The 125,929-nt window shown below is 40.2% G+C and overlaps 1 protein-coding gene across 4 annotated transcripts; it reads right to left on the bottom strand.

Moving 5' to 3' along the window:
- Positions 1–4,234: 4,234 nt before the first annotated feature.
- ATL2 (atlastin GTPase 2) lies at positions 4,235–71,929 on the bottom strand. 4 transcript variants are annotated; one of them, XM_065929421.1, is made up of 14 exons: positions 71,791–71,929; positions 42,891–43,135; positions 21,168–21,302; positions 20,813–20,917; positions 16,592–16,642; positions 16,255–16,311; positions 14,750–14,842; positions 12,331–12,469; positions 11,381–11,508; positions 10,177–10,233; positions 9,277–9,348; positions 8,213–8,644; positions 6,657–6,671; positions 6,071–6,552 (listed from the first exon to the last, which is right to left on the bottom strand). In XM_065929421.1, the coding sequence occupies exons 1-14, from the start codon at positions 71,906–71,908 to the stop codon at positions 6,445–6,447; spliced, it is 1,755 nt and encodes a 584-aa protein (XP_065785493.1). In that variant the 5' UTR covers positions 71,909–71,929; the 3' UTR covers positions 6,071–6,444. The 4 variants fall into 4 exon arrangements, with proteins under 4 accessions (XP_065785490.1, XP_065785491.1, XP_065785492.1 ...); XM_065929418.1 differs by lacking the exons at positions 6,071–6,552; positions 6,657–6,671 and adding an exon at positions 4,235–6,062; XM_065929419.1 differs by lacking the exons at positions 6,071–6,552; positions 6,657–6,671; positions 71,791–71,929 and adding exons at positions 4,235–6,062; positions 71,246–71,432.
- Positions 71,930–125,929: the final 54,000 nt, after the last annotated feature.

Here is a 125,929-nt window from a genome sequence, read left to right as displayed (position 1 = left end):
ACAAAACAGCAGAAGTTGATTACACTACTACCCATTAGGAAACACTTCTCAAAATACTGGATATTAAGCTCCAGTATACATCAGAATGATCTGAGAGACCTATCAGAAATACAGGTTCGAGTTCATTACAGTATGGGGCGGGGCAACAATGTGCATATAAAACAAGCACTTTCAGGTGACTGATTTAAAAATAAAACCACACTTTGAGAAACTAAGACAATTAAAACCACTGCTTAACTGACTACCTCTGATTTTCTAAGAATCACCCACGTATCCTCAACATCTACATGCCAAGTCTCTCTATGTGGTTTGTAAAAGGACTTAACAATCTGACCAGGGTCTTCACAACTTTCTCTCCCCCCCACTCCATCCTTCTCTACCCTACAACCACCTCCGACACTGGAACCCAAGCGGCCCACTGCTGCACTCCTCCTCTCTGCTGACCTCTTCCTTCTCCCTTGCCCGGCCTGTGCAGGACTGTTTATTCTTCACAACAGTGCAATAGGGAGGGTAGTTTCTGGTGATCTAGGTTCTAAAGCTGGTACACCTGGCTTCCAATCCCAGAACCTTTTGGTAAAAGTGGCCAACCTCTGTGAGTCTCAGATAACTCCTCTATCAAAGACTGAGGTTAAAATAGCCACCCCAAGGTTATTAGTACATCAGCACCAGCAGTATTTCATTTCGAGGCTAAACGTATTAATTTGGTTTTCTTACCTCCTGTAAAAGCTTCAACACTAACAGAGCTAACAGCTCTCCCCTCTGTTCTAAGCAGTGGTAGCATTCCTAGAGACACAATGAATATAAGAACTCTTATCTCCTTACTGTGCAGGTCTATAAATCCAGTTCTGTAAGAACTTAAGAGTAGACACTTAATTTGAAATGATTTTTTATAGCTAGAGTTTTGGAAATAAAATTCATGTGTCAGTTTAAGTAATCACTCATTTTTCCAGAAATACTTTATAAATTTACACATTCACACACACACACACACACACACACACACACACACACACACACACACACACACACACACACACACAGAGCAGATACTTAAGCAGCTGCATTACATCAGTGTAAATTCTAAAGATAATCCAAATCCCTAAGGGTAGCCTACCCTCACTTCCTCAGTTACAAGATTTTTAGTTAATAATCATGTTCCTTATTTTGAGGCCAAGGTGGAATAATACAACCACTGATACTTAGGGGTCCATAGTTGCCACATAACCACCTTGCCCATCTAGAGCAGATGGTATAGCTCATCTATAGTGGATGTTTAAGTACAGAAGCTGGGTGAAGGGATGCAGTTGACCAGTCCAGCCCATGTTCAAATATTCTGAGCATTTACCATGCTATTAAAAAAATACTAGACAATATGAAAGGCTAAAAGATGCAATGAAGTATAGTTTCTTCTTTCCAAGGAACTTAGTCCTGTTGAGGAAAGGAACTCCTGATACTGTTTTTCTCCACATGACCATTACCCTCCAAGAGTCATCATGGTTATTCTCTTCAAAAAGCAGAGTGTAAAATTAAGAGTAGGTATGATTTGTAAGACAGATGCACGTTTCACAAATATCATCCCCCATAAAAGGGATTCAAAAGAATGTCTATGAGGATTTTATGTTCTCATCCTATTCTCCTAACAACCCTGAGAGGTAGGTATTATCTCCATTTAATAGATGAAGGTGAGGCTCAACTGTTACCTAAGTGTTGGCCCAAGTTCATGAAGCTTGAAGTGGTGGTGCTAGGAACAAAGCTGTTATAACCCCAAGGTTCATCTCCTTTTCCCCCCAAGTTTAAATTCAGGTATTCTTCCAGCTCCAGGTCACCCAAGCGTTTAGTCTTCACATTTTGTGATTGCAAAGTCTAAACTATGACATTTTAGATGGTCTTTCTTGCTCTGTCAGTAGCTACAGAATTTTACGCCACAATGACCACATTGTTTGCCATATAAACTTTCAGAAAGTTTAAAATTGTTAAATAACAGCCCAGGTAGTACAGTGTAAAAAATCTGCCTGCCAATGCAGGAAAATTTGGGTTCAATCCCTGGGTCGGGAAGATCCCCTAGAGAAGGAAATGGCAACCCACTCCAGTATTCTTGCCTGGAAATCCCATGGACAAAGAGACTGGTGGCCTACAATCCATGGGGTTGCATAGAGTCAGACACGACTGAGCACACACACAAATCACAGTCCAGATGACCCCCCACACCCATCAAAGTATGGACAAGCTTCAGGAAGTAGTTATTAGTCAATTGGCCAAATAGAGCCAGCAGATGGAGTCGCAGGGCAAACAAAACTGAGTGCCAATTTTCTACAGTACCTGCTTTCCAAGCACCCTCCACGTATCTTGATTCTCTCACCAATCCTGTGGTAGTGGGGAGATCCAAAGTCTGGGCTGTCTCCTCAAAACACCATCTACCCTCAGAAGGGTCAAGGTAACTGCATGAGCATTGAAGAATTACCTAACAGCCCAAGAAAATGTCAGTGTTGTATGGGGAAAATGTATAATGTACAGGGTAATTCTATTTTTGTGTAAAATAAAAACCATGTTTTTTGCATACATAAAGATGTGTCTGTAAGCACAGGGGAAGTTTTCCATAGCACACACACCAAATATATGGTTACCTCTGGCACATACAATCAAAAGGACAGGGAGATTTCCACTACTTGCTTAATACCACTTTTTAAATGTAGTATTATGGGTCAATTTCACCTTGCTTCAGTATTAACAAAATCTCTCTTCTCCACCTTTAGTAATTTTAAAATGCAGCTAAGGCAGTTTTGAGTTATGAATATCACTCGTCTGTCTGAAACTTTCCACTGACTCAAACCCCTGGTGTGGAGTGGCAGAATCCTGGTTTGCAAGCCTGAGACACCTGAGACAGCTTTTTTTAAGTGGTTTCCTACCACATGACGGTTGAACAGAAAGTACTAATGTATGTGCAAATGCTTGATTGACTATATGAAGGCTGTGATTCCCCCTTCTCCTAAGCTTCTTTTACACTCCTCTTCAGGTACTTTTGACCTGGTCAGCTCCTAGCTTTCACTGAAGAATGTTAACAGGAGCTGTATTGCCCTCAAGTATGTCAAGGGTAGATCAATTCCTCATCCTCAATTTCAGCAAACTGCAAATCTGGAGAGGAGGAATTCCTAAAATCTGATAAAAGATTTAGGTAGAGAAGGTGGCATTTCTCTGTCCTGCATGAGAAAGCCCTCATGTAGCTTTGTTTGCCCAAAAGTCAAGTATTCCCCAAAGTTAAGTTCCCTTTCTGACAGAGGCTCCAGACTGAATCCAAGACAGTCATTTGATGAGTAAATTCTGGCCAAGTAGATGGCTGCCAGAAACAGCTGCCAGCTCTTCCAAGCCGACGTTCACCATCACCTCACAACTAGTACACAAATGGAAAAACATTTAGGTGCACAGAGCAATTCTGGCCAAAGTAGGGGAAAAAAACCTCACTCCCAAGAATGAAACTGCTGAAACCTAAAAATGTGTGCAACCAACCCAGGCAACCCATACTGGCAGAGAAACAGCTAATCAGAAAGCCAAAAGACTAAGCAACTGCTTGAAAACTTTCTATAAGCCCATTTTGACCTTAATGAACCATTAACGGTACCGTTATAGTGCTTTCTGAAATTTTATGATATATTCTCAACAAGTTTTTAACCAAGTTAAGTCCACCCCAAAAATGTTTAACCCTGCAATGATCAAACAGTGTACCTAACTCCAGCAGTAGTCACACCTACAGCGAGAGTAACTGCTCAAGCGCCCAGTTCTGGAGTAAAATGGCTAATGGGAGCCCTGCTCAAAACAGAATATACTTAGTGAAGCAAGGATGACTATTTTCATGAGAAATATATAAGGCATAGTCAATAGTTGGGTCACAAATTACTATCTCTTCCACAAAAGTAAGTTATTTATATCTTAATGAGGAAGACAGTTTGCTATTAAAAAAAAAAAAAACAACCTTGTAATATAAATTACTAAAAAATTATACCACAGAAAATATACTAACACCAAAATTATTTCAGTACAGTTTGAGTTTGTCTTTAATCCCTTTTACTGCTTCTTGCTTAACAATATTCAGTCTTCCAGCTGAAACCAAAGTACTTTCTTGGAATCCTTAATAGAATTTTATATTTGGGGAAAACACTCTTTCCAACAAGAAATATTAAGAAATCCATGGTCTAGATTTCACAACTCTTTTTTTAAAAAAAACAAAAAAACAAAACAGTTACCTGTGTCTCTTTAATTTCAGAAGAATTGCTATTATACAACAAACTTTTTATTTTTTCCATTCATAAAAACAGTCCACAACATTCATAAAACATAGTAAAAGAAATGAGACACTCTTCAGGTGGATTCTCTTTAAGAACAGATGAGTTGGTAGCAGTTTAATAATAGATGGAAACAAACACAATCCATATAAAAACAGGATCTGAAGCGGGAGGGGGGAGAGATATACCAAAGTAAATTTTGAGCTTTCGGCCATGCAACTCAACATCTGAGTTCTCTTCACTTAAAAACCAAACTAGGTGCTTTAAACAGGTGTTCATAGAGAAGGCTACAAAAGTACTGCAAAATGTTAGCCTTACATATACCAGAAAAAAAGAGAGAAACGAAAATTAATAAATCCCCTAGCTAATCACAAGTTTTCCCTGACGGAGACAGACACAGAAAAATAACTGTTTACAAGCTTAGCTTCGAGGTACAATAGCTTACAGCTCTCACATGGGTGTTCCTCACTCATGCTCTTTTCAGTATAAACAAATAGGTTTATGTAATGGAATACATATTTGAATAATTCCTTAAAAAAGAAGCACAAGTTCCATTTTATATATGCAACAAATTTTTAATTATGTACTGAAAATAAATTACAGAAAATAACTTTAAAATGCAACAGAGGACAAAGTCACGATAAACATTCCCATTGAATTCCCTCGAGGGTGGGGGGTGGGGTGGGGAGTGAGACTGCAGTGCTCAGGAAGATAAATATCACAAATATATCAAAAACTTCAAATTGTCTATGCATTCATACACTGACATGAGCCACAAACATTCCTTCACAGGGACTGTACTCATTAGCCTACCACAGAACCAGATTTTGCCATAAACTACAAAACTTTTAATACAAAATTGTATTTATATATTTATAATTCATATACATGCCCTATCTGTGATTTTAGAAAATAAAAGCTACACACTGTACAGACACTCTTAACTCATAGCTGTAGGCAACATTTTTGGATGGAATTTCTCCCCCAATAAAATTAATGGCATATTTTATGTACATGAAGGCTAAACTGCATAAAGACAGTTTAGTTTCCCAGATATGCATCTCGTTTTAGGGCAGGTTTATAAATTTAAAAAGGCAAGACAAATGTACACTTCAGAATCACTTTCTTAGCTACAAGAGTTGTCGTGTAATTTCTGTGAAATTTCTGATACATGCATTTATGTAATACTGGTATTGAAGGCAGTAAAGCAATATATACTTTTAATGTCGTGGCTCAATAAAGGCTTCATTGTCATTCCAATCTGAATCTTGCTACAGTGATTCATAACTTCTCTAAAAATTAAAATTTCAATGGGACACTGTGTTAAAAAGACTAAATAGATTTCTTAAAATATTTCCCTGAAATATCCTTTTACATAAGACAACTTTCACTAACATCAAAGAAAAAAAAAAAAAAAGAATTAAACATGGCACCAGTGTGCATGATAAACTAATGCTCCTCAGCCAATCATCATGTCTCAGGAGCCATGAACAGAATGCTTAAAACCAACAAACAATTTCACACTCTGTGGCAGCCATCTGTGAAGCCAGTTATACTAAACTACTTCTACAGTTGATTGTAAACTTTGGTTTATTTTTATTTGAGTTCTCATTGTACAGCAAGCATGAAAAAAAGGGAGAGTGGAGTCCATGAGGAGATGAAGTGTCAGTCTGTCTTTAATCTGGCATGATGAGACACCTGGTCAGTCAGGCCTGCTTTGATAGAGTTTGTTACAGACTGCCTTATGTTTTCCTCCATCAAATTATCACCCAGGGGCTTCAATACCTGTGGTATGAGAAATGTGCAAAACAAATAAAAACATGAGGTAAAAAAAGAGTTACATATAAAAATAGATATAAAAATTCAATTCAAAGCAATGAAGAAAATAACCAGGAATGTGGGAAATAAAAAGATGCTTCTCCCAAAACAAAGTTACGATGCTACAAATAATGCAGTTAGACATTTTATAATGTTAACAAAAATTACTTTCCTCCTATTCAAACCATTACAATTCCTATGAGATGGATGTGCAATTCCATACCCTATATGCAGCATCAAATCTGGTATGTATACAGCATTTATGCAGACCGGCCCAGACGGTCCTGCTTATTGTCCTACATGTATAAGTGTGAACACTTCAGATAGGGAAAAAAGTTAAAAATACTGTCTAATTTTTCTTCTTGTTATTGTTGGATGACAGTCTCTGTCGCTGTGCTGACGAAAGAACACGATGAACCATTCGACGTCTAGTAACTTCGAACAGTTTGGAAAACACCTAAAACATGGAGTAATTCGTTAGGAGCATGACTCAGAGGGCCTTGAATTTAAATAAAGAGTTTAATTCAGACTACAAAAATTTGAGACTTCATAGTTTCTCACCTTCCTGGGACTCCTCTGAAGCAAAAGAAAAAAGAAATGCAAAAAAATTTAGACAAGGTTTGTTGACACTGCACAGACCTTCCGCCTAGTGATCATCTTACCTCAACTATACTAAAAATACTTGTACACACTTCAGATTCTTCCATTGACTTGTTTTGTGATAGTGGCACCTCTAAAATCCTAGAATCAGTGCTGTACTGGAGATGACTGATTTTCAGAAGACACTGTACAATTATCGAAATTCCACGTGGCAGAAAATTAATAATGATTCAACACTTTTAAAGTAGATAATATTTTAAGTGATGCTGTGATAGCTTTTTTTTTAGGTTGTGATAGCTTTTAATCCATCTTCTGACAGAACATATCAGAGGAATATAAAGAACGAACTTTTTTTAAGATATAAAAATTTAATAAATATCCAGACAGAAGCTTCCATATCAGATCTGAATAGAGCATGTCTCTAAAGAAATATAAAATGCAAATTAATATAGTGGGTCACTGTATAAAATAATAACATTATTAGTAGAAAAATAAAAAAAAAAAAAAAAAAGAAAGAAAAATCAGCATCAACCAACTTCTTCAGTCTTTGACTTTAAAACCAAAACCAGCATGGACCCACATTATCTTAAATCTTCAAATAAGCCCAATACTTCATTGGCCCAGAAATGGAATCTGAAAATGCCTTTTATATTGTCCATCAGTAATAACTGTAGCTTTCATTCTTGATATGATGCTCAGGTATTTCACGATGACCATTTTAATGACAAAAGTGAAATTTTCTGAACAGAGGCAATTCCAGACAACAGTTGGCTGATACACAACAAGGCTTTCCTTAGTAGATACTTCTTAGGCCCAACTTTGAATTCTGGTTTGAGGTAAAAAATCCTGATTTGAATTCCGGTTGAGGCAACAGATTTATTATTAAGAAAAGTTGGCTCACTGTAGTACTTTGCTTTGCTCATTAGCATTTCCATAGTACAGAAGTCAAAGATTATTTGCTGTAAGAATTCCCTATAAGATTGTTCTCTGTAGTAAGTACATCAGTAAACCACTACTATCTTCATGGAAGGCAATGAAGCCTGAATATCACTCATTTTTCCTGAAATATAAGCATGCATTGCTTATCAATCCTAGTAAGAAACTTCAAAAGAACTGTACTTCCAAACTTACTTCCTAATACCTTCATAACTCTTGCACTGATAATTTCTTATCTCAAAAAGAAAAAAACAAAAAAGGGAAAAATCCTTAGACTCTGGTCCTGCCCACTTGTCTGGTATAATCAGGCTTATAACTAAGAAACTATCCAGAGTATTACAGAAATAAGTCAACCAAAGCACATTATAACTTTAAAGGAAAAAAAAAACTCTTCAGTTTATACCTTATATTCAGACTATGCATCTAAACAAAACAGAAAATATCCTTTTGCCATTCTCCATATAAAGGAAAAGTAGGTGTGGAAATATTGGGGGTGAGGGTGGGGAATGGGGGACTGAAGGAGAGGTGGGGAGCCACAGGGATAAGATTAGTCACTGAAAAACCAAAAGATAGATACCAACCTGTTCCCATAGTGTTTCAGCAATCTGATCAATCATTGTTCCAATTTCTCTGAATTCCCCAGAGTATTTAACATATGCCCAAGTACAAAGAGACGTCAGTGCTAACCCCATGACGAGGTTACACAAGACGGCTATAGAGTTTAGGCCAACGAAGCCAGTCAGTCCTGAGATTATATACATAGCAAACATGACCGCAAACAGCGTGGCAGGGGTACGAGCAGCATAGAAGATATTTTTGCCATCATTGTGCTTTATAAAATTTGCATAGGTTTCTTCAATTTCAGCCTCAAGCTGGTCCTGATAACGACGGCAGAATTCATCTCCACCCATTTTTTTCACTGAACGAAACTGTTTAATTGCCACTTCCTTAAGATCCAGGTGTTTTCGCTCCAGATCTGAAGGTGCAATGTAAGGCTTGTCCCCACCACATACCTGTACAGACAGTAGGACAGATTACATGCTGGAAATAAGTCAGACTTGAAAGAAATTCCCCGAATCAGTTAAGTTAAACCACCTACATGATTTAGTTTTAAATTTGTTTGTAATACTCCACACGTCATCATAATCTACGCATTTCTTGTATATTTAACTGACTCGGGCAGAATAAATTTTCCCAATTAACTATATACCAATAAAGACAAAAAGAATTACACTACAATCTGTATTGATGTCAGCTGACCCAGCAATACACCAAAAAAGACTGCTGGCAAGAAAGTGGGTTAAGAGGTGTAACACATAAAAAAGGTACTTGAATATTTGAATTAGCAAGCTTAGCACAGAAATTGCTATTGGTCTTAGGATAATGTAACTAACATCAGAAGCTACTGATAACAGCACTCTGAATCATGTGTCAAAAAATATTTTAGTGCGGTCTATGTAATAACTTACTACTCTCATTCTGCACTCTAAAGATGGAAATTATAATCTTATTTTCAGTAGAGACGATAAAAGAAAATTTGGGAATGATGTAACATGACAAGGTATAAGGATTACGAATTGGTTTGATGATTTTAAATATAAAAATCTTCTCACTCTAGTGTCTAATATAAATGTTAGTCACAAACCTGCTCCATACTTTTGCAATAGATCTCTCGTGCTCCTGCTACTGCAGCAAGATTATTAGCTTCAGCTGTTGCCTAAAAAATAAAATGTGCCAACTTTATGTGAACTATCTTTTGACTATAAATGCTGATTAAGACAATAAATTATGTACATAATCAGCATGACACAGGATACATTTTTAAATCCACAAAACTGTTTACTACATGGATCTTTTTTTTTTTTCCTCAATTTATACTCTATTTCACTATTTTTTTTTTTATTTTATTTTTTTTTTATTTTTCAGTGGGTTTTGTCATACATTGATATGAATCAGCCATAGAGTTACACGAATTCCCCATCCCGGTCTACATGGATCTTATGAAAAAACAGTTTAATCCACTATAAAACTGGGAAATTGCCCAAAGTAGCAAATTTAAAAAAAATCAAACAGGGTAAAATAACATTGTCCCTGAAGAAAACCTTTTTAAAAAAAAAGAAAGAAAGAAAAAACTATAGTCACTAGAAGTAGCTGTCACTCATTAAAATAAAGAGAAAATAAGCCTATTTCAAACAACATTCATCGTCAAAGACCCAGAGAACAGAAGCAGCTTGGTTCGGCAAGGCCCACATCAAGCTATCTTCTGAAATAGAAATTTTCCTACATAAAGCACTTCAAACCCGTATTACCCTACACTTCTTGAGCAACTGAAGAAAAAGCACCAAGGACCTTCATTTCTATGAAGGTACTGTGTGTACAAGGTCTGCAACTGTAGTTACAAAAACCCAAAAACTTCAGGACCCATGCCTTAAGTATCTAAAATGTATTTGCATGCAAAGAAGCACCACCCCATTTCCAGCATTTCTCTCTAAAGCAGATTTTTTTTCTCCCTCATAAATAAATGTACATACAACACACACACTACCTGAAGCATGGACTTTGGATGTGGAAGTTCCTCTCCTTGATAAATTTTGATGTAAGCCTAAAAGTACAGAAGACTCATTATATTGATAGGTTATACAATTTGGCTCCATATCCCCAAAGAAAAATCATTAGATAGAAAAATGATTCACACTATTAAAAGGAAAGCCTAACCTTTAAAAATCATACAATCTCACTCCAACAAAGTTAACCCTATTCTCAACATTATTAAAAATGTGTGTTGCTAAATAATATCCTAGAGAAATGTCTCTAAATATAACTCCAACTTGGCAGAAAAGCTGTTTCATATTTAAAGTTATATATAAAATGCCATCTACTCTATGAAAAGAAATCCACAATTCTCTCCTACTGCCAAACTACCAATGTTTGAAATAAATATGTAACAAAACATTTTAACTCAGTATTTTACTTTGATCAGATTAAAGTATATTTCAGTTCAAGGGCAAAAAAAATTACCAAATTTGTGGTTTAAGAGTAAGAAAGATGAAAATTTTTAAGTAAGTTCCACATAGGAATCTTTCACTTGAACTTTCATCTGACTCTTAAATTATTTCATAACTAAACAAAGATAGTATGAAGGTGACCAAGTATCCATTAAATAACACAAAAATACACTCTTTCATTAACTGTGTCTCCCCATACATCTACAACTACTACAAATCATTACAACCCTCAACAGTGGCCTTGCTCTGGCAAGCAAGCTATAAAGACTAGACAGCGGGGGGGGGGGGGGCGGCGGGGGGGAGGGAATCTATAAATAATTTACTTAAGCTCAGAACCCAGTTTTGATAACTTTCAAAGGCTCTCAATCAAGTACTCAGACTCTGAGAACAGGTTTTTTATGAGAACTCAAGGTGCAGAATTGTGCTCCCAATATCTGTTATCATTTTCAAATGATAGAGTGGTATCATAGTACTATGAATGGTTCTTCTCTGCATATCAGAGCTGGAGAAAAAGTAGGATAACTGCATAAACAAATAAAATCACTGTAGAAGATACATTGTTGTCTGCTATAATCTTAAATATTCTAAAATATTGATACATCCAATTCAAGGCAAAAAAATAAATTATAAATTTTACTTCATTGCTTTAAAATACAGATAAGAAATTTTATAACATACAGATGAGTTTTAAGTCAACTATATTTCTAACTTATACAAAGTCATCTAACGTAAGCATTTTCCTACCTTAAAGTATTCTACAAGATCTCTACAAGTGACTTTAGATCCACTTATCTCTTTTTCTACCAAATTTTCTGGGGCAAGGAGCAATGGAACCAGATTTCGAAGCTCTCTTTTAAAGTCTTCATCAATATCTGGTGGGCATGAAATTAGTCAACATGTTAGTTAAAAAAAAAAAGAAATAAAGTCACCATTGGTAAGAGTTAATGAAATTGTGTTTTATAAAACAGGAGTATGATACTTAAATATAGATTCATTTAAAAAAACTCATCCAAACCTGTCACACTGACACATCTCCTAGGAAAAAATATAATGCTCCCCCCCAAACTCTAGTACCCCATTTTCTTCATCTTTCAATAATTCTGTCAGCTCAAATAATAAAAAACTGTGAACTACCAAGACAAATTCCACATGAAGTATTTTAAGTAAACTATGCTTTCCAAATGGCAGACAATTCATGAAACTGTATTAAATATTAAAACTAAATTTTGTTTTTCTAGCCATACTGTTAAAGTTTTGTTAATCCCCAAGTTCCCTGCTATCATGCTCATAATAATCCTAAAAAGACTATTATCCTACACAGAAAATTATACCATCACCCTGAAACAGACTTAAATCTAATTATATCAATACAATATATTGGTAATGCTTTTTAGCAGACTGCAATCAGATGAAATACTGAAATGTTCTTAGTCTCCAGTATTTTTAGGACATCAGTGTTGAGCAACAGACATTAAAAAATATGTTAATCAATATGCTAGGCATTTGCAACAAACCAATGGAAGCTAGAAAGACCACACAGAGCACTACAATCACTTCACTAACAATGCACTGAAATATCCTCCACTATAAGAGAGAAATTTTAAGGAACCACACACATATATATATGTATTATTTTTTTAACTTTCAGTCTCTAAAACTTGAGTTCTGATTTTAGCAAGAATGGGAATTCCCACCTTTCAATCTCCCATCAAAACTAGGATTAGTTGCAACTTTAAGACCAGGATGTGGCAAAAGGAAGCAACCAAGATTTGAGAAACAATTGTGAATGTGCTTCCTTACATTCTGCAGCTCTTCATGTTGATTCTGTTTTACCTGGAGGTAGGAGGACAGGGTAAGGGAGCAAACAAGAGAAAAACAAACTTTCTTTTAAAAAGTACATACACACACTCACAGGCATGCACAGTAATTCAAATGCTACTCCAGATGGCTGCTTTTTGACAATGTAAAATTTTATTAAAGACCCATTTCTAACCATTTGGTAAGACCCACCTCCTCTCTTAAACCAAGAGGCTTTTTTTCCTGTTAGCTATCAAAGTGAAAGTGAAAGTCCTCAGTCGAGTTTGACTCTGCGATCCCATGGATTATACAGTCCATGGAATTCTCTAGACGGAATATTGGAGTGGGTAGCCTTTCCTTTCTCCAGGGGATCTTCCCAACCCAGGAATCACCCATGTCTCCCCCATTGCAGGTGGATTCTTCACCAGCTGAGTCACAAGGGAAGCCCATTAGCTACCAAGGATATGAATAAATACAAATGATAATTAATCATAACATCTAACACCAGAACAAGAGGTGTGACTGTGATTTATAAACCCGTCTTTAAAGTACTTATAATGGCAAAGAAAAAAACAAAGTACTAATCTGCCTACAAATAATAAGGTCAGCCCTTGGGCAAAACAACAGATAAGGTGAAAATCACCAGTGCAGTCTAAAGAACTTTAAAAATTCCAAAGAACCGTAAGATTCCAGCACTCATTCCAAATGACTGTTTATGACATATGCTAGTCATCAGTTTTTTGCAAAAGAGAAACTGCTATGTATTTTCTGGAAGAATATACTAAAGTTAGATTTTTAATAACTACTTATCCCAATATAATTCACATACTCCCTCCTAAACTCGTCTCAAAAACCATTCTAAAATACATGTACTATCAGTAATCAACAAAACCTGGAAACTACCCAAATCTCCACTGAGAGTAGAATGGAAAAACTATTATTATTCTTACAATGGAATACTGCATATCAATGAGAATAAGTGAACTAAACTACATGCAACAATATGAATTAAACTCAGAAATGTAATACTGGGCAAAAGAAACTGGACACAAAAGAATATATACTGTGTGTGTGTGATTCCTTTCATAAAAAGTCTAAAAACAAAGCCTCTTGAAGGTCTGAACAGCAGTGAAGGGTTTGGGGACCAGGAGGAGTTAGTAGACAGAGGTGGGTGCTTCTGGGTCATTATATGGCTATGTTCAATTTGCACAAATTCATCAAGGTGTATGCATACTTATGGTCTGTGTACTTTTCTGTATCACTTTAACAATGTATTTAAAAAACCCTTTGTCTTTGAAGTCCATAATTCTGAATTTAGTTAGTATGCCTAAAGTACTTCGTGTTAATTTCTTCCAAACAAACCAAAGATGAATGAAAATCTTTGACAGTCTCGAAATGCCTTTCATATAATCTAAGAATAAGGATTTGGTTTTAATCTCAGTCTAGGGTTAAGAAAAATTATATTATACCCTCAGTCTTTGAATATGGTTGCAAAACTAAATGCATCCTTCCACAGGGAACAAACAAAAGTTTATTACCCAAAGAAAGAAACCTCCTATTTATGAATAAAGGGATTTTTATATATCTTTTGTGGATGTCATTGGTGGGTAGTATTTGACCTGAGGGTTTCCACAGGAGGATACCTCTAGGAATAAAGGATCATGGAGGTGAGTTTATTTTCCAGCACTGCCTTGGGTGTGACATTTTGCATGGGTCAGAACAGGAGTCTGGATATTTGGGTCCTATTACAGTTACCAATAATGTGCTAAATGACCAAAGGCAAGTCACTTTTCTGGGTCCCAGTTTTGAGGTGTGTGTGTGTATAAATGCTATACTAGATAAAATATTTAAGATCCCTTTTCTAGCTCTTTATATGCTGCCACTCTATGAGACAACATTCCTTGAAAAGAAAGTCTCACATCATGTGTTCAATGCATGCACACTAGATTATCGAGCCTGTCTCAAATGTTCAGCTGGGCCAGAAAGAGACATGCATGCAATCTGAAGAGATCAAAAGGTCAGTCTACTTCAAACTCTTATCCTGTGAATATTGATTTATTGAAATGTTCCTTCAATATGTCTCTGGAGAGAAATATCTGTTCCTTTCTATTCAAGGGCATTTCTACTGTCCTCTTTTGCAGAAGTGCTACCAATTTACATCTCATCAATTATGTATGGGGTTACCTAGGTTAACCAGGGATACTCGATTTGTCCCAATGATACTTAGACACTGGTGGTCTAAGCAGCAGTCCAGGCAGTCCACTCCTTCACCTGACTTGGTGCTTATGCTCTCCTCTCTCAGAAATAGGGACTTACCTGCAATCTCTTTTCAAGGAATTGTTTGCCACCTTCCAAACCATATGAATGTTCATAAGGATAACTCCAGTCTCGAATCAAAAACATTAATGTCTAGAGAAAAAAGGAGAAACACAGAACCATTTCTTATAAAATTTTACCAAAAATTACTACCTTAACAACTGAAGTGTCCCTTACTCCCCAGAAACAATTCTTATCAAAAGTTAGAGCAACCAAATGGTTTACTACTACTCACAATTATATCAAGAGCCTACTACATAAACCAGTAACACTCCCAACTCTTATACCAAGAATCTACATCCACTTGAGAAACTTACTGTATATATGGTCACCACAAGCAATAACACAGCAATTTTTAAGAAGAGACAAAAGACCTATCAGGGTATACAGATCATAATTGTAAGCCAAGATTGTGTAATTAAAAGACCAAATAATTCACAGAATTTTTTATTCTTACATGCTTAGGTTCCTCAACTCAGCATTACTGACGCTTTGGGTCAGATAATTCTTAGCTGTGCACACTTGTCCTATGTATTACAGGATGTTGAACAGCACGTCTGGTCTCTAAAACTAGATACCAATGGTATTAACTTCCTCCCCAAAACTGTGACAATCTAAAATGTCTCCAAATATCAGCAAATGCCCTCTGGGTGACAAAATTACCCCAGTTCAGAAAAACAGATATAGGCCAAATAGAGTACATTTTATAATATACAAAAAATGACACCATAACCTGCCCAAATATTTCATAAAAGTGATCACTTGAGCCAGACAAGACTGACACTGAATCAGTGTAAATCACTAAGAACCACCAGGGATGCTCTCGTATAAGGGAAGACTTCACACCGGATGAGCAAACAGGGTGGAGTCACTCTCACCTACTGTGACACAACTAACCAAGTAATAGTATGTCAACTCAAACTATCTGAAATTAGCTTTGTTTATTTTTTTATTTTAAATTAGCTTTTTTTTTTAAGATTCCAAAGAAGCAAGCAGAGCATATGCTTCTCAAATAACTCCACCCAAATTAATTTGACTTAATATTCTGCACCTAGCATTTAAAGGTAATGAAAAAACATAGGAGACATAATAAATTCTGAAACTTTTCTATGAATCAAAAATGAACAATAACAGGTCTAATTTCAACTTGTAATATACTACCCCCCGCCCACCACACACACACAACCAATAATATGTTGCAGTAATTTATGATGTATACAAGAAGTTTACATGACTATCTCAAGTCTGGGAATTAACCCTAATTAAGAGAAATGTTATTAACTTCTTTAAGTAAAAATTCTAAGAAACAATCTATAATCATTTTCTATTTCCTATCTTGTAAATTGCTACTGTTAAGTTGGTGATGACTCTACCACAAATTAGTTTCAATTCTGCTGGATCTGTTGCTAAAAATTAGTTTGGCATAATGTCCTTATGTCTTCAGATATACAAGATGACAGTTTTTCACAGATTAATTTCTTTTAATGATAAAATACTTAATTTACCTGAAATGGTTTCTGGTAGATTTCTTCCATTGCAAGTCTGCCGTATTCTGTAAATAACTATCAAATCAAATTATTTAAAATAATGCCCCCAAAGACGCTGAAAGAAGACATTTGTAAAGCTGTTCTATATCGGACCACTAGATGTCAGGGCCTTTAAAATCACTTGAAAGCCAAGTATTTAATTTTTTAAGACCAAGTATGCATTAAAATTTATTTTAGTTAAGTCATATATCTGTTTAAAATCATGTAATAATCAATCTTCTTACAATATTATAGATTCTTGGTGTAAAGTAACAATAAAGTAGGAATTGGCACACATTCTTTGAGACATACATACTTGCAAGTGTTGAAGATCATCTTCCTGAATATTTTGAGACAAATTATATACCTGTTAAAACAGAATTTGATTTTCATTAGGCTTTAGTTTGAATACCCAGCTGTGTATAACTTTACTTATGGAAATGAAGGCTATTTTATACCTGAACACATATGAATGACTCAGTCATTATCTTAACTGGTGGTCCTCGAGAAGGATTTCTTTTTCCCTAACTACAAAACATTCAGGGGGGAGCAGTAGTGGTAAACTGTAAAAATCATGACTACATGCACACGGGGCCAAGAGAGCAGCAGACATTTTTTACAGTATATGTAGTATACTTATGTTGTATGTTTACATACTTACACTTATGTAGTAAGTTTCTTTAATGTTACACCATGATCTTTTTTTTAAGTATAGGGTTTCCCCAACTATTTTTCTAAGTCAATGAATGTGAGGGGCATAGTTCTACAAAGATCAAACTCCTCCTTGGAGCATTCAAAATATATAGTTTATAGTTACTCATGGGTGCCTCAGCTACCATTGACTCTAATATGATTATCTTTTTACTTAAGCAAACTCAGTCTAAATAACGAAAATTTTACCAGACTGTAGTAGCTGTTTAAAAACACACACACACACACACAAAAAACAGTAGGTGGCACTCTTGCCCTTTTCACAAATTTTTAGGAGGCTTTCCAAGCCACACAGATCAGAGCTGATAATGGTAAGTTAGGTAAGTAAGTATAAATATCAAATAGGCTAAGTTTTCAAACTGAATACAATGACATATAATTTCTTGTATGCTTCAGTCGTGTCCGATTCTGTGTGATCTTATGGACTGAAGCTGCCAGGCTCTTCTGTTCATGGGATTCTTCAGGCAAGAATATACTGGAGTGGATGGCCATGTCCTCTCCAGGGGATCTTCCTAACCCGGGGATTGAATCCGGATCTCCTGCACTGCAGGCAGATTCTTTACCATATGAGCCACCAGGGAAGGTCTTATAATTTCTGAAGTATGTGTCTTTGGTTGGATTTTTTTTTGCCTGTTTGAAAGAACCCCCATTATATCGAAAAAAATCTAAAAAACTTAAATACTAATTGATTATATTTGAAAAGTAGTTTTTCAAAAGAATTATGATATATTATACATTTTTACAGCTTCTTTATTTGAAAATTACTAATGTTTTTGCACATATTTTTGAAGGAATGTGAAAAATGCAGTTATCAAAAACAAAATTTTAGAACTAGAAGGAGCACTGAAGGAGCATCTGACCCTAACTTTGTATTGTCCATGGGTAAAACTGAGATCCTTTGGGTCCAGTTTGGGTCCAGAATTCTGTTTACTGAAAAACATGGAGAACTCATGGCTCCTGACCCTTTTTCTCTCCTCAGTCCCCAAGTCTGGGGAAGGCGCGTTCAGCAGTCCATTGGGAGATGGACCAATGTGACCTGGCATTCTGGAAGTGGAATGGTTTGGGTGGAGGCAGGGGAAAGGTGAGAAGAACTGGGTTTGAGACCTAATATCTGTGGAGCATCACTCAGGGTACCTTCTGAAACCATTAAACCCTAGAATGGAGCAGCAAGTACTTCATCCATGCAGAATTTTAGAGGCTTTGCGAAAATTCTGGAAAGTGCCACTGGCCAGTGGAAATTAAAGGGATGTGTCTTGGGACTGGAGCTGTGCTTAGGGAAGAGAATGAACAGTCAGACTTGACTACCTACCCACCATGCAGGCTTCTGAGTGGATGCGGACAGCACCCCAGTGCCCCAAAAGTCCATCATTAGGGATTGCTCCTTTTTCTGAGAGGGGCATGAAGGGCATGTGGAGAAGGAAATGGCAACCCTCTCCAGTATTCTTGCCTGGAGAATTCCATGAACAGAGGAACCTGCCAGGCTACAGACCATGGGGTCACAAAGGGTCAGACACAACTGAGTGACTATCACTCACTCAAGTACTCGAAAGAAAGAGAAACTGGAGAGAAGATTCACTAGGTCCAGTCCTTCTCAATCAGATCTTTTAAGAGACCACCTAGGCCACCAAAGGAGAAAAGTAGTAGGTGTCCATAGTTACAGCCTCTGCTGAGAAATAACATATCTAAGAAAATAGGGTTACTCCAAATACAGAACAATCTATTCTAACCGCAAGAAAGTGACGATCCAACTTAATCACTTGGAGGTCACGAAAATAAACAGTCGCTATAAGCCAGCAAACTTAAAATGATTTTCTCAGCTAATTCCAAACAGGTACTTAAAAAGGAATTAATGATTGAGGTGATTAAACTCTATTTAAACTTAAAAACTGAGAGCATAACCAACCTATTCTCACTGATATGGGCCTTAGCATTTAGAAAATAGGCCCAGATCCTTTCATTGTCAGGGCCAGGTTATAAACAGCAAAGAGAAAAGATTTGTTTACTGTAGATCATTAGTACTTAGTATACCATGCTGTACTTAGCATACCACACTGTACTTAACAAGATGCTCAACAATTATTTTTTTAAAAAATAAATGACAAAGGGATCAATCTGTCATTAGCCTATCAATCATATAACTTATGTAATAAGGAACGACAGAAATCTGGCCTCAAGAATCAGGAAAGCAGCAGTAATAAAAAATAACTTCAGGGACTTCCCTGCAAGTTCAGTGATTAAGACTCTGTGCTCCCAAGGTAGGGGGAATGGGTTTGATCCCTGGTTAGGGAACTAAGATCCCACATGCCGGTGAGCGCAGCCTTAAAAACAACAAAAAATTAACCTTTTTGATTATTTAGTTGACAAAGCGCTTTGTTATGCATTATCGCATTTGGATTTCATTTCTGACTGCACACAAAAGCACATTATGAGACAATTAAGCACAGTAAGAATTCTCATTTTACAATAAGAAAGTGGCTTTAAGTTGTCCAAATTTAGGCTTCTCACTATCATAAAGTTAAATAAACAACAGAACACCACGGTATAAGTTTTAGGACAGAGAGCTTATAATTTAAAGCAAGCCAGAGAGTCAGCTAATCTGAAGGGCTATAATGTGATAATACAAACACAAAGATGTGGCTTCTGGTTGCCTCAGGAAAATGGCAGTTGTGCCACCCTGTAAGATCGGAGGGGAAAAAAGTAGAACAAATTGGAAAAGAGAGATTCTGAGGGCCCCAAATAACATCAGTTTGTAGAGACAGATATCTCCACCCCTATAATAAAAAGAAGCCCCTTTTCTTTTATCTCAAAGTAATATCCAAAAGTTGTTTCCACTAACAGCTAGAAACTTTGAACTAAGGAAGGAGAAGGGAACTTTAAAGGAGACTAGTCATACATTCCAGATGCTAATGGAAAGTACAAAAACCAAGACACTGTGACAGTATCGTCTATGATCTGTCATCAGTAAGAAATATTTCTTATCTCAGGAGAAGCACATACTTTTTAAAATATTTGCAAAGATGTATCTTGAAACATCATCACCAGCTGGACCTAACCACCATACTTCAATAATTCTTTTTTCAGCCTTAGAAGTATCAACCACAGATAAGCTCATAAAAGGGAAAGTAAAAAAATACAAAATAACCTGTGGTGGTTTAATTCCGTCCAATCAGTTTAAATTATACAGGAAAAAGATGGCCTAGCTCAAAGAGACTAGAACTTGACACAACACCAAACATAACCAGGGTATAGCATAAGTGAAAATATGAAAGAATTTTACTCCTTTCTAAGTGAAACAGGTGCTATCCTAGATTATATAAACATCACTTAGGTTTCCTAAATTAAATATGAATTAATTATTATGCCTCTACCTCCATTCATTCAAATAATCAAGTACTAGTTGCCACGCACATCGAGTAGAAAACTAAATTTAATTATTTGGTTTTGCTGTTTGGTTGATTTAGCCAAAAAATAAAAATATACTCTACATTTTACTGTATCTGGCAGCCACAGTATCAACTGAATATCCTTGAATTCGATTAAGGAGAACATACAATAATATATATTCTTTTTAAAAAAAAGCATTGATGCTACAACAAAAAATCAAAGGCATTGGCGATTGGTTCGCTGCTTCTGGTAAGCACTTAAAAGTATGAATCTCACATTGTAAGCCAGGACAGCAAGCACAGAAACGTACGTGAGCAGTAGGAAATGTAAACAGTTTCTCTCATTTTAATCCTTCTTTTCTTCAATCAAATGGCATTCTGAGGAAGAGCAAAGGTATCAGAGCTATGTGAACTGGTCATGCTGGAGCACCCCTGAGTCTCACCTGAACAGAACTAGTCATAGTGCTCAGAGCAAACACCGTGGCACAATCCTTGATAGTTGACTGGCTATCAAAGGCACCCTGGGTATCCATTAGCAGCACAGCCACCTAGGAATTTAAAAGTTTGAAGTACTAAGTAAAAACTCACCAACAGCAATTTGCAAAAGTCAAATATAAAATGGTTACTATAAAAACCAGTAATTAAGTCAAGAAAAGTACATATCTCACACATTTTGACATAATAATCCACATGTTTAAGTTATCAAATAATAAGATAACAGTTCTGTGTTGGTTTGCTCAAGAAATATGGAAGAAAAAATAGTAAAAAAAAAAAAAAAAACTATAAAAAGAATTTTACTTTTGTTCCATTAGGTCTCTCGATCACAAATACTTCATTCCAGACTTGTATGCCTGTAGTTTCTCTTTCGCAACCACCTCGCCATGTAAACCCAGTCAATGGTTCATTGTTTCCACCAATCCAACTCTGAGAATCCTATTGAAATCAAGCATAAATATAAAATAAAACACACAAAAATAAGAACTCTAAAGAAATGTAGGAAGTCACCCATTCTTCACAACACTGTAAAACAACTACACTTCAATAAAAATTTGAGGAAAAAAAGAAATCACCCACTCCTTATTTTATAGATAAGGACAGTATATCCAGAGAGATAAAATATACTGCTAACATTACACAAGTAGTTACAAAAACAGTCCCAAATCCCACATCCCTCACAGAGATGTGGTCTTCCTCCAAACCTGAACCTTCTCAAATCTGCTCACATTTGCACTGTAGGCTTCTAGATAAGTGGGGTCACACCCACTTTTCCCACTTTGGAAAGACTTCCTATGTTCAAAATCATAAAAATACCAGCTATTTTGACACCTCCTTCTACAAAACTAAGTTCCAGACAGAATGACTGTCAAAACAGCACTGCTCTCTTAGAATAGCTTATACTAAAATGTTTTCACACTGCCTTAATCTTCTCTTTAAAAAACATCAACTTTAAAAATAACCACAAGACTTGTATAAAATCTGATTCAAACAATCCAACTCTAAGTCTTTTTCAAAACAAAAAGGGAAATCTGAATCCAGACTGGGTATTGTATTAGATGGTGCTAAGTTGGGATAAAGATGATTGTGTGATGTAATAATGGCTTTGAGGTTGCAATAATAAAGTCTTATCTAGTTAAAATAAACAAATAAGTAAAAGGGCAGAGAGGAAAACAGATGAAACAAGACCAGGAAAATGTTGGTGGGTACACTGGGGTTTGTTATACTCTACTATTTTGGGGTATGTTTAAACTTTTCTATAATAAAATGTTTTAGCACATACATTACAGGACTAAACTGTTTTGATATTATAAAATTATATGAAATTTAATATACCATAAGCTAATTTATCTAGAAAATTAAATATGGAATATAATAAATGAGTTAACTTTGACACATATTAAGAGCCCTCTACTTTAAGTATTTTTAAAGCCCATATACCCTTTTCTCAAAGTACCTCACCTCACAGGAAAAATTCCTTTGTTTCAGAAATAATTCTAATATATAGTAATATGTAATATATATGCTACATATAATATATATAATAATATATAATAATTCTATATAGTCCAAAATAGATAACAAAGCTCCAATTAGGGGTGGAGAAAGATGTGTAAGGTAGCCTTAATGAGGAAAAGGTGGGAGAAAAAAGTGCTGCCCAAATTATCACTACTTAATGTGAAGATCAATCTTAAACATCCGTGGGCTTCCCTGGTGGCTCAGATGGTAAAACACAAACCATCTATAATTATTATTCCACAAAACTCCAACCCCAGTAGGTTACCAATCCTATCACTTACAAAATTCTCTTGGACTCTCTTCTTCACTTTCAGTATCTTCAACTTAAGACCCTCATCCTCTGTTGGTCACAAGGCTGATACATGGTACAACTCTATTAATACTATATACTACAGACTTGCGCTTCAAGAAGCACCCTTCACAGGGATCAGAGGATTAACAGCATACTCTGCTGCTGCTGCTGCTGCTAAGTCGCTTCAGTCGTGTTCGACTCTGTGCGACCCCACAGACGACAGCCCACCAGGCTCCGCCGTCCCTGGGATTCTCCAGGCAAGAACACTGGAGTGGGTTGCCATTTTCTTCTTCAATGCATGAAAGTGAAAAATGAAAGTGAAGTCTCTCAGTCGTGTCTGACTCTTCGTGACCCCATGGACTGCAGCCCACCAGGCTCCTCCATCCATGGGATTCTCCAGGCAAGAGTACTGGAGTGGGTTGTCATTGCCTTCTCCTAACTGTACACCCGAGATAAGCCCAATTATGGTCTTGCGCTAACTATACTTTTTAGATGCTCCCTGTTGTACCCTCCAACCCATCCTTCCCAACTGTCACTTAATGTTCTCAACAAGAAATCTAAAATCATGCCATGATCCCGTTAAAAAGCCATCTGTGGCTCCCCATTTCTTTACAGGACTATCTGGAGACCCGTTGTATACAATCCACCTTTATTTACATTCCCTATCTCCGCTCCTAAAGTCCCCCCAACACACACACCTGTTCCAGTTTGTCCCACAACAAAAAAGGTCAATATTCCCAAATACATAGGTTGCTTAGCATCTCTATACCTTTGTTCCATCTGCTCTCATCTTAGACTGAGCGGGTGGTCAAGAAAAGAAACTCCAACTTTTCTGAACTCTTAAAGCATATTACTGACACTTCAGGTGGTTCCCTTTAAATGGCTTTGCACTGCAGTTCTTGTGCAAGTATTTAGAGCACAGGCCATAAACTCCATCTGATTTACAAAACTGTTTCTACCGAAGTGCCTTCCTTATTCGGGGCTCTCACACATAGTATCTCATTCCCCAACAATGTCAAAGTGATGTTTAATCTATACAAGTAATTTAAAAGAATCTATCCTATTAGAGAAATCTAGTTTTATTCTACATATTACTTTTTACTTACTTAAATTTTTTCCCTATCTCTTCTATGAGAATTTAAGTTCCATGAAGAAAAAAAGTTTTGTCATTTCTTTCCTCTCAAAGCACAGGGTAGTATTCCCAGAACATAGTATAGTGCCTGGTTTGCAGTAAGCACTCAAAATACCTGCTCAATAAATACATTAAATTTTTTAAATTATTAAATTTCAACATGTTCCCTTTTGCACATGGGTAAGAGAGATGGAAGAAATAAAATCCTTTCAATCACTGCTAGAAACAATACAGGAATAAGAGAGTACAACTAAGTTTTAAAAAGTACAGATGAGTGAAATCATAGGCTAAGTAAGATGCTTGTTAACCTATCTCCAATAGAAACTTTAAAAAGAAATGGTGTCTCACTAAAAAAAGATGTACTAACTATATCTCTTCTTAGTTTACCCTGTAATGAAAACGTTTACTAAACTGCTATTGTCACTAAGTCGCCCAACTCTTTGTGAACCCATCCACTACAGCGTATCAGGTTTTCCTGTCCGTCACTATCTCCTGGACTTTGCTCAAACTCCTGTCATTGGGCTGGTGATGCCTTTCAAACATCTCATCCTCTGTTGCCCACTTCTCCTCCTGCTCTCAGTCTTTCCCAGCATCAGAGTCTTTTCCAATGAGTCAGCTCTTCACATCAGATGGCCAAAGTACTGGAGCTCCAGCTTCACCATCAGTTCTTCAATGAACGTTCAGGGTTGATCTCTAGGATTAACTGGTTTGACTCCTTGCTCTTCAAGGGACTCTCAAGAGTCTTCTCCATCACCACAGTTCGAAAGCATCAATTCTTCCGCGCTCAGCCTTCTTTATGGCCCAATTCACATATACATGACTACTGTAAATGACTACTGGAAAAATCATGTGTGTGTTAGTCGTGTCCGACTCTTTTGTGACCCCACGGACTGTAGCCCACCAGGCTCCTCTGTCCATGTAATTCTCCAGGCAAGAATACTGTAGTGGGTTACCATTTCCCCTCTAGGGTATCTTCCCAACCCAGGGATCAAACCTGGGTCTCCTGCACTGCCGGCAGTTCCTTTACCGTTTGAGCCACCACAAGTTTGACTATATGGACCTTTGTCGGCAAAGTGATGTCTCTGTTTTTTAAAACGCTATATAGGTTTGTCATAGCTTTCCTTCCAAAGAGCAAGCATGTTTTAATTTCTTGGCTGCAATCACCATCTGCAGTGATTTTGGAGCCCAAGAAAATAAAAGTCTGTCAAAATTTCCACTTTTTCCCTATCTATCTGCCATGAAGTGATGGGACTGGATGCCATGATTTACTTTTTTGAATGTTAAGTTTTAAGCCAGCTTTTTAACTCTTCTCTTTCACCCTCAGCAAGACGCTCTTTAGTTCCTCTTAGCTTTCTGTCATTAGAATGATATCATCTGCATATCTGAAGTTGTTGATATTTCTCCCGGCAATCTTGATTCTAGCTTGTGCTTCCTTTAGCCTGGCATTTCGTATGCTGCACTCTGAGTAGAAGTTAAATAAGCAGGGTGACAATATACAGCCTTGACATATTCCTTCCCTAATTTTGAACTGGTCCATTAGTCCACATCCAGTTCTGTTGTTTCTTGACCTGTACACAGGTTTCTCAGGAGGCAGGTAAAGTGGTCTGGTATTCCCACCTCGTTAAGAATTTTCCAGAGTTTGTTGTGATACACACAGTAAAAAGCTTTAGTGTAGTCAATGAAGCAGAAGTACTAAATTGATCAGTCAATAAAAGAATGAGAGAAAAGGTAAATCAGAGAACCTAGCTAATTAAAACCAGTTAAGTTTGACATTTCAAAACATGAAATTAAGAAGTTTTGTTATTTCTCTAACATACTGAACACTGGTAAATTTAATATATTCATTCAACAAATATTTATTTAACCCCTACTGTGTGCCAGCCACTGTTCTAGGTTCAAGGGATAGAGCAGTGAAAAAGAACAAACATCTCTGCCCTCAGGAGCATGCTCATGAATTCGAGAAGGTGCCTTGCTCATAACAGATACTACCTGCTGTCATAAGTGAGTAGAAGCAAACTTAAGAACTTGAAAAACAGTAACCTGATACCATTTATTAATACAGGGACAAAAACTAAAAATTTCAAAAATTATCTTAATCCTCCAGTTAAAAAAAAAAAAAGCTTACTGAATCAGTCCCAGTTGCAAAAGGCATCTCAGCTGAAAAGACTTGAACTTTGAATGTAGTCAAATATTATAGTGAATAAACAGAAATCCTTGCCAGAAAGACTCGCCAATATAATTATCAACAATAAAGAACCACTACCTGCTCTAAACAATAAGAAACAAATTCTTATTTGACCATAGGAAAGATAACATTCTCTAGCAACAGAGTGAAACAAAAGCTAGGTAAATTTGCACGTTGAGCTGGTGGTCCAGCCAGGTCTCCTAACTTCAACAATGGGCAGGCCAGAAGATAAAGGTGCATTGAGAAGCCATAACAACTCAACACAGCTGTAAGGAAAATGGACAGAAGGATGAAATTAAAGAACCAAGTAACTGTACAATGAAAGAGTAGATCCTTCTGAGCTATGATGCATTCCCTATAAAAACATAACAGATAAAAATCTTAACCTGTATAAACTAGTACCTAATTTAGGAGGTAGGTTATTAACACCAAACACCCAAATGATAGAATAAGCTAATATTAACATTCTGACCACCAAGCATAACTTCAGAGTTTTCATTTGAATATGTAAGAATACTCTGCAAGTCCTAGAGCCAATTAAGAAACATTAGACTTTTAAAACAATTCTAAAACTATCTAACATCTTACCCATCTCCTCATCCAACTCTTCCCTTTCGGGGCTGGACAGAGAGAGAACATAATGACTGACCTAAGTCACAAGCTCAGACAAAGGACAACTATATCAACTTATCTACATGCTAAAGAATAAATTTAAATAATCTTTTTTTCTTATGATTCTGGTTAAAAGGTGACCTTGACCTAGAAGACATGCTTAGTAAAATAAGCCAGACACAAAATAACAAAATTGTATGATTATACATACATGAAATATCTAGAGTAGTTATACTCATAGAGACAGAAAGTGGAAAAGCAGTTATCAGGGGCTGGAGGAAAGGGAAGAAAGAGTTTATTGTGCACAGAGCTTCAGTCTGGGAAAATGAAAAAGTTCTAGACGTGTACTGGTGGTGGTGACTGCACAGTAATGTGAATGTTCTTAATGCCACTAAACTGCACACTTAAAAGTGACTAAAAAGGGAAATTGTTATGCATTTTTTAACCACAATTTCTCAAGTGTACTTAAGTGCTACTAGAACAGGAAAGGGAAAACACTTCTAGTTATTGATGTCTGGTGTTGAGATCTGATTTTATAGCATTCCACTGAACTTCCAGTCTCAGTGCTCCCATGTATAAAGCTAATGTAAAAAAGCATATCAGCCTCACAACAAGAAAAAAAGTTCAACATGAAAATCAATGACCTTTCTTTCTTTGATCAGAGAATCAAGGTCACAAGGCAAACTGCACACTGAACTCTGGAGAGGGGCAAATACAAAGAACTGCAAGTTGAAAGTCAGTTTACCAGAAGCAGAAACTGCTAGAGCAACCTGAAAAAACACTTAAAGTAATATGGACAAACTGCTGGAAGCGAAAGGTGAACTAGCTTGAGACCTAAGAGCTCCTGGGGAGGTTCATCCACAAGAAGTTCCCTGAGGTTCTCGCTTTCTGTTTGTTTTGGCCCTGCCACGTGGTTTGCGGAATCTTAAGTTTCTCGACCAGGGATTGAACCCAAGCTGTGGCAGTGAAAGCGCTGAGCCCTAACCACTGGACCACCAGGGAATTCCCTGCAACCATTTTCAAACACACACAGGGGCAAGTAAGCACTGAGAGCAGTCCCTATTAACAAAGGCCAGCCCTTCAAGGCAAACTACCTGATCAGAGCTTTATCTAACCCTAGAAAGTTCAGTTCATCAACTCCAGTTCCCTCTAGCCTTCCTGCTCCAAGTAAAGGGAGAAAACAATTTGCTAAGGCTGAGAACATTTCTGAAGGTCACAGCCCAGGGACTCAGGTCCACTTACAAAACTGAGATTTAATCATAAAATGATAAAGCTCTCCTCACGCACACACATTACCACATCACTCAGTGGATTACAACCGACAAAGTAGCAAGACACAGATTCTATTTATGGAGTTCTCAGAGAAACCCAAGGACAATGGAGGGGGGGAGAGAATACTGAAGTCTCTGGGATCTAAAGTGGCAGAAAACATTAAACAATCTCTGGGCTAGAACTAGATTAACATAAAACTTCACAGTAAAAGCTTAACTCTCAGTTCCTATTTTCTGATAGTTCATGTCTGATAAGTATAAGCCATGTCAAAAGGTGAGGAAAAACAGACTGATGAGACAAAGCAACCATAAGAATCAAACTCAGGTATGATGCAGATTTTGAAATATTAGACAGGAAATTTAAAGTAAGTAAGGTAAATATCATAAAAGCTCTAATTTTAAAAAGTGGAAACTGTGAAAAACAAGTAATGGAAGCAGAGAGATGGAAACTCTAAGAATCAAAAGAAAATGCTAGATAGAAAAAATACTATTATAGAAATAAAGAATATCTTTAATATACCTGGGCTTCCCTTGTAGCTCAGCTGGTAAAGAATCCATTTGCAATGCGGAGACCTGGGTTCAATCCCTGGGTTGGGAAAATCCGCTGGAGAAGGGAAATGCTACCCACTCCAGTATTCTGGCCTTGAGAACTCCATGGACTGTATAGTCCCTGGGGTCACAAAGAGTCGGACATGACTGAGCAACTTTCACTTTTAATATACTTATCCACAGACTGGACACATCAACAAAAGAATCAGTGAACATAAGCATGTATCAACAGAAACTTCCCAAACTGAAATGCATAGACAAAAAAGGATAAGAATAACAAAGGAGACTATTCAAGAACTGTGGGACAACTGCAAAAAGGTGTAAATAGGTATGGCTTCCCTGGTGGCTCAGTGGTAAAGAATCTGCTTGCAGTGCAGGCGATGTGGGTTCGATCCCTGGGTGGGGAAGGTCTTCTGGAGGAGGAGATGGCAACCCACTCCAGTATTCTTGCCTGGAAAAGCCCATGGACAGAGGAGCCTGGTGGGCTATAGTCCATGGGGTCATAAAGAGTCGGACATGACTGAGTGACTAAACCAGTAAATAGGTATAATGGGAATACAAGAAGGAGGGGAAAAGGCATAAAAGAAACACCAGAAGTAATCAATTCAGTTCAGTCACTCAGTCTTGTCTGACTCTGCCACCCCATTGACTGCAACACACCAGGCTTCCCTGCCTATCACCAACTCCTGGAGCTTGCTCAAACTCATGTCCATTGAGTTGGTGATGCCATCCAATCATCTCATCCTCTGTCAGCCCCTTCTCCTCCTGCCTTCAATCTTTCCCAGGATCAGGGTCTTTTCAAATAAATCAGTTCTTCACACCAGTGGCCAAAGTATTGAAGTTTTAGCTTCAGCATCAGTCCTTCCAATGAATATTCAGGACTGATTTCCTTTAGGATTGACTGGTTGGATCTCCATGCAGGCCAAGGGATTCTCAAGAGTCGTCCCCAACACCACAGTTCAAAAGCATCAATTCTTCGGTGCTCAGCTTTCTTTATAGTCCAACTCTCACATCCACACATGACTACTGGAAAAAACATAGCTTTGACTAGACAGACCTTTGTCAGCAAAGTAGTATCTCTGCCTTTTAACATGCTGTCTAGATTGGTCATGACTTTTCTTCCAAGGAGCAAGTGTTTTCAATTTAATGGTAATAATGGCTGAGAATTTTCTGAAATTAATGACAAATACTAAAGAACAGATCTAAGACAATCAGATAACACCAAACAGGATAAATACCAAAAGATCTATACCAGGCATATCAGAGCCTAACTGAAAAATGACAAAGACTAAAAGGAAATCCCAAAAGAAAACAAAGACAAAAACACTTACAGGAACAAGGAACAATAAGAATCACTTTGGACTTCTCGTCTGAAACCATACAAACAGGAAGAGAATGGAATGAAATATGTCAAGTGTTAAAAGAAAAAAGCCACCAACCTAAAATTCTGTATCCAGTAAAGTTATCCTACAAAAGTGAAGGAGAAATAAATTCTCCCTTAGATAAAAAATGAAGGAGGTTGTCACCAGTACACCTGCCTTGCAAGAAATGTTAAAAGTTCTTCACAAAGAAAGAAAATAATACAGGCTGGAAACTCAGACATATACATAAAAGAATATCAGAGAAAGACAAGAAAATCTTTTATTCTTCTTTCTCTTAATTCATCTAATAGACAACAGTGTGTCCAAAGTGCTACTTGCAACAATGTATTAGGTGATTATGGTACATATAAAGAGGAAATTAAAAACATAAGGTATAGCAGGGAGGCAATGGAAATACTCTGTCATAAGGTACCCATACTACCCATAAAGCAGTACAGTAATATTCTAAAAGCAAACTTAGATCCGTTCTAAATGTATATTGCAAACTCCGGGCAATAGACTTTTTAATATTTAAATAAATATAATAGATACACTAAGCAAGAATAGAATGTGGAATCATATAAAATAGTCAATTAAAGCTAAAGAAGGCAGAAAAAGAGAATAAAAAAGAACCAACAAATATAACAAGTATCAATAATCACTTTAGACATGCATGATGAAGTAAACCAATTAAATGAAAGAAACTGTCACTGGATTAAAATTAAATCCAACTATTCGCTGTCCACAAAAAGTCCAGTTTAAACATAAAGAAAAGGAATGGAGAAAGATATACAATGCTAGTTGGCTTAAAGCTCAACATTCAGAAAACTAAGATCATGGTATCTGGTCCCATGACCTCATGGGAAATAGATGGGGAGACAGTGGAAACAGTGTCAGACTTTATTTTTTGGGGCTCCAAAATCACTGCAGATGGTGACTGAAGCCATGAAATTAAAGGACGCTTACTCCTTGGAAGGAAAGTTATGACCAACCTAGACAGCATATTAAAAAGCAGAGACATTACTTTGCCAACAAAGGTCCGTCTGGTCAAGGCTATGGTTTTTTTTCCAGTGGTCATGCATGTATGGATGTGAGAGTTGGACTGTGAAGAAAGCTGAGCACCAAAAAATTGATGCTTCTGAACTGTGGTGTTGAAGAAGACTCTTGAGAGTCCCTTGGACTGCAAGGAGATCCAACCAGTCCATCCTGAAGGAGATAGGTCCTGGGTGTTCATTGGAAGGACTGATGCTGAAGCTGAAACTCTAATACTTTGGCCACCTCATGCGAAGAGTTGACTCATTGGAAAAGACCCTGATGCTGTGAGGGGCTCGGGGCAGGAGGAGAAGGGGACAACAGAGGATGAGATGGTTGGATGGCATCACCGACTTGATGAGCATGAGTTTGAGTAAACTCTGGGAGTTTGTGATGGACAGGGAGGCCTGGCGTGCTGTGATTCATGGGGTCACAAAGAGTCAGACACGACTGACTGAACTGAACTGAACACTAATCAAATAAAACCTAGAGTAGCTACACTAATTTCAGACAGAGCTGACTTTAAGACAAGGAAATTATCAGGATAAAGAGTGGTAATACATAATGATAAAAGGAGTCATTTCTCTGGAAAAACTTGACAATCTTCAATGTATATGTGTTTAATAAGAAAGCATCAAAATGTATGAGGAAAAAACTGAATTCCAAGGAGAAACAAGAAAATCTGTTATTACACTTGGAGACTTCAACACCCCTCAATCAGGAATTGACGGATCCAGAAGACAAACTATCAGTTCCCTGATGGTACAGTTGGTAAAGAATCCGCCTGCAATGCAGGAGACCCTGGTTCAATTCCTGGGTGGGGAAGACCCACTGGAGAAGGGATAGGCTACCGACTCTAGTATTCTTGGGCTTCCTTTGTAGCTCAGCTGGTGAAGAATTCACCTGCTATGTGGGAGACCTGGGTTTGATAACTGGATTGGGAAGATCCCCTGAAGAAGGGAAAGGCTACCCACTCCAGTATTCTGGCCTGGAGAATTTCATGGACTACAGAGTCCATGGTTGCAAAGAGTCAAACACGACTGAGTGACTTTCACGTTCAAGGATACAGCTGAACTGAACAGCACCAACATTCACGCAGATCTAACTGATCTTAGAGATTCCTTCATCCAACAATGGAATACACATTCCTCTCAGTCTCATACAGAACATTCCCCCAAATAGAACCCTGGGTTTTAAAACACAACTTAAAATAAACCTTAAAGAACAGATCATACAAAGCATGCTCTCAGACCACAAATGAATTAAACTAGAGACCAATAATGTAAACAAAGCTGGAAAACCCCAAAATAAATAGTAGGAGTTTACATAACATACTTCTAAATAACACACGGGTCAAAAAAAATCCCAAGAGAAATTTTTAAGTATTTTGAACTAAATGAAAATGAGAAAAACAACTGATGAAAATATGTGAAATGCAGCGACAGCAATGATTAGAAAAGACTTTATAGAACTGGGTGCACATATTAGGAAAAATATCTAAAACCAAAACTAGAAGAATAATTTAACATAAAGAAGCAGAATAAAATTACAGCAGAAACCTTAATAACACTGAACACAAGAAAACAGGATATCAAGACAACAGGGAAAAAAAATAATCAAACCAAAGCTGGTCCTTTAAAAAGATCAATAAAATTGATTTGAGAGACGGAAGATACATTAAAAATATCAGAAATCAGAGGAGTCAAAACTACTAATTTCATGGACTTTAGAAAGATAATAAAAGATTAAGAATAATTCTATGCCCACAATTTTGAAAACTGACTTGAAATGGACTGATTATTTGTAAGACATAAACTACCAAATTCACATGAGAAAAAAATATATCATCTGAATAGGTCTGTATCTACTAATGAAATTTAATCAATAATAACCTTCAAAAAAGAATGAACCAAGTTCAGTTTCCCTGCTAAGTTCTACCAAACATTTAAGGAAGAAATGATAAAATACTAGTTCTCGCTAAACTTTTCCAACAAATAGAAGCAGAGGGAATACTTCCTAATTCATTCTATGAGGCCAGTGCTATCCTAATATCAAAACCAAATGAAGACATTACAAAAAAAGAAAACTAAAGACCAATATATCTCAGGAATATAGATATAATAATAGTCAACAAAATATTAGAAAATTGAATCCAACAATGTATAAAAAGAATTATATACCACAACTAAGTGGACTATTCTATGAATGGAAGGCTAACTCAACATTCAAAAAATTAATATGATCCATTTCACTGAAAAAGTGAGAGAGTTCAAGAAAAACATCTATTTCTGCTGTACTGACTATGCCAAAGCCTCTGACTGTGAGGATTACAACTGTGGAAAAAATTCTTAAAAGAGATGGGAATACCAGACCACCTGACCTGCCACCTGAGAAATCTGTATGCAGGTCAAGAAGCAAAAGCTAGAACTGGACATGGAACAAGAGACTGGTTCCAAATAGGAAAAGGAGTACCTCAAGGCTGTATACTGTCACTCTTTTTATTTAACTTATATGCAGAGTATATCATGCGAAATGCTGGACTGGATGAAGCACAAGCTGGTATCAAGATTGCCAGAAGAAATATCAGTAAACTCAGATACACAGACGACACCACCCTTATGGTAGAAAGCGATAAAGAACTAAAGAGTCTCTTGATGAAAGTGAAAGAGGAGAGTGAAAAAGTTGGCTTAAAACTCAACATTCAGAAAACTAAGATCATGGCATCTAGTCCCATCACTTCATGGGAAATAGATGGGGAAACAATGGAAACAGTGACAGACTTCATTTTGGGGGCTCCAAAATCACTGCAGACGGTGACTGCAGCCATGAAATTAAAAGACATTTGCTCCTTGGAAGAAAAGTCATGACCAACCTAGACAGCATATTAAAAAGCAGAGAAATTACTTTGCTAACAAAGGTCTATATAATCAAAGCTATGGTTTTTCCATCAGTCATGTATGGATGTGAGAGTTGGACTATAAAGAAAGCTGAGCACCCAAGAATTGATGCTTTTGAACTGTGGTTAGAGAAGATTCTTGAGAGTCCCATGGACTGCAAGGATATCCAACCAGTCAATCCTAAAGGAAGTCAGTCCTGAATACTCATTGGAAGGACTGATGTTGAAGCTGAAGCTCCAATACTTGGCCACCTGATGCGAAGAACTGACTCATTTGAAAAGACCCTGATATTGGGAATGACTGATGGCAGAAGGGGCCAACAGAGGATAAGGTAATTGGATGGCATTACCGACTCAATGGACATGAGTTTGAGCAGGCTCCGGGAGTTGGTGACGGATAGGGAAGCCTCGCATGCTGCAGTCCATGGGGTCACAAAGAGTCAGACACAACTGAGAGACTGAACTGAAATGATCACATCAACAAACTAAAGAAAAACCATATGATCATATGAATAGATCTGCATCTATTCATATTTGTCAGGCATCTGATAAAATCCAATGTCCATTCATGATTAAAAAAGCAAACAAAAACTGTCTTAGAAAGAGAGAACTTCCTGAACTTAACAATATCTCCAAAAAAATTCTACAGCTAGCATCATACACAGTGGTGAAAACCTAGGTGTTTCTCCCTAAAGGTTAGGAAAGAGATAAGAAGATATGCCCTTATCACCTGTATTCATCATTGTACTAGAGATTCTAGCTAGGACAATCAGCCAAGAAAAAGAGATAAGAGGTATTCAGACTGGAAGGGAAAAAAGAAAAACTATATTTACAGATGATGTGGTCTTGTATATATGTATAGAAAACATTTTAAAAGTCCACTAAAAAGCTACTGGAATGAATAAATGAGTTAAACAAGATTGCAGGATAAAAGATCAACATAAAAATATCAACTGTATACTTGCAATGAACAACCTAAAAATGAAATTAAGAAAACAATTCTATTTATAACATCATCAAATAAGGAGCAAATTTAACAAAAGTATAAAAAATACAAACTACAAAACTTTTTTGAAAGAAATTAAAGACGACCCACACAAATGGAAAAACATGCCATGTTCAAAGATCAAAATGCTTAATATTCAGACAATATTACCCAAACTGATTTTTTATAGTCAGTCCAATCACCAACATAATCCCAACTAACCTCCCATAGAAACTGACAGGCTAAGTCCAAAATTCATACCGAACTGCAAGGGACCTAGAACAGACCTAGAACAATCTTGAAAAAAGAAAAATAAAAAAATAAGAGAATTCATTTCCTGTTTTGAAAACTTACTACAAAGCAACAGTAATCAAGACATTCTAGTACTGGCATAAGAACAGACCAATGCAATAGAATTGAGAGTGCAGAAATAAAGTCACATGTCTAAGATCAACTAATTGTCAACAAGGGTGCCAAGAGCATTCAATGGGGAAACAGCCTTTCCAACAAACGGTGCTGGAACAAGCACATCCAAAAGCACATGTGCTGGGATCCAAAAGAATGAAGCTAAACCCTTATATCATACCATTACCATTCATTATTACATATTAATGTACTACATATATAATTAGTAAAAATGTTATATTAACATATTCATAATAATAGCATTAGTCATAAGCCAAAGGTGGAGACAACCCACTAACAATGAATGGATAAAGAAAATGAAATATATCTATACAACAGAATGGTATTCATTCTTAAGAAGGAAGGAAGCACCAGTAATGTTAGCATGTTTAAACAAACATTTAAAACATTATGCTAAGTGAAAGAAACAAGTCACAAAAGACAACATATTACATGATTTCATTTACATGTATGCAGAATAGGCAGAAGCAGAGAGACAGAAAATAAGATTATAGTTCCTTAGGGCAAGAGGCTGGGAGAAGAGGTTATAGGGCATCGGTGGGTTAACAGCTTAAAAGGTACAGGGCTTCATATTTTTCATTCTCAGGTGATAAAAAGGTTCTAAAATTTATTGTGATGATGATTATACAACTGTGAATATACTAAAATCATGGGACTGTATATTACAGGTTTCAAGTAGATGAAATTATACATTATATGTTAACCATACCTCAATAAAGCTTTTAAAAGAAAAACAAAGTATCAAGTACACTTAGTACAGGAACTTAACAAAAGACTTCCAGTCATACAAAACCCACCCTATAACACTACAAAAGTCTAAGAGGAAAAAGAATGGTCCACTGGCGGTTCTGTTAAATGTCCATATATTACTGCAATGTGGTATTAATTCTATTATTTTAACTTGCTTCTTGACAAAAGGATTACAGTGAACATTCTCTAAAGCGTCTATAGAAAATACATCCTATTAACTATAAAAAGAAAGAAAGAAACGTGCAAGAAAAAAAAATGTTTTAAAGAGTGAGAAAAAAGAAATCTTAAACTAGAATTCATGAGTCAAACATCAAAACTGTCCCAGAGGGAATAGGGGAATAAAGCAGGGAGTTAATCATTTAAAAATTTCTTTCTCCTTCAAAAAAAGTTTGTATTAAGGAACTTGAATTCTATAAAATTGTTTTAACTCCCCAACTGTTTTAAAGCTGGTGTTTAATTGGTGCTTATGTACAACAGTTATTACTTGAGATATCCGTCAATAAATGACCTCATTAAAAAAGTCAACTATTTTAGAGACAGCAAGTTTTCATTTATAAGAACAAATACTTTGGAGTAGGAAAAGGTCTACTGGAAAAAATAATTAATGCTCTCTCAAGTACAAAACTGAAATAAGTGATAACATAGGTATAATACTTTTGATATCACAAAACAGGCAGTACATACATTTGGGGCTTAAAGCTAGAAAGCTATTTCAAAGGCTACAGATGACAGAACATTTTCAGGGAATAGATTCAGAAATGCAACCAAGAAAGGCCCTCCTAAAACATGGCAATAAGGACTTTGAACAACGTATTGTAGCCTCCTCCATGTCATCTGTTTCTGATTCCTCTGGCTTTGCCAACATTTGGTGAAGCTTTCTAAGTGAAATTACACTAATTTTAAATCTGCATATGAAAGAACAGAAATATACAATTCAGAAATCAAGGAGGGAAAATCTAATATGCTAACAGAAAGAAAGTAGTCAATAGTCCACATAACCTCTATACCCAACACTTTAGCGTATTTTCAGCAGACAAATAAGCCCACCAACTTTTATTTTTCCTTACTGAAACTTAAAACTCTGACCAAGTTCTACCTGCTTCTTAATAAGCAAAAATAGTAACAATTTCAAATCTTAAATTTCAGCAGTTTGTTACATAAGTTATATTCAGTGTATCACTTGGAATAGGTGAAATATTCAAAAGCAAATTCAGTTAAAGCAATAATTAAATGAATAAGATAAACTTCTATATCAAATCTGGCAATTTTATGAGCATATGAACCTGAACAAAGTGATGCCTTAAAATTTTAAAAATGCACATCTATCAGAATGGCTAAATGACACTACTGTTTTATAAAATGTAAAGGAACTCTAAGTCTTTACATCGCTGATGGGAGTACAAAATTGATTAAAAACCACTACTGAAAAAATTTTGATCCTAACATTCCTACTCCTGGGTATAAACTCAACAGAAGTAAGTGCTTACATCACCAAGACTTTTATAAGAACATTCATTATAGCTTGATCCATAACAAACAAAAATTACAAACAACCCATAAGTCTGTCAATTCAGTTCAGTTCAGTCACTCAGTCACGTCTGACTCTCCGAAACCTCATGGACTGCAGCACGCCAGGCCTCCCTGTCCATTACCAACTCCTGGAGTTTACACAAACCCATGTCCATCGAGTTGGTGATGCCATCCAACCATCTCATCCTCTGTCATCCCCTTCTCCTCCCACCCCCAATCCTTCCCAGCATCAGGGTCTTTTCAAATGAGTCAGCTGTTTGCATCAGGTGGCCAAAATACTGGAGCTTCAGCTTCAACATCAGTCCTTCCAATGAACACTCAGGACTGATCTCTTTTAGGATGGATTGGTTGGATCTCCTTGCAGTCCAAGGGACTTTCAAGTCTTCTCCAACACCACAGTTCAAAAGCATCAATTCTTCGGCGCTCAGATTTCTTTATAGCCCAACTCTCACATCCATACTTGACTAATGGAAAAACCATAGCCTTGACTAGACGGGCCTTTGTTAGCAAAGTAATGTCTCTGCTTTTTAACATGTTGTCTAGGTTGGTCATAACTTTCCTTCCAAGGAGTAAGCGTCTCTTAATATCATGGCTGCAGTCACCATCTGCAGTGATTTTGGAGCCCCCAAAAATTAAAGTCTGTCACTGTTTCCACCGTTTCCCCATCTATTTGCCATGAAGTGATGGGACCAGATACCATGATCTTAGTTTTCTGAATGTTGAGTTTTAAGCCAACTTTTTCACTCTCCTCTTTCACTTTCATCAAGAGGCTCTTTAGTTCTTCAATTTCTGCCATAAGAGAGGTGTCATCTGCATATCTGAGGTTATTGATACTTCTCCCGGTAATCTTGATTCCAGTCTGTGCTTCATCCAGCCCAGCGTTTCTCATGATGTACTCTGCATGTAAGTTAAATAAGCAGGGTGGCAGTATACAGCCTTGACGTACTCCTTTCCCGATTTGGAACCAGTCTGTTGTTCCATGTCCAGTTCTAACTGTTGCTTCCTGATCTACATACAGATTCCTCCAGAGGTAGGTCAGGTGGTCTGGTATGCCCACCTCTTTCAGAATTTTCCACAGTTTACTGTAATTCACATAGTCAAAGGCTTTGGCATAGTCAATAAAGCAGAAACAGATGTTTTTCTGGAAAACTCTTGCTTTTTCGATGATCCAGCAGATGGCAATTTGATTTCTGGTTCCTCTGCTTTTTTTAAAACCAGCTTGAATTTCTGGAAGTTCATGGTTCACATATTGCTGAAGCCTGGCTTGGAGAATTTGAGCATTACTTTACTAGCGTGTGAGATGAGTGCAATTGTGCAGTAGTTTGAGCATTCTTTTAGCATTGCCTTTCTTTGGGATTGGAATAAAAACTGACCTTTTCCAGGCCTCTGTTATCTTCATCCAATAAAATATCACTCGGCAATCAAAAAAAACAATTACTGATACATACAACAACATGAATCTCTTAGACTCAATATTAAGTGAAAGAAATCAGACATGAGTGCACATTTTATGATTACATTTATATGAAATTCAAAAGTAGACAAAACTGATCGATGGTGATTTAAGTCACAACAGCAGTGGTTCCTGACAGCTAGAGATAGTAATAAGTAGGAGAAAGAACAAGAAAGCCTTCTGGAGTGCTGAAAGTGCTGCTTTTCTTTATCTGAGTGGCAGTGGTCACAAAAGTATAACTCAATGAAAAATTTACTGGCTGTATTAAGGCTTACATACATTGGTAAATTTAACTTACACCACAAAATAATAATAATAATAAAAGTGACCCTAGGAAGAAACTTATATAAGCATTATTCTTCCTCTAAATACATTTCTTTCTTAGAAAGCAGAAGAAACCAAGTTTTTTTCATGGATTAACACTTCCAAGTCTTAATCTCAGATATTATTAGCCTTAGACAAAAAAGTAAAACCAAGTTCAATATCCTATATACTGATCCTGACATAGTTGTGCTTTTGGCAAATTATATGTAGCAGCACATACAATCCTTAAAGATAGTTCCTATTCTTTATCTCTGAAAGAAGTTCTGGGAGCAGTTCTTAAAATGGAAAAGAATAAAAACTATAGATAACTCCCCTTAAAGTGCCACTAGCAATTATGATGGAGAAGGCAATAGCAACCCACTCCAGTACTCTTGCCTGGAGAATCGCAGGGACGGGGGAGCCTGGTAGGCTACAGTCCATGGGGTCACTAAGAGTCGGACACAGCTGAGCAACTTCACTTTCACTTTTCACTTTCATGTATTGGAGAAAGAAATGGCAACCCACTCCAGTGTTCTTGCCTGGAGAATCCCAGGGACGGGGGAGCCTGGTGGGCTGCCGTCTATGGGGTCGCACAGCGTTGGACACGACTGAAGTGACTTAGCAGCAGCAATTATGATATAAACAGAGTCAAAATTCTCTTACTTATTAAGCACAGATACCAGTGGGCAGCAAGAAAAGTTATCAGGCATGTACTCTTGTCAGTCTATTTCAATTTCTCAAGTAAACAATGAAAAGTAAACACTTAAAAAAGAACAATGGAGTGTAAGTATATAAATGGACCAAACAACATTTTACATAATAGTTTTTAGAATAAAGGCTTTGGCATCAAATTGCCTGGCTTGGAATCCCAGCTGTACCACATACTCTGAGTTTCATTCTTCAACTCCAAGTTGAAATACTAATACAACTCCATAGTGTTACTATGAATACTGAGGTAATACCTATTAAATGCTTAGTAATCAGAATAACCAGAAATCAATAAAGATTCAAAAACTGTTACGTGAAAAGATAACATGTGCCTCCTCATAGAAGAAAATATCATCTATGAAATGTTCTTGCCAAAATGTCAATCCTGAGCCTGATCTAGGTTCAACTAACAATTTACAGGAAATTCACAAAACTAAAGAACAAGAAAACTGCATCAATGGGGTAAAATCAGCAAACCCAGACTGGGAAACTATAATACCAACAATCAAATTTTTCAACAAATAAATTTACCAAGAAAAAGAAATGGAGCGAAATCTTAAAAGAATTAAAATCACTTTTTGCTAAAAATTATTAAGTACATGGGCATTCACTGTCTACTTTTATACATTAAAAATTGTTCACAGAAGTTTTTTAAAAAATAAGGAATGATTAAAAATAAATTTAAAAAAACAAGAAATATTTAAAAACAGAAGCAACTCTATAAAGGATTAGGAATCCTTATCTAGAACAGTTCAGTAACAGCTCCCATTACTTAGTGTTCAATATATCCCAAAAATTAAGTTTTACTAATTTAATTCTACTACATTAAGTTTCTACCTTCCTAAACTGATTCTTGAAACTGGAATCACTTTTATATGACCACTTGATCAACATTTTTCTAGCAATTCTACTGACAACAGAGTAATCTACTTTTCTTTGGAAACATGTGATTCAAAAATCAGCTTACCAAAACTTATTAAGATTATCCATTGACAATTAAATGGATTTTTAAAATGTGGTATAATCATATAATGGAATACCAAAGTAACAAAAACAATGGACTATCACAGATGCAAAAACATGGGTAGTTCACAGATATGTTAATGAAATAAACCAAACATAAACCCTATGGCATGATTTCATTCATGTGAAGTTCAAAAACAGACAAAATTAGCCTGTGGTGAGAATTCAGAATAGTAGTTACCTTTGAAGATATTAACTGAGAAGGCTACAACAATGTGTAAGGTTCTACACAGTCTATTAGCTCAGAGATAACAAATATGACACATGTGTGGGCTGCTACTCCCCCTCTGAACAGCCACTACTAACTGATCAGAGATCAAATAAGAAATTGGACCTAAGGTGAAACTTGCTAGACAAGTGATTTAAGTTTCCTTCCCCTTCTAACGTTCTATCAAATGTTCTATCTACTTGAAATCAAACACACTTGCAGTGAACAGCTCAGACACAGATAGATATAATAATACACAAGCTAACTTAAGAAGTTAAAGCCTCAAAATACAGAAATTCATCATCTTTAAATGTACAGTCTTTTTTTCTTTTTTTTTTTTAAAGAATAAGTCATTATACATTTCTCTATTTCAGATATAAAATTCTGGAAAATAATCAAGTTTAAGTGGAAAAACTTTACTGTATCTTTCTCAACTCCCAACTTCTGCAAAACAGTATTCTTCAACATGAATTACATCCTTGATACTCAGGTGTATTTAAGTATGCCTGAAGAGATTCCTACAAAAAGAATACTGAAAAGCTTCCTGGAAAATCAACTAGGAATGTTTGCCTTATTACTTAATCTCAAGGCACATACACAGCCAGTTGCAGATTTACACAGAATTCGTAAAGATCAACACCATGACAGATGCTTAGACAATTACATAATTCTACGTGTTACTTCTAGCACCTTCATGTGGCCTTCTGAACATCTAAAGCCTCTTCCTATAAAGCCATTCCCCACTAAGTGTTCCACTCCAAAATTTCAATTCCTCCTTCTTGGTTCCTATCAAACTCTCATTCCCTCAGCCCAACTTTCAACTAGTAGAAAAATATTCTGACTCAAGTCGGAGGAAAATTTTTTTTTTTTTTGCTTTTTTTCCAGGGGAGAAAGTCGAAGTCAGGGAAAGGGAAGGAAATAACAATTGTCTGGAAAATAACAACTGTCAAAAAGTGAAAATAGAAAGGGTGATTCATTAGTCAAAATAGAAAATAAGTGCTTACTATGGGTCAATTACTGTGCCAGGCACGAGAGATATGGTAATCAAGATAAGGCCACTCCTGACAGACGCTACACTAGCCAGGAAAAATAAGTAACTAAAGTAGTATCAATGCAACACATAACCTGAGCCATACAGTCATAACATAGTCTTAGAAATCATGGAAGGCTTCCAATGAAAAGATAAGCCAACAATATAGCAACAGCTGAGAGATAATATGACATAGTCAAGGAACTGCAAAAACTACAGAGGCAAGGAATGAGGCTTAGAGATCATGGAAGGCCATGGAAGTCACTTTAAGGGACTGAATCTAACCTCAAAAAGAAAAATTCTCTAAAGGAGAATTTTTTATGCTCCTCCTTATTTGAGGAGCATAAGTATACCTTTTCAGAAGTCTCTATCAGCCTACTTCACCCATTACTGCAAAGGTGATCAAGAAGGGGAAGGTGTGAGGAAATACAAAAAAGGAGAGACTGAACAATACTCAGGAAATTTAAAGTATACTCAGACATTCTGAGTTAGAGTTACAATGCTTGGAACACATTGAACACAGGTGCTCAATCATATACCTCAATATGTACTACCTGCAAAGAGGAATTATGGAGATGGGAGATGAAGAAGAATCAAGAGCTCAAACAAACTTACATTACTATCTTAACTGAGAAGTCTTCAAGAACTATATTTTTTAAAACTAAAGATACAGTTCTTATTGCTTTTTATCTATTATTTTTAAACAAGACTGGCTGGTAATTTTTGTTTTTAACTTGGTTCAATTTAAAAGACACTATTCACCTTGTTATACATATATCTAAGCATGAAGTCCAGTAGGAATGATTTCCCTTTACGAAAAGCTCCTGCCACGGATACCACTACTATGTTTAGATCTCGTATGTGCTCCTGTAGTAATATCTGCTCCAAAGCTTCTTCATCAAGCTCAAAGTTATGGTCATCTTCATGTGCAAGAACAATCTGTACTGGACATGGTTTCTTCATAACCTCATCAGAGTTTACTAGGTCATCATCTTCATAATTCTCACCTAGAGTTAAAAAAAGAGAGAAACAGGTTACTTTAATTCCTGCATTCTACACTTTTTCCTAAAGGACCACAACTAAAGCAAAATTTCAAATAATTTCTTCACCATTATAGGTCACTTGGAAATAGTTACAAAAGTGATGCTCAACTACATACTGAACGTCTCACTCCCTCCATAATATTAGACAGGACCAAGAATACCAGTCACTTTCCTACTATATATACAGATAAGCAGTAATACGAAATATGGCCTCAATTAAGTCTTCACAGCTAAATGTGAGCAGCACTGTTCTTGAACACTGTATTCATCTGTAAACAACTTCTGCTACTGTATGCACACAGAAACTATCAATTTCACCTAATAATTCATATTCCATTCTTCCCCCCAGACTCACTTGGAAATAATTCCAAGGTACAAAGACTAAAATATATATATTTATTTATTTATGTGTGTGTGTATATATATAAGCATATACATATATATATAATTGTTAAGATCCTAAAAAGTTTTCTAAAATGGCACATGATAAAGCTAATGGGTCCTAATTTAATAAAAGTTACATAGAAGAATAGCCTTCCTTATTAAAACAAAGCACATGATTAATGTTTTAGTGGAAGACACAAAGACACAAGAAGGACAATTAGTGAGGGACAGTTTCATTTGCCTCTAGGACCCTTTCTCACCAAACACCATAGATACTGCTTCAAATTACATAACTCCTAAGAAACAGCTAGTTCAGTTGGTAAAGAATCCGCCTGCAATGCAGGAGACCCCAGTTCGATTCCTGGGTTGCGAAGATCCCCTGGAGAAGGGAAAGGCCACCCACTCTAGTATTTTGGCCTGAAGAATTCCATGTACTGTATAGTCCATGGGGTGGCAAAGAGCTGGACACAACTGAGCGATTTTCACTAAGAAACAGCTATCTAAACTCTTTTGTTCACCCAGCACACAAAAAGAAGTTAACCTTTGCAGAAGAACTTTACTGAATGGTGATGAAAAAGTAACAATAGAATATGTAACAGAAGAGAGAATTTTCTAAAGTTTAGGTTTCTATTTGGTTCCCTATTTTTTTTTTTTTTTCCTATTGTTCTTTTAAACCCACCTAATTGCTAGTTTCGGCTTCCCTGGTGGCTCAGTGGTAAAGAGCCTGCCTGCCAATGCAAGAGACGCAGGTTAAAATCTCTGCGTTGGGAAGACCACTTGGTAAAGGAAATGGCAACCCACTCCAGTATTCCTGCCTGGGAAATCCCATGGACCGTGGAGCCTGGCAGGCTACAGTTCATGAGGTCACAGAAGGGTTGGACACAACTTAGCTAGTTTCAGAGGCTTTGTACAATAATACCTCCTCTGCCTTTCTTCCCCATCAACTGCTTGACCCCACTAGTACACTCCTCGGGGTCTTATCCTTTCCCACATCAATGTCTGTAAGAGACTCTCCCCCTTGAGCTTGTCTACTAAGGGCCAGTTTCCAATCTAAGGAAATATATAGCATCTACTACGTTCAACTCAACGACAGCCTCTCCTCTCAGAGGAGAAGACAGCCGAGGAGTGGCACACTCTTAGTGTTCCAATATCAGCCCACAAAGACACTATTCTCAGAGCAAAAATTACATACCTACATTAATGAATTTCCAGTCTCTTTACAAAAAGAAACATCTAGATTATGTGATTTCCAAAGACTATTAGAGACTTCAGGCTTCCCAGGTGGCAAAGTGATAAAGAATCCACCTGCCAATGCAGGTTCAACCACTGGTTGGGAAGATCCCCTGGAGGAGGAAATGGCAACCCACTCCAGTATTCTTGCCTGAAACATTCTACGGACAGGGAACCCTGGCAGGCTACATTCCATGGGATCACAAGAAGTTGGACACAATAGAGCGACTGAGTATGCATGCACATTACAGCCTCTACCTTCACTCTATGAGGCACATTTAACTGTACAAAGTAAAATCAACACTATTTCAAAAGGTGCTGCAAACAGTAACAATACAAAGACCAAGCAATTTCAAAGGGTGACACCAGTAGTAAAGAATTTGCCTGCCAATGCAGGAGACATAAGAGATACAGGTTCGATCCCTAGGTCAAGAAGATCCCCTGGAGGGGAGCATGGCAACCCACTCCAGTATTCTTGCCTGGAGAATCACATAGACAGAGAAGCCTGGCAGGCTACAGTCCATAGGGTTGCAAAGAATCAAACGCAACTGAAGTGACTTAGCACACACACACACATAAAGACCAAGCAATTTCAAAGAATTTTAGAAAATAACAGAAAGCAGTATTTAATTAAAGAGGATATTACCACTGCTTGTTTCAGTACTATAAAGATATAGCCAGGTATGCTATCTGAATGCACAAAAAAGTAAACTTCCCAGGAAAAGTCTAACACAGTAACATTCCAATTTAATATATCATTAGGTGAGTCTAGATAATTACCACACAGTATGCAAACTGTGTGATTAAAACGTTCCAAGCCTAATTAGTAGTTAAGAATGAACCAGGAAGCAAAACTGTCTAGATGTATGTCTTTTAACTTCTCTGTGCCTGTCTTCTCATATGTAACATGGGGATAGTCACAGCACCTACCACATTAAGTTGTCATCAGGATTCAATGAGTTGAAGTATGCTTAATACATAGCAAGCATTATATGCGTTTGTCATAAGGTGACAGTAAATGGCTCAGGGGTAAAGAATCCACCTGCCAGTGCAGGAGACACAAGAGATGAAAGTTGGATCCTTTAGTCCGGAAGATCCCCTGGAGAAAGGAAATGGCAACTTACTCCAGTATTCTTGCCTGGAAAAATCCCACGGACAGAGGAGCCTGACAGGCTACAGTCCGTAGGGACGCAGAGACTCAGACATGACTGAGCACACACTGCACTGCAATTTTAAAATAATCAATCCCACAGGAGAAGCTTTTATTTACAACCTTAGAATGCTAAATCTCTACGGTGACCTTTAACTGACCAGGGTCGCTATGTAACATCACCACCATCTATTCATTTGCAGGTACACACCTGAGGCCTGTCCCTGATACATTTCTCCTTTTCCATACCCCTAAATCTAACCAAGGTCTTAAATCTGTCTTCACTCAAAATCTCTACTGATACCATCCTTATTCTCATTACCACCATCTGTCAGGGAAATTAAATAAATAGTCTTGTTTAGGCATCAGAGACAAAGCAGAGTAGGCCTCTGACCTGGCTTCTAAACTGCCTGGACACTGCCCTATCTGTGAGTGACCGGGAGTGACCGCCTGCTGTGAGTGCAAGACTTGCAGATAAAAGGGGGGAAGAAGATGGCTGAGCCCCTGAAGGGGGCCTGGCCAACCAAGTCTCAGGTTTAACAACACTCCAAGTTTTACAAGACAAAACAAACAGCATTAACATGAAACTAGGCTTGCAATTTGGTCACACATTGAGATGATATCAATTTGCGTCATGGGATTATAAATGGGAACCTCGAACTGCAATTTTTGATGTCTCACCCACGGAGTGGACGCCTGGGACCTTTTCCCAATTGGGACTCCAGACGTGCTGCGTCACAAGACTTCCTAGCATTGTTTAAGTCTGGATGTTGGTCAAACCCAACTAGGTGGTGTATCCTCTGCTCTTTCTATTTCTCTTTTCTTTTAATGTTAGTATTATTACTATTCTTTTAATGTTAGCTAGATAATTCTCTAATAAATATTTGCATTATTTATTTATATATAATGAGTGGCTTATTTAACAAATCCTTTGAACCTGAGATGAAAGTGAAAGCAAAAACACCATCCTAGCTCACTTAAAGTGTAACCAAACTGGTCTCCCTTCTTGCCCCCTCCTCCAATCAAACCCTCAGAGTAGCAACTACTAATAATATTAAATGCACATGTGATTAAGTTACTCGTTAAAATCACTGTTACAGAGGATTAACAGCTAAAATCGTACAGTGCCTCATAAAATCCTGTTTAGTTCAATTCAGTTCAGTCGCTCAAGTCATGAACGACTCTTTGCCACCCCAAGGACTGCAGCACGCCAGGCTTCCCTGTCCACCACCAACTCCTGGAGCTTGCTCAAACTCATGTCCATCGAGTTGGTGATGCCATCCAACTATCTCATCCTCTGTCCGCCCCTTCTCCTGCCTTCAATCTTTCCCAGCATCACGATCTTTTCCAATGAGTCAGTTCTTTGCATCAGGTGGCCAAAGTATTGGAGTTTCAACTTCAGCATCAGTCCTTCCAATGAATATTCAGGACTGATTTCCTTTAGGATGGACTGGTTGGATCTCCTTGCAGTCCAAGGAACTCTCAAGTGTCTTTTCCAACACAACAGTTCAAAAGCATCAATTCTTTGGCGCTCAGCTTTCTTTATGGTCCAACTCTCATATCCATACATGACTACTGGAAAAACCATAGCTTTTGACTAGACAGACCTTTGTCACTGACTGTCACAGACCTGCACTCACTGCCAAATCTCTCCTGCCCCATTTGGTGCTACTTTCCGCTCTGTAAACTACAAATAGACAAGCTAGTCTTTTTCAGAGCCTTATGCCACTAAGCTCTTTCTAGACTCATATATCACCATGCCATTCCTCTGTGTGGAATACTCTTTCCCATGTTGTTCCCCTAATTAATTCCTTAAGCCTCAGTGTAAATGTCATTTCCTCATGAATATCTTCTCCCAAGGTTCCTAGTCCTCCTACACTCCCCCAAACTTTATCCACCCATCATTTGAATATTTATGTAAGTACTTATTTATTATACGTCTCCTCCCCCTCCCAGATTACCAATCCTTTGCTTAAACCCCCAATTAGTTTCCCCCTGTAACCAGAAAATAGAGGGGGAAAAAAATCTTCTAAGTTCCTGATCACAGCCTCCACAGTTCTGTGCAATCTAGCCCTCCTGCTGTTCCTTGAATAGGCCAAACCAGTTCCCCACCTTAGAATCTTTGCCTTGTATTCTTCCCTGTCTGGAAAGTTCTGTCCCTGGAAATTGAAGTGGCTTGCTTCTCCATCGTTTAGGTGTCACTGCAAATGTTATCTCCTCCATGTGGATTTCCTTAATCACTCCGTCTCAATTACAGATCCTACCCATCACCTTAACAGAACAGGGTTTTTCTCCCCCAGAGCCTTTTTCAGTATTTAAAAATGACCTTTTTTCATTCATTTACATGTGTACATCATATCTCCCCCTCCTGCATAGAAGGTGCAGGCCACCAAAAAAGGATCCTAATCACCCTGTTGACTACTCTTGCTCTTAGCATTTAGAAAACTGCTTGGCACCTAGCAAGTGTTTAATAAATATTTCTTGAATGAATGAAATGTACATATTTTACTCAGGAGCTTTACACATGCCCCTTTCCCACCCATTTATAAGCAAATTTAACAATCACATAATTAGTTTGGGGAAATACTCCTAGCAACTCGAGAGTAGTACATTTATCACAAAAAGCACAAATAAAACTACGAAGATCTAACAAATAACACATTTTAATTAAAAAGACCCTGGAGTAGGATATGGCAACCCACTCCAGTACTCTTGCCTGGAAAATTCCATGGACAGAGGAGCCTGGCGGGCTATAGACCATGGGACCACAAAGAGCCAAACATAACTGACCACGTACTCACGTGCACAATTAAAAGGAACTCAAAATCAGTAAGTGCTAAAATATCACAATGACCAAATTTGGAGATTGCTGATTTTGTTAAATCCAACAAGTAGTCTTATCTTTAATGTAAAGAAAGCATTAGTTGGTTCCTTAAAAATAAAAACAAACAATTAACCATTTGGCAGGAAATCTTTGTTAACTTGAAATTTCACCTAAATTAGTTGACTACAGTAGCCTGTTTTCCTTTAAAATCATGGATAAAGATAGATACTACAGATACACAGGCAGCATATTTGTCACTATTTCTAGTCAACAGACTTCTAAAAGGAAGTGTAGCAAATGTTTCAAAGATATTATGGAGCACAATAACATGTTCAGCTAAATTTACTCCCCCATCGTAATTTCTCTACCAAGTGTGGACTAAAAACAGGTAAAGTATTTCATTCATCAAATACTGATATAGGCCATCAGAAAAAAATGTTAATAAGTATATGCAAATTTATTTAGAATACCTGTAAATATTAATAGTGATCACCTACAAGTGGAAGTCTTTTTAAATTTAGCATTACTTAAGATTTTAAACTGAAGTTAACTTCTATGCAGAGAATGCTGATTTCATTTCCACTTTTCAATGCTAAGAGATTGCTGGGAAGGTAGGTTTCAGCCTGTCAATATAGTTTTCCTAATATACTTAACCTATTTGCTACAAGGCCTTCAAAAAAAAGAAAAAAAAGACACTACCTTTGTTTTAAAAAAAGTCAGTACCAAGGGTTGGGGGAAAAAAAGAGATGAGTACGTGGAGCACAGAGGAAATTTTAGGGCTATGAAACTAATGTTAGAGATATGTCATTATACATTTGCCAAAACCAACAGAATATACAACTCCCAAAGTGAAACCTACTGGAAACTCTGGACTTTGGATGATAATAATGTGTCAGTGAAAGTTCACTGATTGTAACAAATATACCACTCTGGTGTGGGATGTTGATAGGGCTGTAGGAAGTGGGGGGGGGGGGGGGGGGGGCAACACTGTCCTTTGTGCTCTATTTTTCTGTGAACCGTTTTAAACTGCTTTAAAACGTAAAAGTCAATTATTTTTTAAAAAAGAAGACACCTATTATTTTGCTTTTTTTTTCCGCTGTTGAATCATACTTTATCTTGTATTTGCCAAATTCATACATTCAGTACATATTCCAACAGGAAAAGTGACACTTCAGGACTGACCTAAGTACATCTGAAAACTTCAAGCTTAATTAGAAGCTATGACAATAAAAGGTGCTGTAAATCTACATTACAATAAAATGCTACTAGCATTAGATTACATCAACCCAAAACTAAACTTGTAGGAAAAAACCAAGTAAAAAGTATTTCACTTTTCAGAAGCAATGAAAGTATATTTATTCCAAATAAAAACTTAAAACAAATTTTTATGGAAAGTGGCCTGGATTCAGGGCACTTAGTCTATTTACAAAAATTAGCTATTCAACAAAAGCAAAGTGATATTTTGGTGTTTGGTATTTATTTGTTCCACATCTACACTCCATAACAAAATAAAAATAGTATATAAGTGCTCAAAAGTTTACTTCAGCACATATTTTAAAAGCTTTAAAGAGGTTATATCACGGTAAACCTATTTCTAGATATTTATTACAAGAAAATAAATATAGATGCTAACAAAGATATACAAGTTGGTTTATCAGTGTTATTTATGGTAGTGAAACTTAATGTTGAATGTCTCAAAACTGGAAACTGGCCTAATATTTTAACTACATATTGACATATTATGCAGCTTTAAAACACATATACACACTTAAGAAATTAAAGGTAACTTTAAGACTGGTATAAAATAACCAGGAAAAAGGCAGATCACAAAGTAGTACAAATCTTCCCCAATTCTGTCTTGCTTTGTTTTTTAAAACACAAGCTCACTTGGGAGTTGCAGTGGGAGACAGAAATATTTGAGGCTGCTTCTTTCAGTCATTAAAATAACTGCTACCAGCCTGGCCCTCTGCCACAAACCATAAAACTAAACTAAATACACCAGGCATCTTTTTTCAAGCTGGACAAGAGAGAGAAGAATCCTTGGGAAAAGAACACACACACACACACACACACACACACACACACACACACAGCCACACACACAGCCACACACACACACACACACAGCCACACACACACACACACACACACCCCCACACACACACAGCCACACACACACACACACACACACACACCCCACACCCACACACACCCCACACACACACACACCCCACACACACACACAGCCTAGGAACAATTTCCTAAACCTAGAGTGGGGAATCAAAGCACAAGCAAAGATCTGAGTTCAGGACTATTAAAGGCAGTGGGATGGGAAGCTGTGAGGCAGAACAGACAAAAAGGAACTATGCAGAGGTATTCACTGGAAGGACTGATGCTGAAGCTCAAGCTCAAGCTCCAATACTTTGGCCACCTGATGTGAAGAACCATTAGAAAAGACCCTGATGCTGGGAAAGGTAGAAGGCAGGAGGAGAAGGGGACGACAGAGAACAAGATGGCTGGATGGCATCACCAACTCAATGGACATGAGTTAGAGCAAACTCCGGGAGATGGTGAAGGACAGAGAAGCCCGCCATGCTGCAGTCCATGGAGTCGCAGAGTCAGACACGCCTGAGAATGAACTCCAGCAATGCAGAGGCAGAGCCCAGAAGTCCCTGGCCAAGGCTGACAAGTTTCACAGGTACAGGAGAACACACTACGCAAGGCTTACAAAAAGCAGCAACTACAGGGTTCTAAGAGGAACAGAGATACCAGAAGTCAAACTGTACTGGGACACTGTGATATCTTGGCCCAGCCATTGTGGACAGAACACCTCAGGGATCGAGCTAAAACACCAGGAAGGCCATATCTTAGATTCAAAGCCCATGCTTATCTATTTTAAGGTCTACTGAAGATCCACCCAAATAAAGCCTAACACTAAGAGCTGAGACACTTTGGAGATTTAGTATCCCCAAGTTAGAAGGATTTCCTCTAAGCTTTGTAAAAGTCATACTAAAAAGATACAAAATCAAGCCTATAAAAAGGTCAAGAGCAATTAGAAACTGAACTTTGAGCCACAACACAAATCAGACAACAGAATCCAGATCTCCAGAATGCACAACGTACAATTAAAGAACATGATCAGAAATTATTAGAAATGCAGAGAAGAAAATGTGGCCCACAGTAAAGGAAAAAAAAAAAAAAGTTGACAGAAAACAATCCTGCAGTGGCCCAGACGTTCAACAAAAGCTTTAAAGAAGACATTACAAATATGTTCAACAAGCTCTTAATAATAATAGTTAATAATAATAGCTATAATAATAATAATAATAGGGAGTTTCAGCCAATAAGTAGATGACTAGAAAACAAATGAATATTCTAGAGCTGAAAAGTACAATAATTAAAATGAAATATTCACTGGACAGACTCTGGCCACCTGATGAGAAAGAACTGACTCATTAGAAAAGATCCTGATGCTAAGAAAGATTGAAGGCAGGAGGAGAAGGGGACGACAAAGGATGAGATGGTTGGATGGCACTACCGACTGGATGGACGTTGAGTTTGAGCAAGCTTGGGGAGTTGGTGGACAGGGAAGCCTGGCGTGCTGCAGTCCACGGGGTGGTAAAGAATTGGACATGATTGAGTGACTGGACTGAACTGAGTCAAATGTTACTAAATTTGGTGTCAGAGACTTATAGATCCAAAAAGCAAACCTCAAAAAGGGTAAACACAAAAAGAAAACCACATCAGTCAGAGTGCGAAAAACCAAAGATAAAGGGAAAATTTTTAAAGAAGTGATGTGGTGAAGAAAGTGAAAATCACTCTGTGGTGTCCAACTCTTCAAGACCCCATGCCATATACAATCCATGGAAATCTTCAGGCCAGAATACTGGAGTGGGTAGCCATTCCCTTCTCCAAGGGATCTTTCCAACCCAGGGATGGAACCCAGGTCTTCCACAGGATTCTTTAGCATCTAAGCCACCAGACAGTAAAGGGAATAATTCAAATGACTATTTTTCATCAGAAGCAGTGGAAGCCAGAAGACTTCCATTATTCTAAAAATAATATCTTTAGAGTGTTTAAAGAAAAAAAAAAAAGAATGCCAATTCAGATTTCTATATTCAGAAACTATTACTGAAAAATGAAAGCAATATATAGACAATAAACAAAAAAGCTACTCAAATTCGTCACCAGAAGATATGCACTACATGAGATGCTAAATAATGTTCTTCATTCTTCAAGCTGAAAAGAAATGATACCAGATGGAAAGATTGCTCCCTCCTTCCTATAGTATCCAAAGTAGTAAATAAATGAATACAAAAATAAAAGACTGGTTGGTTGTTTCCCCCAAGTAATGTCCTTAAAAGATAACTGATCATTTAGAACAAAAATACAGACTGCAATGTAGGGTTTACAAAGTATGTAGAAGATTTTTAAAAATTATGACAAATATGTGGGGACAAATAAATTACATTTTAAGGTTATTAATATTCTGAAGTGGAAAGAGATTCTAAAAACACTGATTCTAAATGGACTTTGATACATTACAGATGCATACTATTGGCTCTAGCACAATGACTAAAAAAGCAAAGAAGTATAAGCTAAAAAAGACAATAAGGAACCAAAATGAAACACTAAAAAATATCCAATTAACCCAAAGAAAAAACAAGAATAAATGACTCAAGGAACAAATGGAAAACAAACAGCAAGGTGGCAAACTTAAACCCAATTAAATAATTACATTAAAAGTAAATATACTAAACATTCCAATGAAAACACAAGAGACTGTCACACTGGATAATAAAAGCCAAACTGTATACTGTATAAAGAAGCAGCTCTTTTAATATAAAAGCAATGATAGGTTGAGAGTAAAAGTAGGAAAAAAGATACATATACAAATAACCATAGGAAAAACGGTGCAGCTGTAAGAACGTCAAAGTAGACTTAAGAGACTAGAAGTATTTCTAGATATAAAATGGGTAACATCAGAAAAACATAATAACCCTAAATAAGAGACTTAAACTACATGAATTAAAGAGAAAACAGACAAATGCATATTCATATTTGAAAATCTGTCTCAGTATTTATGGAGACAAAAAATTACCAATATAGGATAGGCCTGTCCACAGGAGAGATGAGTCACATAGGTAATTTTTAGTTTTCTTTAGTCACATTAAAAAGTAAAAAGAAGCAAATAATTTTAATATTATTTTATTAACCAAATCTACGCAACATACATATTGTCATTTTGACTCAGAATCAATGTTTTAAAATTCAGGTATTTACATTTTTCTTTCATACTGTCTTTGAAATTCACTGTGTATTTTACACTTATAGCACCTTTCAATTCAGAGATTAAATGCTTATCAAAAACACATGATCACTTAGATTTCATAAAATTTACAACTGAATAATATTCACATACACAAGCTGTTCCCCGCAAGTTTTCCAATAACTGAATCAAATACCAAAAAATCATTTTCCATTCATATATAGACCTATACTGACAAAATTGTTTTTAAAATATAAGCTAAAATGAAAATTTTAAATTCATATCTTTAGTCACAGTATCCATTTTGCTTTAATATGCATATCCTTGAAGAGGCTGATCATTTTTCTATGCATATTTGTTTCCTCTTGTATGAACCGTCTGTCTATTCATAATCTAGGCAGCTTTAAGAAAACACACAGTCATAAACTGTAACCCAGAAGTTACTTTAATTCTACGCTTAGTCTTTAAGTCATGAATGACTTTTGCAACCCCATGAACTGTAGCCTGCCAGGCTCCTCCATCCATGAGATTTCCCAGGCAAGAATACAGATTGGGTTGTCATTTCCTTCTTCAGGGGATCTTCAAGACCCAGGAATTGAACCCACATCTCCTGTTTGGCAGGTGGATTCTTTACCACTGAGCTACCAGGGAAGCCCCTTAATTCTACAGTAGCAAATTATTAAATGCTTAAACAGTATATTTTGCAGATAGTTTTTTAAATTCAAAAAAAATTATGTGCTGTTTGCATATTTTAGAGCACAGTGGGGTACCTCATATACAGCACATAATTTAACGCTGAAAACTAATCAAAAAGACTTAGCTGATATACAGTTGCTTGCATAATATATCAATGATTTACTTCTTACAGAATGCTCAGTCAAGAATGCTTTGTTTCAATTTAACCTTATAAAGCAAACTGTGTTTTTCCCATTAGAATAATTGTGGTTCTCTCAACTGAATGGTGTTAAAAAGCTGGAACTGGCTATAAACACACAACAGGCAATAAAACTGGTTAAAGTTCCACTGCTGCCTCTCTTACAGACATATAGACAAAGCCTCAGAAAGAGATGGCCCTATTTTCAATAACCCTACTCTGCTTCCATGACCTTTATTACAATTAACATTCCCACAATCAGGGTCAAAATTCAAATTTGTAACTATAAACACTGTGAACAACTCAAAATTAAGGATCATTGGCTAATGAGCTGAGGTTAATAATCCAGCAAAAAATCTGGAGTCAGTCAGTGCTCAACACAAATACATACTTCTCTCTCTACTTTTTGTATATTTTCTTCAAACTCTGGAACTTTTTTGCTTTAACTATGATCTCAAAAAAAAAAAAAAATAGTAAATCACCAAAAAAGTTAAAAAAAAAAAACCTTAAGTAAAATAATTGTCACTCTAGAAATAAAGCATGGCATTTAAATCTACAGAAATGAGATATGAAAGAATACGAGTTATCTTCCAGGTTCAAACTATCATGTTCAACAAAATACAGTTGTGAAAAACAAGAAAATATAACTGAAAGTCGCAGAGATCTGTAGGTCAATATAGTCACCAGTCTTTTTGATAAAATGGACAGGTTGATTATCGATGTGGGAAAACTTGATAGAATATTATGTATCAGCAAATCCACAAAACTGAACCAAATAAGTGAGCTATCAAAGGAAAAAGTTTTTAGCTTAATAGATGGTTTGAGAGGTTTAGGAAGAAAATTGGCACTGAAAATTCAACACAAGTGTTAAGTGCTATTACAGATGAACTGAAGAATTTTCCCATAATGTTAGCTGGAATTTAAGAAGGAATTAACTATCTGAAATCACTAACATCAACAACCAAAACTTTTCAGGAAGTGAATGCATAACTAAAGCCAAGAAAGATACAGCCATGCATAGCTTCAAGGCAAATTTGACCTAATCGTTGAGAATCTCACTCAAAATAGTTCAGCTACAAAGCACTTTCAAAGTGGAAAAAGCAACTAATCACTAAAGATATTTGCTATTCAAAGTTTTAAAGAATCGCCAAGAAAAATATGAAATTATTTTAATATTAATTTTGGAAATAATTACAAGATCTTTGGAATAATGCAGACTTAACTTGCTAAAGCAAATTCTACCAAGGGATGAAGGACTCCTGATTTGTACTTTATCTTCCTCTTATGAAGAGGTTATAGGGAATTCCCGGGCAGTCTGGTGGTTAGGACTCCATGTTTCTGCTGCAGAAGGCATGGGTTCGACCCCTTATCCATCCAATAATTCAGTCAACCTACTTTAAGAAAAAATATTCCTTAAAATGTTGTATTAGCAGTAAATATAAAATCATTGTTATTGTTTAGTTGCTAAGTCCTGTCTGACTCTTTTGCGACTCCATGGACTACAGCCCACCAGGCTCCTCTGTCCATGGGATTCTCCAGGCAAGAATACTGGACTGGGTTGTCGTTTCCTTCTCCAGGGGATCTTCCCGACCCAGGGAAGGAACGTAAGTCTCCAGCACTGGCAGGTGGATTCTTTACCATTGAGCCATCAGGGAAGCCATATAATCATTACTAAGTAATAATACATTCATTCATTCATTTATGTTACGTGTCTAGTCTTCATTTATTTTCAAGATCAAGCATGATACAAGAAGATTCCCTAAAACAAAACTCAATTGGAAATAAAACACACTTATAGGAACTAATGATCTGACTTAAGACTGTTTATCCAGGAAACAATTAAGTATGTAAGGTCTTAAAGAGAATCCAGGTGGTCTTCATTCCCTAGAAATGAGGACTTCAAAAGGCAGCAATGCACAACTACTAAGACCACTGAGTGAAAGGCAAAGGGGATAGATTACAATGGATACATTAACCCACCCTTAACATCACAATAAGACAATCAAAAGTTTCATGGACATCATGCGAAATGCCAGGTTGGATGAAGCACAAGCTGGAATAAAGATTGCCAGGATACACAGATGACATCACCCTTATGGCAGAAAGCAGAGAAGAACTAAAGAGCCTCTTGATGAAAGTGAAACAAGAGAGTGAAGAAAGTTGGTTTAAAACTCAACATTCAGAAAACTAAGATCCTGGCATCCGGTCCCATCACTTCATGGCAAATAGATAATGGAAAGAGTGACAGACTATTTTGGGGGGGCTCCAAAATCACTGCAGATGGTGACTGAAGCCATGAAATTAAAAGATGCTTCCTCCTTGGAAGAAAAGCTATGACCAACCTAGACAGCATATTAAAAAGCAGAGACATTACTTTGCCAACAAAGGTTTGTCTAGTCAAAGCAATGGTTTCTTCAGTAGTCATGTATGGATGTGAGAGTTGGACTACAAAGAAAGTTGAGTACTGAAGAACTGATGCTTTTGAACTGCGGTGTTGGAGAAGACTCTTGAGAGTCCTTTAGACTGCAAGGGGATCCAACCAGTCAATCCTAAAGGAAATCAGTCCTAAATCCTCATTGGAAGGACTGATGCTGAAGCTGAAGCGTCAATACTTTGGCCACCTGATGTGAAGAACTGACTCACTGGAAAAGACCCTGATGCTGGAAAAGATTAAGGCGGGAGAAGAAGAGGATGACAGAGGATGAGATGGTTGGATGGCATCACCGACTCAATGGACATGAGTTTGAGTACACTCCAGGAATTGGTGATGGACAGGGAAGCCTGGCATGCTGCAGTCCTTGGGGTTGCAAAGAGTTGGACACAAAGTGACTGAACTGAACTGTGATGTATCAGAAACCAAAAGACACCACCAAAGACGTATGTTTGAGGAAAATTTTTAAAGACATCAAACTGATCAAGCCTCTAGATCTAACTATGGGAAAGAAAAGAGACACATTCACTACCACCACAGAGATGAAGTCAGAAAATGAGAATATAGGAAATTTCACTGGACAAGCAAACCTGGACAAAAAATTGAAAAAAGAAAGGGGGGAAGAAAGAGAAGGAGACTTAAGAGCCGTATCAACCAAATGCAGTGAGGGGGCCTTGTTCAAGCAAATCAACTACAACAAACCTGAAGCAATCAGGGAAATAAGAACTCTGGATATCTGGTATTAAAGAATTATTTTTCTAGCATGGTAATAGTACCAAGGCTGTTTCTTTAAAAAACCTTTACTCTTTTAAAGACACAGAACATTCATATAATCTGTTATTTGCTTCAAAGCAATCTAGTAGGGAGGCAGGGTGTGGAAAATAGATAAAAGAAAGTGGCCATTATATTGATAATCGTTTAATTTTGGAGATGTATATATACACAGATTTCTAACGTTGTTCTCTTCTGTACATATCTGAAATTTCTCATAATAGTAAGTTTTTTTAAGTGGTGAGGCTAATAAAGGTTTTATTAGCAAATGAAGTAGATCTAAGTACAAAAGATAGAAATATAGACCAGAGCTATTAGAAGTGAGAAAAGGGCTCTCAAACTCTATTTCTCAATCTTCTGCTACTTCCACAGCATTTTAGTGACTGGGAGGGGCAGGATGATGCCATGAAAGATTAAAACAAAAAAGGTAATTCTGAGTATCTCCAATAGTGACAAATTCACTCCTTTGTGAATCAATTCTTGTAAGCCCTCATCACACCAAGATATTACGGTTAAACAATAAAAAGGTACTATGAAGTTATTTATTTTTTAAAAAGAACTCAAGAAACAGCTTTCTAAATTGGAGAGGGGGACATTTTTAAATTCCTTACAAGTGTTTACACATAAAGGGAATACATGAATACACTCCCCAGAATGTCAAGAAATTTTAGGGCATTCAAGTTCTAGTACAGATGCTTAAAAATGAGCCTCCATATTTAAAATTAAATCTAATATATCACTCACAGGGGCTTTAGAGATTATGTAGCCAAACTCACTCATTTTTAAGACAAGGAAAACAGATGATTGGACGACCCTGTGGAGGGAGACCTGACTGTGGTTTTATTTAGTGTTATTTCCTCTACATTAGTGTTTCTCAAACTTTTTAAATGCATATGAATCACCTGGATCTTCTTAAAATGAATATTCTGATTCAGGCAATCTTGGATGGGAGGCTAAAACTGAATTTATAATTCCCAACATTGATGGTCCTCTGAACAGAACAGAGTACTGATGATCACAGTATTTTACATGTATTTAGAATGTAAAGATCATTCATTTTCTTTTATTCATGTAGTTTCCAGTGATGCTACAGTTTTCACTAAAGGAAAGCAGGTTTTCCAGCTACATTACAATCCTCCACTTTCCTGGGAGACTGAACCACTCTAGCTGAGCTATTCTGGATCCTGTATAAAGTGAAAAGAGGCAGTGTACACAGACATCCCTGTTGGTCCTTTAATGGACCGGAACCTGGTGGTCCAGAGTCGACGATAAGAAAGTAAGAGAGAGAAAGAGGTTGATATCCCCTGGTTTACGCGGAAAGTCAATAGAGTCCTGTTCTTAGGGCTCGCGCTGCTGCACGTAGGCACCAGGCGCCCTCTCGAGTGGGTGAAGGCACAGTGTGCCTTCTCGAGAGGGTCTTAGAAGCCCGGGCAAGAAAAGTGAGCTCAGCGGGCCTCCAGGCTCCAAGGAATTAGCCAGAAATAGAGAGAGAGAGAGAGAAAAAAAAGACAGAATAGAAAGAAAGACACGGGGACCCAAGCTCTGAAGGAGCAAAGGTGTTTTAATCAACATGGCGTGGGCATATATACTGTCTTACAAGGTGGTTATTCTCAGCAAATATAAAGATTAAAATTCCAGACTTAAAAAACATAAGATGATCCCTATCAAAGACAGAGTTGCAAACAATCACCTTTTACTCTATGGCTCATAAAAAGGAAGAGGGTACTTATCACTTGCAATGAGAAATGCCTGGATTTCTCAGTCCCGGAAAAGCGTGCCTCTCCTCTAAATTCTTGAATATTCAGGAATTAATAAGGGCCAGAGGGTTCCTGACAGATCCAAAACAGCACACAGGAAGCCTCTTGTTAAATGCTTCCTGACACACCCCTACTTTCAAAAATATAAATATAAAAAATTTTCTAATTTGTTAATATGATATATAGCTAGGGTTGAAAAGTATTGGTCTGGAGCCATCATCAATCACCTGGTTGAGCTTTTAATAGCAGGCTTCCCTTTCCCTGCCCAAATAGATGCAGCCCAGAAAAAGAATACTGACAAAGACACAAACTTGGACTTCAAAACAAACTTTTTTAAGAAGAGAAGTAGCTACTGGCCAAACAGGTACCACAAAAAAGAGTTTAACTATTTGCTCCTATAAAATACTGTCATTAATAACTTATAGTTAAATTTCTCTCCTATAAAACTGGAAGTGAAGTCAAGTCACTCAGTCGTGTCCGACTCTTTGCGACCCCATGGACAATAGCCCACCAGGCTCCTCCGTCCATGGGATTCTCCAGGCAAGAAAATTGGGAGTGGGTTGCCATTTCCTTCTCCAAGGGATCTTCCCGACCCAGGGATTGAACCCAGGTCTCCCGCATTGCAGGCAGACGCTTTAACCTCTGAGCTACCAGGGATAAAACTGGAACTATGATGCAAATGGTAAAAATGAAAACTTTAAAGACTCCAGGAGACCTTGCACTAATGTCATACATCAGATACTTTCCCCCATCAGCTTTACCCATCTGACCAATAAGACCATCCTTAATCACCAAGCTTTAAAAATACTTTTAAAGAGCATATACAGTAGTTCATATTTCCTTCCTTCATTACTCTCAAATCAGGAGATAAACAAAAAAATGTTTTCCTATAAGACTCAAACATTATTTTCCACTTGTAATCTACTGTTTCCACAGTAACCGGCAGTGATGACATAGACTCTTTGCTGTTTCCATTTAAAGAATACTGAACAATCCACTTCGGTATTCTTGCCTGGGAAATACCATGGGCGGAGGAGCCTGTCCAGGGGGTCGCAAAAGAGCTGGACACAACTTAGCAACTGAACAACCAAACTAGGCTAAAAATATTTTCACATATGAAGGATATTTTCTTATCGCCACTGCTGCTTTAAAAATAGGATTTTTAAAAGACAGAATTAAAAATTAGTATGCCCAAATATTGTTAATAAAAGACAAAGTAACTAAAAGTTATTGTATATCCAGGGGGTCTCTGGGAGACAAAAATGCTGTTCAGTCATGTCTGACTCTGCAACCCCATGGACTGCAGCATGCCAGGCTTCCCTGTCCATCACCAACTCCCAGAACCAGAGCTTGCTCAAACTCATGTCCATCGAGTTGGTGATGCCATCCAGCCATCTCATCCTCTGTCGTCCCCTTCTCCTCCTGCCTTCAATCTTTCCCAGCATCAGGGTCTTTTCCAATGAGTCGGCTCTTTGCATCAGATGGCCAAAGTATTGGCTTCCGATTTAAAACTGTTCATTATATACTCACTTCTAATTTAAAACTGTTCATTTTATCAAACATGATTTGACTTTGGTTGACTTTTACGTTTATATAAAACAAAGTTGATTTTCCTCAATATGGATGATTTAGATTATTCCCCACATTGAGCAAACAATAAAATCTGAATCTATTAAAAAAAAAAATACTGAAGAATAACAATGCTTTTTATGCATTTATCTAAATAGAAGAAAAATGTAAAATAGACCACAAAATATTTCTCCCAAAGTTTATCATCAAATATTAATCAGCTCTTAAAGCATACATTTAAATATACATGTATATACTTTAAGATTAGAAAATTTTCAACTGAAATTATTTTTTAAAAGGTGGCAGTTTATGAAGTCAATTTTGTTGACTAGTTATGAAATGCTAGAATAAATAATGGCTTGGGAGGCTCTAAGCAACAAGACAGAAATTCAGAAAAATTCTATTTAGGTTCTGCAACTTAAGAGTCCTCAGTAGGAGAGGACTTTTCTTTTCTTCTAAAGAAAAGTCTTACAGAAAATCTCACCCAAGTCACCCCAAGGGGCCTGCATCTTTGGTATCTTTAAAAAAAAAAAAAAAGATGGGAAGACACACTTTTGTTGTGTGGTACACTATTTTAGAGAATCTAAGTAAACAGTAATGAAACTTTTTACATTTAGTTTCAGATAACTTATTTACATGCCAGAGGAATTCTTACCCAATGCACAGAAGAGACATGGCTCCTTTTCAGTGGCGGATTGTCTCTAACTGCAAAAAAAATGTGGAACCTAAATATCTACTGATAAATAAACTATGAAAGAGAATTAAAATTAGTGCATAAGATCCAAATGTGCAAGGTGAAAAATGTTAATCACTCAGTCCTATCTGACTCTTTTGAGACCCCAAGGACTGTAGCCCACCAGACTCCTTTGTCTCCTTGGACTCCTCCAGGCAAGAACACTGGAGTAGGTTGCCATTCCCTTCTCCAGGGGATCTTCCTGACCCAGGGATAGATCCCAGGTTTCCCACATCGCAGGCAGATTCTTTACCATCTGAGCCACCAGGGAAGCCAGTGCTATAGAGAAAAATAAAACCAGTTAAGGGAAAGGAAAACAGGGGTTGCCATTTGACAAAAGAACAGTCAGGCAAGGCTCCTCTAGTAAGGAGACATTTGAACAGAGGACTGAAAGAACTGGGTATCTGGGAGAAGAGATATTATTAAGAATTTTCTCATTCCTTGAAATAATTTACTGTATGAAATATTTTTAGATGTTGTACCTTTTACTTTAGAAGAGAGAAAAACACATAGAATGCCTACTCTATGCTAATAACTAACTATATAATCCTCAAAAGTAGCTAAGAGTTTTCTTATCTGTATGAAGGAGGACACTGATGTTTGCTTAATATAAACAAAACTAACATTTTAAGTGGTCAGATCACAATGTACACCCAGTCTTTGTAACTGTCCGATCCATCATTCTCCAACTATGCCAAATGAGCAGGTTTGTTGAACAAACTCAGAAGCAAATTCTTACCTGCTCAAGATCTTTATATAGTTAAAAAAAAGTTACCAAAAATTAGTTTGTTTAAAAGCAAAGAAGTTTATTTCTCATTTTTATAACAAATCTTAGCATACAACTATCTTTCTCTCTATTTTTTCAAAAAATTTCCTTGTCAAAACTTAATCATTTATGGTTAGCAAATCATTTATACAGTCCCCCATTTGGGAAAAAATTTTTTCTTTGTAAAACTTCTAGAAGGGTAGGTTTTAATTGAAGACTTTAAAAACATAAGATGCAATAAAATTATCCTTTCCCATCTTTGGTAAGATATGCATATATATGTACATGTAAACAAATATGCAACTTACTGTTTCATATTCACTGATTCCAACAATGCTCAGCAATGTGTCATGAAGATTCTCTCAACCTAACTGCTTCAGACTAGCCATCAGAGAGCAAGGCACTACTGTCAGACACTAGAGAAGTACAATTTGCTACCAACAGTCCTTACTCTCAAAGTTCTGACACAAACAAGTATAAAGTGACAGTATAACAGAAACAGATACTCTGGGATTATTTAAACCAGGGTTATCAATGAAGATACCCTGGAGAAGGCTGCCTTTCTCTAAGTCATGAAAATCTGATTAAGCTAAACTTAAAAATTTAAGCTAGGACTTCTCTGGTGGTCCAGTGGCTAAGACTCTGCACTCCAATGCAAAGGGTCTGGATTCAATCCCTGGTCGACCTAGGTCTCACATGTACTAACTAAAGATCCTGCATGCTGTAACAAAAATGGAAGATCCCATGTGCCACAACTAAGACCCAGTGCCGCCAAATAGATTTTTTTTAAAAAAAGAATAAAAAAAAGTTTAAAAATGCTAAGCATTATCCTGAGGAGAGCCATGGAAAATTCTGAAGCAGAGTGGTAGGATCAAAGCTGTGCTGCACAGATAAACTGAAAGTGATGAGTGAGTAAGAAGTATAATAATGAGTCTAAAAAACAGGGAAATCAGATATAAGGGAAACGAAGGAGCCTGAGTATAAGGTGAAAAGCTCAAAGTCAAGAGGGGACAGTAAAAATAGAAAATGATGCATGCAAGAGCTAGCTAGCTTCAACATCCTTCTTTAGAGTAGGCAACAGATAATACTAAATTATTCCATATTTTTTATAAGGGACATTCTCTTCTCTATAAGCTTTTATAAAGCAACAAAGCACTAAATTTCCATTTCCAAAAGTACTGTTGGTACAGTGACTCCAAGATTTTTTAACACAGCAATCAGTAATCCAGCAAAACCAGAGTACATTGCCTCAATTTAGGTAAACGGTTTAATCATTCACTTTGAGGGCCTCCAAACTAACTCTGCAGTAAAACAAAAGATATTAAACTCATTGAAGAGCTATTGAAATTTGGGGTAACAAGCTAGCAAAGAAGTTATTTAAAAAAAAAATACACTCAAGCTTAAATTTAGAATAGGCTTTTCATGACAAATCTCAAACAGGTATCTGTCAAGTCTCTGGAAACAAAACACTAATTCCACTTTGTTTCAACACTCAACCTCAGATGACTTATTACAGCAGCAGTTTAAAGAAAGGAAAGGAAAGAATACACTCAAATCCCAATCTTGGCTCAATGCAGACAAAATCCTACTAAAAGCAAGGGTAAAAAGGAAATAGGGCCAAAAAGGAACAAATAACCATCTTTCCAGCTAGATAAAATGTGACTAATTTGAAAAAAACAAACGGGATAAGCATGTCAAAGGTTCTCACTATCCTCTCCTTTGTTCTTTCTCTAAGTTAGGCAATTTTAGATTAAGTGTCAGGATTTCCTGCGGCAGAGAAATACATACATAATCAAAAACAGAGGCAGGGAGCACACATCTCTGGGGGAGCTATTCAGACAGTTTTTCTAGCAGTTATTTAAATAAATTATTTGCTGTATTTGGCTAAAGAAAAATTCATATCCTTTTTTATTAAACATGCTCTAACAAATTTGATCTTTCAGTTGCTTTTAATTGCTTGTAAATATTTCAAGCATCCTTTTTAGAAAAATTCTTAGAAAGCAGGAACAAGTACTTTAACTAAAGCATCCCAACATATGCCTATCTTTCTATTTTCAAACAAGTGGTATAGCCTACAACTCTGCTAAGGACTTCAAGAATTGATAAGCCCAACTTCCCCCAAGTCTTCCTTAACAATATTAACACACTAATTTCTACTTCTGAAATTAGAAACTTATTGGTAAACTTTACTCACAAACATGCATAAGGTCTATCTGATTTCCCAACTACATGAAAGCTTAGAAAGAGTGATTTGTTCCACACTTTTCTACATAGATATTCACTACAAGAAACAAAAAGCCTTTTTATAAGGTAGGTGTCAAAATAGCAACATAACATCAAGGGGAGAAAAAAGCTAGTTCTTTGTCCAAGGATGGCCCTCTACCTGACTGTCCTACTCCACCTCTTTACCCCCAAAAGAAAACTAGTCGCAGCCCCTTCAGGCTCTCCTTTACCCTAAGGAGTAACCCTGCACACTCAATAGATGTCAGGTGCTTTGAAAATATTATCTTTGAACCTTAAATTTCTGAAGTAGGTTTTTTGTTGTTTTTGTTGTTGTCGTTAAGGAAGCCGAAGCTTGAAAACGATGGTGATCTGAATCCAGCTCCTAAGTTTGGAAGCTTCTGCCACCCTACTAGGCACTGAAGCAGATGCCCACATAAGTGAAAGTTGCTCAGTCGTGTCCAACTCTTTGCAATCCCATGGACTATTATAGTTCAGGGAGTTCTCCAGGCCAGAATACTGGAGTGGGTAGCCTTTTCCTTCTGCAGGGGATCTTCCCAACCCAGGGATTGAACCCAGGTCTCCCGAGTTGCAGGCAGATTCCTTACTAGCTGAGCCACAAGGGAAGCCCAAGAATACTGGAGTGGGTAGCCCATCCTTTCTCCAGAGGATCTTCCCAACCCAGGAATCAAACCGGGGTCTCCTGCATTGCAGACTGATTCTTTACCAACTGAGCTATCAGGGAAGCAGATGCCCATACTTTGGTATTAAAAAGAGACAGGAACAAAAAAATCAGTATCTCACAAAGAATTCAAAACAAAAAAGAACGAAAAAACCTCCATGTGTGCATACCTAAATATTCAAGAAACTAGTACTAAGTTAATAAGTTCAGACATGCCATCAGAGATGCCAATTTAAGGAAAGAACTCATACAGAACCATTTAAAGTATTTTTTAAAAATACAGTATTTCCCAAAAACAACCCACAAAGTAAAAAAGCAAACATGAAAAAGAATTTCTCGTATACAAAAGAACTTTTACAAAGATAAGAGAAACACTGAGAGCCGGTCGAGTCAGTCAAATACAAAAAATGCAACTAAAAAAAATTCACATTCAATTACCATGTTAAAATTTCAATATCAACTGTAATCAAAGAAATGCAAATGAAACAAACAGTGGAATCCCCATTTTTCTATGTGTTGGTTCCATGTGTTGGCTGTTTTTAATTAACAACACTCACTTGTGAACAAATGGAGACAGAATAAATGGGTATAACCTTTCTGAATGGATATGCTGATGTGATCTTCAATTTGAGACTGTACAGGCCATTTGAACCCTGAAATCTACTTTTAAGACCTTACCCTGTAATCAAGATTTATCTAGAAAGATGTTTAGCCAGCATTATTCAGTAAGAAATAACTCCATAATCAAAAGAAGACTAAACAGATGTGTAAACAGAGACTGACTTTATTTTCTTGGGCTCCAAAATCACTGTGGATGGTGACTGCAGCCAGGAAATGAAAAGGCGCTTCCTCCTTGGAAGAAAAGCTATGAGGAACCTAGACAGTGTATTTAAAAGCATCACTTTGACAACACAGCTCCATCTAGTCAAAGCTATGGGTTTTCCAGTAGTGAAGTTACGGATGTGAGAGTTGGACCATAAAGAAGGTCGAGTGCTGAGGAATTGATGCTTTCAAACTGTGCTGCTGGAGAACACTCGTGAGAGAGTCCCCTGGACTACAAGGAGATCAGATCAGTCCATCCTAAAGGAGATCAGTCCTGAACATTCATTGGAAGGACTGATGCTGAAGCTGAAACTCCAATACTTTGGCCACCTGACAGGAAGAGCCAACTCTTTGGAAAAGACTCATGCTGGGAGGGCAGGAGAAGGGGGTGACAGAGGATGAGATGGTTGGATGGGATCATCCATTGACATCGAAAAAACTAAGAACAATGGTGAATTTCGTTCAAATTTCATCAAAATTTCTCTCCACCTTATCATTCAAAATTCAAACCCCCTCCCACCATTCTGATAAAAGTGAATTTAATCCAGCTTTTACTCCAGCTCATAAACCCAGTCATTCAAAGAGGAAAAGGGCAGCTCAAGGGGTGCCAATTTCACCCCTTTACAGAGTTTCATATAGGAAGCTTTAAAGTTTCTAAAGTGCCTCCACAGATTATCCCCTTAGTAATCCAAAAAAAAAAAAAAAAAAGGCTCTACCAGCTTGCTACAGTAGATATTTCCCTCAGGAAGGAAAAAATGTTATTCCATTCTGAAGACCATGGAAGTTTACAGTATTCAAAATTAAAATAAGTATGCTCTTATCACTACCCAAGACTCTTCTATGAAGACTACAGAAAGGGAGGGAAAAGCTTTTTATGGGATTCATGATTAGTGTGGTTTCAAGTCAATCACTGTTTCAGGCATTCTTGTGCATACAGACATAAATTACATTTTCCACCTTTACTGTTTGAAAAGTCAATGTTTTCTACTTGAAAACTGCCATGATTCATACTGAATCCTGAAACTGAAATAAACAACTTCAGAAGATTATTTGTCACATGATTAAATGATTCTCTAAAATTCAAGTTTATTAAAATAAAGGTAGCTGAGAAATATGAACATTTATTTTTATCTGATAAAACCTGAACAAAGACTTAACCACACATTATAGTAGTAAGTACCACCAAACACAATGTTTGATACTGAGCTAAGCAGTTTAATCACATTTAATAACCCTAATCATGAACACATTATCAGCATTTTATAGATAAAGTTAAAAATTTACCCACCACTCCTGACCACACTAAACTGTCCACATTATAGGGGAAAAAAATTAAAAGAAACTTTCTGACTGCAAATATACACATATATTAATATAACAGAACAAGTAGTCCACCTGGCATATTCTTACCTATACATTACTGTATCTTACACACAGCTTTATAATTTATGAAACACTTGTACCCTCACCTCTTTTGTTTACCACAACAGCCCTTATGGGATGATTATCACTACTGCATGTGAGGGGTTTCAAGCTCAGTTTAAATGAAGTCACTCAGCTTTTGATTCCTCATTCTTTTTCCACTACACTATCTTGATTCTCTATGGTTAAAGAAATACTGCCCCCACAATCAGTATTATACAATAAAAAGGTAAAACCTGCTAGAGAGCCTAGATTAGTATCTTTCATCAGTTACACATTTCACCAAGTTATTAGTTATTATTTATTCTGATGCCAATCATAGAAATACAAGTTGTACAAATAACTTTACTAAACTGGTACTTTAGCAAGGGAATCCCCTAGATTCTACTGTACTGTCCAGAAGACTAACCCCAACATCTACTTTATTAATTCTTCTTTCTACAATATCCACCTTTTCCCTTTCTACTTTAAAATTTCCCACTCCACCTAAGTGATTTGCCCTACCTTTACTTTTTAACTGCCCCATCTTCTCATCAGTATGATTTCAGGCTTCATTCAACAAAATTTTACCCAGTCATGACTATGATACGTGACAATCTGAATGAAAAGAGGCCCCTACTCTCCTCCAAGCCTGGTGAGGAGCAGTAAGAGTACCTCTGAGTCATTTCTGTGACTGTAGAACAGTCTCAATCACTCCCTTCAGTGGCAATAACTTAAATCCTCCAGAGGAAGGTTTTAAGAATAAAATCAAAGCATGATGTTTGAAGTGCTTTATGTATCAAGTATTATCCTACTGACACTATATCCTCAGGTTGGTCTTTTTTCCTAGATATCCACTTTTAAAGCTATGGAGAAAACCCTCAATAGGTCTTCTCTATCATGGGTGATAAAGAAGAATAAAGGGTAGCAAGAAACTTACATGAGTAATGAATTGGAGGATCAAGTTTGGTTATTCTATATTCACATCTATCTTCCTAAAGTTCAATAATGCCCCAAAGAGTAAACAATACAACCCCAAAATGGCTAGACAATCAGAATACCATCACATTTTAAAAAAAATTTTTTTTTAAGCTGTTTCCCTGCACCCACTCTAGAGAAAAACTCCTTCCGTAAAGCTGTAAGTCACTATTATAAAAAGTCTAACTTCTATTCCCACCCTGTACATTTCTGGCCCTTTGACAGACTGCCAAACAGCTTTACTTACAATTGTGTGTCAAAGAGGTCTTCCAATTAAGCATAAACAACATACACAATGCATAAGATGCATTTTTAAAATACATCTTACTACCAGGTCTCACAATTTTAACTATGTCTTGAACTCCAGCATCAAACTAGGTGACAGTCCTCAAGGTATACCCTTAGTAGCTGCTTAATAGCAGATAAATGGAAAAGGCACAATTTTGGCAACAGTCTAAAAATGTCAAGAAACTTACTTTCACTTGTGAGTATTCCAAAATCCTATCCTAAAGTTAAAACAGAGAGGCAAACTAAAAATGAGTTTTAAAACAGGTGCATTCCACTTAAGGCCTGAATCTTATTTTAACTCCTGGTTTATTTGCCCTATAATAAGTGCCTCTTTACTATAAGGGAGCTCCTTCTTCCCCAAATAAAAAATGTGAAGAATTTCAAAACACTTTACTAAATAGATTTAATCACATTCACAGATTCTTATCATCCTACAAAGTCAACAGAAGAGTTCCTAGGTCTTTTATAAGGTCTTACAATCCTAAAAAGAATAAAAAACTAAAAGAGACACAAGCATCTTCCTAAGACTAAACTACAAGAGCAGCACCTGACTCACCCCAACTCTTCAACTTTATCCAGAAAGCAGAGGGAGACAGAGCTTCTACAGCCGAAATCACCAGATGAGTACCTACTCATTCACAGCCTGTTTGCTCTTAACTTTAAACACAAATCTCAGTCAATTTACTTAGTTTTTAATGTAGTAATGGGTGACTCAGAAAAAATTAGCAGGAAGAGGGACTATTTTGGGCAGTCATTTGATAGAAAAGGCTTTCAAGTGAAGGACTAACTTCACACACACACACAAAAGACAAAAACCTGTGAGCAGCAGACACAGCATTTAATAAATGACGACCCCGATATATCAAGTCTTAAGAATAGCATCTCTTCTCAATGTGCCATAGCCTAAAAACGATGTTCATAACTGTGAGTCATAAAGTAATGTTTCTCCTAATAAGGCAAGCACATAAAACGCTTCGAAACTACATCTAAAACAGTATAAGTAAACAAACACGCGCACACATATTCCCAGGTCCAAAAGAGCTAAATTAACCAATCCATCGGCATTCCAGAACAACTAATGACTAGAGAATTCCAACCAGAATAGACTTAAGGCATACCTCTCTTCTCTGGGGGCATTTTTTCTGTGTAAACAGCTCTGTCAAGTGCTTTGGTTGGCAAGCAATAATAAAATCAACTTTATTTCCTGTTCCCTGTCCCTTAACAAAACTTCCAGTTTGTCCTCACCTCTGACATACGTTCAACACGTCCAAGGGCTAACGTGGATGATCAAATATATTTCTCATAAACGTTTCTATTAAAGGAAGTTTCTCAGCAAAACGTTTTACATTTTACCTCACAGAACCTTTATCAGACTGCGGAGAGAAATTTGAAGAACACAGTTCACACTCAGTATACTTAATAAACGCTTATCTATGTCATGGCCATACTTACCTAAGCTCAAGCTTTCACTAATTATAAGCCTTGGAAAAACTTTATGCCTTTAAGTACCATCAAAATTCTCAATCAAGATTTCAGGCGTTCAATTCACACCACAGTGGAAGATCAAATGCTAAACTCCTAAAAATAGGGTGTTATGAGTAAGAGATACACAACACTGCCGCCAAAGCAAGTGCGTCTTCCAAGGGGCAGGGGCGCTCCTTTACAGTAGGACCGGGGAGCGAAGGATCAGGTGACTTCACACCACCGACACTTTCAGCCCGACTGGGCCTCACTATGGTCTCAGTACTAGTAAACAGCTCAAACGCCCAGTTTTGACAATTAAATCGGAACTTGCATCCCAGCCACGCACTACCCGCAAGACCGGGTTCGGGAACTGCGGGGCCCCGGAACCCAAGCCCCGGGACACAGCCCTGGCCTGCGGACTGCGGTTCCCTCCTGGAAGGGTGTCTGGAGAGCCTCCCGACCTGGCAGCGAGGTGTCTGCTCCTCCCGCGCGCTGCGCGTCCTCCTCCACCACCGGGCCCATCACGACCTGGTTAACCCTTCCTCCCTCTCCGCGCGCGAGACACAGGGCAGCGAGTGCCGGCCGGGTGACAGGTCGCCCGGGCGCGTCCGGAGCTCCCGAGGACACAGCCGCGCCGCCGCCGACCTCCCCTCGCCCTGGGTCTGCAGCCCCTGCTCAAGGCCGCCCCCTCAGGTCGGGGCCGACACCGCGACAGACACGCGGCGGCGAGCGGGCAGGGGGGCCGGGTCGGACGCAGACGCGCGCGCCGCCCGTTCACCCGACAGCTGCGGGAGCCGCGGTCCCAGGGCCGCCCTTTTCAGGCCGCGCGCCGCCGGAGCTCGGGGCGCGGCGGGGGCTAGGCCTGGCGGCCAGACGCGGCGGCGGGAGGAGAGCGGAGCCAGCCGCGGACGACGACCCCGCCGCCTGCGGCCGCTGCCCGCAAGCCCGAGCGGCCCGCGCCCTCTCCCTGCGCGGGCCTTGCGGCCTCCACCCTGCCGGCCCGTACCTAGGAGGGTCGTGGACGAGACGTGGTTAACCCCGGTGTTTGAGTCGCTGGTCCGCCGCCGGCGGCGCAGCCCTTGGTGCGGTTCTTGGCTTCGCGTTACCTCGTCCCCCTCCGCCATCTTGTACGGATTTAAAATTAACTCCCCACTGACGTCAAACGCCGCCGCCGCTTTATCAACCTCCCGGGAGCCGGCGGGGCACCGGCAGGTCCTAGCGCCGCCCTCAGTCTGCGCCTCCGCCTCCTCCTCCTCCTCACGCCCTCCCTCGTCCCGCCCCTCTGCGCCGTCGCTCCGCCTCCTCCCTGCTAGCCTGCCTGCCTGCCCCTAGATTTTCCCAGGCTTCCACTTTGGGGAGAAATTGGGCGGCGACCCCCACCGCAACCTTCTCGCACTCCCTCCGCCCTAAAGTCAGGACCACACCCCCTGAGCGCTGTGTAATCGCAGGACTCTCCAGAGAACCAAGTCCCTCCTTCCCAATTCAGTAACCCAATTCTGTTTACGTTTCTTCTCCATAATTCGTTAACTCGTGCACCGCAAATGTTGCATACTCCTTTCCTTCTCTCCTTTTTTATCCCCCACCTCCTTCCCCAGTGCTAGTCTCCCCCTCCTTCTCTCGCTTTCCCTCCATTCCCGAGCTATTGCTAGTGGCCTGCTTTTCCTTTCCATCTTTCTTCGCACAAGTCTCTCATACCGTTTCCCACCTAGAGACCATCCTCTGCTTTGTCATAGCTTCCTTCTACTTGAGACCCCCTCCTATCTTCTTAACTGTGCATACCCTTGCCCTCCTGCTCCAAGCCCCTTATAGGGTCAAACCAGAAAGCGCTCTAATCAGAAAATGAATTGTAGCAGGTCCTTTCCTAACTGATGCACCCGTCTTGTGGGGATCCAGTGACATCCTAGAGACAGTTCGGGTCACTTTTAAAAATAAATATCTGCCTGTGGAGGCTTCTGTGAAACATGGTTTCTATTCTTTTGGATCTTTGCCCTTATCACCAGCTTTATTAGAAATTCCTTCTCTCTGGTAAAGGCATGTGTCCAGGTGTCCAAACTGCTGTCTTGTCCAGGTCTTTTCACAGCCTTTCATCTAGCATGACCTCTAGAAAAGCAATGGTGTCATCAAAGCTTGCAGAGTGCCATTCTAGAGGGGGGTTTGTTGGACTCTTTATTCATCTGTTTTCTGTGTCATTGGAAAGGGATTTGGAGTTCCTCCTGGACGTGGTAACTCTGCATCTTGACTCAGTGACCCTGGGCAACCCCCCAAGCCATGAGCCCTGCTTGAAGATGGATTTCCTAATGTCCTATGATGGATGTCCTACATTTCCTAATCTCCTGTGAGACATCTATTTAATATTGCCCACAGTCTGCATTATGCATCCTCTCAGGTGTAAGAGAAGATGCAAAGATGAGTTATTTTTGTCATCAAAGAATAAACTTCCAGTTACAATAAGCAGTAAACTTAGCACCAGCATGCCCCATCAGGGACCCCTGGAGGGTTAAGGTTGCACTACTAGTCAAGAGACCTCCCAACCAGTGTTGTTCAGTTGCTCAGTCGTGTCCAATTCGTTGCGACCCCATAGATTGCAGCATGCCAAGCTTCCCTGTCCATCACCATCTCTCGGAACTTGCTCAAACTTATGCGCATTGAGTCGGTGATGCCATCCACCATCTCCTCCTCTGTCGTCCCCTTCTCCTCCTGCCTTCAGTCTTTCCCAGCATCAGGGTCTTTTCTAATGAATCCACTCTTTGCATCAGGTGGCCAAAGTATTGGAGCTTCAGCTTTATCATCAGTCCTTCCAATGAATATTCAGGATTGATTTCCTTTAAGATTGCCTGGTTTGATCTCCTTGCAGTCTGAGGGACTCTGCTGCTGCTGCTGCTGCTGCTAAGTCGCTTCAGTCATGTCGGACTCTGTGCAACCCCATGGACAGCAGCCCACCAAGCTCCTCTGTCCACGGGATTCTCTAGGCAAGAATACTGGAATGGATTTCCATTTCCTTCTCCACCAAGGGACTCTCCAACACCACATTTCAAAAGCATCAATTCTTCAGTGCTCAGCCTTCTTTATGGTCCAGCTCTCACATCCATACATGACTACTGGAAAAACCATAGCTTTAACTATATGTACCTTTGTTGGCAAAGTAATGCCCCTAACCAGTGTACTTTCCAATATTAGACAGTTTATCTCATGGGCCACTACAGTATGCTGGACAGGTCCCAGTCTCCTGACTCCAAGAAGTGTAAAGAAGCCAAAAGCAAGTACAGTCAAGAGATTGGGCACTGTCCCATGGTCACCTCAAATCCATAAGTTTAAAAGGCCTTCCTTGGGCCTCCCTGGTGGTCCAATGGTTGGGAATTTGCCTTGCAATGCAGAGGACACTGGTTCAATCCCTGGCCTGGGAGGATCCCACATGCAGTGGGGCAACTAAGCCCATTAGCCACAACCACTGAAGCCCCTGCACCAAGAGCGCATGCTCCACGGAAAGAAAAGCCATCACGGTGAGAAGCCCGTTGCACCACAACTACACAGGCGCCCCTGCTCGCCACAACTAAGAACAGCCTGAGGGCAACAGTGAAGACCCAGTGCAGCTAAAAAATAAATAATTTTTTTTTTTAAAGCCTTTCTCCATTTTCCCCATCAGTCATCCCTTTTCAATTTCTTTCTCTTTTTTTGGCTGTGCCAAGAAGCATGAAAGATCTTAATTTCCCGACCAGGGATCAAACGCATGCTCCCTGCCCTGGGAACACAAGAATGTTAACCCCTGGACCGCCAGGGAAGTTCCTGTCTTCAGTTTCTCATCACAGTGAAATCTCAGTGATGCTGCAGCCTTCTTCTTCCCTCTACACCCAGCAAGTCCGGGTGATGTCAACTTTGACTTCTAAACCTCCCTCCAGCTCACCTCCTCTCCATCCCCTCAGCCTCCCTCTTGATTTGGACCTCATCATCTTGCGCTGAACTTGTTATAACAAGCTCCCTGTGGTTCTCCCCCTGTGTAGATCCTCCACATAGACTGACTTGAGTTTTCTTAGATGCAAATCTATTTTATGTGATTTCTCTGCTCAGGATGAAGTTCAAACTCTTCAAAAGAGTTGACAAGACTTTTCATGATCTGAGCCCGACCTGTGCATCAAGCCTCATTTTTCATTACTCTGTCATTTTTTCCTTCATTCTTTCATTTAAACAAAAGAATTTTGACACTGTTGTGTGTGCTGAACAGACTACTGACGAACAAGACAGACAAAATTGGTTTCCTTGGGGACTTCCCTAGAAGTCCCGTGGTTAAGACTCCATGTTTCCAATAAAGGGGCTTTGGGTTTGATCCCTGGTCGGGGAACTAAGATTCCACATGCCCCATGGTATGGCCAAAAAAACAAAATTGATTTCCTTGGGTTTCGTTACTTTCCACACCCTACACAGGCCTCTTCCACCACACACACAAAAAAAGTGAGCATCCAGGAGCCCAAAGATCTGTGTTGTTCAGGCTGTATCTCTAGTACCTAAGCCAGTGCCTAGTAGGGCCTCAAAAAATAGCTGAAAATAAATGAATGAATAAATTAATGCTGCTGCTGCTAAGTCACTTCAGTCTTGTCCAACTCTGTGCGACACCATAGACGGCAGCCCACCAGGCTCCCCCGTCCCTGGGATTCTCCAGGCAAGAACACTGGAGTGGGCTGCCATTTTCTTCTCCAATGCATGAAAGTGAGAAGTGAAAGTGAAGTCGCTCAGTCGTGTCCAACTCTTCGTGACCCCATGGACCGCAGCCTACCAGGCTCCTCCGTCCATGGGATTTTCCAGGCAAGAGTACTGGAGTGGGTTGCATTGCCTTCTCTGATATGAATGGGTTACAATTCCGATTCTATCACTGATTCGCCTAATGTTTCTACACTTCCAGGTCTTTTTTTATAACTAACTATATAACAGGTTTCTTATGGGATCAAATCAACGTAACTGAAAGGATTTTCTTGACTCTTAAGATAGCCAACATTTGTGGAATGTTTCCTGCTCAAAGTACTTTACATGTGTTAAGCCATTTAATCCTGACAATAATCTTAAGAGGTAAATGCCAATGTTACTTTCATCTTACAAATGGAGAAACTGAGGCACTAAGAGATTAAAAACTTGCCTAAGTGGCAAGACTGGCATTTGAAAGCAGGCAGTCTGGGTCCACAGCTTATGCTCATATCCACTGTAATGGTGTTCAGCTTACAGGCTATAAATTCCTGGAGGGCAGAATCCATAGTTTATCCATAGCCAGGTACTTTGGGATTCTTCTCTCAGTTAGCATAAATTATTTTAAAAGCTATTTCTGCCAAATAAACAACTTTTAAATGTTTAAAATCCTGTTACTAAATGGGCAAAAACATCCACAGACAATTCACCGAAAAGAATGATCAAATTATGGACCTTAAACATATGAAAAAACGTTCAACTTTACTCATAATAAGAGAAATGCAAATTAAAACAACACTGAGACACCATTTCTCACTTGTCAGGTTGGCAAAAAATCAAAAGCTTACGATTACACTCTGTTGGCAAGGATGTGGGGGAACTCGGGCACTCTCCTACATTGCATCCTCACTGGGAATGCAAAATGGTATAACCCCTATGGAGAGGAACTTGGCAATATCCAACAAATGTCATTTGCATTTACACTTCGACATGCCAATCTCACTTCTGGGCGTTAACCCTGAAGATACAACTCCAATAATCCAAAAAAATTTTTGTGCCAAAGGTTATTCACTGTAGTGTCATTGGCAGTTGCAAAATATTGGAAGCTAAATATCTGAGCATAGATTATTGGTTAAATAAGCTATGATAATTCTTCATGATGAGCACTTCTTAACTGTAAAGAAGGAACAGGAAGCTATCTATGAACTGATACAGAGTGATTTCCAAGAGACATTCTTCAGAGAAAAAGCCAAACTGCAAAAGAGCCTATGTAGAGCCTACCTATTGTGTCAAAGGAAAAAATAAAAAACATACATATATCTGCCAACCTATCCAAAATGAAACTTGGAGAGGTGAAAAAATAAAGTTAGTTGCCTCCAAGGAGTTGGGAGTAAGGGGGATAAAGTAGAAGTAATATAGAATAGAGAATACGTTTTTATCTAGTGTTGACTTCTGTTCAACATGATCAAAAAGTAAAATCAACAAGAAAGGGAACAGGGCGCTAAAACTGAAAGCAAACCAAATAAATGATTCAATCTCTATGTTCAACTTTTTGCAACCCCGTGGACTGCAACGACCCAGGCTTCCCTATCCTTTGCTATCTCTAGGAGTTTGCTCAAATTCATGTCCACTGAGTCGGTGATGCTATCTAGCCATTTCATCCTCTGCTGCCCTCTCCTCCTTTTGCCTTCAGTCTGTCCCAGCATCAGGGTCTTTTCCAATTAGCCAGCTCTTTGCTTCAGGTGACCAAAGTATTGAGTTTCAAGTTCAGCAGATGTTTATGTACATGAATATATTTCCTAGTTTTGTCCACAGAAAAGGCCTATAAGCACAGACACCCAAGTAAAAATGATCATGACCTAGTGCCCACTCTTGCTCTTAGTACTATTCCCTTCTAAAAAGAAGTGGAGTCCTTGGAGAAATGACTGGTTCCAGAGCTAGGGTAGGATGCGTACAAGGTGAGCCATGAGCATCATCTTCGTGGCAGAAATGAAGGAAGTAGTCAAAAATATGATGGAGCGTGTCTCAGGGAGACTTTCCTTCTGAGTCTATTAGGGAAGGAAAGCACAGGTTACTGTGTATGAGATGATGGGAACCGATTGTAGGATCTTTTTAATGGTCATGGAAATGGTATAAGACAGAGGGAAACTTCCCTTCCTATAAGAGTCAGCGATTTGGGTAAGCATTAATGAAAACTGTTACCTTGATTCAGGGGAGGGATAGCAGATGGATGGGGCAGGGCTTGAGGAGGGGAACAAGAAAACAAATGTAAAACAATGGTCATAATGGAAACGTTGGAAACTGCTGTGGTTAAAATGAGATAAATTGCTCTCTGAGAATGAAGAAGGTTGTGTTAGAGGAAAACTGCATCTCTGTAGACCTTATCGTTTCAGTGATGTGTTTGCTAGAAATTTAATTTAAGGTACACACCACATTTGCAAATTGTTGCTCCTTCATGTGAAGATACGTGTTTTTTGTCCAACAGTGGTTGGCAGAAGATGAATGAGTCATTTCCCTGAGGCTACGGGAGACTAAATCTGGGCACAGGCAGGACTGCTCCAGGGCCTAGTTGACAAAATGAAGAACAAAGCTGAAAAATTGGTCTAGCAGCGTGGGAGCACTAGGGAGCTTGACCCCATCAACTGGCATCTCTTGGTGGATTCTGCAGGCTCCTCTCACTGACCTCGGGAGCAGTGGCTACTGATTGATCTCAGAAGTTGCACAGCAACTGTGGCTAACAAACCAATTTGCCGGCTTTGGTTTTCTTTGGGATTAACATTTTGAGGGAGGGGCCTAAGAAGAAATTTTTGCAGGGAAGGAGGGAAATCAAGATTCTTGCTGGAACAGTTGTGAACAGTAATAAAGACTCTGAGTTATTGATTGGCAGGGAAATGCTATTTCTATCCAAACTTAAGCCAGGATCATTGAATTATATCTTATAAAGGAAATCAAATGAAGAACATCAAGGTTCCATGAGGTTACTTCTAATGGGACCCTGGATATGCGTACATGCCTCTCTGACACAGCCAGGCTGGCCTAATGCTGAGAACTGTGGGCATCATGAAAGGCACTTGCTCTGAGTGGAACACTGTTGGCAGATGGATTTCCACCCAGCTTGCTGCTTAATATTAGGTGTCCATTGTTCTCTGAAGCATGGGACAGCTGTCCCTCATGAACGTGACAGGAAATAGTGACCCTTCCAATCCATATTCATCCTCAGAGGTAATGATTTGAATCAGGATATGTGAGCATCAGAGTCATTTAGTGAAAAGAACACCAACTCTGGAGTTCAAACTCCAGCTATACCACTTGGTTTTATGACCTTCAGAAAGTTAATTAACTTCTTTGATCCTCAGTTTCCTCTGCTATAAAGGTCTCTTCTTGCCATTTTTTCATGATGATTACAGACAATATAGATAAAGTATTTAGCCCAGTGGCTGGCACATGGCAATAAATGATAGCCATCATGCTTATTACTCCAATCAAGTCTAAGAAGAATTGAAGAGCAGGAGCATATTAAAAACGATAACACCTATAATTTTATTTAGTCTATAAAATATCTTTATGAGGCAAGGACTATTGACACCATCAGCCTTTTACAAAAGAAGAAACTAGGGCTTTAAAAGTTGGCATAGGGACTTCTATGGTGGTACAGTGGATAAGAAGTGTATGTGTGTGTGTGTGTGAGTCGCTCAGTCATCACGTGCCTTGGAGCAACTCAGGCTGTGCACCACAACTAGTGAGCGTGCACGCTGCAACTACTGAAGCCTGTGCACTCTAGAGCCTCTGCTCCCCAATAAGACAGGCCACCACAAAGAGAAACCTGAGAATCGCATCGAAGAGTAGCCCCAGCTCGCTGCAACTAGAGAAAAGCCCATGGAAAGCAACAAAGATTCAGTGCAGCCAAAAATAAAGAAATAAATAGAATTCTAAAGAGAAAAACTAAATTTAAAAGGTGACATAAATTGCTCAAGGACACATGATTAGTAAATTGAAAAGCTGAGATCTAAGTGCAGCTCTGTCTTCCTCCAGAATCTATGTTCTTAACCATCAATCTCTGGATAACACACTGGCCTCAGGATTAGACATTGGAAACGCTATAATCGTTAAGAACCATTTATGTTGATCACCGAACAGCTTCCGGATATCCAGGAAACTCTCAGGTGGCTGGAGTGGAGGTAAACACAACTCAAAGTCCAGAAGAAAGGCACCCAGGAACACCGTGACAACAACAGAAACATTACCTGAATGTTCAATGTCTATGAAGTTTACAGAAGAATTCTATGAAATTCACAGAGGCTATAGAATCTTGCGGTCATTAAAATTGTTTACTGATAGGAGAAACAAAAATCCAAATTTGTGAACTGGACTTGATTGAGTACATTTTGAAAAGTAGGTAGTGACTTGGTTTTTTAATTAAGATAAGCATAAAAAAGAACACTGGTGGGAACTCTTTAGGAACTACACTATAGTCAATAACATCTTTTCAAAAATAACGATGAAGGAGTGAATGTAGTCCCCAGGGTACAAAAAACATGCTGGTATCTTAAAGCAAACACTGCCACGTGTTTTCAGTTCCTCTGAGAACAGGGCCCTGAATGATAGCCACTCTAGAGAGCTCATCCAGACACAGTTTACAGCACCCTCCCCCATCACTCCCATTCTTAGGAATGCCTTCAAAGTCAGTGGGAAATCCGTGCTTCTCAGAAGCAGCTGCACATCTTAGCCTCTTCTAAGATTAAGGCAATATCCACTTGGGCATATTACAATCAACATATTCAATATTTTCTTCGTAACTGGAGAGCAGTCAGATCTTTCTCACACCCCAGCTTAATTCCAGACTCCCCAAAACTGGTTGCCGAGTTGGCAGGCAAGACGCTCCACTTTGATGATGCACCTAGAATTAATTGTCCCTGTTGTAACCTACTTAATCCTTGGATTCACCGCCACCAGTGTAATTCCATCATTATATTCTGTTAAAGCTGCACTTCACTTCAAACACTGCCCCCACCACCCATCTCCCCAGCCCAATGCCATTTCTCCTGACCCCTAATATTCTTGAAGTTGGTCTTCTGGTTTAAACACCAAGAAAGTGAGTTTCTTATTTCTTTTACCATAACAGCTCTATGCTCAAGCTGAGATATCTGCAGGTAATGCCATTGCCATCTGATCTGATGGCAAATATTTACCTTTTAAGCTTGTCCTGATTGCCATCCAAGAAGGTGAGCTAACATAAATCATAATGAAATGATTGTTATTTTGACATTCAGTTTTAGGGTAACTTGTTATATGGTAATAGATAATCAGACCACATGTATATAGTATACTACCAGTGTGTGAACATATATAGGTAGTAAATGTATAAACTAGTACATAGTAACAGTAAAGATTGAATTCAGGATATCACTCTGGTTTGCTTTTGCTATGTAGAGCAGTGATACTTAATTTATTGTTGTTTTGTTTTGTTTTATTTGACAAGTAAATACAGATGCTACAGATGATATATAGCACTTGCTTACAGGTCAGGTTCCCTTACTACGCATGCACAAATATCCACTGGTGGCCACTGTCAATGACTGTGGCCATGCAACTCCCATCAGGAGCAGATCCAGGATTTGTGGGGTCTAAAGCACCTGTAAATTTGAAGAATTTTTTTAAGGCAACAAATTATGAGTTAAAATTAGATTTGAAAGTAAATTTTTTTTAAAGTGGGCCATTTTTAGTCTTTGTTGACTTTGTTACGATATTGCTTCTGTTTCATGTTTCTGGTTTTTTGGCCACAGGGTATGTGGAAACTTTGTTCCCACAGGGATTGAACCCACACCTCCCCCTTGCACTGGAAGGTAGAAGTCTTAGCCACTGGATCACCAGGGAAGTCTCAGAAAGTAAATATTTATTTAGAATGAGAAAAGGAATCCCAAGAAATCACAAATTTTGTAAAGTTAACATTTCACAAATATACAGAAAGTTTATATATTTATTAACCTCATGTCATACATCCCATGGACTTCCCACGTGGCACTAGTGGTAAAGAACTTGCCTGCCAGTGCAGGAGACTTGAGAGATGCAGGTTTGATCCCTGGGTTAGGAAGATCCCCTGGAGGAGGAAATGGCAACCCACTCTAGTATTCTTGCCTGGAGAATCCCAGGGACAGAGGAGCCTGATGGGCTATGTACTATAGGGTTGCAAAGAGCTGGACATGACTGAAGTGATTTAGCATGTATGTATACAACTCATACTTTCTTTCTGACATTTTTGGCTACACAGTCTTTGATTGGCTTTTCATATTATATGACTTGGGTATCATTTTATGAAGAGAAAATAATAAGACAATTTAATTTTTCCTCTAGCAGAGTTAATAAAATTTCATTTATTGATAGCTTAGAAAAGTCTCTGTCAGTTTCATAACACTTTATTGCTGGTATGTAAATTTTTAGGATTACTGTCAAAGTTGGGGAAATCTGTCAGGTCTCTTTCATGTAGGAGCTTCAGATTTCAGGGCATATCAAGTTTTGTTTTCAGCAACGAATCTCAAATACTCTTCGAATTGAAAATGTATGGGGTGTTTATAACTGTATGTGCTACCTTTTGCAATAGTGTTAACAGGAGAGAAATTCCATTTTTCATCATCATTGATGAGGACAAAATCCTCTTTTTACAATTTTACCCATCTAGTGGTTGGAAGAATTTTCCAGAGATTAGTTTTTGGCTCCAGACTTTCCAACATTGTTTTTCCTCTGCTCCCCACATACGTACTGCTGATGCTGGGCATGTAGGACACTTTAACTCGATCTTGCATGTGTTTCTGTCACCTTCGAGCCTGAGAACAGGTACAGGGAGACAAAGGGTACATGTGATCTGCTCTGCCCCTTTCGGGCTTATGTCAAGAAGTCCATGTTAAACAGAAACCAGATGGATTTTGAGTCCTCCCTGCTACTCAGGACTTGGGGAGTGAACTCGTCCACTGAGTGGCCTTGCTCCTTCAAGAAATGGTCATAACAGGTTAAAACTGATGGTGCAGAACTTCCCAGGTGGTCTAGTTGTTAAAACTCTGAGTTTCTACTTCAGGGGACTAGAGTTCAATCCCAGGTCAGGGAAGTAAGATCCGTCATACTGCACGGTGCAGTCAAAGAAGTAAATTAAGATAAAAACGATGGACATGGGGATAGGTGGAAACAGGGCTTGGTTATTCCTTCTCAGCCTCCCTTGGCTGGAGTCTAGCCATCTCCACATACACTGGGGAGGACTAGGAAGGGAGCTGAGTTGGGAACCAGAGGTCATCATTTGTGAGTACAGCATGTTCAACTGAAGCTCGGAATCAGATGGAGGCTGCAGGCAAGCTTCAGACAGGTAGGCCACACTGAGGTGACCTGACTCAGCAAAAAAGAGCACTGGGTCCTGAACGCCCCAAAGAACAGAGCACAAGCAGATCAATTCCAGCTCCACAGATGAGTGCAAGGGGCTTAGGGACAGAGGAGCCAAGCCACCTCACAGCACAGTCCAGCGAGGCCCCCCATAAGAGCAATGGAACCCAGATGTGTATCTGGGAACCTCCCCTTGACAACTGGTAAACCTGAGTAAGCTCTCCACTCTGCAACCCTGTTCCTTTAGCTAAGAGCTCTGGGAGCAAGTAGAAACAATGGAACCTAACATAGCAGAATTAGATCTTCAAGTCACAGGAGAGGATCCCTGGAAGCCTCTACTTAGACTTCTAACAGCACAAGGAAAAAATTGTTTTCTATTTCTTTAATTTTGTATCTATATGAGATGATGGATGTTCACTAAACTTACTGTGACAATCATTTCATGATGCCTGTAAGTCAAATCATTATGCTGTACACCCTAAACTTATACAGTGCTGTATGTCAATTACATCTCAATAAAACTGGAAGAAAAAAATAAAGTGCATTTCTTGCATACAGCAAAAGAAAAAAAGTAATGTTTATCAGGTTCTTACATGTGTCTGGTAATTCATGTTACCATAATAAGGTAACATATTTATATTACTTGTTTTTCAGTTAAGCTTCATAACTCCAGAGCAAAGGTACTATTACCTATCTCCGTTCTACACCAGGAAGCCTGAAGCCTAGACAAATTAAATAATTTGCCCAGGGTTTGTTGTTGTTGTTGTTGTTCAGTGACTAAGTCTTGTCCAACTCTTTTGTGACCCCATGGACTATGGCCTGCCAGGCTCCTCTGTCCTTGGGATTCTCCGGGCAAGAATACCGGAATGGGTTGCCATTCCCTTCTCCAGGGGATCTTCCCAACCCAGGGATCAAACCTGTATCTCCTGCATTGGCAGGCAGATTCTTTACCACTGAGCCACCAGGGAAGCCCTGCCAAAGGTTATGCAGCTTATAAAATAATGGAAGGTTTTCCCGGGTGGAGCCGTGGTAAAGCAGAGCTAAGGCTTTAAACCCACTGGTAGAACTTGGGAGTTCACACTTGAAACTATCAATTCTGTTTTCCTGTGGCACCTTGAGGAATTCCAGGTGTGTGATACCAATAGCTCCTTGGGGTGGCCTGACTATCCCCCACTACAAGTCCCTTCCTTGTCACCACATGCCATCAGTGGCAGATCTCAGAATACATGATTTCTGTTCCAGTGTATCAGGTGTAGTCTGCCTCTCAAATCCAGAGCCTCAGAGGAGGGTCACCTGTTGCTGGAGAAGAACTTCACATCAGCCGTCACCACCCTGTGGATAGCACACTGGGCCACACTGGCAGTGGCTGACCTCACCCTCCATCATGTACCCCTTCTCCACTCCATTCCAGAAGCTATGGTGCATTGTAAAGGCATGCTCAACTCCCAGCACATCCACGTTTTAATCCATGGAAATTCATCCTTAAACATGACCACACTTGCTAAGGGTAACCCAGAAACTGGAGCAGCCAGGGCTCCAGACTGCAATTCTGACTCTGTGTTAAGTATCCTTGAAAATGTGTTTAACCTTTATGGACTTTCATTTCCACCAAACTGAAGGGGGAGTGACATACTATTATCATTTATAGGCAGGTGAATTTGTTTTCTTCTTGAGCAAGTATTCATGTTGGCATTCAGGGTTCTTCTCCTCCTAGCCTTGCCACCTCCTCCAACACTCCCTCTCATCAACATCTACTTTCTTCAGAGCTCTTAAGGCAAAGCCATCCCCTTACAGGCAGTGCCCATGGAGAGAATTAGGTTCTGGGCCAAGCCTACAGACTGTGATGCTCCTAAAGCATCTGGTCCCCTGGGTACCACAGCTGAGAAAATTCTGTACAGAGGCAGAGAGGTCAGGCTGCAACCAGCCCTGCCATGCTTTGTTCTAAGCAGTCCTGCCTGTGCTTAAAGATTCCCAAGGTCTCTCCTGAATGGAGAGTTTTCAGTTTTTTCCTCCCACTTCTCACTGCCTCAGAGTCTCAGGAAGTCATTTCTTGTTTCTGGTCTCACCTATGGAACATCATCACTTAGCCTAGGCTACCTTAAACATACTCAGAACCCTTATATCAGCCTAGAGTTGGGCAGAATCACCTAACACGAAGCCTATCTTATAAGAAAGTGTTGAGTAGTCATATAATGTATTGAAGACGGGAAGGAAAGAACAGAATGGTTGTACGGGAACAGAGCGGTTTTGAGTGCATCAGTCGTTTGCCCTCGGGATGGAGTGGCTGCCTGGGGGCTGCAGCTCACCGCCAGTCCCCAGCCTCAGGAGAGGGGACCATATTGCACATCAGTAGCCCAGAAAAGATCAAAATTCAAACTTCAAAGTCCAGTTGCTTCTGAATGCATATCACTTTCACACCACTGTAAAGCTGAAAAATCGTCAAGTCAAACTATCACCAGTCAGGGACCGTTTATATAGTCCTCAGTAACTTGAAGTGACTTGAATAAGTTGGGCTTTTCCCACCAGAAAATCAGTCTAACCTGGAGGCTCAGACTTGGGAACTGAATGAGACCTGCAGATTTGTTTTGTTTGTTACATAGTTGGCCTGAAAAATGGTTTCTTTGAATTAATTACAAACATTGGAAAAATCAGCAAATTACACACTCTTTTTTCTAAAAAAAAAAAAAAATCTGGATTTCTGACTCTTCTTGAAAAAATCAGAAGATCTGGCCACCTGGGCCAGCCTACCTACATAGTAACCATTGTCTGACGCTGACTAGTATATTCCCTTTGGAAAAGAAATAAATAGATTCTCCAGCTTGCGACCAATCTCACTTCATATTCATGTTGCCTGCTTGTCTACCACACGCATTTGAACTTATGGCACCTGGCTATGTAACAAATATATCCATGGAGTAACCTAATGGACCTGAATTTGATAAACCCTAGAGTGATAGCCAATTCAATCTGAGATTTGAAAGCAAATTCATACATGAAGGGAGAAACATGTACGTATGTGGCATGTGACCTCCTAGCAGGAGATCTGAGACATGAGGCCCATCCCCAGAGGAAAAACATTCTGAAATTCATAGTCCTCCTCCCTCTCCACACCAGTCTTGGGAGGCTGCCCAGCCAGGAGAGGAGAGAGTCAAACAGCCCATTGTTTTCTGATCTACTCCACAACAGTCACCATGTTGCAGAGGCCCCAGAGCATTAGATCTGATTACCTGCTGATCACCATTTCCGATTGCAGAACAAGCCTGTTCCCATTAGTGACTTTATACAGTTACAATCTGTTCTAGGGATCTTATCACAATATTCTTTTCAGGGATTTCTCATTTCTTCCACCAGTCGCCACGCACAAGCACACACACTCTCTACCTTGATGTGCCCGACAGCAGGGGCCCAAATGGAGTCTGAAAACTGGCTTAGTTTGATCAGCACTCTATACACACTTCTCAAGGTCTGTATTTTCTTCCTTCTTTAATCCTTCCTTTATGACCACTCCCTCTAGCTCCACCTTCCCAAAGAAAGATTTCAAAACTGAAAGAAGGCAGGTAGCGGGTGGATATTTCCCACCAACTGTTTTCAATAAGTGGCTAATTCCAAACTCAGAACAGTTAAAGTGTACTAACTTAACATCTCAGGATCTCAGTCCAGAAATAGCCAATATTTGGACTTCCCTGGTGGTGGTCCAGTGATTAGGAATCTGCGTGCCAATGCAGGGGGCATGAGTTCAATCCCTGGTGTGGAAGATTCCACATGCCGCGGAACAACTTAGCCTATGCACTCTTAGGCCCAGGAGTCACAACTACTGAACCCCCGTGCTGCAACTACAGAAGTCCACACACTCTGGAGTCCATGCTCTGCAACAGAAGAAGCCACCACAAGAGCCCACGCACGGAAAAGAAGAGTGGTTCCTGCTCCCTGCACCTAGAGAAAGTCCACACGGTGTTGCAGGCCCAGTGCAGCCATACAAAAATAGCCAATATTCAGTATAAACAAAAAAGTGCATAATATGACACAACGCGGTGTGTTGAAACAGGCAATTGCGTACAGGTCCTTTAGCTGATGAGATGACAGAAATAGTTCTTAAAAATTAGGACAGATTAAAAAAAAAAAAGAAGAACTAAATATCCTTAGTAGAGTATCCAGAGTAGAGATACTGTGGCCTTTGGAGAAATTCCTATCAAACTGGATGCAGTCATAAGGAAATCAGGTTAGTGTAATAAGATCAGACATTTTGAGTCTAGAGCACCCCTTCCAGCATGGAAGGGCATAAACCATGCTGTGTCCTGAAAACCCCGTGTAAGACAGTCTGCTGTGGTTTCCACTTTCTAGTGGACTTAGGTATGTGCTTCAGAAAAATCCTTTTGAAAACAGAGGGGCTCATTTTACCTAAGAAGTTTCAGCACTTACAATGTGGGCTCTAGAGGAACATGAAGGAATTGGACATTTTCTAGAGTTCCTCTCTCCTGGTCCCCTTATTACCTTAGGAAGTACCTGAAAGTGGACCAATTAGGCAGGGAATTATGAATAGAAAGACATTCCATAGACCTAGGTGAGTTGCCTCCGTTGTGACCCCATGGACTGCAGCCCACCAGGCTCCTTTATCCATGGAATTCTCCAGGCAAGAATACTGGAGTGATTTGCCATTTCCTTCTCCAAGGAATCTTCCCAACTCAGGGATCGAACCTGGGTCTCCTGCATTGCAGGGAGATTCTTTACTGCCTGAGCCATAACTACCTCATTTCATTTAGTTCAGTTCAATTCAATCAAAATTTACTGTATGCATACTCTGTATCCAGCACTTTTCAAAGGGCTATAACAACTGTGAAAGGAGCACAAAGTCCTTGACCACTTGAAGCTGGCCATTTCTCTCTGTGTGCTGAACCTATATTATATGAAGGAATTATAGAACAACACAAGACTATAACTGAGCATTAAAATTTACTTAAAGTAGCAAATTGACTAGAGTACAACTTAAAAAAATTTGTTTGATGTAATGTCTACCTAATCTCAGATTCCTTATGTACCATTTCACAAATGTATTTATAAAATCATAAAAATTAAATTAATTATTGTTTAAATGCATTCAAATTTATCTTAGGAGACATTCTAGCAGAGTTAAAACAAGAAAATAGATAACACCAACTGCTAAGAAGAATATGAATCATTTGGACCTCTCACGTATCAGTGATGGGACAATAAATTGGTTTAAACCATTTTGGAAAACTCTTTAATTATCTCTATGAATGTAAGTCTATTCTATGATCTATTCTACTTCTGGATTCATGTGCTACTGAAATCCATATATATTTTCACCAAAGGACATGGATAAAAGTGGTTACAGCAGTATTGTTCATAGCAGCCCCAAACTGGAAACAACCCAAATAACTACCAATAGCTGAATAGACATGTACCTTACTCACATGCAAGAAGCTATTATAGAGCGGTGAGCAAAAATGAACTACAACTATATGCAACAATATGAGTAAGTCTTATGAACATAATGTGAGCAAAATAAGCCAGACAGAAACAGATGACTACATTATACATGATTCCATTTGTTTAAAGCTCAAGTAAAACTCATCTATCGTGGTGAAACACAGGATGGTAGTTACCCTTATTTAGGGAGAGTAGTTACTGAGATGAGTGCTAAGAGGAGGATTATAGGGTGCTGGTAAAGATCTATTTCTTTATCAGAGAGCTGATTACATGAGTATGTTCACTTTGTATGAATTCATTGAGCGCTATATGATTTACACAGTTTTCTATGCAGTTTGTCAATAAAATAATCCACGAAGTGCACCAACACTTTCTTAAAGATTTCTTTTAGTAGAAAATCAAAGCCCCAAAGAGTTATAGAAACTAACTTTCAATAGTGTCTGATGAGGGCCAGGAATTTCAGAGTTCTAAACTCTATTTTGTCACTGATTCTCCAGACAGTTTTAGGAAAACATTACTTTCAATACTTCTGGGGTTTTTTTGTTTGTTTGTTTTTTGGTTTAAAAAAAAAATTATTGTGGTGAACCTCACATAATATAAAACATACTATTTTCACCATATTTAACTGCACGTAGGGGCACTAAACATATTCACATTGTTGTGCAACTTTCAACGTCAACTGTCCCCTGAATTCTTCACTTTCTTAAACTGAAACTCTGTCTCCATTAAACACTAAGTCCCCATTCTCCGTCCCCAACCCCCCTACCACCTCCTACCCTGGCCCCTGACATCTAACAAAATATAGTTTATGACTATGAATTTGACTATTCTAGGTACTTCACGTAGGTGGAATCAAACAGATTTGTCTGTATCTATTGTATATTGGCGGAGAAGGCAATGGCACCCCACTCCAGTACTCTTGCCTGGAAAATCCCATGGACAGATTTTCCGTCTGGTAGGCTACAGACCATGGGGTCGCGGAGAGTCGGACACGACTGAGTGACTTCACTTTCACTTTTCACTTTCATGCACTGGAGAAAGAAATGGCAGCCCACTCCAGTGTTCTTGCCTGGAGAATCCCAGGGACGGGAGCCTGGTGAGCTGCCATCTATGGGTTCACACAGAGTTGGACACGACTGATGTGACTTAGCAGCAGCAGCCTTGTATATTAGAATGGCTAATGCCTCTGTTTTTTAAAAAAACAGTAAGATTGACTTTCATTCCTCATTCACCATCTAATAGATTTACCTTTATGGGTGAAATATGTGAAATTGCCTAGCAGTCAGTGCTTTTGACATTAAATCAAAAGGAAAATTCAAGTCCCTCATCATTTTCATGACAGGTAATAAAACTTTACTGCCCCTGAGGGATGTGTTGTTATTGTCCATACTTAATCATTAGCACTACATAATAATTGTCCTGATTCTATGCTGAACCCAGAGGTGAAGTCTGGGCTGTCTGCCATAAACCTTTATGTAGACGTCAAATACTGTTAAGTGACAACACAAATAAGTAATGAGATAACTTCAGATAGTAGGAAGTGTTGTGTGTGCTCAATCTTCAGTCATGTCTGACTCTTTACAACCCCATGGACTGTAGACGCCAGGCTCCTCTGTCCATGGGATTCTCCAGGCAAGAATACTGGAGTGGATTGCCATGCCCTCCTCCAGGGGGTCTTCCTGACCCAAGGATCGAACGTGGGTCTCCTACACTGCAGGCAGATTCTTTACCGCTTAGCCACTGGGGAAGCCCCGGGAAGTGTTATGAAGACCATTTTAGAAGGACTACAGCTGGGGGGTGGGATGAGGGGAAGGAAGGAGTTTAAACAAGGCATGTCTAAACAGGCATGTCCCTCAGAGAAGGACAACCTCTCTGAGAAGTAAAGGATAAATGAATCTTGTTCTCAGGGTTGGCTCAACAAACAAGAAGGAAATTGCTTCCCTAAGGGGGTCTGGCATAGTGAGGGCTTGTTCCCTAGGAAGCCTTTCCCATGTCTTGCAAGGGGAACAAAGCTTTCTTTCCCAAAGCCGTCACTGGCCATTTGTCAGGCCGCTGGATTGCAGAGTTGGCCTCCAGTGTTTACTAAACAAACCAATGTGATTATCCTGTCAAGTTCTGAAAGAGAAAGACAAAAAAACTTAGCACAAATACAAGGCCACCTATTCAATTAAAGCTGCAAACCAGGGCAGCGAAAAGGCTGAATATAAAACAGTCAGGGAGAGTTTTAATAAGAGTGAGTTACGTAACTCGAGACTTGCTTGAGACTTGGACAAAGGCGTTCTTATCTCAAGGTTAAAGAGAGGGATTAAGGCTAGGTGCACTTTCTAAGCACTTTTCCAATAAACTTTCCTCCAACAATGAGGCTGGACATTGGGAACTAGGGGTGACACAGGCTACCCAGCTAGCTGTTCCCTGGGGTTAATTAGGGCGTCTTCTGGGCCAGGTGTGGAACCCCGGTGCTGGTGGAGTTACAGAGTTTCAAAATCATTACCATTTCACAACACGAGAACTGTTCCAGTTGGAAGCAACCTTTGAAACCATCGGGCCAACCCATTTCTGTTCTGGATAAGAAGCCCAAGAGATCATCCAGGCAGTTAGTACAGGACTAGACCCTCTGACACCCAGGCAGGGGCCACTTCCCCTCCACCACACTGCTGTACCTTCTGACACTTCCAATGGCCCACGATTGTGGTTGGGAGCCAATGGCTGGGGTAACACTGCCCTCGCGCTCCAAAACTCGGTGATAGGTGCTGGCCCCTATCCTGCCCATTCGAACCCTTCTCTTTTCTCCCATTCCTTTCTCTTCTCCTTCTTCCTTCTCTTCTCCCCCTTTCCTTCCTCAACCCAGCTATGTCCTCAACCCACTGGTAGCACAGAGGGACCTCAGGCATTGTTTCTCTGGCTGGTGGCACTGGAAGGCAGTGAGGTCCAGAAACGAAATATTTTCCCCTTCAGCCTTCTCTTCCACCTCTCTTCCAGTCTAAGCCTTGCCATGCCTGGCTGCCCTTCAACATGCACGCCCAGCCCTTTCCTTCCTGTTAACCACAATCAGTACTAGAACACCAGTCAAGTTTAAGGCAGGACCCTCCTCAAGATAACTGTATTTTAATACAGCACTCTTTAATTCCCAACAGCTTTCAACAAGAAACAAGAGTCCTGACAGCGGACACATTTAACAGATAAATACTTGCTGACAGGGCTGTCCTAACCTCCCTTAGATGATAGCTTAGAGGCAGTCAACTCCACATTCTGCTGCTCAAAGGGCAATCAGAGCTGCCCAACGCCCTGCACTGCCTCCTTCAGAGACTAATCAATAATCTCATCCTGGTGTCCATCACCGCCCCTGGCCAGGACTCTGCCTTTAGTGGAACCTATATTTGCTATGATGTAATCAGAGGTCATGCCCTCTGGCGTTATCCTCCCTGGGGACACACAACACTGGTCAGCTCAGAAATCCTGACTTGTGCAAAGAGAAAAGGGCTACTCCCTAGCCACTCCTGCCAGTGGGTACAGTAGTTGGGTGCCAGCCAACAGTAGGTGGGTGGCTTAGAGTTTTAAACCCAGCAGAGTGGTCCAAACTGGTTCTATGGACGCTGAAGTGGCTCTTTGTCTCGGGGACCTGCTGGACCAGGTTAAAGTAGGAGGCAGGCTCTGGCAGGATCGGTAGTTTCGCAGGGGTGTTGGGAATTACACAATCTCTCACTGGACAGACAGGCAGAACAGGCAGGCTCCCTGGAACAGAACGAGGCCTTGGGAAAGAGCTTTTTACCCTGCACTCTGCCAGCGTCCCTAATCATTCTGGCTCTAGGTTTGGGGGCTTTAAATGACAAAATGATAGATCTGAAGTTTACTTTGCCACTCCAAAGAAAATTGTAAGACTCCCTGGGTGCTTCAGAATTTTCGAAGTGCTAGTTTGGAATAACTGGCTTTTCCAAATCCCTGCCGCATCAGCCAAGCAGGCCAGAGAGAATGATAACTTGCATTTTAGGGGGGCCGAGGTCCTGAGCTGCCCCTTTTCTCTTTACTGAGCAGTGGCTGTCTTCAATTTGCATCAGAACAAAGGGATCGGCTTCAAACTGGGTGGCTGTGGCTGGGTTGTTTTGCATTTTTCCATCATCTTATTTAGGAAGTAATGAGATTTTTTTCATTCTTATTGGCTCCCTCCAAGTGGAATGGTCTTTTAGGTCCAGCATATTTCAGGATAAGTTATGGGTCAGAGAAAGCATATGTCTTAATTCCTAGCACTGCTTTTAGGACAATCAAAGAATGATATCTCCCCAGGGTGCCCGACAGTCCCAGAGGCCAATCCCTCTGAGTCAGCCAGGGAGAAGGGATGGTTAAAATGAGAGGACTGCCTCTTCAGTGGCCTCTAAGGGCTGGGCCTGATGGCTTCAGATTGAGCTTCTGGAATCTGCCACCCACCTCTACTGAGTGTAGCCACAGGAAAGTGCCACAGAATATCTCCATGGTGTCTCTGGCATGAATGTCATCCATTGAAGACATAGTGTATTCATCACACAAGACTCTCTCTTTCAGGATCTTCAGAACACATTTTGTTCTGGTCCTAATACTGAGGATAGACATACATCTCTTGAACCATAATGCTATAATACCTTATGGGATTTTGTTTTCTTGGAAAAAGTCTTAAGAACCCAGTTACAGATCCTGCATGGATCCTGCGTCTGTGGTTCTATCAGGACTGCTCTGAGAAGAAATTGCCTGCCCAGACTCTCAAATCCCAGAGGGCATCTCCCATGCATGGCCAACCCAGACCCCAGGCTTCAAGAAACCTGCGTTTGTGTATGCTAAGTTGCTTCAGTCATGTCTAACTCTTTGTGACCCCCATGGATCATAGCCCACCAGGTTCCTCTGTCCATGGGATTTTCCAGACAAGAATACTGGAGTGGGTTGCTACACCCTCCTCCAGGGGATCTTCCCAACCCAGCGATCGAACCCATGTCTCTTGTGTCTCTGTGCATTGGCAGGAGGGTTCTTTACCAATAGTGCCACCTTGTTAGCCCCAAGAAGACTGACCTTAGCCCAGACATTCCCTGGATCTAACTTCTGAGGATATATCATTCATCCAATAACAAATAGTTATTTTACAAATAAGTACAGGGCACCTATTGTGAGTCAGAAGATATGGCCCGGAACATGACAGGCAAAATTCCTTATTCTTACAAAGTTTGCAATTTGATAGATTCACCCAGCTGAATCCACTTGAGTTTATAGCTATTCTAATGAAATTAACAGGCAGCGAAGGTGAAAACCTCAGAAAAAGACCAGAGGACCAAAATAACAACAGCAAAAAGCTGATCTGAGCCAAAGTAATAAGGACACTGAGAGGAAGTGAAAGAATTATATTTCTGTTTGCTGTGAAACCTCAGGCAAGTGACAACCTCCAAGTCTCAGCTTCTGCATCTAAAAAGTGATGACACCACAAAGGTTTATCGTGAGAAATGTGAGAGAATATTGACTAAGCTCTTAACACACATTGATAAAGCTCATGAATGTGCTCGATAAACACTGGCTCCCATCACCTCCAATATTATCCAAGGAAAGGGGCTCTTGGCATGGCATTTTGGCCACATGGCCAGTCTCAGTGCTATCAATGGAAATATAGGGAAGAGGGAGGTTGCCATTCTATAGGAACCATGCCTATGGGTCACCTGAAGTCTTAATACTCCCACTACACTCACACTTCAATTATTATTATTATATGATTATTATCATTATTAGTATTGTTTTGTTTTTGGCTATGTTGGGTCTTCACTGAGGCACACAGGCTTCCCTAGTTGTGGTGCACAGGCTTAGTCACCTCTCAACATGTGGGATCTTAGTTCCCCAACCAGGAATCGAACCCACATCCCCTGCATTGGAAGACAGTTCTTTACCACCAGACCACCAGGCAAGTCCCAACACACTTCAATTATTTCTAATCACAGTAGGCAAGAAGGTGATGTTCACTGTCCCTTCCATTTTACTAATGAAAACAGTTTCCATCTTACTGATCTTAGTCAATGTTAGAGAATTTTAGCACAGATAGAAAGTCCAGACTTTCTAACTTGCATCTCCCGTTTGCATGATATTTCTTTTGAAGAAAAGAAAAAATCAATCTGTGTTATCTGTGTTCCTTTGTTGGCAGTAGCAAGCATGTCACTTGCCATGGACAAAAGTCTGAACCATGCACATTCTAATTTTGGAGTTCTTTGCAACTGGCTTTGGTTATTATTTACCTAAAGTTCCTAGTCAAAATGCCTCATTCGATGTAACATCGAAAGGACTGTTAGTTGCAGCCCTGGGATGCACAAAAAGGAGAGTTAGAAAGATTCCAAAAAGATGTGGCTCCCTCTTTGGCTCCCATCTCAGCCTCAGTGAACGACTCGCTTCTATTTCAAGGGGTTGATCTTCCATATACAATCTAGGCAGTGAACATCACATTTGAATCAACAAGATCCTAAAATCCCAGGATCTTGAAAACCCAGTCTCCTCAGCTTCTGTGCATCATCATACCCATTAACCCCCACCTACACTCATCCCTCTATCTCTCCCACACCTTCATGGTTCTGAAGAACCTCTCCAAGGCCAAGTAGAGAGGAGCTCTGCAAACAGAGTGGTGAGTGAGAGGAAATACCCACACGCCCCCAACCTATCCTCATCCCCTAGGAGCTGAGACAGACTTGAAAGAAATGGCCTCACAGCGTGAAAACTAGAAAAGGCTAGAAGACAATGAAGAAATAGCATGCCACCAGTCATTTCTACTCATGCAAGGTGAGTAGGCCAGTGACATAAATAGGCAAGGGACACGTCTCAAACTCTCATGTCTTTATTCTCCATAGACCTTACAAGTTGATCATGGCGTGTCCTCTGTTAGCAGAAAGGCCAACCAAGAGCTGGCCTCTTTCAGCTGGCTGAGTTTGGGTACCTTGGAGCAGGGGACCCCAAGGAGCTGAAAACATCCACTGTCCCATCAAAAGAAATGGAGGGAAGTGGGAGGTTGGGGCCTAAAGCTAAGAGTACTTCCTTCCAATCAATGTGCTGGAAGGCAAAGGTCAGAGATTCAGCTCTAGATACCCTTGGCAAGCACTTGTTAGAGCTTTCAAACACAGATCTGAGCCTAGTGGTCAAGCTTACAGGAAGAGGAGAAAACCAGTCCCAGGAAATAGGCCTCTAAGTTCTCCAGTTTTATGCTAATTCTGCTCATCTGGCAGCTCTAACGTTGGTGTGAGCTTTGTGCTGTGTCCTGTATTTGAAGTCTACTAGAAAGTATAAGAGACAATTCCGTGGCCTAATCTGTAGCCCACAGGAGCAGCAAAACCTCCCATGCATATCAGCTAGTATATCCCTGTGGATGTACCCAGGCCTATTTGACCTAGATAGATTATATTGTAGATTATATGATTAAAACTTCTGGGACAACTCAGAGTATTATCATGTTGCTCTTATAATTACTCTGTACACTGCTCTTTGAGTGCAAAATATATATTGAATATTTTGTCATACCCAAAGCTCTGAAAGTTAGTCTATTTACTAGCATGCTTTAATGATCATGTATTCTAGTTGTGTGAATCTGACCTGAATCTCATTCTCTTGATATTCCCCTAATCAAAGATTGTGAAAAATATTCTAGCCCCCATGAGCTGAGTGCCTATTAGGTACAGGTCAGTAAATGTCCCAGGTACTTCACATACATATATATATATATAATTTCATTTCATCTTTACAACAGACTTGTGGTTTTATCTCCAGTTTTTAGATACTGAATCTAAAGGCAGAAAGAATGAGTAACTTATTCAAGATCACAGCAGTACATGGTAGAACCCAAATGCAAACTCAGATATGTCTGATTCCCAGGGCAGGGATGGGACACACTGCAGCCTGAGCAGGAACAGCCATGACATGAAACCCTTTCTACTTCACTTTCTGGATGTAAATACTGAAAAGAACTCACAGAGCCTTCTTTCTGAAAAAGGTTCATGGTGTCTACAAGACGATCCTATTCTACTCACACTAGTGAGGTCTCATCTGTGGTGTTGTGAACACTGGTAAAAAGCACAGGTTAATGAGGATGCCAACGAGGGAGGTTGATAAGATTAGGTGGGCCTGAAAAATGCAAGGGGCTGTTGATGGGTAATCAGCCTGTTAGAAAAAAGCCAAGATGGGGAACAAGAGAGAAAGTCTAACAACTCTGTTGTAATATTTGAAAAGCTGTCATGCAGAAAAAGAAATGAATTTTGTTCATTTATTCATTCATTCATTCATCCAACAAATCTTTCTCACACATTAATCATGTGCTGGGCACTTAGCTAGGTGTTGGGCAACAGTGAGAAACAAGCCAAATATACCTACACAGTGTGACCAGGAAGACCAACTTTAAAGGAATCACCAAGGGACTTCCCTGGTGGTCCACTGGCTGAGAATTTACCTTCCAGGGAACACAGGTTCGATCCCTGGTTGGAGAACTAAGATCTCACACACCACAGAACAATTAAACCCACATGTTGCAACTAGAGAGGCCCTTAGGCAACTACTGCTGAGCCCACACACTCTAGAACCACCACCACAAGAGAAGCATGCAACTAGAAAGAGCCCTTGTGCCATGATTAAAACAGTACAGTCAAAATCTTTTTTTAATTAAAAAAAAAGAAAGAAATCATTGCAAGTATAACAGTTCGCAAGGTAGTGAAAGGAGATGACAAGGAGTCTGGGTCTTAAAATGAGTCTTCATGGGTAGAAATAACAGTGGGTAGAAGTGAAAGGGAGGCAGATTCCAGGGCAGAATAAGAAGAGCTGTCCTGAGCTCCCAATGAAGAGGCAGCATCAAGAAGAAGTAAGTCCCTATCACTGGGAGGGTTCAGCTGGAGGTTGGATGACCACCTGCCAGAAACCACCATCCACAGGAAATGCCCACATAGGGTAGGAGGTTAGCTTAAGCACTCTCTACCAGCTCAGATTCACCAGTCCTGCCATCTTAGACCTCACTCCCAACAGAGTGAATAGAAGCTCTCTGAAAGGCTTTTCTCATATTTTCAGGGAGGTGGTGGGCCCCTCTGACCCACTGCTGATGAAAACCTGGATAAAGGAAAACCGACTGGGCACAAACTGTGGCATCTAGGACTTAGAGAGTTTTTGGACACAGGCCACGTTTTTAGGAACCTACCCTATCATTGCTAGGCACCAAAATTCAAGAGCTCCTCCCTGCTTACTTCTCTTATCTCCTCAGTCTTGCTCCTTAAGAACTGTTGAGTATTCATCAACTGTTCATCCTGGAGTGATAAGGAGGAGTGCTCTTGTTTTCTACGATAAAGCCTATTTTTTGTTTCCCTGCTTAGGCGAGCAGCCACAAGCCCGGGATATTTATCTGTTTATTATTCATGCCAATTTTGGAAGCCTGCAACTTAGAATCGAGCCAGGGATATCTGCTATAATATTATACAAACCTAGTTAATCAGTGTGGAAAACTCAGGAGAGAATATATACATGTGTGTGTTTGTGTGTGTGTTGCTCAGTCGTGTCCAGCTCTTTGCGACCTCGTGGACTGTAGCCCACCAGGCTCCTTGTCCATGGAATTCTCCAGGCAAGAATACTGGATTAGGTAGCCATTCCCTTCTCCAGGGGCTCTTTTCCAACCCAGGAGTCAAATCTGGGTCTCCCTTATTGCAAGAAGATTCTTTACCATCTGAGCCACCAGGGAAGCCCATATATATATGAGGAGATATAGATATAGATATAGATATAGATATACACATCCCCTTTGACCAAATTATTCAAATTGGCATGATCACATCTCACAGATCAATTTCCCATTTAATCATAATGCTTTCTAGTCACATGACATTGGAGAGACAGCTTACACAGCATGTTCTCATTTGATATCTCTTCACCCTCCACGTAGTCCTCTTCAGTGGGCTTGGCTGGTGTTATCACAGCAGGCTCTGGACTATGAGCCAGAAGGATGGGCTCTGGCTCCAACCACTTCCTTGACTGATGTACTTGGGCAATTCCACTTAACTTTAAACTATAGTTCTCCTTTTTGCACAAAGGAGCTTAAACACCCAGAGATGGATGAAGCTAATAAAGCTTTAGCTTTAGGATCTGCCACTTGCACAGACTGTGAACCTAATTTTGAATTCAGTTCTGTGTCCTTTTCTTAAAAGGATCCCCAAATTGTAATAAACTTTAGGACCCACAAAACCTAGATTGGTCTTCTAATAATAGCCTCTCAGTCTATTACCAGAAAGCAAGAATAGGACATGCATCTCTATGACTTCAGCTCTGCCAACTGGCCCTTACTGATCACCATTCACCCTTGTATAGTCAGTGGGCTCTGCTGATGCCCTGCTGGATGGTTGCAGGGCACCCAGCTTCCTTTCTCTAGAGAATCTGCCCTCGGCTGCATGGGATCCCCTCATCCTGCAGGTTTTACCACCACCCTCATCCAAGGCAGCTAACCAAAGTCTGAGTGATGGGGAGTGGTCCCCTCCATGTAACAAAAGGCAGCAGGTCTCCTGAAGGTAGGACCAGCTGTATGGTGCAATCCATGCTTCCTTTTTTTTTTTTTTTCCTTTTTTGTTTTTAAATTGAGGTACAATTGATTTACAATACCATAAAAGTTTCAGGTGTATGACATAGTGATTCACAATTTTTAAATTCATGCTTCTTTGGGATCAGACTGAAGCTTGACTCCAGCCCAGAGGACACCTTTGCTTAGCTTCTTCCTCTGTCTCACTCAGCTTCTCCCACTCCCTTTCTCCTAGAGCATTGTGCCATCACAACATGCACACTGAAACCCGGCCTGGGGCGTGGCTTCCACGGTACCTGACCTAGGACAGAGAGTGATAAGAAAAGTGCCCTTTCTTTCCTATCTCAAAGCCTGTCTGGTCTACTTTCAAATACAGTCAAAAAGCCACGAGCCTCCAAGACCCACTGCAGTTGACACTCAGCTGCCTGCAAAGATGTGACCTATGACCAGCAACCTGAGGTCCATCCTGGGCCCTGAGCATAGTCCACAGATTAAGAGTTCTACATACCTTTGGAATTAGGCAGTGGGAGAATGAAGGTGGTGATGCTGAGCACTTGGAAAAGCCCTACTCTGTGACCATCCCACCCTTAATATCTTCTCGAAAACATTTGCTTTGGATATTAGAAAACAAACCAAAAGATGAGAAAAGAATGACTGGTAGCATCGTGTCTCCTTTGATCATTTTTAGGGCACTTTACTGCAGGAGATTTATAACTAACTCTTTTTTTTTCCATTTATTTTTATTAGTTGGAGGCTAATTACTTTACAATATTGTAGTAGTTTTTGTCATACATTGACATGAATAAGCCATGGATTTACATGTATAACTAACTCTTTGATCCCAGTTGAATAGAACAGGGATCCAGACTCTCTAGTGTTGCCTGTCCTTTGAGAGAGAGACTGAGTTTAGGAGTAAAAAGATTTAGAGCCTGTTTCTGTCTCACCTTTGACTTGGTTTGTGACTTGAATGGAATTCATCATCACTTATCATTCCCACATGTGACACGGAGACATACACCCCACAAAGAGTCTCCGAGAAGCATCCTCCACCATTACCACATATGGTCTATCTGACTAGCTGTCCTCTGCCATCATTTCTGGCTTCAGTTCCTTCTCCACCTTCCTGCTGGAATCAGAGCCTATCCCTGAACCCTGGTCCCAGTGGCTATGGCCATGTTCATTCTAGTCTCCTCCCCAGGACAAATGGACCCCTGCATAAACACCTTGGATACACATGGGACACCCAAACTCTCCTTAAAAACACCACCCTGTGCCCTGCCTGGTCAACCCAGGTAGAATCCCCACCTCCATCCCGGCCAACCCGCCCAGCCTGGATCAGACACAGCCCCACTCCCCAGGCTTAGTGGTTTGAGGATGGACTCTGTTCCTGGTGGAGAAGGGTCTACAGCCACCTTCCCCACCCATCAGCTTAGTTCCTCTCCACCCTCAGCTCATCATTAGTTGTAACTGTCTCCCTCCTCTTCTTTGGGGGCCCACAGAAAAGAAAATGACAGTTTTTAATATATTTCTCTAAAAATATCAGCAAAGACAAGAAAGGCACAAGATAAAAGACTCAAAAGAAATATGAAGCATGTACTTTTCAATTTTTAATCCTTCAAAGGAAGAATCAAAGATAATTAAAATATTAGTGAAGGGAGCACAGGTAGATTTATATTTGCAGGAAGAATTATATTTGCACATTCCTTAAATTATAAATTAGTGTGCTGCACCTGAGCAGGGGGAGAGAAAACCTTTCTACTTCAACAGCTTAGCTGATTGAAATGATAAAGTTTGCAGAAGCCATAAAGCCTATGAAATAACTGCACCTGGTATGCACTACACATATCATTGATGGTTTTATATAAACTGGACTGATGTGCTGAGTGATTCTCAAATAAGCACAAAGAAGATAATAGGCTATCAGGCCAGACAGAATGAGATGGTTTTTGTTATTCACCTGTGTGTGTGTTAGTCACTCAGTCATCTCCAACTCTTTGCAACCCCATGGACTGTAGCCTGCCAGGCTCCTCCATCCATGGGATTCTCTAGGCAAGAATACTGGAGTGGGGTGCCATTTCCTTCTCTAGGGGACTTTCCCAACCCAGGGATCAAACCCGCATCTTAACCAAGAGATGTTAACCAAGGTGCCTAACAATTTGCAAAGATGTCATGCCATGCTTATTTCTTTGCAAATATGGCATGTAATGCTTGTTTCTCTGCTAGCTCAGAAAGGTGGACTGTGGGTGGCTGAGTAAGGGTGGACTGTCCCTTGAAGTGTTCTGGGAGCAGAGAAGAGTGATCTGACAGGCTTCATCTTGAGCCCGGTACCCCACCCAATGCCAAACCAGGCTGGTGGGAAACCAAGTAGCAGTTGGAGACAAGTGGCCTCAGGGAGTTGGACTGGACACTCCGGGAGCAAAGTAGGAAGACAGAGGTAAGTGCAGAGACAGGAAATTGTCTACTTGGGAAAGAGGCCGAGGCACCTTTCAGCAAAGCCACCAGGGCCCCAGTATGGCCAAGCAGGGGGCCATTTAGGCATCAAGTGGGTCTGGATTATATCCCTTCCTCCTGGAATCACAACTCAACCTACTCATCTCTACAGTTCACCAGTCCTACCACACCGAGAAAGGGCACAACCCGAGCTTAGAATATCTAAGCATCTGGAACAGGGAGTCACGCTTTGTTTTCTTTCGTGGGAAGTCTCTATTTCTTTTATCTTGACTATGAAGTAATGTAAAATTGACCATTTAGGCCAAGTACATAAAGCAGGTAAATATGATTTGGGACACAAAATCGTGCAATCTCTCTGGTGTGAGCTTGCGGTGGTGAAGGTGACAGAGCTGGAACCACCATAAAAGAGAACAGGAGACCTGGATCTGGGATCCTGGCTTTTCCCTGACTATCCTGTGGAATTAGGAAAGTCGCGTCATCTCATAGTCCTTCAGCTTTAGACTGTAAATGATAAAGTGTTCTTGTTTAAAAAGTAAATAGGATTTCCCTGGAGGTCCAGTGGTTAGAACTCTGTGCTTCCACTGCAGGGGGTGCAGGCTCAACCCATGGATGGGGATCTAGGATTCCACATGTGGTGCAGCAAAAAATAAAAATAGTAACAACAAAATGAAATAGTTAATAAACTGGAAATTGATCTGCCAATACAAGGTACTGTTAGGTATACCATGATTAATTTTCTAAGAATGAGCCTCAAATATACTTAACATCAAAATATATTAAGCAAAAATTGCATCTTTCTTTGATGATTCAGAAGGTATTTCAGCAAGTACTTCAGGCTCATTATAAACATTCTCTGCTATTACATCATAAATCTGTGAAAATAACCAGTTAATAGAAAGTTCTATTTGATAGAATGGAACATAAGCCAATTTCTTAATAATATGGTATTGTTTTCAAATTGACACACTGCAGAATGATCTACTGAGGTTACTGCCAAAACAGCGTTAAGGTTTCTTGAGATAAACACATACTTAGAACTAGAAAGGTTTGTTCCAGCTCTGTCAGTTTAATCACCACTTACTGGTCTCCAATGGGTTTAAAGGGATGACTTAGGCATTAGGATGTGTGGTCAGTGATTCGCATGCAAATCATTGTTTTCAGGCAGGAAAATGAAACATTTGGGCAACAAACCTTGTAAGATTCTAAGTTATAAGGAGGTTAGGCAGCCCTGGTGATTAGTCTCCAAAGAGAATTTTAAAGGCTTTCATTAACTGCAAGTCTGAAAATTCCTGTTAACCACAGTGACACAGAAACTGCATACCAGGGAAAACACCTGTTTGCCTCCAGACTTCTTGGAAACCAAACACTGTGGTGACCATTCCTCTGTGAATAAGTGGTCTGGGAGCTGAACAAAAGCTGCCCCATCGAAGCTGTAAATTGTCTTGTCTAAATTCACCCAACATTAGGAGACTCCATTTGTAATTTTGCTCTGAGGCGGGACCAGAAAGAAAAAGTAGAAGCTTGTTCTTCATGCAAGAACCGTGTGTTAAAATCTCCAGAGAAATAAAACCAGGTGTAGCAGAGGCAGGAGGACAGAAGAACTGATGAATGAGTGACGCAAGCCAGGGAAGGACTGGGAATGAGATCAAGAAATAAAAATATGCTGAAGGAGGTGATCACACTCTTGGGCATATATGTGGACAAAACTGTAATTCAAAACGATGTATGTACCCCTGTGTTCATAGCAGCACTGTTTACCATAGCCAAGACATGGAAACCACCTACATGTCCATCAACAGATGAATGGCTAAAGAAGACGTGGTACATATATACAATGAAACGCTGCTCAACCATAAAAAAAGAACAAAATAGGGAACTCCTGTTGGTCCAATGATTAGGACTCCACTCTTTCACTGCCGAAGGTGCAGGTTTAATCCTTGTTCCGGGAATTAAGGTCCCCGAGACCTTAATTTGGCCCACAAAGCATGGCCAAAAATGAAATAAAACAAAACAAAAGACAAATAAAAAGAATGAAATCATGCCATTTGCCGCAAAATGGATGCAACTAGAGATTATCATACTAAGTGTAGTAAGTCAGAAAGAGAAGAAAAATACCATATGATATCACTTACATGTGGAATTTAAATACGATATAAATGAACCTATCTACAGAACAGAGACTCACAGACTTGTGAGTTGCTAAGTGAGAGCAGACTTGGGGTTGCCAAGGGGGAGCGGGGAGGAAGAGGGACGGACTGGGAGTTTGGGGTTAGTAGATGCAAGTTATTACACTTAGAATGGATAAACAACAAGGTCCTACTGTATAGCACAGAGAACTATATCCAATCTCCTAGGATAAACCATAATGGAAAAAAATATTTTAAAAAGAGTGTACACTTTGTTGAATAGCAGAAATTGGCACAACACTGTAAATCAACTATACTTCAATTTTTTTAAAAAGCCCAAAATTTTAAAAAATCATGCTCAAGGGGAAGGAGAAGCTACTGAAGGAATTTGGGGCATGAAGGTGACTCCCATATCTCGTTGAGAGAAGTTCTGTGAAAACGTCCTCATTTTTGACACAAAGACAAAAAAGCATCATTAGTGATGAAGGAGGTAATGAACAAGTGAAACAGCACAAGAATAGTCACAGTGAGAGAGCATGCCTTTGCATGAGTTCTAAAGAGGTTCAACCCAAGCTAGAGCCTTGCTTCTCAAAGGAGGTCCATGGGACTTCAGCATCAGTCTCACCTGGGGTGTGTTGGAAAATGCAGACTCTCCGGCCTCACCCCAGACCTACTGCATCAGAATCCACATATTGACAAGATTAGCAGGGCATGCGATGCACAGTAAGTTCAGCCCCAGGATTTTTAAAGCAGTTGCAACCTTATCTCCTCCTTTTCTTCATTCTCCTTCTTTTCATTCTCCTCCCCTTCACCTTTCATCATCTTTTTTCTTAAATTCCCAAAACAAGTTATGCATGAAAATCGGTATCTACTTGTCTCCACTTGGTCCCAATTCAAATATGCAAATGCATCTCTTCTTGGTCCTCATTCAAAACACAAACCAGCTTCAATCCATAAACGTGTGAACAAAACAGTTACACTGGGCCCCAAGAGAAACAGCAGGGCAAGACTCTTCCCCCACTCGATCTATATTTATGTCATTTATTTAGACAGAGCCTTAAGTGTACACAGTACTTTGTGGGAGAACATGCCAAGGAAAGACTACAATCCCTGCCTGTTAAAAAATATTTTTCTTTTTCTCTTGCCACCCTAGGGAATAGCCAGGGTGGAGACAGAATTATGAAATCTGTGTACCAAAATATGTAAAATGAATAGAAGGAAGTCACAGGTATTTGGTAAGGCCTCCAGTCATTTCTAAGAAAACAAGCAAGACTTTCTCAAACAATATGCACGAGTAGATTTTTGCTGTGTGTGGTAACAAGCTCTCCATTATTTGAAAGGAGGCTCAACCACACACACACATACACACACACACACACACACACACACACACACTACAGAAAGGTATTTTTAAAGACATTTTGGACAAAAATGTCCACTTAGAAAGGAAATTTATAAAAGAGAATTTTTTTAAGGAGCAGATTTTATGATATTTGCTAGAAAACAGTTGAATAAAATATGGAACAACTGTATGTTAAAATATCATGTAGCCATTCAAATCAGGATTTCAACGATATCTAATATGCAAAACATAGATATTGTAAGTGGCAAAGCAGGATACGAAACTTTATATTCGTCATCATTCCACTTTTATGTAAATTTTAAATGGGAACTAAATATACCGAAATGTTGATAGTCTGTATTGAGTCCTGCCCCAAGGCCACGGGTGCGAGGCCTTGCACCAAGGCTGCAGAAGCGGAGCCCAGAATCAAGGACATCTCCGAAGCTGACTGAGCCCTTTTGTAACCATTGCCAAAAGCTCCCTGATAGTCACTAACAAGCTTCCTGACTCCCAGTTAGGCAAAGATGCCCACTTCAGCAAGCACCGTATAGAGCCCTAACCAATCACCTAATGCCAACCGTCCAGCAGGAATTTTCTTTGTCTTGAGGCTACAAATATTGGCTATTAACCCACAAAAACTGTTGACTTTCTGGTCTGTCAAGGAGGTCAGCCCACTGGTCTCACAGTGCCCACATTATATCTGCTCTTTGTTCTTAATAAAAACTCACTCCCGTCTGAAATGCCCTGTGTCTGGAAATTCTTTTCCAACCTGCACATCTCTAAAATTGATATTGAGAGTGATTTAAACATTATTCTTTGTGCTGATCTGTATTTTCCACCTAGTGCATAAACATATACAAATAGTGTATGCACTTTTCTAAACAGTCACATTTGCTTTGGTAAACATTCTTTCTTAACCCCACTAGTTCTCTCTCTACTACCTAACCCGAGTCCATTTAATAAGTCCTCCTCATCCAGAAAAGATTTTGTTCAGAAGCATGGTAACTGTCTCTATTTGAAAATTCATGCTGGCTCTCCACACTGAGAAAAGAGTAAAGCAGGATTGAAAGGAGTCAGAATGAGGAAATGTAACAACTTCCCAAATCTTCCTAAATCAGCTCCAAGATGTGAGATTTAAAGATTTTGTTTCAGAGTGTTTTGACTTCCCAAACACACCTATTATTCGTTGATATCGAAACACATTCTATAGTCAAAAAATATGGTTTCTGCCTCATCGAGAAGCTCGAGAGTGGAAAGGATTCTGAAGACCATCCAGCTGACTAAGTCCCAATTATGGTGGGACTTCTCTGGTGGTCCAGGGGCCACGACTCCCTGCTCTCAGTGCAGCGGCCCCAAATTCGACTCCTGGTCAGGGAACTAAATCCCATAAGCTACAACTAGAAATCCCACTTGCCTCAGTGAAGATCAAAGATCCCATGTGCCACAGCTAAGACTGGTGCAGCAAAATATATAAATAAAATATTTTTTAAAACTTTGGAATCTCCTGGAGAGCTTGAAAAAAAAAATAAAAATAATGCCAGGATCCTACCTTGAATTTTATTGGTCTAGGGTGTGCCTAGACATCTGGGTTTCCTTAAAGCTCTCCAGCTGGATTAATGCGGATCACCATAGTCACTGACACTTTAATTTAAATCCACCAAAACCCCACTACTGTGAACTCCCTCCAGTCTGGCCTAGCGTGTCCAGCATTACCCAACTTCATCACAGGCTCCTAGAATGTGATCAGGTCTCTAGCCTTTGACACAATAGTTACCTAACCACAGTGACTAGCCGTGTTCTATTACTTATAGAACACCATCAGTGTTGGTGGACAAGTTCCAGTCCTGACTATACAGGTATTCTCTCTCTTTCATAGCGAAACAGACTCAAGTTAATTTCTTTGCCCAAGAACTCCAGACTAGCAAGTGGCTGAGTCAAGATTCTTACCCTAAAACCTCAGTCTCTCAACTTCACCATTAGACAAAGCATCTAAAAAATTAAAAAAAAAAAAATAATATATATTTTCCAATAATTTTAGATTTATAGAAAATTTGCAGAGATAGCCCAAAGAGCTCTTGTATGAACTTCACACAGCTTCCCCTACTATTAACATCTTATTTAACCAGGGTACATTTGTCAAAACTAACACATCAACACTGGTATGTTATTATTAACTAAACTACAGACTTTATCCAGATTTCATCAGTTTTTCCATTAATGTCGTTTTGTCTGTTCTAGATCCCACATTGATCATTGATATATTTAATGTAACAACACAGGAAATGTCAAATGTATCCAGGAAAGAGCATCCTCCCTTGGTGAGAGATACCTAGACATGAAACTCAAAGAGGAGGGACCTGAGTTGGTTTTATGGCAGACAAGTCAGGGCAAGCATCGCAGCTCGCAGTAATACCAGATATGCCTCAGTGTGTACTAACTTCCCAGGGAACTCGCAGTTTATACTGGATGAAGGATAAAGAGCTCTAATCATGGACTCCAGGACTAAACAAGACTAAGAGGCTGAGAATTTCCAAGCAAGAGACGGGAGACTTTCTCAAGGCCTGAAGCCGCACTCCCTGCCCTACACAGGGGAACAGTGCAAAGCCTCAGGACACCGGCTGATTTCTGAAGCTAGTTCTCAAGTTAAAGGAACAAAAGCAACAGATTAAATATTTAGGCCTGCTGCTCCTGAGGAGTCTGCTCTTTGCCTCTCCAGGGACCAACTTTGCCCAGAGGTGCCATGTGGTTGGTGAAGCAGGTGGTAGCACTGAGCCAGCCCCAGGCTGGAGGGAGAAAAGTGGAACTTCACTCAGAGCTGCCTGGTACCCTCAGGGGCCTCCCTGTTCGTGGCTTCTCTGCTTGCTTCTCTGCTTCTCTATGAGCTGGACACAGTGCCTAAGGCAGGCATGTTAGCATTCCAACTATATTTAACTTGAAATAAATTCTAGATTTAGTTCTCCGGCTAGGTTAGAATTTTTCCTCTTCTCCTCTCCTCCCTCTTCTTGCCTCAGGGTCAAGTCTAGGGTGAGGCAAGTGAGGGGCCCAGAGTAGAAAATATAAGGAGGCCTTTGCACGACCTTGAGAATGAGCAGCAACTTCAGTTCTGCACCCTGGGGGCTTTCTCCTGCCTCACCACTGTTCCATGTCGGTTACCTCCTTCCCCATCCACCATTCACTCCTCCACCTCTGAGGTAGCATCATGAGGCTTTAGCATCTACAAAATAAAAAGGGGTCAACAACCCCCCAATTTCTAGTTCTCCCAAGTTACAACCAATATAGTTTTAAATCTTTCTTTTTTCAGGGGGCGGGGGAGGGGCCACACTGTGCAGCTACTGGGATCTTAGTTTCCTAACCAGCTATCGAACCCACACCCCCAGAAGTGGAAGCGTAGAGTACTATCCACTGGACCGGGGAAGTCCCTACCAATACAGTTTTAACTGGAATTGAGGAGGTTGGGGACTGAAAAAGAAGACAAGGTTGAGAGCCTCTGAGTTTTCTGACGTGGGAAAAAAGTGAGAGAGCAGGCAAGTAGGCCGGAGGGATCGAGTTGACAGAAAAGAGCAGAACTGCATTGGTGGCTGCTCACCACGCTTCTGGACATCCAAGCAGAGCTAACACCGCAGAATTGCCCTTAAACACCTCAGTCCTAATTTTCTCACATGAAGATGAAAGGAATTTTAATCGCTGAACAATTCTAAGTTTGACTACACATTAGTATCACGAGGGAGCTTTAAAAACACCGATGCCTGAGCCCCACCTCTGGAATTGCTATTTAATTAGTCAGGCCTGGCCAGCAGCACTTTTTAAAACTCCTCAGCTGGTTCTAATGTGTTGCCACACTTGAGAACCCCGTGGTAGGTGAGATCTAAGACACCACCTCTGACATTCTCTGATCCTCTGAGAAATAACAGGGAACCATTTTCTGATTTGGCTTCTCTGGACAGAGCACTGTTTAAACGCTGTCATTAAAATGATTGAGTTTTTAAAAAGGTTAAAGGTTTTTAATTAAGTCCCTGGTTCCCCGGTTGAAGGAGGCTGAGGAAGAGACAACAGTGATAACAAGGTTACTGAGTGAATTTTCAGATAGAAACTGCTATAGGAGCTCATGGCCGCAGGGGCAGCTGAAGTCAAAATTAAGTTGCTTCACAGGCTCAGAAGCCAATGGGCTTGACCTTGGGCCATGGCCGGGCCACCCTAATGGTTATGCAATTATTCTGCCGCCCCCTCAGAGTGGATGCAAGGCCATAGGTAATAAGCCAGCAAGCTCAGCTCAACCTCCTGGGAGTACCCATGCCAATTAAATGAGAGGTCACCCGGGTCAGATGAGGGTGGTGGCCAGCTTGGCTTTGAGGAGGGGTAGGCTCTGCTCTGCAGTGGCTGTTGAGGGCTCAGTAAATCGGTCACAGGCCGGCACACAGTGTCTGAAAGGCCCATGGTCCTTGGAAGCCAACAGTAGATTGCAAGAGCAAAGTCCCAGGGCAGAGGTGCAGACATACCTCACAGGAGACAGTCCCAGTATGGGTGCCTAGTATATTACCACAGGGCTGGCTCTTATCCAGACCAGAAACATTTTTTGCAATCCCTTCCTCCTTTTTATCACCCCCACTCTGGACTTTTCCTCTGTACCATGGACACCAAGTGCAGTGAATACCAACTGATGCTTTTAAAGAGAACTGCTTCCTCTGAGAACGCCGTGAGACAATTTCTGGGGGCCTGTGGGGGACAGTTCTCAAACCCAGAGGGCTTCGGTTGGTCTGGAATGGGGTCTGTGCATCATTATATTTTTTGAGCTCCCCAGGTGATTCTAACGGGCAGTCAAAGGAATTCCCTGGCAGTCTAGCAGTTAGGACTCTGAGCTTTCACTGTTGGGGGCCCAGGTTAGATCCCTCGTTGGGGAACTAAGATTCCACATGCAGTGCAGACAAACAAACAAAAAAACCCCCCAAAAAGAAACCACCTACTGATAAACGTCATACTTTTCGCTAATCCATTCACTCACCAATACTGACAGTAGTTGGTTCCAGGGATATAAATATGAGTGAGACCCAGGTCCTGCCTTCGGGGAGCAAGCACACAGTCTAGTAGGGAAGACAGACACCTAAGTGTAATTGTGTAACAGAAGCTGGCCGTGGACTTTGTATTACTAGGCACCCCAGTCTGGGTAAAAGGCAAGCTCAGCCGCAGTCACGCATGATGGAAAGAGGCAGAGGCTAACATGTCTAAGGGGGGCTTGGAAGGAGGGCCTGGGCCAGGGAAAGGCAAGAACTCCCTGGCCTTTCTGGGCTTACTCTCTAGATTTGAATCCCAAGGAGTCTGGGATTTAGGTACACTCAGAGCTACTCTATTGGACAACTCCAGGGGGTATGTTGGTGTTGTATTTTATGAAAACACTGCCTGCTAGAGTTGTGCACTGAGCTGGCCTTACCAGTGGTGGTGAGGGAAGCTGGCTCTGACAGGGAGGCCCATGCAGGGCTCGGCTGAGAGGTGTCTGTGCCATCTGACAAAGAACCCCCTGTAAGCAAATATGGGAACAAATCTGGGTCTATGAGCTCTGAGAGCCGCCATGTCTAGAAGCCAGGAAGAGGGCTCTCTATTTTCCTTCCCATTCTGCCAGAGCTTTCAGTGAAGTAGAAGCAAGAACAGGTCTGTGGTCATCCTGGGGGCTGGCATGGTACCCAGCCCCAGCATCCCCTGGGGCCAGGGCCACGTGGCTTCCTGAGAACTGCAGGGAGACCCATTGCAGCAGAGGTAGAGACCAGGGTGACGATCCCATGAGACCTCACCTGAAAACCCGCTGAAAGAGACTGGGTGGAAGGGGACACAGAAAGGTGACCATTCTGCAGCCAGTAGGCTTTGGATTTAAATATTAATGTGATCTCATTTGTTCCCATAACCTAGTGAGGCCTGGGGAAGTATGGAAATGGGTTGAGGACATTCCAGTGACAATTAAGTATTGCGTGAGATATTTAAGGACTGTGTATGGGCAAGGAGGAACCCCAAGGAGAATGGTATCCCTGAGCAAAGGGTCGGGAGTGTCAGGGAAATCCTCTCTGCAACACCCTCTGAGATGGGTCTTAAAGGATAAATGTGGCACTTCCCTGGTGGTCCAGTGGTTAAGACTCCTCAATTCCAGAGCTTCTACAGCAGGAGGTACGGGTTCAATCCCTGGTCAGAGAACTAAGATTCCCACAAGCCATGTGGTGAGGCCAAAAAATAAAATACAGGATGAATGTATAAAATACAGGATCTCAGCCAAATGAACTGAGAGAAGCAATCCAGACCAGAGACAGCATTCACACGGGCACATGGCAAGAGCCTGCTGTGGCCAGGACCTAAAAGGCAGATGGGGCCTCACTGGGATATAAGCTAAGTGAACAACAGTGAAGCAGTGTGGACCTGGTCCACGGTGGGTGAGGACCCCCAAAGAATTCTAATCAGGATCCTGAGGTAATCTGAGACATGGAAAATCTGTCCAACAGCCGTGGGACCCTGTGCCAGGCTAGGGGGAAGACGTTGAGAAATGTTTCTTGCCACCTGTGTCACATCCTGGTTTTGGGGGGAAAGGAGAAGAGAAGTGTGTACCTGTTGACTTGCCCACCAGCCACTGTTTCTCCACAGCTGATGAGAGGAGTTGGCCATCGCGTCTAGCGCCCTCTTCACTGCTCACCACCATCAAACAAAGGGGGGCTTTCAACTTGCAGAGAGTGCAGTTCCTTCCCTCTGATTCATCTTATAAAGCATCTATCTCTGCAGTGATGGGTAAAACAAAAGGAGCTCAGCTTTGAACTTCAGGGGTCTGCTCCGCACATGGGAAGTGAGGGCTGGCAGAGTGAGTTTCTTATCCATCTACCACCAGTTCACTGTGACTTTCCTTTGATGGCCAAACACATTTCTCCAGACCTTCAGAGTGATTCTCATCATTGTTTGGGTCAACCGGCCGCCTCTTCCCCACAAGAAAGAAGCACAGAGCCCCTGGGTTTGTTGAGTCAACAACCATTCCTATACTTTATTTTCTCAGACCTGGAAAAGATTTTTAAAAAAAACAACTAATCTCTCTGACTGTGAGAAGACACAGACATGCAGACTCTATGCTGGATAAAGTGAGAGAAGCATTATTTATTCAACTGTCTTGATTAGTGGGTGCCAGACAGCTATTAGAACAAAAATCATGCTTTTGGGCAACTGTGTCTATTTATGTCATGGTGAGCCTCTGCAGAGAGCCCAGATAGTGCTTGTTATCTTCACCCACATGAGCCAAATGTTTGGATAAATAAAGATGTTGTATAAAATTCCCTATCTGTCACTTTTACACAAATTGACATATAATGGAACACTACTCGATTGTGTTCCATTTCATGGCTGCATGACTTCCATGGTCAAGGAAAGGAGAAGGAGTAGGCTTCCTGGGACTAGGGATCCATATAAAAATCTATCTGCTTAGCCCGCTACTCTCCTCTTCTCCTCTATGTTTACCCACCTGATCGTCCCCCAGGTCCAGGGTTCATTGTATATTAGGTAACCTAATCCTGACTGGTTGCTAGAATTGTCCACCTGTAACCAGCGTTTGAATCTAAACAGATCTATCGGGAATTTCTTGGCAGTCCAGCGGTTAGGAATTCACACTTTTACCGCCAAGGGTGCAGGTTTAATCACTGGTCAGGGAACTAAGATCCCACAGCCAAAAACAAAAACAGACTTATAGACACAGTTCAGCATCCATGAATCAGATAGAGTCTTGGCTACCCAGTGCCACTGGCAGCCACTTTATTAGGATGTTGACCTGTGTTCCACGTTTGCATTCTGTTTGAGACCCTTTGGACTTTGTGTCTTGTTCCTGGATCCCTGGAGAATGTAATCTAATTCGGTTCCCTTGATTTGACTGCCAGCGCTGAACTTGCACTAACCCAAAGCTCTCCTGGGAACACACCCCAGCCTACAGGTACCAGTGAGCCCCTTGCTAGGCAAGTGAGAGTTTCTCATGTGGAGAGCTGGACATAAATGGAAAGTAAGTCAATTGTTACCAGACAGGGCAGTTACTGAGTCCTCCCAACGATCCCACCTCATTCAGATATCCAGCTACAACACAGAGACCAAAAGTAGCCAATCTATTTCACCAGTCAGGCTACATAAACTGAAGCACCCCATTAAGGTAGCCCTTCATTTAGAAAAACAGCTGCAAACATGACATAAACATCGCTCTTGCTGAAAGGCTCTTCACTCACCTGTTTGAGCCTTTATGTGTTGGTAACCACAATGAGGTACACTTCACACCTAGTGGTCACCTTTTATTGCCCCCAAATCATTCTTCTTTTGAAACCAGGGGGCAATTACTATTAAGCGAATTTGGGATGAAGTTGATGAATTAGTTTTGATGAACTAGTTAGGACCAACTCAAACTAACTTTAACAAAGAACAGATTGCATTAGAAGGATGCTGGGGGCATTTATAAGCTCCAAGGAATGAATCAAAGAATCCAATCTTAAGGCTGGGATACAGGTGAGTCTCAGAAACAGCTAGAACCAAGGACCCCATCTCTGGCAGTCTCTGCTTCTTTGTACAGGAGATCAAGTTTCTTTTCCTCTAAGTCCAGCTTTCTCCTCATGGTAGAAAACCCGAGCACCAACAGCTCCTAACTGTTTCATCTCCTGGCTTCATCCACTGGAGAGAGGACCTCCAGCCCCCTCCCTTCGAGTCTGCCATCTAAATCTTCAGAAGGAGATCACTGGTCCATTTTGTAACATGGCTGCTTCCACTGCAGGCCCTTGATGGGAATGGCGACACAGTAGGTACAGCATGACATGATAGCCCTCCCAAAAGGGAACTGCCACAGTTGATCAGAAAAAGTGAGGGTTATCACCTCAACTTGTTCCTGAGCTCTACCAATCCCAGCCTCATTCAGCAAGAACTTCTCTGTTGTGCCCCAGCTACATCAAAGATAGAGGCTGCAGTGTGTTTTAGAGAAATCACTGTGGAGTCCTTACCACTTATTGGCTTGTAACACAGAGGACCCCTTTTCTACCACTGTGCAATGGAGAAAAAAAAATCTGAGCTGCCCAGTCTGAAGAGTCCCTGTGTTTTAGACAAAGAGCCTGCTCTGTATTCTGGATGAGGCTAATCCTCAACAAAAGGCAATGGATGGAGAGATGAAGCTCATTGGTTCTGGAGTTGATTAAGGGCTGAGTTTAAATGTCTGCTCTAACATGTGTCGCTGTGAAGCCACAGTCTCAGTTCTACCATCTGTAAATGAGAATGGTTGATACCCATGACCTAGCACCCATGGAGTTGGTGACGATTTGAGAAAGTGTATGAACACCTGGCACTGAAGGCTTGTTATGATGCTAGATCAGCCCGGTCTTCAGTGGATGTTCTCTGTCCCTTTCTTTAACCTTTATTTACTTGACCGCATTGGGTCTTAGTTGCAGCTCAAGGGATCATCGTTGTAGTGTGTGGACTTAGCTGCCCCACAGCATATGTGATCTTAGCTCCTCAACCAGGGATCAAATCCACACCCCTTGCATTGGAAAGTGGATACTCAGCCACTGGACCACCAGGAAGTCCCCCTGCCCCTTTCTGATATCTTCATTCCCCCTCTGGCCACTCCCCAGGATATTCTAGGCTCTGCCTCCCAGCTTTGTCGTTGTTGTTGTTCAGTCACTTAGCAGTTGGGTCCAACTCTTTGTGACCCCGTGGACTGCAGCACGCCAGGCTTCCCTGTCCTTCACCATCCCATGGAGTTTGCTCAGACTTACCTATTCTTCCCATATATGATTTCCTGAGGGATCTTTATGACATATACATCCACACCCTAATTTTAAATCCTGCATAACTCATAAAAACTGTTAAGACAAGTCTCTTAGCATGGACTCTAAGGCCACTTTAATTTTGGACCCTCCTAACTCTCGCACCTCACTTTGTCTACTCTAAGCTCTCACCAAGCCAGACCATTCACTATTGCCCAAATTTGCCATGCTTTTTTCACAATAATGCGTGTTCACACATGCTGTCCCCTCTTCCTGTAATGGCTTCCCCCTGGCTATCTCCTACTAGCCTGGCTAATTAGCTTTCAAGAACTGTGTGATCAGGAGAGTCCTAGAAACTTTTGCTGACCCCAACACTCCTTCTGAATTATGTATGCTTCGCCTGGCTCTGTTTATGCCAGAATATGCCTCTGTCAAATTCCTTATCACACTGCATTGCCTTGTTTGTCTTTGCTACTAAATTCTGAGTTTATTGAGGGTGAGACTGCATTTCCTGCACCAAGCACTGAGCCTGGCATAAGACAGATGTTCAGTAAAGCCTGAGTGCTAAAACACCAATGACATATTTGTGAAACCATGTGTACTGGAAGAAATGAAGAAACATTCCCAGGTGGCTAAGTGAGCCAGCTAGACATAAAGTCATGACCTAGGCCATAACAATCCAACTGACACATCTAGCTGCTCCACAGGAAACAGAATCCACTTCATGTATAAAGCTGGAAACATACCTACAAAGTTCCTATTTCTTGTGAGCCTGGTCAAAATGATTGATTTTGTTTTCCTTGCATACAAGCAGAGTTTATAACTGCAGAGAATAAATGAGACAATGTGTATAAAATTAAAAAGTATCACCAAAAACCTTTCTGATATTATCTTGATTACTTTCAAAGATGGTGAATATCCCCATCTCTAAGCCAAAGTTAGTCCTTATTCCTAAATATCAAATTATTGTCTAAGATAATGCTGGTCATTACCTGTGTTTGTCTCATGTTTGGGTGTTGCATCTCAGGTGGAGATCTAGGGGCTTCCTTGGTGGTCCAGTGGTTACAACTGTGAGCTTCCACCATGAGGAGCATGGGTTCGATCCCTGGTCAAGGAACTAAGATCCTGCATGCCACGCAGCCGAGAAGAAAAGGAAAAAAATTCAAGTGGAGACCTGGGTATACATTTTACAGCCCTCACGAATCTTCAGCTTTACAGTATTCACTGGAGCCTAACTGTAGCCCAGCACTGTCCTTAGGGGGCATGCTGTGGGATCAAGTCACAAGTAAAACTTCTATAATGAGCTCTTCCTGGCAGAGCCAACAAAAACAACCCTCAGATGAGATGTAACCTGTCCTGACACAGATTTCTAGGCTTTCACAGGTGAGATGAGTAATAAAGTGAGATGAGTAATAAAAGAAACAGTTGAAATTAACCATGAGAATAAGGTTTGCTGTGTTCATCTGTCAGGATTATGTATTGGGTTTTAACACCTATATGAAACATTGGTAAGCTTCTTCCTGCTTATAATTATTAATAAGTTGCAGAAGGATTCATAATAACTGTCATCTGGGAATAGCACTCAGAGAGTGCACAACTCTTAAGAAGGTGGACTAATTCCTAAGGTCAGGTGATGTTGAGCAGCGATGTCAAAGTATGCAGTATAGAAAATAATAAGGTAACCATGAAGAATAAGGCCATAAATTCATCTAAGAGATCTGAATGAGCCCAGGAAGAAAGAACCATGGCCGCATTAGGATTTGCACATTTCTAAACTTTGTTCTGTTACTGATGGTGCAATTTGTGGTTGGCATCCCCTAAGTAATCAGCATATGAACCCAGGGTGTCAACCTGGGGCAGAGTGGAAGTCGGCAAGCCTCCGTTCTTTGCACAAACATTTAGGAAGCACACACTGAACACCTGTCACGGTAGCAGGTCTATTAAGATAAGTTCCTGGCCCCAAGGAGGAGGTAATTGTGCACATCAATATGATAAGGGCAGTTCCAAGTCTTCACAGAGTACCAGGCGAGCCCAGAGAAAGGAGTGGCTAGTTCTTCCTGGGAACATCGGAAAGGGTATCATTGAGGACATAATCTTTTTTTTTTTTTTTTGCCACATCATGTGACATGTGGGATCTTAGTTCCTGATTAGGGATCAAACCCATGCTTTCACAATGGAAGCATGGATTCTTAACCACTGGATGGCCAAGGAAATCCCAAGGACATGGCTTTTGAGCAAAGTCATGGAAAGCGCCTCCGGCTGTGAGGAAAGGGTGTTCCAGGTGAAAGAGAAAAGCAAGTGTTATTGAATCTCCACTCGCCTGGAACCAGAATGAACCCCTCCAGGGCCTGGGCCATGAACCTCAGAGTCAAACTCAACAAGGAGTGGGGACAGCCGGGGACGGGTGCCAGCCGAGACCTTTAAAGAGCCGGGAGGTCATTACCAACAAAGTCCAGATCAGTTGGCAACAGAGGTAAAGGGTCAGAAGCTGGCAGAACAGGAAGAGAGAGGAGACCTAGGAAAGAAGGAGGTGGCTGCTTATTAGAGGCTGCCACTTGGTTGGTCTGGTTTACAAGTGTGGACCAGAGGAGACAAGTTTCCAGGCACAGGGGCAGGGAACCCAGGGCTGGTTGTTTGGGGAACAGCAAGCGTCTAGGAGAACAGGAGCATGTGTTCTTGGGGAAGTGAAGAGGCAGGAGGACAACCCAAACAGTGGGGCAGAAGCCAATCAGGGTGGGTCTTCCCTGCTGGCTGAAGAATTTGGGCTTCACTTTGTTCAGTTCACTTGTTCAGTCGTGTCCGACTCTTTGCCACCCATGGACTGCAGCACACCAGACTTCCCTGTCCATCACCAACTCGCAGAGTTTGCTCAAACTCATGTTCATCGAGTCAGTGATGACATCCAACCATCTTGTCCTCTTTCAGCCCTGTCTCCTCCTGCCTTCAATCTTTCCCAGCATCAGGATCTTTTCCAAGGAGTCAGTTCTTCACTTCAGGAGGCCAAATTATTGGAGATTCAGCTTCAGCATCAGTCCTTCCAATGAATACTCAGGATTGATTTCCTTTAGGATGAACTGGTTGGATCTCCTTGTAGTCCAAGGGACTCTCAAGAGTCTTTTCCAACACCATAGTTCAAAAGCGTCAATTATTCAGTGCTCAGCTTTCTTTATGGTCCAACTCTCACATCCATGTATGATTACTGGAAAAACCATATCCTTGACTGGATGGACCTTTGTTGGCAAAGTAATGTTTTTTAATATGCTGTCTAGGTTGGTCATAGTTTTTCTTCCAAGGAGCAAGTGTCTTTTAATTTCATGGCTGCAGTCACCATCTGTAGTGATTTTGGAGCCAAAAAAAAATAAAGTCTCACTGTTTCCATTGCTTCCCCGTCTATTTGTCAGGAAGTGATGGGACTGGATGCCATGATCTTCGTTTTTTGAATGTTGAGTTTTAAGCCAGCTTTTTCACTCTCCTCTTTCACTTTTATCAAGAGACTCTTTAGCTCCTCTTCACTTTCTGCCATAAGGGTGGTGTCATCTGCATATCTGAGGTTATTGATATTTCTCCCAGCAACCTTGATTCCAGTTTGTGCTTCATCCAGCCCAGCATTATGCATGATGTACTCTGCATATAAGTTAAATAAACAAGGTGACAGTATACAGCCTTGACATACTCCTTTCCCAATTTCGAACCAGTCTGTTGTTCCATGTCTGATTCTCTTGCTGCTTCTTGACCTGCATACAGATTTCTCAGGAGGCAAGTAAGGTGGTCTGGTATTCCCATCTCTTAAAGAATTTTCCACAGTTTGTTGTGCTCCACAAAGTCAAAGGCTTTGGCGTAGTCAACTGTGGCTCAACCAGTAAAGAATCCACCTGCAATGCAGGAGACCTGGGTTTGATCCCTGGGTTGGGAAGATTCCCTGGAGAAGGGAAAGGCTACCCACTCTAGTATTCTGGTCTAGAGAATTCCATGGACCGTATAGTCCATGGGGTCACAAAGAGTCGGACACAACTGAGCAACTTTCACTTTCATATGTTTTTTTGGAACTCTCTTACTTTTTCTATGATCCAACGGATGTAGGCAATTTGATCTCTGGTTCCTCTGCCTTTTCTAAATCCAGCTTGAACATCTGGAAGTTCTCGGTTCATGTACTGTTGAAGCCTGGCTTGGAGAATTTTGAGCATTATTTTACTAGCGTGTGAGACGAGTACAACTGTATAGTAGTTTGAACATTCTTTGGCATTGCCTTTCTTTGGGATTGGAATGAAAACTGACCTTTTCCAGTCCTGTGGCCACTGCTGAGTTTTTCAAATTTTCTGGCATATTGAGTGCAACACTTTACCAGCCTCATCTTTTAGGATTTGAAATAGCTCAGCTGGAATTCCATCACCTCTACTAGCTTTGTTCATAGTGATGCTTCCTAAGGCCCACTTGACTTTGCATTCCAGAATGTCTGGCTTTAGGTGAATGATCACACCATTGTGGTTATCTGGGTCATTAAGATCTTTTTTTGTATAGTTCCTCTGTGTATTCTTGCCACCTCTTCTTAATCTCTTTTGCTTCTGTTAGGTCCATACTGTTTCTATCCTTTATTGTGCCTATCATTGCATGAAATGTTCCCTTGGTATCTCTAATTTTCTTGAAGAGATCTCTAGTCTTTCCCATTCTATTGTTTTCCTCTATTTCTTTGCATTGATCACTGATGAAGGCTTTCTTATCTTCTCCTTGCTATTCTTTGGAACTCTGCATTCAAATGGGTATATCTTTCCTTTTCTCCTTTGCCTTTTGCTTCTCTTCTTTTCTCAGCTATTTGTAAGGCCTTCTCAGACAACTACTTTGCCTTTTTGCATTCTTTTTCTTGGGGATGGTCTTGATCACTGCCTCCTGTACAATGTCATGAACCTCAGTCCATAGTTCTTCAGGCACTCTGTCTATCAGATCTAATCCCTTGAATCTATTTGTCACTTGCACTGTATAATCATAAGGGATTTGATTTAGGTCATACCTGAATGGTCTAGTGGTTTTCCCTACTTTCTTCAATTTAACTTTCTTCAATTCATCTTGTAGTCAGCTGGAAAACCTGATAGTATCTTAAGCTGGAGAGTGACAAAGAATATCATTTTAGAAAGAAAGAACACTCAGGCAGCACCGTGGAAGAAAATAGCCTTTTTTGAAGGATACAACCACACACCTGTCTCAGAACAACCTGAATGCTGATTTAAAATGAAGAAGCATCATTTTAACTGTGCCCTAGACCTACTGCATTTGAATTCAATGGAGAGACCTAAGAATCTGCATTCCTGGTTATTTGGGGACACATTAGAGTCTGCAAGCAGTGGCCTGGGCAAAAGAAGACAGGGCCTTGTACTGAAGAGGAGAGTAGTAAAGAAACATGTAAGCAAACACGCTGTCACACAGGCAGGCACACAATAAGTATTTATTGGATGGTTAAGTGAGTGAATGGAATAGAAACAGGTTTTTGAGACTGATGGGATGGAGAGGGGTCAACTCCAAAGTATAAGGTACTTATACTTAACATACATTATAAGTTATAAGGTACATATAACATAGCTTTTTTTTTTAATAATTGGCATATAATTTTTAAATATTTACTTATTTATTTGGCTGCACCATGTGAAGCATGTAGGATCTAGTTCCCTGACCAGGGATTGAATCCAAGCCCCCTGTATTGGGAGTGTGGAGTCTTCATGTCTAGACTACCAGGGAAGTCCCAACAATAGCTATTTTTATGGGTCACAACTGGATGGATTTTGGCAATTTGTACAGTTCAATTGAATGATGAAATCGATAAAAGCTATGCCCTTACCATGGAAGTTTGTTTCTATCAGTGCTGTAGTATGTCACTTGCTCTTTGAAACCAGTGGAGACTCCAAGGGATGACCAGAGAGGGTTCTAGTTCCCTTCTGTAACCTCTAGGCCAATGTGGAAAGGGCTCAAGAGAAATGGGGCTGATCAAGGAAAGCTAAGGGCTTCCCAGGTGGTAAAGAACCCACCTGCCAGTTCCAGAGACACGGGAGACTTGGGTTCAATCCCTGGGTCAGGAAAATCCCCTGGAGGAGGGCATGGCGACCCACTCCAGTATTCTTACCTGGAGAATCCCATGGAGAGAGGAGCCTGGTGGGTTACAGTCCATAGAGTCACAGAGCGTAAAACCCGACGGAAGTGACTTAGCACGCACGCAAGGAAAGCTATGACCTCCAGAGGCATTAACACGCAAGCTGTAGAGCAGGAATTAATACAACATTGTAAATCAACTATACCTCAATGAAACAAATGTTTTAAAAATACAAATTAAAAAATAAATAAAGAACAACATTGCTGGGGGAAAAAAAAATACAAGCTTTACTGAGCAGTGCCCCGACTGGTTTGCACGAGATGGGAAGACTGTCCAGAAGCTTATGGTAGGGGGCCAGTGTCCAGAAGAGAAGGAGGGCAGGGGGAGGGGGGCTCTGAGAGGGGCCTCACAGGTCTAGGAGATGTCTCTCAGCAGCATGGTGGGGAGTGTCTGGATCAGACAAGGCCAAGGGCCAAGGCATCTTGGGGTCGTATCACCACAAGGCTCTATCTTATGAATGGAAAGCAGATGCTAGATGAGGTTTCATGGGATATGCAAAGCAGACAGGCTCTAAAAGGCTTAACTAACTACTTGTCTGGGTTGTTTTAAAATAAGCAGGTATGTAAAAATTTGAGTTTGGTGTAGGCTAGCTTTTGAGCTAATGGGTCCAGCTTGCAGTGAATAAACCATCCAGGGGCCATACCGGGGTCCAGCCCCAGCAGGATCCAGGGGAGCCCTCAGGATGAACGGCGTCGGTGAATGAGAGAGAGAGTGAGACAAAGCTCGGGGCTGAGTCTGGAGTTTATTTTCGCACGGCCCCTTTATACCCTTAACATCATCTTTGGGGGAAGTGTATGTTGCTTACACACAGGTCATCTCAAAACATTACAGCAACTTGACCTTCAACAGAAACTGGATGTCACCCACATACTTTTTCGTTCACGAGAGTCTTTCTTATCATTTGGCCTTCGGGCCCGCTAACATTTTATGGCTTGCACCTGGTGTGACTTAAGCAACTTCAGTAGCCAACCCTGTTTTTCGTATAATTAATCTGTTTTCTTTCTAATAAGCGTCATCTCTGTGGGAACTAGATAGGATTACATTTTTACAGAACAGAAATGTGAAGGACTGCAGAAACAGCAGATATGGCACAAAACAGGCCTTTAGTCTAAAAGTTAACCACCTGCAAGAAGTCTCCAGCTAATCTCTATCTAAAGTATTTTCTATTAGGCACATTCGTGGCTATCATATTTGTGGAGCTTTTCTCACCCCGCGAAGGGGCCTATGCTTAATAGTTTCTTTTGTTAGTATACTGTGCTTAGGATGTTTAGAACAATCAAGAGCATTTTTTGCAATGAGAGCACACATTTATCACACAAGCCAGAATGCCAGCAAAAGGGTTTGAACTGAAGCATTTCCTTCATCCCTGGCCCCTTCATAGGGTACCAGCGTCCAGGAGATTTATTAATTAGGGTTTTAAGTTGGCCTTTATTCAGTGAAAGAGGAGTAGGAGAGCTCTCAGCAGGCAACACAAGAATCTGCAGCAGGGTAAACAAGAACAACAGCAGAAAAGGGGGGAGGATACAGGGTGGGGTAGAAGCCGAGGCCAACCTGGAGGTCCCTTATCCTAGACGGCCTTGCCTGTCAGGTTTTTTCCTCATGACTTCGTCATGGATGGGGTCCCGGACAGCCTTGCCTGCCCAGTATTTTCTTCATGACCTCATCACGGGCGGGACTCCCCATAACGGCTCCCAGCAGGGCCAATACACAGAGATCTTCTTTGGCTCATGTACATAACACAGTCCTGGCCTGAATGACCTTAGCTCCATTCCTCCTACTTTCCCACCTGCTCTCTGAGGCAGGAAGGTTCCCCTGTCATTTCTTACCGCTTTTCTGTCTTGGGCTGCACAGATAGCAGTGGCCATCTTTGTATTTGGGGTGACCGCTGCCTCTGGCATCTGAGAATTCACCTCCTCCCTTCCATGGTCCCTCCAAGCTAAGGATGGTAGTGACATCCAATGACTACTAATTTTCCAGTTGTCTCCTTGCCCTCTGGCTGATTTCTCAGTCTCATCCATCACTTGTAAAACCAATTCTCCCCAGTCAATTCCCTCTTGAAACACTCTGTGTGATTTTGATTTCCTGCTTGCACCCTGCTAGACACAACCCCTTAAGTTCTCTCCAGGCCTCCAAAGTATGATAAAAATAAAGTCTGTAACAGAGACAATTGATATTTTCACAATCTTATGTAAAATGTGAATGAAGACATCTGCTTTAAAAAAACTGTTTATCTAAAGTGTATGATCCAAGGTATAGCTAGTATCCTCAAGATAAGGCTCCCAGCCTGCTTACCCACCCTTTCATCCACACATAAGCTCTCCCATGTTGCAATCCTGCAGCCACCCTGCTCACAGCAACCATTGTGTGTGAGGCAGCCCATGATCTCATACTCTGACACTGCAGAGAGGAGAAGGGTGAGGCTGCCTCCAATCTATCAAGGAGAGATCTGTGATTATGAGTGGGATCCCCACTATAGAACATCAACCACTAGGAATTCGGCTCGCCTCAGAGAAGCCTCTGACTCTTAATACTGGCCAGCCTCACTTAGTTATCCAAGACCTGCTTTACAGCTTCTTCTTAAGACAAACAGTAAAATCAACTGTGGTCCCACAACCCAGAGATACCTCCTGCCAACATTTTGGAATCTCTCATCTCAAGACTTTTTTCCCTGTAAGTATATAATCATTCTTTTATTTCAATAGGAAGTTGTTCTAGAGTCTATGTTTTTCTTTTTCTTTTTACTTAGAACATTGTAGACCTTTTCCTTAATCTATTAAAAATCTTCTATATTATCATTTTTCATGATGCATAGTATTCGAGAAAATATGGATGCCCTACCATTTTATTTGCCAATCCCCTTGAACTTCCAACATTTCCCTGGAATAAGCAATGTTCCAACAAACATTCTTGTCATGTACATTCTTAATAGTGTCTTCAGCATAAATGCCTAGAGGTGGAATTTCTTGAGCACAAAGTATGCATATTTTAATACTTATGGCAATTTTGCCAAATAGCTACAGGGAGTTTGGTGTTTTGTTTTGCTTTAGTTGCTTTTTAAGATTTTTGTTTTTTTAGATAATAAACATCAGTGCTAATAAGATACAGAGGGGAAAAAAAACTAAATTGTAATTTCTGGAAGGCAAGGATCTGGCTATGCTCATCTCAGTATCCCTCATAGTGTCTATTCACCACGGTGCAATAAATGCTGAATTTCAAAGACAGATTCACAAGAGTATATTCAACCTCTATAAAGTACTTTCATAAAGAAAGGGCAGGCTCTACGTGCTTGGTGCAGTGGTTCTCACCCTGACTGCAAATTAGAATCACCCAGGGAACTTTCCAGTTATAGGAACCTGGACCCGACCCTAGATCAGTTAGTTACATCTGGATCTGGAAGCGGGAATGGGCAGTCTCAGCATCAGTATGTTTTCAAAGCTTCCCAGAGATTCTAATGTGAAACCAGGGCTAGGCGCTGATAATCCTTAAAAATGACAGATAACTGGAAAAGAAAAAGTGGTTTTGTTTCTTTTACCTAATTGTCATGAAGAATATAAAGTAATAGAAAATGAGACAAATGAGACAACTCGGCAATATGTAGCCAAGGCTGGTTTCACGGTATTTAATCCAAGAAAGTAGTTTAGTGTCTTTTAAAGGCAGTGTGTTTTCCCCTGCACCCAAAATGCCAAGCTTTCATGAAACCCTCATCTTGTTGTTATCCCTATATTGAAACCAGGACACAACAGATGGCAGGGTAATGGATTGTGTCTGCTCAAGTTAGAGCTGCTTTTATTTGTTAGATGTGTTCAACGGGCTCAGTCGCTCAGTCGTGTCCGATTCTTTGGGACCCTATGGACTGTAGCCCACCAGGCTTCTCTGTCTACAGGATTTTCCAGGCAAGAATACTGGAGTGTGTTGCCATTTCCTCCTGCAGGGGATCAAACCCTAATCTCCTGCATCTCCTGCATTGCAGGTGGATTCCCACGTGGCTCAGTGGTCAAGAATCCGCCTGCAATGCAGGAGATGCGGGTTCGATCTCTGGGTCAGGAAGATCCCCTGGAGGAAGAAATGGAAACCCACTCCAGTATTCTTGCCTGGAAAATCCTATAGACAGAGAAGCTCAGTGGGTTACAGTCCAGGGGGTCTCAAAGAGTTGAACGTGCCTGAATGACACAGCACACACACAAAGGCAGTGTGTTTTCCCCTGCACCCAAAATGCCAAGCTTTCGGGAAACCCCTATCTTTTTATTATCCCTATATGGAAACCAGGACACAACAGATGGCAGGGTAATGGATTGTGTCTGCTCAAGTTAGAGCTGCTTTTATTTGCTAGACATCAAATTCATATTGACTACGGGCCAGGCTGACATGATTTATTTCAAATGAAAATGGAGGCATCATGGGCTCTGTCTCTGCTCATTACTGTAACACAAAGTCTCTTCTGTGATCAGGACACACTGGATGGCCGATAAACAGAAACTGTAGCAGGGGCTACAAGAGGCTGTTCTCGTCCTCTATGTGACTGCGTATTGGAGACTCTCCATTCGCTGGACCCAGCAGCGCACATGTCACAGCGGTGAAGTTCCCCGCCCTCAGTCCCACTTCTTCAGATCAACCAGCAAAATACAAGGGAAGTCCCACTTCTGTTTATTTTTTACTGTTAACACTTTATTTATGTATTTCTTCATGTGCTCTCAAAAATACAGCATGGCATTTTGAAAAGAAAATGCGGCAGGGACAGCCCCATTCATCTTGAAAGAAACCATCTGCAGTGACATGAAGGCAGCCCTAGTCTGTGACTCTCTGCGATCCTTCTTCAGCTCCACAGTGTGATCTCGTAGGGAGCCTGGCAGCTGCCAGAACCGCTCCCAGCTTCCTATAGAGGATGGCTAACAGCAAACTCTAGCCCAGTGGTGGAGGGAGAGCAGAGGAGAAAGAGTCCAGGGCCGATCAAGAGTGGCTATTCACTCCCCCACCCATCCATCGGGTAAAGAGCAGAACCCAGCAGCGGCTGGGAATACTCCCTATACCCCCACCCCAACACTGCACCAGGGTCAGTGATGTGGATGGGCATTCGAAATCTGACTCAGAATTCCCAGTTTACAGATGAGAAAATGAAGCCAGAGGAACAACTGATTTGCTCAAGATCCTGCAGTGACTCAGTGGCTGCATGGGGTCACAATGAGTCGGACACAACTGAGAGACTGAATAACAACTGCTGAGACACAGTGGCAGAGCCTAGGACTCAGATCTGATTCTGATACTCCTCAGCTTTTCCTCCCCAGTAATTCTCAAGCTTGGCTTCACATTAGAATCACCTGTGAGCCTTTTTAAAAAAATTATTACT

The sequence above is a fragment of the Muntiacus reevesi genome, chromosome 3 (genome assembly GCF_963930625.1).
Source record: "Muntiacus reevesi chromosome 3, mMunRee1.1, whole genome shotgun sequence".
NCBI classification, from domain to species: Eukaryota; Metazoa; Chordata; class Mammalia; order Artiodactyla; family Cervidae; genus Muntiacus; species Muntiacus reevesi.
This window is presented reverse-complemented; position numbering and strand designations above follow the sequence as displayed.

Bases quoted from the DNA above. Each gene is read 5' to 3' on its own strand.
- ATL2 (XM_065929421.1), bottom strand. From the start codon at position 71,908: ATGGCGGAGGGGGACGAGGTAACGCGAAGCCAAGAACCGCACCAAGGG. The intron at 21,303-42,890 runs GTGAATAGTGTC...TGATTTCAATAG, and splicing joins TTAGATATATGTATAACAAG to GATTCTCAGAGTTGGATTGG. The intron at 9,349-10,176 runs GTAGTGTGTGTG...TTTATTTTTTAG, and splicing joins ATCCAAAGTCCATGCTTCAG to GCAACAGCTGAAGCTAATAA.